The sequence below is a fragment of the Lytechinus pictus genome, chromosome 1 (genome assembly GCF_037042905.1).
Source record: "Lytechinus pictus isolate F3 Inbred chromosome 1, Lp3.0, whole genome shotgun sequence".
NCBI lineage: Eukaryota > Metazoa > Echinodermata > Echinoidea > Temnopleuroida > Toxopneustidae > Lytechinus > Lytechinus pictus.
In genome coordinates this window covers 42,057,501-42,195,509 of record NC_087245.1, presented here as the reverse complement: position 1 = coordinate 42,195,509, position 138,009 = coordinate 42,057,501, and the positions used below count along the sequence as shown (strand labels likewise).

Here is a 138,009-nt window from a genome sequence, read left to right as displayed (position 1 = left end):
TCTGTAAAAAAAAAAAAAAAAAAAAAACTTGATAAACTATTACTAGTGTTGGATATTTGAATAAAACAAAATGATATTTTTGGGGGTTACAAATGCAACATGAGAGCAGATTTGAAATAAACATTAAATAATCAATCAGCACTTGACTGGATCACAGCTAAAATATGTTTTGGTTTATCCCACTCCCATGTGCACACATTTTCTCAATGCATATTGGGGATAGACTCAAATCAATCAGTTCACACAGGAAAGACAATGAAATCAAACGAGATAAGCATAAAGACGTCATCATTGATTATTTCCTCTACCGACGACGAACGAGGAGTGAGGCCTCCACCATCTTCACAATCTCACTTTCATTTCAATGGGTTTGGGCATGCAAGGACCCGATCAATGGATTTGGATCCACCGAGGGAAATGCACTCATTGTTGGTTACCTGACATCTAGGCTATATGAGAATATGGCCGCACACAGCATAGGGGACAAGGGGGAGTTTCCCCGCTCCCTTTGACATTTTGAAATCCGTTCACAACTTTTCACAAATGCACCAAAAGCGTGCACAAAATCCTTCAATTTTCGCTTTAGAAAATGCATAAGTGCTCCCCAAAGACAAGCTTGGTCGCTTGACTCCCTCGCTTTCTGATTTGTAAAAAAATTGTTTATGCATCTTGCCCCTACCCCAAGAAAATATTCTGTGTATGTTAATGTATATAAGAAAACATGTTTGCAAATAATAATTCAGGTCCTTTCCAAAGGACCTAGGCTAGGTATGGAGATCTTTTAATGGTGACGCAACATATGCTCCTGCAACGGTTGCTCCGGTCTTAATATCTCCGAGGGCAAAGGGTTAGAGTTAGGATTGTAATAGGATTCTTGGTTCAGAGTAATGTAAAGAGAAGGATTTATTTAGTTCTGGAGATTTGGTCTAAGGTTCGGGTTACTGTAACATGCAGATTTTCCATCGGAGCAATTGTCGCTGGAGCAAATGTCGTGGAACCCTTTTAATTCCTTACCAAAGAGCACAAGGGCATTGTCTTGGTTTAAGAGCTGTGGGCAGTTGTAGAAACGGTTGCAATCTAATGCAATTCCAATAATCAAACTCAACTTGATTTTTACTTCTGATTTGTGGCAAGGTTTGGATAGAAGAAACCTTACAAAAAAATAAAAAATGAGAAGTTTTAGACACCCCTGACACACTTGACAATGGAAAGAGTTGTTTACACCAGGATATTCTGAAGTAAACATACAATCTTGAAATATGTAAAATCGACATGACATGTACCCGGATACATGAGGGAAATGTTGACATTTCAAAAGCCTTTGAAAAAATAATTGATAATTAGCAGGAAATAAATAAGGTATCAATGATTTCTGAAACTATACAAAAATCAAAGTAGCGTTCGAGAATTTCTGTAACTTATACGTATCACTGTAAGTGTTTTATAACTTATCTCTATCTTAAATTTCAATTTGATTCATTTATTAATTTCATGAAATACAAGGCAATTATGAAATAATGTGGTCAGGGATTACAATAAAAGCCATTGGCTTGCAAAACAACAATCTCAAGTCAAATAGCCTGCAGATTTGAAGAATTCTCTTTCTTGTATGCTAGCAAATCTTTCTCAAAGATCAAGACTGACTTGAGTGACTAGAGAAAAATCAAACAAGTATAATACTATTAAAGCATTTTACTAACATGTTCAAATTCTAATACTTTCACAAAACAGTTTTACGCAAGAAAAAATGTAGACAAATGAAAGAACTAATGATTTACATTATTTGCTTTCTATTTTTTCATTGAAAATAGTTACTTTTTGCCTAGTTCATGAAACTTGGACATATAAGAGTAACCATGTATCCCTGAATATCCTGTGCGTGTTTCAGGTCACATAACCAAGATCAAAGGTCATTTAAGGTCAATGAGCTTTGGCCTTGTTGAATTGGCGTCAGAACTTAGAAAGTTTATGCATCTATATATATGGTTATTTTGCACACATCTTAGGTCACATGATCATAGTCAAAGGTCATGTTGGGTCAATGGACATATTGTTTTATTATCATGAGTGTTTTCTTTTGTGAATAATTATTCAATGGCTGTTTTCAAAGTCAGCACTGCTGCTATATTGAATCGCGTAATGCAGGCGAGACAGCCAGCTCTGGCGTTCCACTTGTTTATGGTTGTAATATGCGTTCAGAGTTCCGACAACATGCAATGATAGCAAGTTACATAGGCTTCACCATACTAGTGACTTTTCAGTTCTGAAACAAAAGTCCACATGTTCAAAGAAATTTGCAGTTTCTGAATCTTTTTCTCGGGGAAAAGGTATGTAGGTTAGAAAAGAAGGGTAAGTGAAGAAAGATACGGACAGAGCTGTGACAGGGGTGGACTGCAATGACGAAGAAGAAAAATCAAGGTTGTCGAACTTGTACTTGTAGATACTTGTCACAAATTCCCGACAACTACTGGTTAGTGATTATCAATTATCATTATACATGTATATATAACCAAGCCCTGATGCATAGATTGATAGTGATTGTAATTACATTGAAGATTTAATACAAGGAGATCAGACTACACAAATACAAAACAAGAAGTCTTGTTACACTTTGTTTGTCTTTAACCAATACCATATTTCTGACTAGAGTACTGTGTGCCATAGATAGCTACTAGGCACAGCATCCAAGTTCCATTTATTATGCATGCATACCTATCAATACTACAGTCTCCATCTACATCTCCTGTCTGTCTGTCCGTCCATAATGTAGATCACATTTGTTACTTTCTCAGTCTCTGTCTCTTCCTCATCTTTCTCCAAGTACTTCTCCCTCTTATCCAACTTTTTCTCAATCATGGATGGTGTTTCACACAAATTTTTAAGCATGACTAAAAATCCCAGGGGGGGGGGGCAGTCAAATATATTGCTGCACACACGCGTGACCAAAAAAACGCGTTTAAAGGGGTGTTTTTTCAGTTTTGGACGCGGGCCGCGTGTGCACTATCAAAAACACTGATATTCAAAAAAAGGGGTAGTTTTGAAAGACTGGTCAATGGTCAATCGCAGGGTCATATGTATTTAGGGTATGTTTTTTTCCCAAGTTTCTTCCCCGGCAACAACTTGTTTAGGGGCCAAAATATGTAAATAAAGCCCGCGAAAAACTTGTCTAGGGGGTTATTTTGCACACAGAGAAAAACTTGTTTAGGGAGTGTTTGGAAATAATTTGGCCACGCTTGTGTACAGCAATACATTTGACTGCCCCCCCCCCCCCCAGGCTAAAAATCTCGGAGTTAGGTGTCATAAGAGAGTCTTGCATGTAAACTTTAACGTTGACCTGAAAATGACCTTTGACCTTACCATGTGACCTCCGACTGCAGCATAACATGCAGGTCCCCCAAGTCTATCTACCATCCAAGTTTGGTTGAAAAGTGACTTACGGTTGCGGAGTTAGGTGTCATAAGAGAGTCTTGCATGTAAACTTTAACGTTGACCTGAAAATGACCTTTGACCTTACCATGTGACCTCCGACTTTAGCATAACATGCACCTTTGACCTTACCATGTGACCTCCACCTGCAGCATAACATGCAGGTCCCCCAAGTCCATCTACCATCCAAGTTTGGTAGAAAAGTGACTTACGATTGCGGAGTTATGTGTCATAATGTTTGAAACGGACGGACGACAGACAACGGACGACATTTGGATCCCTAAGTCTCGCCTTCTCCTCTGGTGGGCGAGACAAAAATGTTACTCTCAAGCAACACTGACATTTCAGGATTGAAAGAAACCTTCTCTGACTTTCATAAATTTGCCATCTCTTAACAGTTTTCCCTACATGATTAGTACATTTGTTGACTTATTTTTTAATTCGTTTCATTCCATCTTCTTTTTTTCATTAAATAAATCGTAAGAGCATTTCATTCTCCTCAAGGAAGTGTAGCCTGGTTAGGAACAAAGGGTTCAAGGACAATTTCCCCAGGGGAACAACTTCCACACTCCACAGTAATATGAAAATTGTTTTTGAAGAAGTTGCCTTTGGATGTGATATCTGGGGAGAGATGTACTCCAGGGAGATTCCCACCTGGGGCCTTTTCATACTATGGTAACTTTGGCATTATGGCAGCTACCATGGTAACAGGGCTCAGCAGCCAATTGCAATCAGGGTTTCCAAGGTATTACAATAATCATGGCATAGTGAACATAGTTACAAGTTCCTAAGAAACATGGTCAAGATGACATGTGTTGTACAAAAATATTCATAGTGAAATATTGTCTAAAGGGGAATTGTCCTCCTGGGGAAGTTGACCTGTTATACTACTGAGGTAATCTGGGGAAACTGGGAATCATCACAGTAGAACTCTTGCCTTTACTACAAGGCTTCCCGCACTCTTGGGCATAAAGGTATCCCTTTATCAGGAAAGGATGTGGCTTTGTGTGACCCTATGTAACCTCCAACAAACTCCAGAAGTCTACATTTAGACTGATTTTTATCTCAAGGATGACTGCCATTTCCAAGCTGTGGCCTACTCCGCTTCACAAGACCGTAACATCACAACCTTTGACGCAAAATGCCACAAATGTTGCAAGCTTTGAAAATAAGATTGTCAAGAAGGATAAATTTTCTGAGGGTTATCTGCCGTGTCAGTTAAAATCAGAGGGGTGACTGGGTGGATGGTTAAATCTAGGTATAATTGCTGGAATTACCATGATTTAATCATTAGGATGAAAGTGCAGTCTCTACAGACAGTCCTATCGACGGGTCTCTGGGCTCTGAATCACTAGGTGGGGTGTTCTAAAGTCACTGCAGCATTAACATCCTTTGGCAAGGCATTGACCAACAATTGCCACTCTCAACCCAGGTGAAATTAGGCACTCATAATGAAGAACAATAACATCAGCAGCTACGTATTCAAGCACGGGTTACATTTTTGAGCACCAGAAGGAAATCAAATCTGAAGGACCTGCTGGTCGTAGATACCAGAGCCAACTTAGTCCAGAGACTTAAAATTTGAATTGGATAAAAAAAATATATATATATAAAAACTGATATAATCACAGTCCTTGTTTGATGGTTCAATTAGGAGTCCATTCAAAATCCAAGAAAAAATGAATTAACAGAGTGAAATCAAACTAGGTTTACAATCAAATTGAAATGTAATCAGATTTTAAAATAGCAAACCCATATCCATGATACAGTATGGTATTCTGAAATCCTGCCTGATCATGGATTTATGTTTAATCCCTATTACTTTGCAACACAAACGTGCCACACATCGGGTTGAATGAGCAAATGATGCCAAATGAATTTTATTGAAAGACAGCTTTATATTTTATATGATTTTTCTTTGTATGAAGATGTTAAATGTCTAGTAATGTTCATCTCACACATCCATGAGGATTGTAATGAATTTTTTCATACACATCAGAGCAGAATGATGAATAGACGAATGGAATATCATACATGTAAGTTTCAAACATTTACTTCATCGATGTATATATTTTCATCTAATTCAACCTACATTATTCACTAGTGTCGTACTTGTTTGATTTTAATCTGTTCTTTCAAGTCAACTTGATTTTGGGATGGACCTCCCCTCTATTCCTCAATGTTAACAATTACAGAAAATAAGATAAAACACCCACCTTGTTGATGTGCATCTATAGTCTCATCTTGTCTCAGAATGGAAATTTCCTCTTGCTCTGTAAAGAAAGAAAAGTGGGAAATAAATGAAGAGAAAAATGTTAATATATAAAAAAATTAGACCTAACGGGGGCCACCTCATAATGTATATGATATCAAGAAAACATTTGCTTCGGCATATAATCATAGATTTTAAAAGGAGAGCAGCTCTCAAAACATGAAAAGTAAAGTCACACTCTTCGTCAGTGCCCATGATGTGACAAAATGGGAAGAAAATTCAAAATCCTTTTTTTTTTATGGTGGGGAGGGGGCAAATGTAGCCCCATTGAACACTCTTAACCATTATGATGTACTATTTTTCCATGTACTGATATGAAAACTGTTACCATTCAAACAAAACCTGAACACTCATCTCAAAATGCCACTGTATTTGTTCTTAAAGAAAAGACAGATCTCTGACTGACATCTTGGAAAGTGGAAATTTTAAAAGAGTGCTTTTCGGAGAATATGCACCACTTGTAATCTGAACTGAATCGCTATACAAAATAAATGCTCCCTGACGTAACTATTGTGGTTGAAAAAGAGTGAAAGTTTCCACTAATATTGGATTTGTCAAGAGGGTAATCTAATGCACATTGGTCGCTCTGCATACCACCATAACAGATCTGATACTTCAGAGCACATCCCTGTTCAGAGGAACTGAGAGTCAATTAACTCGGTGGGAAAAAGAAGGGAAAAGAAGCGGGGGGGGGGGGGGGAATGACATAAACCTCAGGCAGTACTACTGATATATACATGTGCATCAATCAAACATGACTAAATTACAGCCGTTAGATAAAACAAAACAAAGTTTTTGAGCAGGAAGGAAGGAAGTGAGAGTAGGGTGGCGATTGAAAGGGTACACCTTTGAATTTAAAGACAATACCAGTTGTGGTAACGATCTCAAAATGAGTTTGAACGAAATCCGATAAAATAACGACCTAAGTGTTTGTCTGTAATCAAATTTTAAAAAAATATGTGCCAACTGGCTCTGGAAAAAAGTGTAATTGCTGAGAAATGAGAAAAACAAGCATGGAACTCCATAAAGTGTCGCAATTTTGATACACATTGACTCTTGCAATGATGCTTTATATTGCCCAGCAAAATAAATAATAAATGGGGAGGGGTCAAGGGGGGGGGGGCATTAGCCCCTCAAACTCTTGAAATAGCCAATTTGGGAACACATGGTACAGTACCATACTCACTCTCATACCCCTTTCATATTGCGCCTTTCACCGGCGAACTTCACCGGCGAAGTTCGCCAGCGAAGGGGAAAGTGTCCAGTATGAAAGGTACACAGGAGAACTTCACCGGTGAAGTTCGCCGGTGAACTTCTCCACCTCTAGAGGTGGAGAACTTCGCCGGCGAAACTGTTTCACCGGTGAAGTTCGCCGGTGAAAAGGCCAGTATGAAAGCAAACCGGAGAACTTCTCCTCTTTAATGACGTCAGAGGTCAATTTTTTTCTCTCCCAAAGTCTCCTGCACCGAGATTCCGCGCGCGATAGTTGCAAGCTCAGCTGAATGCTATGGCCAAGTAGATACCCTCGAACATTTTTTTTTTACTAACAATATTTATTAAAAAGCACTTTTAACATGTATAAAATGCGCTAAGATATAAAAACAAGGTGATATTGTTTGTTTTTATCGTAATACTTCCAAAATGTGTTGTAATTAATTTTTTTGATACCTTTTTGTAATAGGTAAGAAGTAATGTTTACAATTTTCTTTCGTTTGTTCTGCAATCGCCCGTTGACTTTCGCCGGGGAAGAAATGTCAGTGCGAAAGGGTACATTTTTTTCTTCGCCGGGGAAGTGAGGAATGCGAGGCGGAGAAGTTCGCCGGCGAAGTTCGCCGGTGAAAAATGAAGAGGGCACTATGAAAGGGGTATCAGGTACATATACACCCCTTTTGCAGCCAAACATTTTTTGTATGACCTTCATGTTATGATGCCACCATATTGATGGCATTCCAACAAAACAAACTCAGCATGACTTTGTATGGACAAAATAGAACATGGATCTTGGTGCAATAAATATTATGAAGGCAGTCCTATATAGAGAAATCTACATTGCAGAAGGTTTAGCCTACATGTACATTGTACATGCAAAAGTTCAAGTGTCCTTTCAGAATGTGCATTGAATACCTAGAGACAGTGATTTTCCGTTTCCAAAAATGGTCTTTTCCGTTTCTGAAAATCTGTATTCCGTTTTAACTTGATCTACAAATGGAAATTCCGTTTTGTCATTGAAGGTGAATTCCATGAGTTTTTACATGAAAAGTATAAGAACCAAATGGAATTTCCATTTTATTTACCGGTAAAACGGAAAATCACTGTCCCTAATTATACCCAACCCCTACCCCATCCCAAATTTAGAAACATAATGTGTCCACTTTTCAAACATGTACCTTGCTATCATATAGATTTTTCCTGAAAGTGTGATTAAAAAAGGAATAGGGCTATGCCTATAGGGCCTACTTTTTTTTAAATACAACACGTCTTCACAAGAAACAAAATATATATCTTCAGTAAAATTCAGAATATCTGGTGACTGCACCAAAGCTTTTTTTATTCTTCTATTTTCTGCTTTATCGTCATGACTCGTCACCATTTATTTATAGTACGTAGTGTGAGAGAGTTAAGAGGCTGGATTCTAAACACCACTTTGACACTGATTTGAACTCTACTGAGGTCCTAAGGTCACGCGAGGGGATTGATTCTGTACTTGAGCCCATGGCTAGATTCAATGCCGACAACGGTGTCTGCTTGAAATACTCCATTCAATGAAATACAGAGAAGAGGAAAAGGTAAAGTATTGATATCACTAAATATTGCTTTGTCACTGTGATCTAGAACTGAAGAAGATGAACTCAGGAGCAGAGTTTCATCTTTCAGTTTCGTAAGCCCAAATTAGGACTTGCCGAGCTGTCAGATTGCACGGTAGAAGTGACAGAACTGGTTAATGGATTTAGAAAGATGTGTGAGACTGAATCATGTCTGTTTTGATAAGGTTTTAGTCAAAGTGATTCACTGAATAAAAAAAAATAAAAAAAGTTTGATCAACTCTGAAGCAAGTTTACAGACATGTTGGTAAACAATGATGTGTTTTGAAACAAGTTTATATTTTAGCACTATAAAAGTTGGGTAAAATGGTCAGGCCAGTCATTTCAGGATTTGGGAGTTTCTCGAGTAGGCAGGCTACATGCTCATACTTCATTACTTCATGAAGAACTTCAGGAGCGCATGAGGGCATTTCATGAAAGTTGTCCGCACTGACTAAATTGTCAGCTCTGCTCATTTCAGTGAAATCTTTGTTTTTTATTGGCTCAGAAGATCAGGCCTCTGACTGTTACACATTTGGTACCTGTACTCGCAGTAGAAGAAAGACAACTTTTCAGTACTGACAACTGTCATGAAACGGTCCCCTGAGCTGGTCCTCATGTTCAGTTACATCCCCTTGAGTTAACTGTTATCATCACTGTCACTGCATCATCATGACAATATAGTATAGGCTTACATGGAGATAAATTTACAGGACTTGGAAAAAGGGCAACACAACAGTTAGGGAGTGTGGCACAAAACTTACTGAGAAAATAGGATATAAAAAGGCAAAAGGAAAAGTAGAAGAATAAAATAAAACAGAATGAGGGATAAAAGAAAGAGATTCTGAAAGATCTTGGGTGGAGCAGTGTCATGACATGTAGCCAACATATCTATCCCCGAATCTCAGGTTTACTCTTCTTATAAACTTGAGGTTGCCCTCGGAGCTACAGCGGGGGAGGAAACACGAAAGATAGAAGGTCGGGCAGAGCCTGGTCCATCGACCCGAGCCAAATGACAATTATGGAAACCCCCTCAGAGCAAAATCTCTAAACCACAACACCATCCAATGACGAAGTCCTCGCTGGTACTCCCGATAACGCTCGCTTTCATTTTTAGACATCCCCTTGCTCGGTTCAGCCAGCATCCTCTCTCCCTCTCTCTCTGCCAGCTGGCAGGGGGAGTAGATACATAATTTGTTGACATTCACTTTGCCAAGCAAAGGACTCCCCCACGACGAACCCCCCACCCCACCCCGCCACTCCCCATATATACCCTCACACATATCTACATAAAGGAAAAGTACATGTAAAGTCATCTGATATTCAGACCCTTTAATAACCATTTTCATTTAGATTTAAAGAATGAATGTTGAGATGGCTGCCTTTCAGCTTTTTGAAGTAAACTGTTTGAATAAGGATGATAACTCCACTGAACTGTATTTATTTTTAAAGGATATTTAGCAAAAATTTCAACCAGAGCTGAGTTTATATTTCTTCCCTTTCCATCTTTTCTTCCCAATATCTTGTCTTGTCTGTTTTTGTTAATATTTCAAGTACATATGTATCCAGTAATTTATTCATAAATCCATTTATCATTTAGTTATTTTTTTATCAATATTTATTCTTATTTTCATATTAGAGTTTATTAACATACATGTAGGTAGGTCCATGGTTATAGCAGTTGGAGAAATGCCCATATCTAGATGACTCAATGTGAAATACAAATTATTTTTCAAAATGCAGTGGCCAAATTTATGATCTCATCTATCAAGGCTGCTCCTTTTTTACTTTAAAACTTTAGCCAACATTGTCCTGTACCTGGTGCATAGTTGGAAAAGATTTAATAACGCCAAAGTAATGGCATGATTACACATTTCTCACAGAAAGTGCATTAATATGAATGTGCTTTATAAAACAATGTAGGGGTGAAATTTACATTTTCTGGGACTTCTAAATTTATAGCTCACCAGCCCAAATTCGGTATACTTTAGTTTAGACCCTATAGGAATTGCAGCGGCTCTTATTAGGTTTTCTGGGGCTCTAACAGTGTTGGCAATCACCATGAACGTGTTACGCTTATTTTTTTGTGTGTCAAAGGATTTGGGAAAATCATAACATATTGGCTTTGTAGGAACATCACCTTTCAAATTGCACCTTTTCCATTGTTTAATGTTTACATTTCATATTTCTTACACTAGGTAGTTTCAAACCGAAGTTCGTCAGTTCCAGGTATTTTCTGATCGGGAAATTTACCCCGATCAGAAAATACCAGGTAATTTTGGAAATGTGACAGCAAATTACGCGTTATCTCCCCGAAAGAAAATACCCGCCAAATAGTAGGTACTTGTCAAAATTACGAGAACTTTCACGGAGATTTTTCCAAGGTCGCAGGTATTTTGGCAATGTGAAAGCAAATTACAGGAACTTTTAGCACAGCGAATAGGAGGGCATGGGCGCTGTAGGTGGCTGCTGAGCTAGCGATTTTGAATCTCGTGCCTTGCTTGCTTATCAGACCATACTGCGCATGCTCGTAACTTCAGGAACTTATTCCGAAGGATATGTTTCGGGGTGGTGTTAATTGTGGGAATAATTAATGGGTATTTACTTGCCGAAAAAAAATTCTCGTAAATTTAACGGGGATTCTTGTGATCATGGCGGTTTGAAACCACTACTGAATAACAAAATTGCCAGAATGCAACATCTATGGGTAAACCATGTTTCAAGGATAAAGAAAAAACTCATAATGTAACTGAATACATAAAAGTTGTAATAAAATCAAGGTCTGGTTTTCGCTTTATCTCGCCCATATGGTCAGAGGGCAAACCCCTGAGTTTCCTGACAATGTTTTCCTGTTCTGGAAATGATTTATGCAGTCCAACCTTGAGGATTTCATGTACTCAAAATTAAAAAGAAAAAAAGAGAAAGGAAATTTTACTTTAATATCATATGATACCTTGAAGAACTACTTAATAACAATTCAGACAGACCTTGATTTCCAGGTCCATGGGCCAGTGAACATAGGTGATTATTTCTTTTTTATTCTTATTTTATTTTGGGGGCATTAAATCAGTTGCATCATGGTTCACTTCCACTGCACATCTGATCACAGATAGGTTGGGAGTATAAAAACATTGGGAATATAAAAACATATGTAGGTAATGACCGATTATGTAACTAGCTGTATGGCATTACCAAGAAAATATGATCCAGAGGATTTCTACCTCAACAAAGTGAAGGCCGACAAGAACCCCACCAAGGCCTAGGGCCAGGCACTGCTGAAATCCATGGTGAAAATCCCACTTTATAGTGAACATACTGAGGCAGGTATATACATACAAGTCTTAAATTTGGTTAATGTTGGAAGCTGCAATATAAATTATGTAATGAGAGAAAGTGTTCTCGGAATTTCATGTTATCAATGAAGTGACAGTTGTGTTCAAAGCCCTAACGCGCCCCCATATTGAAAAAATAGGCTAGTAGGCCTATAAAAAACTTCAGATTGGAATGACAAAATTTTATCAGGATCTATTATTCATCCTTCGCATCTTGCATAAAAAGAGGTCAATACCCGAGATGATAATACATACGTGAAATACAAGGGCTGCGGAAGCGGGGGGGGGGGGGGTACAAAAACATTAAAATGACCATATGATTGTGATTTTTTGCATGGTCAGCCCCCCCACGTTTGGCTCAGCCCCCTCACTTTGAAAACCGTTCTGCGGCCCCTGAAATAAAAGTATACTACCACTGGGTTTAAAGGAAAATGAAACTCTTGGAGCAAGTTAGCTTTTGTAAAGGAAGAAAAATCAAAGAAAAAGATCAACAAAAGTTTGAGTAAAATAGGACTAGCAATAGAAGAGTTATGAGCATCTGAATGTCGAGATCACTAATGCTATGGAGATCCTCCCATTGGCAATGCGACCAAGATCTATGATGTCACAGATGAACAACTCTCCCCTTTTGGACACTGAAAATATACCCCAAAACATCTCTTTTTGCTCATTCTAATCATATGACAAACGATTCATCAATGATATAATGTTGTGAAACCTCTGTACTTGTCCTCTCATAAAGAGAACACCTCATCTTGTGATAGACTCTATATTAGTGAGAATATAAGTGAAATAAGTACTAAAATAATGAGGGAGTTGTACGTGTGTGACATCTCAGATCTTGGTCGCATTGCCAATGGGAGGATCTACATGGCATTAGTGATCTCAATATTCAAATGCTCATAACTTTCTTATTATTCATTCAATCTTCCTCAAACTTTCAACAATATGTTTCTTTGATTTTTCTCTTTGATATGGATTCAGCTGGTTTCAAGGGTTTCATTCTTTAACAGTTCTTGAAGCTTATACTGTACACGTAATGTAGGATTGGATTTGGAATTGTTAATTTGCTAATGAATAAGACAAATTGATCCTGCAAGTGTCATCCCTTTGGCCAGGTCTTGAAGTCTTTTTATCATGACAACAAGCAAACAATAGGCCTACATTTCTATGGATGGCCTAAAGGTGGTTTCAGACCGCCTCGAAGTTCGTCAGTTCCAGGTATTCTCTGATCGGGAAATTTACCCCGATCAGAAAATACCAGGTATTTTGGTAATGTGAAAGCAAACTACGCGTAATTTCCCCAAAAGAAAATACCCGCTAAATAGTAGGTACTTGGCGAAATTAGGAGAACTTTCGCGGGGATTTTTTCAAGGTCGCAGGTATTTTGGCGATGTGAAAGCAAATTACGGGAACTTTTAGCCCAGCGTGTCGTTGGGTGCGGCGCCGTGGGTGGCTGCTGGGCTAGTGATTTTGAATCTCGCGCCTTGCCTGCTTATCAGACCATACTGCGCATGCTCGTAACTTCAGGAACTTATCCCGAAGGGTATGTTTCAGGGCGGTGTGAATGCAGGAATAATTAATGGGTATTTTTCAGCCTAAAAAAGTTCTCGTAATTTAACGGGGAATCTTGTGATCGAGGCGGTTTGAAACCACCTATTGTCTCTCATAATTGCTAGATACACTGATTGTATTCTATATAGCATGCCGTGGTCTATTATCATTAAACTCTTGCTTAACTTATTATTAAAAGCCACAAATGAACAGTTTGTTAACATTGCATATAACTGCTCTTTCAATCTTGTTATAGTGGTGAAGACAACTATATTGATTTTCTGACTAGAATTTCATCAATTCAATCGGCCCTTAACATTTTGTTTCAAATGTGTGCTATATACTACATAATATGGATGGCACAGAAAACAAAATGCACTTGTTGAAATTAAAATTGCTTTGTAACCACAATATTTGCTGACACCAATCACATTGCACGTGTTGACACAAATAAGGTGCCAAGACAAATATTCTTCATACATCAAATATCTAGAGCTGAGAAAAACAAACTACAAATAAAATCAATCAGGCGAGGGCAATTCCATCTCTAATTCATAATTTCATTGATTTACATTGTAGGCCTAGAAGCCTCTACCTCTGCCAAGACCCCCAAATACAATGCAGATCAGAATAATCTCGATCAGCAATAAAAATTTGCGTTCATGACTTCAGAAATAGTGCGAGACTGTCCGTGCATTATTTTTCTCCTCCGAGTGCAACTAAAGCCTGGAGTGAACACACCCATTGGTGCCCTTCCACTCTTCAGTGCAGACAGATCACCCACTGCTCCATTGATACTGATCAAAGCAAATAAAATTCCAAACTTTTTAGACTTTTCTTTTCAGCTGGGAGTTTCAGATTTATGGGTTCTCTTCCACATACCTGTCTGATGATATACACACATGACCTTTGACCTTTAAAGGTAGTGTTGTTCCAATAATGTGTGCAAAAAGTTCAAAGAACCAATTCAAATACTATTCATATATTCCACAAACAGGTCTGTAATGAATGAATTGGAGTTAAAAAAAGTATAAATGACTGGTAATAAATTACACAAGACTTGCACAAGAAGAAGTGCCTCTGATAATTTTCTAATAAAATATTTTTATTTCCATAAGCCTTAACGAAGAGACAAACATTAATAATTACATGAATGAAGGTATAATTTTGCCGAATTAATGGTTACCAAAAACTCAGGCAAAAAAACATTCATTCATTTTTTATTTCTTATTCATTTATTTTTTATTTCATTTTATTCTATTTCATTTATTTATTTATTTTTTTTTTTTTTTTTTGGGGGGGGGCTTCTTTCACAACTTGCTGCCTAAAAACGCAACATTACATAAGCTTTAAACTTTGCTATGAATGTGGATTTCCAGAGCTCCCTTTTAATGTTTCCAGGGCTCTTTTGAACATTTTAGGGGCTAAATCGCCCCGAGCCACTAGCCCATGTGTAACGTTTTGCTGCAAGAACACCAAGTATCATGATTTTCAAGTGTGAACACATCGGAATAGGTTTGCTCAACTGGCTGTCCGCTGTCACAATATTGTGCATGTAAAATGCAAGTGGAACTGGCACCAAAGCCACACTGACAATTTGATTATTTGTTTGGTGCCACAAGGGCGTTGATGATCCTTGTTGTCTTCAAACTGAGATACTCTATAAAGATCACAATGATTCATCAATATCGAATATCATTAGAATCATAGGCTATGGTATAGGCCTACATGTACATGGAAAATAGAGTAGTATCAAAAAGGGCATTTTTCTACATTTCTTGTCTACTAGTTGAGCATTTCACAACTCATCAATGGGTAAACTAATCCTACAGACACTGACTATACTAGACATCCCTTCTGCTTATTGATAGGGTAAACAAATTCACCATACCATTCTCTGGAAAACAATAGCATTTTACATGGGAATTGGGTGCCCTTTGTACCTGGTATGACTATGGGGCATATTGGATGCATACAGTAACTGGATTTTACATGGAATTCGGAATATAGTTAGGGTTATGTTTTCCGTTATTGAGTAAAAAAAGAAATATTTCATACTCTTGATTGTGTGATAACACCAGCCCCCCCCCAAAAAAAAAAAAAAATTGTGCATCAATGTTTTGTGAAAATAAGAAAAAAAAAGGAAATTCTGAATTCTAATTTTTCAATTGATTCTGATAATACTGCAACAATAACATATGACATTTACATTTTATTAGGGCCTTCACCTGTCTTTTGCTCAAGATAAAGGCAGCAGAAAATGGTAAATGCCATGGTATATGCCTATATGGCCATATTTGTGTCCTTTCCTTCAAATGCCATTTTCTTTGTCACCCACAGGGGCGTTTCCCCTTCACCCATGCTATGGTTCTCCAAGGATGAAAGCCAAGTACTGACTGAGAAGAAATATACAATCAAGTCATAAATCTGTACAGACTTGCTGTGTTCATAAAATTATACCTTTTGCAAGATCAACAAATGTAGATCTACGTTAAAAAAATTGATTATTCATGATGACAATTTGTATGATGAAAATCCAGTTCTCCCTTTTTTTTTGGATGGGGGAGGACTGTTGAATGATTCTTACAAGTATTTCTTTTTTATATCCTTCATATGTAAATTTAAAGGACAAGTTCACCCCAGAAAAATGTTGATTTAAAAAGAAATCAAACTAGAATAAAGCTGAAAATTTTATCAAAATCAGTTGTAAAATAAATAAAATTATGACGTTCAAAAGTTTTGCCATTTTTTTCACATGTCACATAACTCAGTGACATGCAAATGAGACAGTAGATGATGTCCCTTGCTCACTATTTCTTTTGTTTTTTATTGTTTGAATTATACAATATTTTATTTCTACAGATTTGACAATAGGGACCAACTTGACTAAACCATATAGTATCAAACAATGCTAATTCCACTTGTTCAGGTAGGAATTACGCATTGTTTCACTTGAGGAAGAAAATGAGGAGAAAATTAGAATATTGAATATTTCATATAATAAAATACAAAACAAATAGTGAGTGGATGACATCATCAGTCTCATTTGCATACCGCTAAGGATGTGCATATAACTGTTTGTAAAATTATGCGAAACTTTAAAATGTCATAACTTTCTTATTTTACATCCAATTTGATGAAATTTCCAGTGTTATGCTTGTTGGACTTTTCTCTTTTTATTTGAATCAACTTTTTGTTGGGGTGGACTTCCTTTTAGCAAAGAAATAATGATACTCAGTTCTCATTACCGTAATCATCATCACCATCATCATAGTCGTATTACTCTCATTTTTTCTTTCTTTCTAATTTCCCCTAATGTAGCTCCGCTATGCCAAGCATTAGCCAATGAAGTTCATGTTTCCTTGTTACAGCATGAAAAAAACTTTCAGATCCGCCTTTTTGCACCTGTTAGGAAACATCAAATTTGTTTGGAATGTGTGCGTTTTATTAAGACTAGGGCAAGCCCTGAAGTCATACAATAGAGCACTGACTGGCAGATTAATCTAAAGGATATACAGTCTAAATTTATCCCATTCTAGGCTAATCAAGCCAGGGCTATCTTTATTTAGGAATTATCTCCCTAGAAAGGATATGAAACTTGCTCTCTGATCTCTATGAATGTACCTATATACACGCAAAGCCATTAATTTGGCTTTCATGATAGATAATGAAGTAAAAGATACATGGAAATGTTGAGAAGATTGCGAGGGATCATTCACAGGGCACAGGAATTGCAGGTTATGCATCTTTTAGGGTACAGTAGCAAAACTCACACATATACAGAAGGCCTATCCACATGTAAAATACAAGAAAAATGTGTATCAGTCAACCCAGGAGAATCTGGAGTTAACCACAAGAAAGGCATATCAGGAATTTGCACAAATTATGAAAAGACTGTTCTTTGTGTATTATTATAAATCATATTACACCCACAGACATCCCAGCATTATGATGCAGCTATCATAATTCATGTTACCCCAAACTAATTTGTTGAATATACAGTCTCCTTATCATTCATACAGCTCTTAAACAAAATACTACATACAATGTAGGTGAACAAACTTTCAAAAAGAGTACAGGTGCCAGTAGCTCGCCTTGGGGTTCACCAGGAGCCTGTCATGTACAGTGCAATGATAAAATCTTACATAATGAGAACAGAGTTGAGGTTTAGCACATATCCCATGGCACCAACAGGCCCGTTAAACAGTATCTCATTCTCGGCTTTTCTGTGATTTCCGCAAGGCACCATTGTTTTTGTCTGACTTCCGCTGACAAGGTATGTGCCTCCTTTTTTTTGTCTGTAACTCTTCCTCTCGACCTTTCACTCTATATACTGTTTATTCTATCCCACCCATCGCTCTAAACATCTTCCTCTTTGCTTGCCGGTGAATGCATGGAAGTAGGAGATAAGATCAAAATAAACTCATTCCACCTTCCTATAGCATACAGTTTGGAAAGAATTTTTATTGCCAATTATTCAGTGAGTTTTAGCAATGTAAAATATGAAGGGTGTTGTGGTCTTGTGGTAAGGACTCTCGTCTTTCAATCTGAGGGACATGGGTTCGATTCCCAGCCATGGCATGTTTTCCTTCAGCAGGAAACTTATCCACATTGTGCTACACTCAACCCAGGTAAGGTACATGTACATTGTAAATGGGTACCGGCAGGAATTAATTCCTCAAAAAGCTGTGGGCACCGGTTTCGGTAGACTAGATTAGCCAGGGTAATATACATGTACGAGTGCCTAACAAGGTGGATACATTCGCTATACAAATCCTATATTATTTATTTCTTAATATCCAGAGATTACCTCATAACTCAGCATTACTTAATTTCCATACAGTATGCACTACATGTATGTTGTAGGGCCGAGTCAAAACGTTAAATGCCATTCAAACAAGCATACCATCAGGCCTAAACGTTTTCCTATTTTGACAACCATTTGACCGTATTGAGGGTAGAAAAAAAAAATATGTCAGTGTCTAATTCCTGACGCTCACTGCAGAAGCAAAGTTTTGTAAAAAAAAAAAAAAAAACATACAGACATGTTCATGTGTAAGGCCTGCAAGCCTACAGTACATGTACATGACTTGCTTGTTACCAGCGGAAGCTAAGTGTATGATGTGCACTTTAGGTTCTCTGTACCTTTTAAGTTAAACTTCCCCTCCCTTTGCCATTGAGAATGGGCCCCTTTGCTAACCCTGATCAACAACGAAGGGCCCCCTCCATCTGAGCGTTGAAGAACCTCTCTCGGAACGTCGAACCTCCTTTCTTTCACTCAGGTTCATGCATCAATTGCCGCATTGCATCCCAATGATCACTGGTGCATCTTGAATTCACGGGTCAGTGCGATAAATTAGAGCTATTTCTTCCATTACGCACTGACCGGTCGTCAACCTGCCGGCCGGCTATGACTCATAAACCGCGTTCGCACTTTTCAATTTTTGGAAAACTGAAACCTATGTCATCAAAACTATTTCTGATCAACCGCTGTGGTACATGTAAGAAAGAAGCAACAAGCCACTCATACTGCAGACAGTTGTTTTCTACTACGATACTATCATCTTCTATTATTTATTATTAACCTGCTGCCTTGTGCAACAGGTTGATCCATGCATACAGTAAGTCATCAAGATGTCCTCTGGCAAGATGTCAGTCCATGCCACTCTCCACCCAGGTATTAAACTACCAAAGACTCAAATGCCTAGCAATGGAGTCTTGAAACTCTTGCTGGAATGCTAAATGGGGAATGGAAAAGATGTATACATTGTGTATGGGCATTTCAGGATCTGATGAGTGGGGGAGTAATAACTACAATGTAAAAGCGCTTAGAAACAAATTATGAAGCGCTACATAAATTTTAAGGGGTACTCTGAGTCTAGGATGACTATAATATGATTTGAACAGATAAAGAAAAATCTGACAAACAAAACAGTGAAAATTTGATCAAAAACGGACAAGGAATAATAAAGATATGGCATTCCAAGCATTATTCCGCTGAAGCAGTTCTATGGATGTCTTCAAGTTCATGAATATTCAATGAGAAACTGATGTCATATCCCCATTTGTTCTTTTGTATTTTTTTATTATAAAAAATTCGGTTTATTCATTTCTTTTCCTTCAGGAACCAAAAACATTGGAATGACAAGTTGACAACTGATCTAGTGGATTACATATTCATTGCTGCAACTTCTATCATTAGGGAGACATATATATGATTCTCAAATGTATGAAAAATGAAATAATCATGATTTCATGAAATAACATTTAATAAGGAAAGTGGGGATGTGACATCATCAGCCCACCTAATGAATATTCATGATGACATGCATGTAACGGTTTTCACAAAATATTTCTGAACTTAAAAATTCAATAACTTCGCTATCATATTTTGCTGAAATTTTCAGCATTTTGCTCTGTGAATTGTACTTTATTTACGTGTATTTGGATGAAATATCTTCAGCCCGGAGCACCCCTTTAAGTACAATGTACCTCAGCTTTCTTTAATCATGGTAGGGTCTTTTAATAGAAAATTAAAAACTGTTCGGGTGGACCTACACGTAGTCATCCTGTAGAGGTGTTGGCCATACATTGTAATACAGACCCGGTGAATGAAGTTATACAAATGTTATTCGTTCAAGAGCATGCTTTTACACTGAAGTGTATGTGTACACTGTACAGTGTGTATAATTTTTTGGAGTGAATGGTCTACAGGTGAACTTGAACTAGGGTCTGATGATATGCAGACTAATGGCAGTGAGTCACACCATTAAATTTGGTTAACTCCCAGATAATGATGATTAGACCACAGACAATTGGATGATGACCACTGTTGGTTTGATGGGTCGAGTTATGTAATACCCCCCTCATCAATTTAACTGTTCATGTGTAGTCTCAAAGCCCAGACTCGGCTTGGATGTTAATCATGGTCTTAATTGACCAGTTCGTAGTTACTTCATGGACAATTTTGGTCAAATGACCTTTCATTTCTTTCATTTATGTGATAGGCAGATTTCAAAGCAAGATATTACGAATACGTATGCATGCCTTACATAGCGGGATGAAGAAATTGAATAGACCAGGTGACTAAAATAGCACATCCATGAACACTCCATGAAGGTATTTGTTGCATTTCTACTTTGAATGCATATTAGAGGATGAATGTACTTGGCAAACTGTGAAATATACCAGTAATTCGTGGACGCATTGTTTTTTGTGGATGTGAATGAAAAAACACAATTCAAAAGAATATATGAATAATCAAGACATCGAAGGTGGTGCTTATCTCATTAAATTTTAAACCACCATGTCACTTTAGTTCAAATGACCTTCCTCTGATCATGCGCAGAATCTTCTGATCATGCGCAGAGTGGAACTACGAACTGGCTTATTGCAACTTTGCAAGCAAAATTGACAATACAAATTTATGTAAAGGCCTAGAAAAAAAAAGTTGCAATGTACATGTAGGTTCCTTACTCTTAAAAGGGTGATAGTGTAAACATTTAAATCAACACATGTTATCAAAACAGAAAGTGAGTACAGGCCTGGTGAGTATATGACAAATTTTCTCACTTTCTTTTAAGCTTCATTGATTTTTTTTTCACATTTATATTTGTGAACTTGGAATAAATCAAAATGATAATATCTGGGGTTTAATCTGGTATACATCTAAAATGTACACATACAGTGTAATTTTATATGTACAGGTGGCTTTTTTCTCAACTTTCTCTTTCCCCATTTAATACCATCAAAAGTCTTTGTTCTGCTATATTGTCTGAACTTTGTGAGTACGCTAATCAAAACAAAGTGGTTTAAATAGTGGTTTTTATTACACCCCGTTGTAAAATTACAGATTTTATCAGTTACAACAAGAAGTACTAGAGTGGAGACGTGACTTCACGTGAGTCATTCAAGAGTACTTCATATAGGCCTACACATACATCTACATTTACATCATGAAGCCTTTATATATGGCTCTTGACTGAACTGAATCTGGTGCATTCAGGCACAATTTGGGGTACAATGCGTTTTGATTCTTTTAAAACATATATCATTAAAGGACAAGTCCACCCCAACAAAAAGTTGATTTGAATAAAAAGAAAAAAATCCAACAAGCATACAACTGAAAATTTCATCAAAATCGGATGTGAAATAAGAAAGTTATGACATTTTATAGTTTCGCTTAATTTCACAAAACAGTTATATGCACATCCTGGTCTGTATGCAAATGAGGAGACTAATGACGTCATCCACTCACTATTTCTTTTGTATCTTATTATATGAAATATTCTAATTTTCTCCTCATTGCCAAGTGAAACAACGATTAATTCCTCCCTGAACATGTGGAATTAGCATTGTTTAATACTATATATGGTTCAACCAATATGGTCCTTATTGTCAAATTTGTAAAAAATGAAATATTATTATATTGTATTATTCAAACAATAAAAAACAAAAGAAATAGTGAGTGAGGGACATCATCGGCTATCTCATTTGCATGTCACTCAGTTGTGCATATCACTGTTTTGTGAAAAATAATCGAAACTTTAAAATGTCATAACTTTCTTATTTTACATCCGATTTTGATGAAATTTTCAGTGTTGTGCTAGTTTGATTTTTCTCTATATATTCAAATTAACATTTTTCTGGGGTGGACTTGACCTTTAAGCCCTTTCTCAGCATCCTCCCAGATCTCTGGGCCTAGACCTACAATGTAAATTTTTTCCCTTCTACTACCCCCCCCCCCTCCCCTATGCTAAAAGTTGAACATAATAGGAGGACCTCAGTATTCAACAGAAGATAAAGTTGGCATTTTTGTAGACATTGTAAGAACTACACACGACAGTGTGAAGCAGGGTGATGTTGATCTTTCTGATCTAGACAACCCCCACCCCCCCCCCCACCCAAAAAAACCCCACTTGCTTCAAATCCAATGAGCAAAGGTTTAGAAAATATGAACAAAAGACAAGGAAAACAAACTTGTCCATGGAATCTCTGAATGGTTTATTCAGCAAGTAATCTTCAGGTATGTGCTTTTTAACAGGGTGGAGGTGATGATTTTAAACCGCTTTCATGAGGGTACATTTTCTCCATCCTTTTTACTTAGGGGGGGGGGGCAGACTTTCATACTTAAGGGGATACTTCAGACTGAAAAAACACTATCTTTATATCAAAAAATAAAGTAAAATTTGATGAGAAAAAATACTGGAAACTTCATCAATCTCTGATTTAAAAAATTGTTGAATTTTGAAGTTAAATGTAAAATAAAGTATAAATGAGCGCCTTCATTCCATGTACATAAATCACTACACTGTAATTTATATTTGTAAAGACTTTAAAACTGGTCATCATGAGAAAGACTAAAGTCACATGAAAACAATGGGTTTATAAAGGAAATGACTACCCCAAAAAAGGCAGTTGAGCACTATTAAGAAGAATATAGTTTCAAAAAGATAAACATTAGGTTTCAAAAAAGGGCAATTAAACTGACCACACAAAGTGAGTCAAGGCATTTTACATGTACAAACACCTCATTTTGACAGGAAAAAAATATGGGCCTGACAGAAAAAAATATAGGCCTGACAGTAAGATAAAAATGAAACAGAGTTCACTAAATCAACAATATTTTGTTGGGTTTTTAATAGCTTTAATACCCTAGATATTGGTCATTACTACTGTAATATGGATATAATGAGCATACAACAAGAAAATGGACCTTTCCCCATAATGAAAAACCCTTTCTAATTCAACAATTTCATGTTATTTTCTTACTATGGACAGCCAGTGACGTCAACATCGAAAATGCAAATTTGTTCAAAATATCTTCCAGATATGATATTTATTCATACATTCATCGCTCTCTTGAAAATTCAGTGTGATTCTCTTTGTTTTTAACTAAGGAAATTGTGCGAATTTCCTGTAGAGAAAAAAATATGGTATAGATGGATTTCCATACAGTTGAGATTGATTGGATCAATCCTAACTCTTCATAAGACAGGGCCTTGGTCTATAGATGTAAAATATTGTTTACAGTAGGCCTTAATCCTAACATTTCTGCTTTTGATTACTAGTATTTTATTTTCTCTCTCATTCTTCCTCATTACTGTTTTTCCTTCGGTAAATTGCGTATTTGTCTACTGCCAACTCGTCCACTCACCACATGGTCTACTTTTATTTACATGTAGTATAATGCCAATATGCCATTCTGTCCACCAACATTTCATCTAACAACCATTTGGTCCATTAACCATTTGGTCCATTAACCATTTGGTCCAATCAAATCACCATTTCGTCGATGACCATTTCGTGTCATAACGAGTTGTTCTAATATCCTTTTCATTTTCATTCATTTTGCACAATTTAACACTTAGTCCAATAAGACCAAAATGGTATGGCTATTGGACCAACTGGTAATTAGACGGAATGGCACTAGACTTAATGAAAGTAGACCAAGTGGCGAGTGGATGAACTGATGGTAGAACAAATGATAGTAGACGAGTTGGCAATTGGACGAATAACGAATTGGAAATATCAAAACCTTTCCTTCTCCCTGTAACTTGGCTGTATGTATCTTTCATCACCCACCACCCCTGCCCCTACCTAGTACCTACCCACCCCTAAACCTACCACCCCCCCCCCTTTGATCATCCTACCATTGATAAATGCACAATAACCCCTTGACATACTTGTCATGAAGGGTAGGCCTCCTGAACAGTGAACACATCCACCCACTTGAATACTTTATACAGGTGCAAAATATGTTTCTGTTTGAAACCATACAAATATCCCACTTTCTATTCTATAAAACCCACTCAGTTCAAAAGTTTACAGCAGCAGGTTGGCTAGATGTGTCAGACTCGCCTAAATCTCTAAATGACATTCTTTACGTGATTATCAATAACAGCTGATCCGCATGACCGATTTACAATGCAATATTATTAGACACATTGACAATTAGCATAATAATACAGACTAACAGAGACTGTCACTTAATTGTCAGAGGGGGGCACTCTCATATCACATTACTTAGTGAAACATGAGATGGCAAATGCATTGCATGACATAAAAAGAGACATTTTTAGAAACAAAACATAATTATCGAAACAAACACCACAGAAAGAGCTTTTCAGATTGGGATTTTAGAAATTTAGTATCAAAAATATTATAATACCGGTATATAACTTCCAGCCATTTGATAATCCTTGATCCCCATAACATACCTCATAACTTGTGGAAAAGCATCAAAACTTATATTCCTTTCACTCTGAGATCATCCGATCGGCCATAAATAGTTCCACTCTCCGGATTTTCCGCCAGTCTTTGCTACGTACTACGGTGCGGAATATTACATTAGAGTGGGCATTACAATCCACGGAGTTCTCTCCCTAGCTCTCCATTCTTTCAGAGCTTAGCAATCACTATGCTATTCCTGTATCCAGGCCACCCTCTTTCTATCTCTCTCATTGAATGTGTGTGTGTGTGTGAGGATTGTGTGTATGGGGTTATGAATGTAGTAGACTTCCCATGTCTGTGAGTCTCATTGCAATAATGCTCAATGGGGGTTGCCATTTTTCATTGCACAGCAATACACACACACACATACTAGGAGTACTCCCTATTTAAGCTTGCATACTAGCTAGCTATACACAACTGACTCATACTGGAATACTACACACACCAAGACTTATCATCATATTTCCCTAGTCTTTTAGAAGCAGACCCAGTATAGAAGAGGATATAAGATGACTGACAATCAATTATCGCACATTTACGCGCATTTACATGCACAATTTTCATAGGAAAATCTCAAATTAGTCAACCATGGGTATTTTTACAATTAAGTCAATTCTTTACCATAAATCTATTATTTTGCAAGATTTCAGTCTTAATAATCTCCCTAATAAGGCATAAATAATGGCATGTTGGCCCTATACTAAAGCTCAAAATCGGAAAGTTGGGTCGGTCAATTAATTCTTTTTAAATTTATGTAGGCCTACATGTATAAAAAATATTGTGCGTGGGATGATTAAGTCAATACGCATTCAAGTGTTTTTTAATGCAACTGAATACAAATTTGAGCAAATTGTTCACCCAAGTCTGACATTTCACACAAATTTGTATTCCTATATTTTGGGTTTACTAAAAAAATACCAACTCAAGTTTTTTTCTCATTTTTTACAGTCATTTTACAAATTTGGGGGGGGGGGGCTTATAATTTCAATTTTCCTGATTAAAAATATATATATGAAAGCTATTATACTTTCAGTGTTCCTTTTTTATGTGAAAAATGAACTAGGCCTCCTCTACCAAATGCACAAGAAATTACAATGTTTTTTTAATTCTTCACAGGAAAAAAAACTGTCAAATCTAACAACCAATGATTATCAAAACAAAATTTTACATCATTTTTATATTGCACTACGCCTTTCCTAGGTGAATCTATCTCACACACAGTGCGACTAATTAGCAGAACCGAAATGATGAGAGCTGTTACACAGGGGAGGGTGGAATCCCTATTGCATAGCCTGGTGTTAATCATCAGAGATATCGATGGGATAGCGACATCATCTCTCAAACTAAACAACGACAACCAACCACTTTTGAAATACCAGTATCATTTTCCTTATTTCCACTACTAGTACTTGAATCTACTTTATCGAGGTAGATTTAGTCTTTGGATAATGTGAAAGTTGCCCTCAACAAATGGGGAAAAAAACTTTTAAAAGCATGGATATCTATATTTTTCAGTTTATATTGCCATTTGCTACAAGTGTGTTTGAATATTTATTCCATTTTCATGCAAAGAATAAATATGAGTTGACGTTTTCATCACAAACATGCTCTATATGGATGAGGCTTCATAATATGGTGACACTGACAAACACAGGAACCTTTTACACAAAGTGTCTGCATGTACAAGACTATTCCCAAGCCACTATTTATAGATCATGCTGGGTCACCAGAAAATTACTAATGTCTAATCTCCTAGGCGGTACTGTAGGCTCAGATTACTCATTACCTCATAGTAGTGTGTATGTTGTCATGATGGTCCCACTGACACAATGACTGTTTATCTAAGCCAAGGTAAAAGCCAACTGCTGTCTCATTAATATTCATGAATGATTAGCTGTCTACTCTGTCTACATTCAATGGATAATTTCAAGTCCTGTGTTGGTGTTGGAAGCACAATTTGGATTGCATCCCCTGCATGTAGCTCCAAAACATATTCTGAGTTTGTAAAACTGATCCATCTCAACTAGCAAGTGACTTTTCAGGGCCATCTTCATTTTATGTTTGGTGTTATACTTGTGAAAAATTGACACCAAAAAGTCAACACTGAACTAGAAATCACCCATTCGATTGGTTTTCAGTATTAGAAGCTCTTTCTCACTAACATACCCTCCTCATAAATTGATGTAGTTTGTATCAATAGATATGTGAGTCTGTTTTTATGCTCCAAGAAAGAAAACAAGGATCGACTATGACTAAGGAGTTACAGGAGTACTTCAGGCTGAAAATAATACGATTTGAACAGATGGATGGATGGTGGATGGTGGATGGAGACACTATGTCCGGGCGTTGTTTCATTGCGAAGCCTGTATACAATAACATGTAATCACGATTGTTGTGCGTTTTGGTGCATCCAATTCATCAAGCCTTCTGGCTTTTGCGGATGCACCCTTTCCATTCGTACTTTATTATTTGTATGCTATGTATATTATGTTTCCTATTTGTATCATTTTATTAAACTTGATATATCCATTTTTTACTTGTACAAATGTATTTTTAATGGAAATAAATAAATGAATGAAAGTAAAATCAGAAAAAAATACACTAAAACTTTACTATTATTACTACGCAGTTCTTAATTTCTCTTCATTCTCTTCATTAAATAATGTTTGTTGAATGTATTTTATTTGAATTTTAATAATGTGTAAATTGATTTATTGGAAAGTGCAATATTCTCTCAATGGTTTTTCCATGAGGGCTCGCATGCCTCTGGGCAATAGTACTGAATTTTACTTTTGCGAGCCCTGGCCCATGGAAAAAACGTTTTCTTACTCTTTTCTTCTTTTCTTTCATTTCTACTTTACCCATATTCAATAATCCAATTTCAGATTGTATTTTTGTAAATTTTACATTGTAAAATTTTTGTATGTTTTTAATGGCCGAATAAATAATAATAATAACAAGAAAATGAAGAAAGTCCAGTTACTTGACCATAAAAGTATTGGGTATGTGCCGCAGGCGAGACAAAAAATTGGGGCTTTGGAGCGGGCTTATTGTAAAAAAGAGGGCTTCAGAACTACAAATGTTTGTGAAAACAGGGGTCCTTGGAACGGGTGGCCTGTGTGTGAGTGCGTATGCATCCCTATGGAACGGGCATACAGCTTGCCTGGCAGCATGGGTGCCGAGTGCGCTCACGCAGAGGCGATGGTCAGACAGCGCTCTGTAGCCGCTTTTCAACAAAATTGCAGCTCATTATAGCGGATCAATGCCGCCACACATACCCACCACGCATTATATACTGAGTGCCCCCCCCCCCCCCCCGGGTTATGAAATTCTAAAGTTTCGCATTGCTTTGGGCAAAACAGTTCTATTCGTGTCTTCAAGAATACTGTACATGTCATGTATACATGTCTGCAATGAGGAAAATATCCCCACCTATTTTTTTTTCATTTTATTATATATCTTTTTTTGTCATCCCAGAATTTAAAAAAATGGATTGACTACTGAAAAAATAATTAATATGTAAGATATCAATTAGTTTTACAACTTATTTATTTCCAAGGGAGACATCATATCATACACATATATACAATACATCATGTATATGTGTATTTATCTGACAGTTACCATAGCAACAGTGCTTCTCAGGAATCTCAGCCTATCAAATTCAAGGAAAATTGTCACAACGTGTCAGACGAAAATGTTGGATGAAATGCTCCCCAGAAGTAAGAAGTGACCCACTTTCAACTAGGCTACTTTCAACTTAGACTTCAAAGGGGTACTCATGGCTGAAAATGATAAATGCTCAAATGAATAGGGTAAAATTATCAAAATAAGTACAACGCCGAAACTCCATCAAAATCCAATAAAAAAGCAACTTTATAATAAAAAAACATTCATACATTAATGAATACCTCAAAGAATTCAATTTGTTGGACTTACTTTCAAAAGAATACCATACACCTACATGGAAATGGAATATTTTTTTACATTACTGATACTTTTCATCATGTGCACATGTTGTATGTTTATGAATTTCAGCATTACAAACAGAATAGAAGCAACACCAACATCAGGTCATGCAAGTAGCCAACCTCTATGAACATAAATCCCTAGCATTGAAAGAAATTCAATGAAAATGCCTCAAGGCTCATCATGTAGGCTGATGCCCATGCAATTTCAACGCTCCAAATTATTGGACAGGTTCCAAATATTTGGCATGTATGTACAGGGCGGTTTTGTTCTATTATTTCGCTCAAACTTGTAAAAGAATTTTTTTTAAACATGGGTGAAAGGATTTAGACCCCACAGGGTATGTAGTAGGCCTACACCATGAGATGTGTACACTGTACATGTATTATAGGTTGCTTGTAAAACAGATAAAATGTACAATTTGCCTGCATCAGCAAAGAGAACATCATTTGATCCGATAATTCCTAATGAAACAATGCTGTCCCAAGACTGAGTTCTACATGTAGAAGTGTAACTTGTGAATCAGTGGATAAGTCCTTAAAACCTTGAACCATGAGGTTTGCTGTTCAAATCCTATCACACCAGTTGGCTTTCGTCTACATTTGCCACTCTCCACCCAGGTGGAAATGGATATAGCCAATATCAGAGCTGTTTGTTGCTTACTTTTTGGGTAACCACAAGTCCTCAAGAATTATTGTGCCTTACAAATCATGAAAGATAAAGTTGGTAACTGTGTTTAAAACTGTATATTAAAAACAAAAATAGATCAGCAAATCATATGCACCAAACATGTGTTTTTGGCGTAAATTAAAGAAAAAAACGATACGATTTCTAGTCAGCCAGCTTCAGATTTGTAATGCACTTGTACACAGGCCCATTGCAGAAAGAATTACAAATGAACGCAACTTCTCTTTCAACCAATAAAATGCACAAATTTTGGACTTGCGCATGATTTCTTGAGTTAAATGCTACTCTTTCTGCAATGGGCCCCAGATCCAGTAACCTGGACAGCAAGCAGATAAAAAAAAACTAGTGGAGCGCCTCTGGCAGTCTCGCCTGAACTAGACCAACAAACAAATACCCCCAACTTGGCCAAAGTTCATTGACCTTAAATGACCTTTGACCTTGATCATGTGACGTGAAACTCACACAGGATGTTCAGTGATACTTGATTACTCTTATTTCCAATTTTCCTGAATCAGATCCATAAACTTTCAAAGTGATGATGGTAATTCAACAGATACCTCCAATTTGGCCAAAGTTCATTGACCCTAAATGACCTTTGACCTTGGTCATGTGACTTGAAACTCAGGCAGGATGTTCAGTAATACTTGATTAACCTTATATCCAAGTTTCATGAACAACATGTAGGTCCATATACTTTCTAAGTTATGCTGTCATTTCAAAACTAAAACCTTCGCTTTGAACAGTTAAAAGATTTGGTGTTGACGCCGCCGCCATCGGAAAAGCGGCGCCTATAGTCTCACTCTGCAGCTATGCAGGTGAGACAAAAATGACCTTTGTACTTGCATATGATAGGGTCTAAATATGTACACTAATATTGTCAAGGCAGGGACGGATCCAGAATTTCTAAAAAGGGGGCATTTTAGTTCTAGGAAAAATTTGACAAGCAAAAAAAAAAGGTCTTCACTTGCATATATGCACGACCAATTCCCCTATTTTTTGTTGTTGTGCCTCTCAAAAAAGGGGGGGGGCACAGGCCTGATGTGCCCCACCTGGATCCGCCACTGTGTCAAGTCTACTAATATGCTTTTCACACTGCATTTACTTAACCCCATACTATCCTTAACCCCGGACTATCAATTGTGGTGATAGCACCACAAAAAGCCAGAGCTGGTAACCCTGCTTTTTTTGCAGGGCCAGATAGTAGGCCTACCGTACTATTTACCGTGCTAGCCCACTTTGCTAAAACGTATAGTGTGAAAACGAAGTGGGCTAAGCTTAACCCCAGGAAATTGGTGGGGCTAAGAACCCCCCTTAGCCCCATCAATTTCCCGAGGTTAAGGAAAAAAAGTGCAGTGTGAAAAGCATATAGCAAGGCTTAGTTGTTTTTATCTTTACTTTTTAGTACCGTATCCAAAAGTGGACAATGATTTGGTCCTTCTGACAGCAAAATGCAGACTTATGGTAACAAACTAATTATGGGAAAATGCATAACATTACAACCTGGTTGATGCCTGTGGCAAATATTCAACAGGTCTGAAACAAAGAATATTACAAGGCTGTCACTCGTTGGCTGCTACATTCATGTTGCATTCATCATTCATGAATATTCATATATAATCACGCTCATGATTATACATGAGGAAGCAATGGCGAATTGCAAGTGAGGTGGATTACAACATTCTAAATTTGGAAACAGTCCAGGGAAAGATCAAAGTATACTAATAGTCTTGCCTCTTGGCAACGCAGCCCACTTGACATGGAGATGAAAAATTCTCAATTAAAGTTTCAGTTATTTACTTTGAGTTTGTCCTATTGAAAAATGGATAGGTCTGGCATAATGTATCCCATAACATGCATGCAATTTACACATCTTATATACATGTACATGTAACTTGATTTAAATAATTAACTTTACAATAATTTGAGGAAAAAAAACTCATGTTTTGCAAATAGTTGCACGAGTCAAGTGAAGTAAATAGCACTAGACTACCGGGTATGAGTCAGCTGATAGTATGCTGGTTGGCTGTGTGAACTGAATGCTTTGATATCAACGCCTGTGTGTTTCTGACTCATTATATTTGTGTGTAATACCAGAGATATGATGGGTGGGAAATATTATAATACCACCAACTGTTACACATACAGCAAACAGTGACAGAAGAGGTACGTATACCAAATATAACCACAAATTCACATCAAAATAAAAGTCAGGTCGTCAGGCATCGCTTAATTATGATATTAAATTGGGGTACGGTTACATGTACTGTATGTATTGAAATAAAAAAAAACATAGGCCTACATTGTTGTTACTCCATGTATACATACATGATCTAGGTACAAACTAGTGAAACTATAATTGAGCTTTCATCAAGTTGTACATTATACATACGTTTTAATTACAATAAAATAAGGCTACATGTATACTAAAATGGCATGCCTTTAATTCTCCCCTCTCACAAAAATAGAATTTGAAAGCTTTGCCAAATATGAGGGAATAGTAAAACTACCGGTAGACCAAAGCTGTAGATTTCATGAATTCAGGCTTGCAGGAAAAGATATTTATGATATCTCCATGTGATAGAAGTGAAGAAAACAAAATGTGTTCGCTCAAAAGCAGAAATAAGTGAGAAAAATCATCCAGTTTTTCTGTGTACAAACCTACATGTACATGTATAGAACCACAATGCTTAACACGACGCCATGGTCTTGAGGCCGGTGAAAAGCATGAAAGCCTATACTCAAAGCCCGATAATTGGAGCTATTCTGAAAGGTCAAGTCCACCATCAAAGTCGGATGTAAAATAAGAAAGTTATGACATTTTTAAGTTTCGCTTAATAATATTTTTCTCAAAATGGTTACATACACAATTTAGTCTCAAGCAAATGAGAGAATCGATGTTGTTCACTCACTATTTCTTTTGTTATTTATTGTTTGAATTACCTACACTACTTCAATTCTTACAAATGTGACAATAAGGACAAACTTGACTTACCCATACAATGTTAAACAATGGTAATTCTACATGTTCAGGGAGAAATGAAACATTAAATTACAGGATAATGGGGAGAAAATTAGAATATTTCATATTTCTTATAATAAAATACAAATGAAATAGTATTAAGAGAGTGATGTTATAGTTCCCTCATTTGCATACCAACCAGGATGTGCATAGAACTGCTTGGTGAAATCAAGCAAATCATAAAAATGGCATAACTTTCTTATTCATCAGCGTTATGCTTGTTAGATTTTCCTCTTTTTATTCAAATCAACTTGTTGTTGGGGTGGACATGTCCTTTAAGCCAATTCCTCAGGTGGTAAGTGGTGAAAATGCATTTGTTTGGTAATTTGAGATTTTGATTGGTATACGATTAATGATTTGTCATTTTCACTTTTAGGTTAGGTCTGGGTCTTTCTGATCTTTAAAAAAAACCAGCAGCCAAACGCGTGAATCTTTTCACAAATTTTATCTACAAACAGTTCAGCAAACATTATGACGAGTGCGCTAGACTCTAAATTCAGTCAAGCGAAGCCGCTCTTTATATAAATACAGTACACAGGTGGGTCGAAAAAACTGCCACAACCATTTCAACAATGAAATGCAGGGGAAAAAGAGGGGAAAACCATCCCTCTAATTCCCCAAAGCACCATAGATCTATTGAAAATAGGGGTGGATCATAAATGGGTGGAGCTCCCATAAATTCTTGGGGCAACTTCTCATTTTAAATGAATATTTGAAGAAAAGCACCAGTGCTTTGTTTCATTTCATACATTGGTAATTCTCAAAGTGGAAATAAAAAAACATTTGATATGAAGGGGGGAGGACTTGAAGGAAATTTGGGAAAGATTTTTAAGTTTAACAATTCAATTTTAAAAAATCAAACAAAGCAAAAACAATATCACCATAATACTGCATATTTAAATTCATTATTTTGACCGATTTATAATGACCTATACAAGTATTATCAGCCCAATAGGAACGGATATAAAAATGTAGCGCGCTAGAATTAAAAAAGAATATTACGGACATGGATGGCTTCAGAAACACAGACATGCACGATGATGCAGCCAAATTTGTGTTTCATTCACCAGCATTTCCTTTCAGCGTTCCCTGCACTCAACTAAAACGTTGAGAATTCCTCTCTTTTCAAAATCACAATAGAAAAAGAGAAAGAGTGGGGAGAAAGCCAATGGGAGGATCTTTTGCATAGAATCTTTTTCTAAAGGTCTGAAAAGTGTATGGCAACAGTGAGTCACTGGAACAAGAGTATGTTGTTCAATAGGAAGCCAATTCATTTTCGGAGTAAAGTAGACACAAAAGTTAAACAGAATTTTGATAAACACCCACCCCCTATCCCACCCTCAAAACTGAAAGGTGACTACACCCCCCCCCCCATCATGCTTGTGTTCATAATCAAGTCAAATAAGCGATTCAAAGTCATAAAATTTAATATCTGCCTTTTTTTTCTTCTTTTCAGTGAATATTCTGGGTTCCATTTTGGAGTAAAGTTGACACAAAAGTTAAATAGAACTTAGAACCACCCCCACCCATATGCTTTCCTCAGAGTAATAATAAAGGTGACCCCCCCCCCCTGTACTTGTGACCATAATCAAGTCAAATATAAGCAAATCAAATTCATAAATTTGATAAATAGGCCTTTATATGACACCTAGATAGATCCTTGCGATTTGATTGGTTGTTTGATATCGTTAATTCAGCCCATTTTGCAATGACGTCATCAATCGTGCAATTTTGTATCCATTCATCGGACAATTTTGTCCATTGCACGCGCGCACCGAAACAGCTCATAGACAAATAAATACGCACGTTGTAATGACGTAACAATCAACAGACCGAACTCGCACTGCTTGAGCATGTCTTGCATCGAAATTCATAAATCTCTCATGAAAAAAAAAAACAATTTTTATGTGTCATATAAACCAAATAATGAATGTTTTTTCATTCGTGCAATGGACAGAATACTTCATTCGGCGAAAGATGAAATAATGATCCATTCAACTCGGCTACGCCTCGTTGAATGGATCATTTCATCTTTCACCTCATGAAGTATTCTGTCCATTGCACTCATAAACATTCATTATTTGTATAATATTTCCATCTTTTTTATGAATTAGTTTTCATTTTCATGGTTGTGCATATTACACTGCAGGTAAATTAGACATCGAGGAGAAATACCACTGACGTACTTTGTCAATTTTATGACACAAAGTAAGTTAATCAAAAGCGAGAAAGCAAACAAAGTCGGGTGGAGTATACTTTTAGGCCTACATATAATAGAGCTCTATTCGGCAGGGGCCTCTTACCACCCCACTCCCCATCCCCCATTATCTGTAACACACTCAGAAGGATATCACCAACAGATTACATTGGAACTCCATATTGGAAAAGTAAATATCACCTGTTCACTTACATATTTGTTCTGATTATATAAAAGCAAAGTCCATAGTTCAATTTCATCCCACTGCAAATTACACAAACGTAATGGAGTACATGTTAACTCAACTGTGCTGGTCTAAGCCTTTCATGCCATGTCACAGGTTATAACACTTCCTATTCTTGCACCTTAAATTTTTGGTTAAAAATAATCACCTTTATACCTTCGTCACATTTGCTCTATGGCGGCCGTACGGCGAGTAAAAAACAGCCGTTTTATTTTTTATTAATTTTAATTCAAACGAACTATATGTAGTTCGTACAAAAAATGTTAAAACGGCTGTTTTCAACTCGCCGTACGACCGCCGTAGAGCAAATGTGACCAAGGTATTATTGATTTTGTTTCACATGCAAAGTACTTTCTATAGATGTAAAACTAAAAACCAACATTATGTAAAGAAAATTTTGAAGTAACATTCCTACAGATTTTAGCATCTATTAATTCACTTCACCTTTAATAAATTCAATGACTAAAAGTACAAATATTTTGCAATTATTTTTTCTCTTAATTCAAGTATTCTATGAATAAAAGTGTGTAGGCTGCTTTAATTATACATTTTATATAAACTCAGTAGTGTACATATTAACATATACATGTATCTACCTGAATTTTCAAAAATAATTTCCTATCACTATGGGCTGAATAGTAAAAGAAAAAAAATGAAAGTAGAAATCATTCAGAAAATGAAAGTATATGTCGAGTCACATACAGTACAGTCACATGGAAATGTGTAGGCCTATTTGATGTTTAGAACCAATTAAATTGAAATAATGTAATTTTTGAAAACACATACAATTTGATATGCAGCTGCATGTATGATTATTTTCAAGTGAAATCCGTGAAAGTCCCAAAATCTTATTCTAAAAACAAGTATTTATAAGCAAGTAAATCATCCAAATTTCACTGATAACTAATACATGTACATGAAGGATACCCAGAGCTCTTATAATACTTGTACATGAAATGAAAGAGGCAACTTTTTAAAGGGGAAATTCACCCTGACAAAAAGTTTATTGTAAAAATAGCAGGAAAAAATCATTAAAAATATTGCCGAAGGTTTGAGAAAAATCCATCAAAGAATTAAAAAGTTATTAGAATTTTAATTACTAGTACTTGATTCATGACATCATTATGCGAGCAACATTTCTACATAATACATGTAGCTAATGGTAAAAAAATAAATGAATAGTCATTTTCTCAGTTAATTGAAAATGGGTTTTACTGTACCTTTTATATATCAATAGACATATCATTTTTCACTCGATCATGAAAATTTGAAAAGATGAAAAAAAAAATGAAATTCATGCAGCTGCTCGTTTATGTTGTCACAAATCCAAAACTTAAAATTCTAATAACTTTCTTAATCTTTAACGGATTTTCCTCAAACTGTGACCAATAGTTTTAAACATTTTTTCTGCTATTTTTACAACAACCTATTCTTCAGGGTGAACTTCCCCTTTAAAATAAATTGCAAAACTACAATGTAGTTTTCACATCAAGCTAGACATGGATGGGTGGCAGCAGTAATGAATAAAATGAATTCATATTACCCACAATGCTCAACACCACAAGCCACAAATCCCAACATCTCTTTACAGACTCTGCTTAGGTCACATATTTGTGATATTCTCAGGAGTCAGCAAGTAAAGTGTACCAGCATTAAACCAGACCGTGCTCTCTATTTCCAAGCAATAATGGTTGTTGCCATGCCGACAAGAGCACTGCCGACTGGTGTTGGTGGTGATTTTGCAGTCTCCACTCTTCTCCAGCGACGACGACAAGTATTGTCTTAGAGCTGAGCAAAACCAGTGAATGTCGCCTGATGTTTTATGATGATCATTATTTAATACTCTTATCTCCAAGCCCCCCCCCCCCCTTCTTCCTCTTTCATCTTTCTCCATCTCCAACAACCTTTTCCTTTCTTATATCACAGGCTATGTGGGGATTATGTCATGAAAGGACTTAGGCATTTTATCTGTCAAGTCCCAGTTTACCTCCCAGGCACTTCAAGTCCACCACAGAAATCAGAAAATAAGAAAGTTATGACATTTTAAAGCTTCGCTCATTTTTCACAAAACAGTTACCGGTATGCACAACTCAGTGATATGCAAATGAGAGAGTCCATGATGTCCCTCACTCACTATTTCTTTTGTTTTTTATTGTTTGAATTATTCCATTTTTCAATCTTTACCAATGTGACAATAAGGACTAACATGACATGTTCAGGGAGGAACAAAACTTGTTTCACAAATTCACATGACTATGAGGAAAAATTAAAATATTTCACATTTCATAATAAAATACAAAAGAAATAGTGAGTGGATGACATCATCATCCAGGATGTGTGCGGTATACATTGTATAACTGATTTATGAAATTGAGCAAAACTTTAAAATATCACAACTTTCTTATTTCACATCAAATTTTGAAGAAATCTTCTCCTTAAATTATTCAAAATTTTCAAATCAACTTTTTGTTGGGGTGGACTTGTCCTTTAAAGCCAATAAAGATTGAGGAAAGTATTCAGACAATAAATGTTGATGAACATCTGCATACACAGTACCTCAAGTCTCAACCCTCAAGATTGGTCTGTCACAAGCTGAAGATCTGAATGCAGATGCTGTAATGTTTGCTAAATACAACATACTAGAATAAAATGTAAACATTCTTTATTTTTAAAACACAACAGGTATGTTGTCTGCTTGAAAAAAGCTCTTCTCTTTTAACTAATTACCAGGTAAGATGCTAACATATTTTAATTCACAAATTCATAAATGCTTAAAATAAAATACTTCCTAAATACGGGTCCATCCAACATTAGCATCAAGGAAATAAGGGAAACATCCCTGTTATCATAGTGATGGAATTCCACTACATGGCATAAAGTTTTTAAGTAAGAAACCATGAATCAAAGACACTGTTCTCACTACCTTCCTAAAACTAGTTAAGTGGAAACTTGTTTAACGTGTAACAAGAACGGTCGAAGTGATCTTGGAAGTAATCTTCCAAACTGGTTCAGAAAACCACCTCACAATTTAGTTTTCAAGATCGCTTTGCCTCGTTAAACTGGTTTTAACGTGAGGACACAACCATTCTTCGGGAAGCAATCTTCGCACATTTTGAGTGCGCTACTCCACATGACAGGTGTAGAATGCCTATGCTGCAGTTTCGAATTTTGCGCGAAACGTGTTACCCCACTGAGAGCATTTCCATAGCAACAAGATCGCTTTATGTGAAGTGATTTTGAAAACCACTTTCGTGTGATCAAATGGGAACGCTAGCAAAGCAATCTTCCAAACTGGTTTCCTGAACCGGTTTCCAGTAAACTAATTTTAGAAAGCATAATGAGAACGGTGTCAAAGATTCATCATTTATTGTTTCTTTAATAGTACAGAATAGATCAATAATACTGTATGCTATTAAGTTAACACTTCCTTTCAAAATTCCTTCATTCCATTTGGCAGACCTTGTAACAATTGAAAATATATATTTTCAGAGTCTGCTTTTGATTTTCTGGGTTTCATTCTATAAATCAGATTAAAATATGAGTTTTCTTCGGCGTAGACCCGTGTCCTTCATACTTGAAGCTTTATACAGGCGATCAGGCGATTGTATGCTACAGGTAAAGCCAAAAGGGTGCCAGCTAACTTGGCGCTTTGGACAAATCAAACCCCGCCGCAAAATGCCAAGTAGTCCAATGGGGTATGAATCGCACGTGGATCATTATTTTGGTGACAAAGGTTTGTAAGTGAATGGATAGGCCCGATATCAATGGCAATGTTTTTCTTAACTATGATTTCAAATTTTCAATGGATTTGTTGTATTTTAATATTAATCTTACTATAGGGTTGGGGTTTATATTTTATTATGATGGAATTTGGCAAGGAAATTGATAGCAACATTTATGCACTGCTAAAACTTTGGTTATTACTTGAACAATGTAATAATATTAGTACTAGGAATCAATTAGCGCAATACAATACAAACATTTATGGGTTAGGGCGGTCCGCGGACTATAGTTATTTGGTTAACTTTGCCCAATGCCGAGCAGCTCATCCAGGTGAATCCAGTGTTTAATTATTTTTGTGTTACTGTATTATTGTAACAATTATTTTTTATCATTGTATTTGACTTGTTTGATATTCTGCCAAATAAAATAATAATAAAAAATGATAATTTGTCCAAAAAAATTGTGATCCGAGCCTTGATTGTTGTACGATCGATTCATAATACATTGGACAACCAGGCACCTAATTTTTCTGGTGGGGCGGCCGGAACAAGTTGTCAAAAGTGACCTGGATCCAGCCAAATTTGCTTTTAAATAAATTCAGTCACGTTTGCAAAAGTTTCATTCTCTGCAACATTATCTTGTATTGACTATTGAATAACATGAACATATTTTTTAAACCTAGGTAGGTCTACAGAAAATACAAATTCGCTTTGCATGATTAACATGATAAATCAAGTGCATGCCTACATGTATGTAGCTTTAGGAAGACTTCCACATTGGGTGATAAAATCAAGAGGAGTTCAGAAAACACAGCAGGATTTTCGTTTAGTGATATTTTTTCTTGGTTAAATGATCTCTAGAATATTTTTAACAAATTAAGACTAAGAGTCTAAAGAGCAAGACAACCTGTTCAATTATCAAAATTGTCAAAGGCCTGGTGGGTGTTTCATAAAGCTGTTCGTAAGTTAAGAGCGACTTTAAGAACGACTGGTGATCCTTTCTTACGTGCTAAAGCATTGCCAATAAAAATACCATTTACCACAAGAAAGGATTACCAGTTGTTCTTAAAGTCGTTCTTAACTTACGAACAGCTTTATGAAACACCCACCAGGTTTTTATTATTTGAAAAAACATGCATGATCCCCAATTCCCCATCATAAATCCCACATGTCCCAAAACAAGGGCCAAGGCCAAGCTATCTAAATTTTTGAAAGAACTTTTCTCGGCCGAACGTTACTGTTGAGTGTCGTTCGTTTAATAATAATACCCTGTAAATTGTTTAGCATTGAAATCAAATATTCATAAAATCATAAGCCTCGTAATTATCAGCAACGGTAACAGAAAACACTAGAAAATTGAATTATGACAACTCAGAAAAACTCACGTTTTAGCCCCCTTGGATTAGATTGTTTTTGACGTGGCATTCTCGAGTCTTCTCTGATTCTGGCTTCCACAACCCAGCGCCCATCACATTACACACAAACGAGATGGAGGAAGCTCGGAGCAGCGACGGCTTTGGTAGAAGCTCGTTGATGCCTCTTTTTTGAACGAGTTGAAAAAAACGGACTCCGTCTGGCTGGGAAATCCCACAAATTTTGCAGAAAATAAACAAAGAAATGTTCTAAAAGCCCCTTCCCTTATGTGGCATGACCATGGTCAGGGGCTTCATAATAAAGTAATCTTTATTCACGAAAGCTAACGGTCAAAATTCCTGGGAAATTCCGCGTGGAAACCACAAATTTTGTGTTGCATGGCTTCGATGTTTACACGCTAGTTGTACGATGGGGTGACGTAGGCATATGATTAACGGCCATGACGTCACTTGCTGGGTATGCCTCCTCAACACTTTATCTATGCAGGGAACTACCTAGCTTACTGAAAATTAACTTTTTTCTTGGTAAAGAAGCTTTTCGATCTCGCTGGACTGTTAGTTTGTTAATTCAGACCCAGGTATCAAAGCAATTTACACCAATTTACAGCATAGTCATTGTCACGGGAATTGTCACTGGAACATATAGCCTTTTGTGAGTTGACCTATGTGATGGTGTATGCATGTGTGTGTGCTTGTTCGACATTTTTTTTTGTTCGGAAAAAGGTCCCGATAAGTGGTGATAACCTTGGGGGGGGGGGCGTAAACAAATCATGTGCCCCTCCCCCCCCCCCCCGTAGTGTATCTAGGACAAACGGCGCTTGGGGCAAGTGCTAAAATATATACCACACTTAGTAAACATAACACCAGTCAAAATAAAACATACTATCAATGCGAGTTAAAGGTCAAGTCCACCCCAGAAAATGGTTGATTTGAATCAATAGAGTAAGCATGATGTTGGAAATTTCAACAAAATCGGATGTAAAATAAGAAAGTTGTGACACCTTAAAGTTTCGCTTATTTAATTCACAAAATAGTTATATGCAGAACTCAGTTTAATTGATTAATTGTTTTTATCAAACATCAGCAGACGATTTATATTTACTGTTCCAAGTACATGTAATATTTTCCAATCATTTCATATGTTTTGCTTTATATATGGCAAGCTTCAGTATTAACCAAGTTTTTAATACTTTATAATTATGTTCAGTGTATGTTTAGTTATCATAAATTTTGCAGTCATTATTATATGTATAGCTTTTAACATTGATAAATCATGTATTCATTTTCATGTGCTCGATTGTCCATTATTTGACATTTTACTTTTTAATGTTCACATTTACTATTACCATGTATGCACCGCTTTGTTCGAATTACCGATAGACATTTCATGTTGTATGTTTTTGAGAACGGTATATAATTTCTTCGCCTTCTTATCATTTTATTCTTTTTTCTTCTTTTCTTCTTCTGTTATCTTCTCCGTTGTCCTCTTCTTCTCCTTCTCACTTTTCCCTTCTTCGTCTTCCTTTTTTCTTCTCCTCTCCTCCTCTTCACCTTTCAATGATTCCTTTGTAATATTTCATTGATGCTTCTGTTTAGGTTAACATATTCTTTTCATATATATTGTTCGTTAAACACTGGTTTTAAAATGTTTACTATGTCAATTGTATATTATGTTCCACACGGCCCCAATGGAAATCAGTCTGTGAACTGTTTGGGCTTTTTAACCGTGTATAAATAAAATCAATCTTGTCTTATCTTATCTTAGTGACATACGAATGAGAGAGTTGATGATGTCCCTCACTCATTATTTATTTTGTATTTTATTGTTTGAATTATACAAAATGTCAATTTTTTACAAATTTTACAATAAATACCTGAAACTTATAGAACAAGCTGAGAATCTGAATAATCATGCGCGCGCGTGTTTCAGATTTAGGCCTACTATATATGGGCATTCTAAATGATATTTTGCATTATGAAAATCAATAAAGCGAGCGCGAAGCGCGTGCTTAAATTATTTGATATTCCGATCTGAAACTGGATAATTTAAGCTCTATATTTCAAGCACTTTGTAGGGAAATTGTGAGGTGGATTTGGATCGCACTCAATAAAGAGCTGATATTTTTCATGAATATTACTTTCAATTTTGACATATATAGGACTGGGAAATCCTAAGGACATTTTGTGATCACATGAAACTGATGATCTATCTTCATATTTCTATTTCTAAGCGCGAGATGAAACTTGTCGATATTCCATTCTGAAAAGGGACAATTTAATTATTAAAGCTATATCCTATTAAGAGCGCGAAATTTGCCCATTTGTTAATATTATGACCTGAAAACTGGACATTTCAAGCACTTTTTTAATTATAGATAGGATGCATGAATTGTTGTATTTTTAACAATTAATGCGAGCCGAAATAGGATTTTAACTGGTTTGTTATTATTTTGAGATATACATAATGCGAGCGTGCAGCGCTAGCTGATACGTTTTGACAATCAGGCCTGAATAGGTATATTTTGAGAACTTTATGGAATCAGTACACGAAAATAATAGATACCTGACAAATCAAATTTTGTGAGTGCGCAGCGCGAGCAGAAAATGTTCATATTCAGACCATAAAACTGACATTTTTGCAGAACACTTTTTAAAAATAAATTTGTAAATCAAACAAAATAATGAAAATTCGATTTCCGAGGTGAAATATGTTTTGTATATTGACTTCCAAACTTGATATTTCAGCTCCATATTGAGCAAGATATGTAAATCACCTAACAGGCAATATGCGAAGCGCGAGCGAAAATTTTGCATAGTGATATGAAATAAATTTTTTTAATTTTCTAAAGTCTTCCCCTCATCTTATTTTGTTCACTCGTCTTCCTCCTCTTCTTTTTTTTCCTCCTCTTTTTTTCTTTCTTTCCCCCTCGGTTTTTTTTTATCCGCCTGTGTTAAAGGGACAATGGAAATGCCCCCCTCAAACAACAGATTAGCCTATATTTACACATCTCTATAGTATTCCTTCATCTTTCCCTCCTATACTAGACCAACCTGCAATAAAAACTTCAATGAATCTTGGATTTGAGACATTCAAGAGGAGGGGGTCCAGGTTTCTTGGAATCGCCAAATAGAAAATAGCGATCGAAACATCCTCAAGTTTCAGATACTTTACGCCTGATCTCGCATATGTATTTTTTTGCTACATAATAATGATAATAATAATAATAATAATAATAACATTATTTTTTTCATAGCGCGTAATATAATGTCTCTAAGTGCCATTACCCCGGCTTTAGCACACCCTGATCGAACGCTTGAGCATTCAAGGAATTCCTTCCTACCGTGTACCCATTTACTACACCTGGGTGGAGAGTGGCAAATGTAGATTAACGCTTTACCAAACGACTCGAGTAGTGTGGTGGGATTCAACCCTTGAACTTGTGGTTTAAAGTCTAGACTTACCCAGAAGGAAAAACCAGTAAGACCAGTAAGAATTTTTACTGGTTTCCTGTATATTTTTACTGGGCCAGTTGATTTTTAACTGGAGCAGTAAAAATCAACTGGAGACCAGTTCAAACAATTGCATTCCAGTTGAAGCAATTAGTAATACCAGTTAAATTGTTTTTCATCAAACTGGTGTTACTGGTCCAATTAATGGTTTCCAGTAGATTTTTACTGGTTTCCAGTATATGTTTACTGGACCAGTTGATTTTTAACTGGACCAGTAAAAATCAACTGGAGACCAGTTCAAACGATTACATTCCATTGAAGCATGGAGTAGTAATATCAGTTAAATTGTTTTTCATCAAACTGGTGTTACTGGTCCAATAAAAAATTACTTTATTTCAAGTCAGATCATTTGACGAATTATGGAAAATAAATCTTGCAATTCAGAGAAAGTTATTATCGTTATCGATTGTTATCATCATTCTTCTTATAATTATCATAATTATTATTTTTATGATTATTATTATGATCATTGTTGTTATCATTCTTATTACTGTTATCATTGTTATTGATATTGTAATTATTATTATTGATATTATCATAATTATCAAGTATCAACATTATCATTGAAATATAATTATTTCCTTTAATTATGATTAAGAGCAAGATATATTCCTCTGATATAGTCAACTGGTCTAAAGTATAATTGTTTGAAATTGAACTGGTCAAGACCAGTAACTAATACCAGTAATTCTGATGATGCTGATCACGTGGTTTACCTCATTTGCATATTTCCTGTTTTTAAAAGAAAAATCAGGATTTAGAATGGAATATCCTTATCCTTGCAATGGCACTCATTGTTGTTTAAAAACTTTCTAAATAAGTGTGTGAACTAATTCACAATGAAAATATGTAATTTCATATATCACATTTAAAATAACAGCAGAAAGATTAATTTACTAACCATCTTTTCCATCACATTTCACTGACCATGGTATATAACAAACCAAATGCAAGTATTAAATTGATCCAGTAAGACCAGTACGAGGACCAGTTCGACCAGTTCGAGGACCAGTCATACCAGTACCAGTAAAGACCAGCTTAAATTGGATACCAGTATGAAGACAAGTGAGACCAGTAACAACCACCAGAAACAAGACCAGTATAAAATTCCCGTAATTCAAGACCAGTTAGACCAGTAAACCGATGTTCCAATTTCCAGAATTACCAGTTAAAATTATACTGGTCTAACTGGTCCAGTGGAACTGGTTTTTCCTTCTGGATATCCACTGAGCCAAAGCACCTCTAAATATAACGCTTTATATTATTTCATATTTTTTTCCTCACCCGCTGAGTTCAATCGTAGGCCTAATGAGATGAAGGATGTTTTTGGAAAACAATTACAGAACAAAATGATAATAAACAATTCGGGGAAAATGTATATAAGTTAGGTGATAGATAGGCAACGCCTGTTCATAAAGTGACTATTCTAGAAAGAAGGATGTTCCTATACTTTTCCTTGTTTGTCCTATTTGTAATATTCCAACTTTCAAGTATAGTAAATATCTAAATGTTCAACAAAAAAAAAGGTCTTCAACGACAAATAAAGGATTTCGTACCATCAGAAAAAAAATTGACAAGCCCCCCCCAAAAAAAAAAAAGTTCTAAAGAGGGGGCCACTTGTGGCTCGTCAGGGATCAGTTTTGACTCGTCAGGGGGGGGGGGGGGGCAGGGATACGTCCCTTGCATGTTTTGTGACTCGATCGTGTGGACGTGATCGAATCAACACCGTAGTTTTTACAGTGTAGCGAATGAGTTTTAAAAATAATGAATGCATTTTTTTTTCTTTGGTAGTTCAAGATATAGAGGTTTGTATCACCGACCAACTATTTCCTTGTCAGTTTTCCCTTCTTATTTTCTGCCTCTTTGTTTGACTGTTTATTTCTTTCTTTCTGTCTTTTCTTGGGGGGGGGGGGGGGGGGGTTGGGGTATCTGCATCCAGCGTCTCCGCACCGGCTCTAGGGTCAGCGCCAGGGCGCGCCGGCGATATATATATGCAGGGCTAGTCGACTCGACTCTGGCGCATGGCCGGCTTGGCTTAACTTGCTAGCGCTATACGCTAGAGCCAAACTGAGACATGGCAGCCGGGTTGAGCCGTTTTTGGGCCTGTGCTCAGGTTGTTTCCCAAATGGTTACAAGGAGAGGAGTTGCATCACTTGCTGGAAAAGATGCACAGATACCAAGATATGTTAAAATTGTTGAAGTTGGACCCCGTGATGGGTTACAAAATGAAAAGGTAAGCAACGATTTGTACAAATTGTAGTTAGAGTTAGACTGTTGTCCCACATATTTATATCTATGCTGCAAATAGCGTATCGTCTATGGACTATGCCAGTCAATGTCATTCATTTCAAAATACGAAGTGACGAACGCTGTTCGCAGGGTGAGTGAATTGCGACAATGTCAGTGCTGACTAAAATAAATTAGATGATAAAAGAATAAAGAGGAAAAGAATGAAAATATAAATAATTAAGATAAAATTCGGTAAAAGAAGAGGGGGAACAACTACAAGCCAAAATAACATTATTCATTAACAAGTAACATACTAACAACGCTAAAAAAGTTAATTTTCTTTAAAAAAATTATGCAGTCTAAAAGACTAAAGACAAGGTTGGTCGAAAAGAGCGGGGCGGGGGGGGGGGGAGAATTCAGAAAGAAAAAGTAGACAAACGCAAATGGTGAAATGGCAAAAAAAAAGGACACAAAAAAGAAGGAAAGAAAGATCTCCCCCCCCAAAAAAAAAAAAGGGGGAAAAGAGTTAAGAAGAACTTAATTAAGAGAGAAAAAAGAGAAAGAAATGAGAGAAATTACATTCAAGAAAAAAGTTCTGGAAACTTGGGTTTGATAACCAGTCTGTGTGCTAGTTTTGATGAGGCATTTTTCCTTATTACTAGTCTGGCATAGTACTGTATACAAATATACAATGACACTCGAGGATCTGGCTAAAACTATTCGCATCGAAGGAACATCATATAGTACTATTCTCCCGAGGGCCATCGGCCCGAGGGAGAATAGTACAATGTGATGTTCCTGAGTGCAAATAGTTTTAGCCAGTTCCGAGAATGGGTCATTGTATATTTGTTTTATATCCCTTCCACTCATATATATTCTTCATACGATATTCTTCGTTGATACCCGACTTTTACAGCAAAACGATTTTTGATAAGTCGATGATGGAACAATCGTTGAGAAGTTGAGAAAATAATAAGCCTTAATTGCCGTATTGATCGTCTGTTCAGCGAGCGCACCTGGTTAGTGCAGCTCGCCGAAAGTTTCCCGTGGCATGCAGTGGAGAGTACCGTTGGGCTGAGCAGCGCTCTGCTCGCATCGCGCCGCACAGCTCGCGAATCGAGTAGGGGGCGGGGTAAAAACGTATAGTTCAGTTTTTCCCTAGGGAAAAAATGGACTATGCGTGACGTCAGCAAGGAAAATGAACTATTTCATGGCAAACGTCTTTCGTAGTAAAACTATTCTTTTCCTCCTTGTGTACACTCTCAATACAACAATCTTAAGTAAGGGATATAATAATTAGTATACTAACCTCGCACATGCCTTTATATGCCTACAGTCCACTTGTTGCTTGATACAAGCAATTGAGTATATGATCTTCACCACCATTTAGATGTTTTGCTAGTTCTGCAGCGAAAAAGGGCCTTTTCACACATGAAAAGATCAGATTAAGAAATTGTCATGTAATAGTGTAAAATGGGTGTAAGACTACAAGTCAAAATAAATTTTAGAGAACACCATTTTCAGTGATGTAATAGTATGATTGGGCATAATAAGATGATGTGAGAGTTTGATGTTGACCTGCATGTTTTATATTCTTTGTGTTCATGTACATGCATTCACAATGGAAATAACATGTAGAACATGGAACCTCATACAACATTTGTGTTTTCATACAGGCAATGGTTCCAACTGAAACCAAGATTGAGTTGATAAATCGTCTCTCTGACACTGGTCTTAAGGTGATTGAAGCTACCAGCTTTGTGTCACCAAAATGGATTCCTCAAGTGAGTATCAGTTAATGGGACGCTGTCATCTGCCCATCAAGAATATATCTTTAGATAGAAAAGGGCACCATCGAATGCATGTATATTTTGGTTTTGTATTTGGAATCAAGAGAATAAAGAAACAAAGAAAAATATTTCAAAAATTCTCATTTTTGTTTCTTTTAGGGGTAGTAGTAGTCAGTTTCAATAGATACATTTTTGTTTCAAGGTAAAATAATTATACAATAAATACATGTAGCCACACATATTAATTGAATGAATAAAGAAAATGGTATCAATGAAAATTCAGATACTTGTCATTATTTCTCTTTTTGCATTTGAAAACATGCAAATTTACTTTTGTCAAATTATTTATTCATTTATTTTTGGCATTTAAAGGGAAAGTTCACTCAAACAAAAAGTTTAATGTAAAAAAATTAAACAAATAAAATATTGGTGAAGGTTTGAGGAAAATTCATGAAATATTTAAAAAAAAGGTTATTAGAAGTTCAATATTTTTATTTGTGACGTCATATGCGAGCATCTTTTCATGTATCATGAATTAAAAAAAAAACAATGAAATGACATTTTCTCAAAAAATTGTAATTCTTTTATTGTACCTTCAGTATATCAATAGATGAATCATTTCACATCCGCTGCCCTGATCCGCTCCTGACAAAAAATAATTTAGTCCTCATGAACCATTAGAAAATTGAAATTCATGGTCGTTTATGATGTCACAAATCAAAAACTTAAAATTTAAATTTATAACTTTCTTAATCTTTGATGGATTATTATTTTATTTGTCACACATCGGTCAATTTGTTTGTTTGACCTTTTGTTTTAAATTGTATTCTTAATTTGTGAAAGGTCATGTCTACCCCAGAAAAATTAGGATTTTAGTCAATAGAGAAAATCAAACAAGCTTAATGCTGAAAATTTAGTTTTTTGCTTATTTTTTACAAAATAATTATATAAACAACTCAGTGACATGCAAATGAGAGTCGATGATGCCACTCACTCACTATCTTGTTTTTTATTATTTGAATTATACAATATAGAGTATATCAATTTTTACAGATTTGACAAAAAGGACCAACTTGACTGAACCATAAAATGTTAAAGCAATGGTAGTCGCACATGTTCAGGGGGGAATTTAACTTTTTTTCACAGGACAACAGAGAAAATTTGAATATTTAATATGATAAAATACAAAAGAAATGGTGAGTGAGTGATTTTATCAGTCCCCTCATTTGCATTCCGACCAGGATGTGAATATATAACTGATTTGTCACTTTTGTGAAATTAAGCGAAACTTGAAAATGTCATAACTCTCTCTAATTATACATCTGATTTTGATGAAATTTTCAGCGTTGTGCTTGTTGGATTTTTATCTTTTTATTCAAATCAACTTTTTGTTGGGATGGACTTGTCCTTTATATTCGCTAACCAATAAACATCATGGATCATCTCAATACTTGCAACGCAAGCCCACACAGATTAATTTCCATGTCCATTTATTGCAACTTTCACTTTATCAGATGGGGGACCATACTGATGTCATGAAGGGTATCAGCAGGAGAGGAGGGGTTGACTACCCTGTTTTGACCCCTAACCTCCAGGGGTTCAAGTCGGCGCTTGAGGCTGGAGCTGAGGAGGTAGCCATCTTTGGTGCAGCGTCAGAAACCTTTAGCAAGTATGGGACACATGGCATCAGTGCAGTGTGCATTGATCTGTCAATATGTGATACTAAAATTCCAGGGGCCGCGGAACGGTTTTCAAAGTGGGGGGGCTGAGCCAAAAGTGGGGGGGGGGGGCTGACCATGCTAAAAATCACAATCATATGGTCATTTTTACATTTTTGTACACGGTTTTGGAAAAAAGTGGGGGGGCTGAAGCCCCTCCAGCCCCCCCGGTTCCGCGGCCCCTGAATTCTACACTGACATGATTGATGAAAATGTGGTATTAAGGCCATTTTGCGGTGGATGTGGATACGTAGATAAAACATTAAAAATGTTTTCTATACAACATATCATGGAAGCTTTGAAAACGGCTTTAATAGTCCAGGATAGAAGAGGCATAACCTTGTTTTTTTATATATACAATATTTTTTGATGGTTTCTTGTCAATTCGAGGGTGCTGATTACGAATCTGGATGATGCCACCCGTGTAACCTTGAGCATTTTCCGCAAATTGGCAAAATCCAATATGGCCGCCAAAATATGCAAATTACCCATGAAAATCATAAAATTGTCCACACATTGGCTATGAAATGCATGAAATTGTGTGGCAGGAGTAAAATACTCTCAGAAAAAATAATTTTTGACAAAATATTTATTTTCCAGATATTAAAAATGGCCGCCAAAGGCCTTTGTATACTCTATTATGTACAATATGAATAGGGAAAACTAATTTTCACAAAAATGAGCACTAAAGTGCAAACGATCGCAATGTATAAACGAAGTAATATATGCAAGTCATCATTACTAACGAGATATATCATTTATTATGTCATATATGGGAACATTTCTGTATTTTGATATCTAAAATAGCCGCCACTGGCCCAAATATTATTGCGTACAATGGCAATGGGGGCCAATACATTTCACAAGAGTGATCACTAAAATGCATATTATTAAGATTAAACGAATGGAATACTGACTAAAAAACATAATTGTTAACGAAATATATTATTAATATGCCATGTATGTGATGAATGTTTTATTTTGATATTCAAAATGGCTGCCAAAGGCCCTAAAAATATTATGCACAATGATAAAGAGGAGCAAAGAAATCACAAGAGAGAGCACTAAAATGCATATATATGTTATACATTAATGGGATACTGTCTAAAAACATATTTTCTAACGAAATATATCATTCAGGTTTCAAGTTTGTGTTAAATACTGTATTTTGACTTTCAAAATGGCCGCCACAGACATTAACAGTATCATGTACAATGCAAAGTGGGAAACCAATATTCACAGGCGTGAGTACCATAAATGCACGTAATAGTGATCTAGGAGTAAAATATTGTCTGAAAGCATAATTTCTATTAAGATATATCATTTATTCTGCCAGTTAGGTGATAAATACTGTTATTGGAAAGTCAAAATGGCCGCTACAGGCCCTTATGGTATTATGCACAGTGTGAATGGGAACAAATTATTTCAACAGAATTTGGCTTTGCTTGGCCAAATGGTGATGTACGAGTGTAATATTGTCTGAAAACATGATTTATAACAAAATATATCATATCCTATGTAATTTAGGTGATAAATACTGTATTTCAACATTCAAAATGGCTGCCATATGCCCTTTTTGTGAACATTATTTGTCTCCACTCAAATTGTATATTATACGATAAGGGCTTATGGTGGCCATTTTCAATTAAAAAATGCAGCATTTATCAACTTAATTACACATGATATGATATATCTCGGTAGAAATCATGGTTTTAGACAATATTTCACCCTTTCACAATTCACAATTCACAATTATATGCAATATTTAGAGTCAAGCATAGCCAAATTCTGTCAAAATTATCTGTCCCATGTTACAATGTACACAATACTTTTAGGACCTATGGCAGCCATTTTGGATTTCAAAGTACAGCATTTATTACCACGACGACCAATATGTGATGTATTCACTTAGAAATCATGTTTAAGACAATATTTTTACTCTTATATCACAGTTATATGCATTTTATGATTCTCACTCTTGTGAAAATTAGTTTCTCCATTCGCATTGTACATGATAAATATAGTGCCTATGGCGGCCATTTTGAATGTCAAAATACAGCATTTATCACGTAAATGGTATATTAATGGCAATGATGGCAATGATGTTTTTAGTCAGTATTCCACTCGTTTATCTTAATAATATGCATTTTAGTGCTCACTCTTGTCATATTTTGGCCCCGGCCATTGCCATTGTACATAATACTCTTTGGGCCAGTGGCGGCTTTTAGATATCAAAATACAGCAATGTCCCCATATATGACATAATAAATGATATATCTCGTTAGTAATGATGATTTGCATATATTACTTTGTTCAAACATCGCAATTTTTTGCGGTTTAGTGCTAATTTTTGTGAAAAATTAGTTTTCTCTATTCATATTGTACATAATAGAGTATACAATGGCCTATGGCGGCCATTTTGAATATCAGGAAAATAAATATTTTGACAAGAGTATTTCACTCCCGCCACACGATTTCATGCATTTTATAGCCAATGTGCGGACAATTTTATGATTTTCATGGGTAATTTGCATATTTTGGCGGCCATATTGGATTTTGCCAATTTGCGGAAAATGCTCAAGGTTACACGAGTGGCATCATCCAGATTCGTAATCAGCACCCTCGAATTGACAAGAAACCATCAAAAAATATTGTATATATAAAAAAACAAGGTTTGGTCAAGTTTCTATGGGGCCTATCCTGGACTATAATGCATCCTACAATGTTGAAGTGAAGTCCAGTGCTTTACAATGTACATGTACATGCTGTACGATGGAATAATTCATGGTACCTAATAAAGTGCAGTCAAGAAATCTACTGGTACCCATTCATGCCTTAAGTTCTTAATGAATACATTCTCACCAAATTTAGACTCCCCATAGAGAAATGCAATTTTTATGGAGATCTGCATTTTCAAAGAACTTCAGGAAAAGTTAGGGTATGTGGGCCTTTATTACATGCACATGGCCGAGTACAGGGTATTATAATGGAATAGACGGAGTAGAAATTAGATATTAAATTCATTTATATCCAAGTCCAACTCACAGTCACACCCACACACACACACACACACGCATACACACACACACCCAAGATTCTAAGCATGAAAAAAAATAACTTATAAAATCATACAATATTGAACAACAAGTAATAATTCATTAATAAGTGAACAGGTATTCCTCAAAATACAAAAAGGTAGCATTCAAAAAGAGCCCCCAAAATGCAAAAAGTAGCCCCCGAAAGGTAGAAATGGAGCCCCCGAAATTTGACAAAAACTTTAAAATGGAGCCCCCGAAAAAAAAAAACTTCGCTTGAAGATCTATGGGGGGGGGGGGGTCTCCAAATCAATGATGATTAATCACTGTCCTTTAACTTGCAACAAGGAATGACTTAGACTGAATGTGGTGTTGCAAGAAACTTCGCTTGAAGATGTATGGGGGGGGGTCTCCAAATCAATTATTATTAATCACTGTTCTTCAACTTGCAACAAGGAATGACTTAGACTGAATGTGGTGTTGCAAGAAACTTCGCTTGAAGATGTATGGGGGGGGGTCTCCAAATCAATTATTATTAATCACTGTCCTTTAACTTGCAACAAGGAATGACTTAGACTGAATGTGGTGTTGCAAGAAACTTCGCTTGAAGATGTATGGGGGGGGGGGTCTCCAAATCAATTATTATTAATCACTGTTCTTCAACTTGCAACAAGGAATGACTTAGACTGAATGTGGTGTTGCAAGAAACTTCGCTTGAAGATGTATGGGGGGGGGGTCTCCAAATCAATTATTATTAATCACTGTCCTTTAACTTGCAACAAGGAATGACTTAGACTGAATGTGGTGTTGCAAGAAACTTCGCTTGAAGATGTATGGGGGGGGGGGTCTCCAAATCAATTATTATTAATCACTGTTCTTCAACTTGCAACAAGGAATGACTTAGACTGAATGTGGTGTTGCAAGAAACTTCGCTTGAAGATGTATGGGGGAGGGGTCTCCAAATCAATTATTATTAATCACTGTCCTTTAACTTGCAACAAGGAATGACTTAGACTGAATGTGGTGTTGCAAGAAACTTCGCTTGAAGATGTATGGGGGGGGGGGTCTCCAAATCAATTATTATTAATCACTGTCCTTTAACTTGCAACAAGGAATGACTTAGACTGAATGTGGTGTTGCAAGAAACTTCGCTTGAAGATGTATGGGGGGGGTCTCCAAATCAATTATTATTAATCACTGTCCTTTAACTTGCAACAAGGAATGACTTAGACTGAATGTGGTGTTGCAAGAAACTTCGCTTGAAGATGTATGGGGGGGGGGTCTCCAAATCAATTATTATTAATCACTGTTCTTCAACTTGCAACAAGGAATGACTTAGACTGAATGTGGTGTTGCAAGAAACTTCGCTTGAAGATGTATGGGGGGGGGGGTCTCCAAATCAATGATGATTAATCACTGTTCTTCAACTTGCAACAAGGAATGACTTAGACTGAATGTGGTGTTGCAAGAAACTTCGCTTGAAGATGTATGGGGGGGGGGTCTCCAAATCAATTATTATTAATCACTGTTCTTCAACTTGCAACAAGGAATGACTTAGACTGAATGTGGTGTTGCAAGAAACTTCGCTTGAAGATGTATGGGGGGGGGGGTCTCCAAATCAATGATGATTAATCACTGTTCTTCAACTTGCAACAAGGAATGACTTAGACTGAATGTGGTGTTGCAAGAAACTTCGCTTGAAGATGTATGGGGGGGGGGGTCTCCAAATCAATGATGATTAATCACTGTTCTTCAACTTGCAACAAGGAATGACTTAGACTGAATGTGGTGTTGCAAGAAACTTCGCTTGAAGATGTATGGGGGGGGTCTCCAAATCAATTATTATTAATCACTGTCCTTTAACTTGCAACAAGGAATGACTTAGACTGAATGTGGTGTTGCAAGAAACTTCGCTTGAAGATGTATGGGGGGGGGGGTCTCCAAATCAATTATTATTAATCACTGTCCTTTAACTTGCAACAAGGAATGACTTAGACTGAATGTGGTGTTGCAAGAAACTTCGCTTGAAGATGTATGGGGGGGGGGTCTCCAAATCAATTATTATTAATCACTGTTCTTTAACTTGCAACAAGGAATGACTTAGACTGAATGTGGTGTTGCAAGAAACTTCGCTTGAAGATGTATGGGGGGGGGGGTCTCCAAATCAATTATTATTAATCACTGTTCTTCAACTTGCAACAAGGAATGACTTAGACTGAATGTGGTGTTGCAAGAAACTTCGCTTGAAGATGTATGGGGGGGGGGGTCTCCAAATCAATTATTATTAATCACTGTTCTTCAACTTGCAACAAGGAATGACTTAGACTGAATGTGGTGTTGCAAGAAACTTCGCTTGAAGATGTATGGGGGGGGGGGGTCTCCAAATCAATGATGATTAATCACTGTTCTTCAACTTGCAACAAGGAATGACTTAGACTGAATGTGGTGTTGCAAGAAACTTCGCTTGAAGATGTATGGGGGGGGGGGGTCTCCAAATCAATGATGATTAATCACTGTTCTTCAACTTGCAACAAGGAATGACTTAGACTGAATGTGGTGTTGCAAGAAACTTCGCTTGAAGATGTATGGGGGGGGGGTCTCCAAATCAATTATTATTAATCACTGTCCTTTAACTTGCAACAAGGAATGACTTAGACTGAATGTGGTGTTGCAAGAAACTTCGCTTGAAGATGTATGGGGGGGGGGGTCTCCAAATCAATTATTATTAATCACTGTTCTTCAACTTGCAACAAGGAATGACTTAGACTGAATGTGGTGTTGCAAGAAACTTCGCTTGAAGATGTATGGGGGGGGTCTCCAAATCAATTATTATTAATCACTGTCCTTTAACTTGCAACAAGGAATGACTTAGACTGAATGTGGTGTTGCAAGAAACTTCGCTTGAAGATGTATGGGGGGGGGGGTCTCCAAATCAATTATTATTAATCACTGTCCTTTAACTTGCAACAAGGAATGACTTAGACTGAATGTGGTGTTGCAAGAAACTTCGCTTGAAGATGTATGGGGGGGGGGGTCTCCAAATCAATTATTATTAATCACTGTTCTTCAACTTGCAACAAGGAATGACTTAGACTGAATGTGGTGTTGCAAGAAACTTCGCTTGAAGATGTATGGGGGGGGGTCTCCAAAGCAATTATTATTAATCACTGTCCTTTAACTTGCAACAAGGAATGACTTAGACTGAATGTGGTGTTGCAAGAAACTTCGCTTGAAGATGTATGGGGGGGGGGGGTCTCCAAATCAATTATTATTAATCACTGTCCTTTAACTTGCAACAAGGAATGACTTAGACTGAATGTGGTGTTGCAAGAAACTTCGCTTGAAGATGTATGGGGGGGGGGGGTCTCCAAATCAATTATTATTAATCACTGTCCTTTAACTTGCAACAAGGAATGACTTAGACTGAATGTGGTGTTGCAAGAAACTTCGCTTGAAGATGTATGGGGGGGGGGGGTCTCCAAATCAATTATTATTAATCACTGTTCTTCAACTTGCAACAAGGAATGACTTAGACTGAATGTGGTGTTGCAAGAAACTTCGCTTGAAGATGTATGGGGGGGGGGTCTCCAAATCAATTATTATTAATCACTGTTCTTCAACTTGCAACAAGGAATGACTTAGACTGAATGTGGTGTTGCAAGAAACTTCGCTTGAAGATGTATGGGGGGGGGGGTCTCCAAATCAATTATTATTAATCACTGTCCTTTAACTTGCAACAAGGAATGACTTAGACTGAATGTGGTGTTGCAAGAAACTTCGCTTGAAGATGTATGGGGGGGGGGTCTCCAAATCAATTATTATTAATCACTGTTCTTCAACTTGCAACAAGGAATGACTTAGACTGAATGTGGTGTTGCAAGAAACTTCGCTTGAAGATGTATGGGGGGGGGGGTCTCCAAATCAATTATTATTAATCACTGTTCTTCAACTTGCAACAAGGAATGACTTAGACTGAATGTGGTGTTGCAAGAAACTTCGCTTGAAGATGTATGGGGGGGGGTCTCCAAATCAATTATTATTAATCACTGTTCTTCAACTTGCAACAAGGAATGACTTAGACTGAATGTGGTGTTGCAAGAAACTTCGCTTGAAGATGTATGGGGGGGGGGTCTCCAAATCAATTATTATTAATCACTGTTCTTCAACTTGCAACAAGGAATGACTTAGACTGAATGTGGTGTTGCAAGAAACTTCGCTTGAAGATGTATGGGGGGGGGGTATCCAAATCAATTATTATTAATCACTGTTCTTCAACTTGCAACAAGGAATGACTTAGACTGAATGTGGTGTTGCAAGAAACTTCGCTTGAAGATGTATGGGGGGGGGGGTCTCCAAATCAATTATTATTAATCACTGTTCTTCAACTTGCAACAAGGAATGACTTAGACTGAATGTGGTGTTGCAAGAAACTTCGCTTGAAGATGTATGGGGGGGGGGTCTCCAAATCAATTATTATTAATCACTGTTCTTCAACTTGCAACAAGGAATGACTTAGACTGAATGTGGTGTTGCAAGAAACTTCGCTTGAAGATGTATGGGGGGGGGTCTCCAAATCAATTATTATTAATCACTGTTCTTCAACTTGCAACAAGGAATGACTTAGACTGAATGTGGTGTTGCAAGAAACTTCGCTTGAAGATGTATGGGGGGGGGGTCTCCAAATCAATTATTATTAATCACTGTTCTTCAACTTGCAACAAGGAATGACTTAGACTGAATGTGGTGTTGCAAGAAACTTCGCTTGAAGATGTATGGGGGGGGGGGGTCTCCAAATCAATTATTATTAATCACTGTTCTTCAACTTGCAACAAGGAATGACTTAGACTGAATGTGGTGTTGCAAGAAACTTCGCTTGAAGATGTATGGGGGGGGTCTCCAAATCAATTATTATTAATCACTGTTCTTCAACTTGCAACAAGGAATGACTTAGACTGAATGTGGTGTTGCAAGAAACTTCGCTCGAAGATCTATGGGGGGGGGGGTCTCCAAATCAATTATTATTAATCACTGTTCTTCAACTTGCAACAAGGAATGACTTAGACTGAATGTGGTGTTGCAAGAAACTTCGCTTGAAGATGTATGGGGGGGGGGTCTCCAAATCAATTATTATTAATCACTGTTCTTCAACTTGCAACAAGGAATGACTTAGACTGAATGTGGTGTTGCAAGAAACTTCGCTTGAAGATGTATGGGGGGGGGGTCTCCAAATCAATTATTATTAATCACTGTTCTTCAACTTGCAACAAGGAATGACTTAGACTGAATGTGGTGTTGCAAGAAACTTCGCTTGAAGATGTATGGGGGGGGGGGTCTCCAAATCAATTATTATTAATCACTGTTCTTCAACTTGCAACAAGGAATGACTTAGACTGAATGTGGTGTTGCAAGAAACTTCGCTTGAAGATGTATGGGGGGGGGGTCTCCAAATCAATTATTATTAATCACTGTTCTTCAACTTGCAACAAGGAATGACTTAGACTGAATGTGGTGTTGCAAGAAACTTCGCTTGAAGATGTATGGGGGGGGGTCTCCAAATCAATTATTATTAATCACTGTTCTTCAACTTGCAACAAGGAATGACTTAGACTGAATGTGGTGTTGCATACCTGCCAACCATTCCGATTTTGGCGGAATTATACCGATTTTTATACCTCCATTCCGAATTACGAATTTTAAAACCAAAATTCAGATTTTTGGGTTAATCAATATAGTGTTGAAATTATTGAAACGGCTGTATGATGCGACTAACGCATGCACGGCTCATATCAAGATGCGACTAACGCATAAACAACTGGAGCGCACGGCTACGCAAATGCGCTAGTTTTGCTCAGAGAGAGACGTTAAACGGCGCGCAAACACTGCTAAGTGCGCAGTTCCATTGCAAATGCATGTGAAAATAACGAGCGTACACGCTACGGCCGCACTTAGCGTTGACTTCCGGAAAAAAATGGCGGCTGACATCGGCTTGCGAAAGTGCCAGTTTTTAGTGAGGACATGTTTTCATAATCCACGAACATCGGAAAAACCGTGAAAAATACACTTTTTTAGACCCCTTGTTTCCTAACTACGATGTTAAAAATTACCGGTGGTGATATTTTTGACGCGAAATATGGTGATTTAGGTAAGAAAATTTCAACTTTTATTTGAGGTTTTGCCCATGTCGCCGGAAGATTTTGTAGTGAGGGAGTGAGTTAGTGAATGTGCAGTGTATGTCTAGTGTGTTTGGTGATTTCAGTGGTATATTTCTGAGCTTCTGCGCTGCCTGCATGCTGCAGCTGCCGAACGGCTGCACACCATACCCCCCGCGCCGCCCGGTCAGCCGCGCACCGACGCTAGATCTATCCCAACGCAATTTTAACATTGATCTGTACTTTATTTTTTGAATAGTTGTCAAATTTTTGAGGAAGAAAAGAGATTATCAAATTTCAATCTCAAGTTGAGCCTTCGGAGCCGAACGCCAAATCTACTTGCTTCGCTTGCCTAAGCTCCCGGCGCCCGCCGAGTTGCTGCGCCTCAGCCTCCCCGTCTTAGCTCACCGGCGCACCGCAAGTGCGCATTGCGGGTCGGGCGCATTTTTGTCATGGCTGAAAATCTGCTCTCTTATACCAACAAGCACTTATCCAATTAAGGTTTTGTCCTCTGTCAGTAACCCCTGTGCGGTGAAATAACATGAATATGATTGTCAATGTTTGGCTTATTTTCTCTTGATATAGGCTGGATAAATGTTTGATTTTTTGGCACGTCAGTTTTTCATACAGTAAGTTAGGCCCAACTTAGATCTAAATTTATCATAAAAATAGGCCTATGCCTTGGCCCATAACTCAATTGAATTATTGAAATTAATTTTTTCTAATTAAAAAGAGAATCTGTGGAGATGAAGATCTGCATCAATCTCACTTTCCACCAATAGAGGGCTCTCAAAAATATATTCAAAATTAAAGTTTTTGAGAGCTCTGGTGAACAAGAAAAATTCATAGATTTAAATGAAAACAAATCACACCTGCATGAAACTGGGTGTTTTGTCACAAAAGTGATATTTAAAGACCTTCTTTTAATTGACAAATGATATTAAATTACATAAAGGTAGATTATGAGGGTATATTTGCTTTAAAAAGTGTAGGGAAATGCGCTACTCTTACATGCTGAAAATGCAAAGAGCCCCTAGGCCTACCGTTAAAACGGGCCGGACACCCACCCGGTGCCCTCGTAGTATTGATACTGATTTTTTATTATCAAAGGTTGGCAGGTATGGTGTTGCAAGAAACTTCGCTTGAAGATGTATGGGGGGGGGGGGGTCTCCAAATCAATTATTATTAATCACTGTTCTTCAACTTGCAACAAGGAATGACTTAGACTGAATGTGGTGTTGCAAGAAACTTCGCTTGAAGATGTATGGGGGGGGTCTCCAAATCAATTATTATTAATCACTGTTCTTCAACTTGCAACAAGGAATGACTTAGACTGAATGTGGTGTTGCAAGAAACTTCGCTTGAAGATGTATAGGGGGGGGTCTCCAAATCAATTATTATTAATCACTGTTCTTCAACTTGCAATGAGGAATGACTTAGACTGAATGTGGTGTTGCAAGAAACTTCGCTTGAAGATGTATGGGGGGGGGGGTCTCCAAATCAATTATTATTAATCACTGTTCTTCAACTTGCAACAAGGAATGACTTAAACTGAATGTGGTGTTGCAAGAAACTTCGCTTGAAGATGTATGGGGGGGGGTCTCCAAATCAATTATTATTAATCACTGTTCTTCAACTTGCAACAAGGAATGACTTAGACTGAATGTGGTGTTGCAAGAAACTTCGCTTGAAGATGTATGGGGGGGGGGTCTCCAAATCAATTATTATTAATCACTGTTCTTCAACTTGCAACAAGGAATGACTTAGACTGAATGTGGTGTTGCAAGAAACTTCGCTTGAAGATGTATGGGGGGGGGGGGTCTCCAAATCAATTATTATTAATCACTGTTCTTCAACTTGCAACAAGGAATGACTTAGACTGAATGTGGTGTTGCAAGAAACTTCGCTCGAAGATCTATGGGGGGGGGGGGGTCTCCAAATCAATTATTATTAATCACTGTTCTTCAACTTGCAACAAGGAATGACTTAGACTGAATGTGGTGTTGCAAGAAACTTCGCTTGAAGATGTATGGGGGGGGGGGTCTCCAAATCAATTATTATTAATCACTGTTCTTCAACTTGCAACAAGGAATGACTTAGACTGAATGTGGTGTTGCAAGAAACTTCGCTTGAAGATGTATGGGGGGGGGGGGTCTCCAAATCAATTATTATTAATCACTGTTCTTCAACTTGCAACAAGGAATGACTTAGACTGAATGTGGTGTTGCAAGAAACTTCGCTTGAAGATGTATGGGGGGGGGGATCTCTAAATCAATTATGATTAATCACTGTTCTTCAACTTGCAACAAGGAACATAAACTGATTTGCGACAGCTAAAATCGATCTATCGATTGTAAATTTGCAACACAAAAGTTGTGTTGTTTGCAAATGTTGCAACCAAGATTCAATTACAATCTATTGGGGGTCTCCAAATCAATCAAGACTTTCAATTATTTGCAAGTTTTGCAATTGATCCCTGCTATGCTTCTTGCCATATTAAACAAGTACTGGTATCATAAATTGATATTGCTACAGCTAAAATTGATCTATGGAGGGTTGTGGCCCAGTGGATTAGTCTTCTGACTTTGAAACAGTGGTATGGAAATCCATCAATGTCATAATTTTTTTCAACAGGAAATTTACACAATGTCCTTAGTAAAATAAAAAACAAAGAGAAGCATACAGAATTTTCAAGAAAGCAATGAATGTACATGTATGAATATACAACATACAGTTGAGGTCAAAAGTTTACATACACCCATGGAATTCAGTGAAATTTGTTCGCTTGCCAAACATCGTAAAATTTACTATATCTTCAGAAATATAAATACTACCATGATGAATTTGGTATCAAATGAAAGAGCATATTAAGCTCTTTCACATGGTTGGGAATTTTGGGATTAAAGTATATTTCAGGTGGAAAAAAAGTAATATTCATGTCAAATGTATTCTATTTTTTGTTATTATATTTTCAAACATCATTTTATAGGAATATATAAATGTCAAATCTTTGATTTATAATAATACATTTTCTATCATGATATGTCACCACTGAACAAAAAAGTGTAATCTGACATGTTTGCGTTGAGAAGTAACTAACACAAATATGAAATGTTTTTGTCAAGTTTTTGTCTCGCTCTGCTATGCAGGCGAGACAAAAACTTGACAAAAACATAGGCGCCGCTTTTCCGACGGTGGCGGCGGCGGCGTCAACATCAAATCTTAACCTAAGGTTAAGTTTTTGAAATGACATCATAACTTAGAAAGTATATGGACCTAGTTCATGAAACTTGGACATAAGGTGAATCAAGTATTATTGAACATCCTGCCTGCGTTTCAGGTCACATAACCAAGGTCAAAGGTCATTTAGGGTCAATGAACTTAGACCATGTTGGGAGAATTATTTTCAAAAACTTAACCGAAGGTTAAGTTTTTGAAATGACATCATAACTTAGAAAGTATATGGACCTAGTTCATGAAACTTGGGCATAAGGTTAATCAAGTATTAGTGAATATCCTGCTCGAGTTTCAGGTCACGTGACCAAGGTCAAAGGTCATTTAGGGTCAATGAACTTTGGTCAAGTTGGGGGTATTTGTTGAATTACTATCATAACTTTGAAAATTTATGGATCTAGTTCATGAAACTTGGACATAAGGTTAATCAAGTATTAGTGAATATCCTGCCTGAGTTTCAGGTCACATGACCAAGGTCAAAGGTCATTTAGGGTCAATGAACTTAGACCATGTTGGGAGAATTATTTTCAAAATCTTAACCGAAGGTTAAGTTTTTGAAATGACATCATAACTTAGAAAGTATATGGACCTAGTTCATGAAACTTGGGCATAAGGTTAATCAAGTATTAGTGAATATCCTGCCTGAGTTTCAGGTCACATGACCAAGGTCAAAGGTCATTTAGGGTCAATGAACTTTGGCCAAGTTGGGGGTATTTGTTGAATTATCATCATAATTTGAAAATTTATGGATCTAGTTCATGAAACTTGGACATTAGGTTAATCAAGTACCACTGAATATCCTGTGCGAGTTCCAGGTCACATGACCATGGTCAATGGTCATTTAAGGTCAATGAACTTTGGCCGTGTTGGGGGTATTTGTTAAATTACCATCCTAACTCTGAAAGTTTATGGATCTAGTTCATAAAACTTGGACGTAAGAGTAATCAAGTATCACTGAACATCCTGTATGAGTTTCAGGTCACATGACCATGGTCAAAGGTCATTAAAGGTCAATGAACTTTGGCCGTGTTGGGGGTATTTGTTGAATTACCATCCTAACTCTGAAAGTTTATGGATCTAGTTCATAAAACTTGGGATATAAGAGTAATCAAGTATCACTGAACATCCCCTGTGAGTTTCAGGTCACAAAACCAAGGTCAAAGGTCAGTTAAGGTCAATAAACTTAGGCCATGTTGGGGTAATTGTTGAATTGCCATCATAACTGTGAAAGTTTATGGATAGAGTGAATGAAATGTGGACATAGGTGTAGTTGACAAGTCTTGAGTCACCGTTCAAATGTCATTTATGGTCAATGAACGTGGTATTATGTCATTATACGAATAGTGTTTTTGTTAATGATTATTTTATAGTAGTTTTCAAAGTTAGCACTGCTGCTATATTATATCGCGAAATGCAGACTGCCAGAGGCGTTCCACTTGTTATTTTTAATTTGTCTATAAAGATATGATTTTTTTGGGGGGGTGGGGATGACACCTAAATATTTTTCAGCTCTGATGACAAAGCAATGTGATGAAGGGGCATGACCTACCCATTTCTTTGATATCAAGTTGTCATGATAGCACAAATAGTTTATAAGATTCAATAACTTTTATGATGTTTGGCAAGTGTCAACTTTTCTTTGAACTTTCTGGGTGTATGTAAACTTTTAGCCTCAACTGTATGAAGGAAATATTTAAACAAACTTGCATTTTAGATGTTGACGTCGCTGGCTTTCCATAGTTGTGATTGATCAGATAGTCGCAACTCTTTGTAAGACGGGATCCTGATCTCCAGCCTCAAATCCATAAAAGTGGTTTATAAATAATCTCTTTTTTTGTGTGTGCTTTCCTCCACCTGTAGGAAAAATATTAACTGTTCTATCGACGAGAGTTTGGATAGATTTTCCTCGGTGATTGAAGCAGCTCGTGAAGCAAATGTCAAGGTGCGAGGATATGTGTCATGTGTACTAGGATGTCCGTATGAGGGCGCTGTTCATCCAGAAGCAGTGGCAAAGGTCAGTAGGGTAAAGGGTATTTGAATACAACAGATTAAGTTAGACATCAAACAGATACATCTTAATAGTTTCTGCATTTTGAGCCAGTCAGTTTGCAATACTGTACAAAGGCTAATATTCTGTGATTACTGGCAAAAACATTTTGTTTTTTTCATTTTTGGGGCCACTATTTACTACCTTGTGCCTCAATCTGTGACATTTGATAAGCTTTAATAATGCAGTGAATGGACATTTTTTCCAGGACTCTTTTGAACATTTCGGAAGTCAAAATCGCCCCAAGCCCTGTGTAATTGTTGCTGCTGTGATATTTTCCTTCCTTGATAATAATAAACGAATAGGAGATAAAACTATGTTGAGTCTACCAACATTGCCAGTAGGTTGCTTCCCAGAAAGACATTCACATGTAATACCATTGAGAGCACTGATACAAATTGATATTTTTGATTGCATATCATTATGTCCGGGATCAGTTTTGTCCCAATGTAGGTGGAAAATGTCCATTACAGTGTCCATTACAGAAATAGGCAAAACTTCTCAGGAATCTTTGAGTTGAATATTCACATACATGTACATTTAATCACTTTCAGATTAATAGTAGGAATTAAACCTGTTTAATGAGATTAATACAACCTCTGAATTTAATGATTATAAATCTTGACTGAATTCTCATAGATTTACAGTTACATCTGTACTAAGAATTAAGTGCACTTTTAGTTAGCATGCCATCTTTGTTGTTTACATCGCACAGAATTCCCCTTGTTAAGGAATGCAACAAAATATGTATGCCTTTTAATGTTCTCCCCATCTGCCTACCTTCATCCTTTTATTAAAACATATATATGTTGTAAAAGTTGTGAATGTGTAGATCACAATTCTGTTCATTGCAGGTTGCAGACAAAATGTACAAGATGGGCTGCTATGAGATCTCCCTGGGTGACACGATAGGGGTGGGCACCCCCGGTATGATGCAAACCTTGTTAGAGACCGTACTAGAAACCATTCCTGCTGAACATATAGCCGTCCATTGCCACGACACCTATGGGCAAGCACTAGCAAATATCCTGGCTGCATTACAGGTAACAAGACAGATATTTAGAGGTCCCCTGATGTGCAAATGCATAATATCTTCTGTTAATATGTACAAGTCTTTCCTTACATGTTACGTCTAAATGTGCATCATATAATTTTAATGTTTTTTATTTCGATTTTGTGCTTAGCCCCGCCTACTTTAAATCTGCAAGATCACTTGTTATACGCCCGTCCTAGGGACGTATTATGGTATCATGCTCAGTGTCCGTCCGTCTGTCCGTTAACTTTTCCTTGTTATCGCGATAACTTCAGTAATAATCAAACATAAGCTCATATAATTTAGTGTGAATGATACTAGCATGGATCCCAGGAAGCTTATTGATTTTGAGGTCAAAAGGTCAATGTTCCAGGTCGCAGTGACATGTTAATCATCTTACCCTTCTTAAGTCCTTGTTAACGCGATAACTTTAGTTTAACTTAACCTAGGCTCATATAATTTGGTGTGTATTATACTAGTATAGATCCCAGGAATTCTATTGATTGTGAGGTCAAAAGGTCAAAGGTGAAGTCACCACCTTCCACTTTTCTTGCTTGACCAATAACTCCATTTACCGTGTTACAGATGGGCGTATTTTGTGCTCGCCTTAGCGACACTCTTGTTGCAATAAACATTGCTATGCAACTTGCCATGACTGTGAGCCATTGCTAACAATGGCATCATAAGTTTTCATACAATACCACCTCACAACCTTTTTTTGAAAAACATTTTTTGATAAAGCAGGCCATTTCATAAAGCTGTTCGTAAGTTAAGAGTGACTTTCAGAATGACTGATGACCCTTTCTTGTGTAAATGATATTCACTAATAGCACATAAGAAAGGTTTACCAGTTGTTAAAGGAGAATGAAACTCTTGGAGCAAGTTAGCTTTTGTGAAAGCAGAAAAATCAAAGAATAAGATCAACAAAACTTTGAGTAAAATAGGACTAGCAATAAAAGAGTTATGAGCATTTGAATGTCGAGATCACTAATGCTATGGAGATCCTCCCATTGGCAATGCGACCAAGATCTGTGATGTCACACACGTACAACTCTCCCATTTGGACACTGAAAATATACCCCAAAACATCTCTTTTTGCTCATTCTAATCATATGACAAACGATTCATCAATGATATAATGTTGTGAAACCTCTGTACTTGTCATCTCATAAAGAGAACACCTCACCTTGTGATAGACTCTATAAAAGTGAGAATATAAGTGAAATAAGTACTAAAGTAATGAGGGAGTTGTACGTGTGTGATATCACAGATCTTGGTCGCATTGCCGTCGGGAGGATCTACATGGCACTAGTGATCTCAATATTCGAATGCTCATAACTTTCTTATTATTCATTCAATCTTCCTCAAACTTTCAACAATATGTTTCTTTGATTTTTCTCTTTGATATGGATTCAGCTGGTTTCAAGGGTTTCATTCTCCTTTAAAGTCACTCTTAACTTACTAACAGCTTTATGAAACACTCACCCGCACAGTTTGAATGGTTGTGAGGGGGGGGGGTGATCATGCCCCCACTGTTCTAAACACCATATAGAATTACATGTAGCTTATTTTATAGTTGAATTTAGATAGCCAAATAATGAATAAAAAAAAGGTATATTGGGACTAAAGCCTACATAAAAAAAACTCTTGTTCAGTTAATGAATATGAATGTTGTCTTCACCATTTAAAGAGCCCAGTAAATTCTTTCCTTCAAAAAGAATTCATTCGCATTGCGCTTTAATCATCCCTGGTGAGGTAAATGGTACTGGCAGGAAGAAATTATCAATAAAGCTGTGATCACCCAATAAACTGTTACCTAGTTTAGCTGGTTTTTAAAGGAGCACCTTTAGCATCTAAGAAGGTGGATATTTTTCGTTATTATTATTGTTATTATTATTGTTATTATATTTGATGTTATTATTGTTGTTATTATTATTGTCATTATTATTGTATCATCGTTATTATCATCATCAGCCAGTTTTGTAACCATTTATTACCTATGCGCTTTCTGGAACATTGAGAAGCTATTGAAAATGCCCGTCAAATCACATTGAAGAGCCTAGAGGTCATTATCGAAAATTGGTAAACCGAATAGTCCTACGATTCGAAGCTGATGAAAAAGTGCAAATATGTTGTTTGTCGAGAACTCAGGGCGACACTGCTGTTTTGATTTTTGACAGAAATTCTCAATGTACCAGAAAGAGTCTACTTAGGGTTGCCAAATCCCTATCATCATTAATTTCTCTCTTTTTTCAGATGGGAGTGACAGTAGTTGACTCCTCTGTAGCTGGTCTAGGGGGTTGTCCCTATGCAAGGGGGGCATCAGGTAACGTCGCGACTGAAGATGTAGTTTACATGCTCAATGGTCTTGGTATAGAAACGGTAAGAGGTCTTCAAATAATTCTCTAGAAATTGATCTGTTAGGGGGAAAATATGTGAGCCTCAAATTAAGTCTCTGTTTATATCTGCGATAAGAATAAGTTGTTCCTGAATCTAAAAGTTATATATTAAGGTCATAGTAATCATAACAATTGACGAAAAGACCACCTAATTCGTCCACATGACAAATTAAATTTCAACTTATAAGTTACGATTTGATCAAGAACTTCTTTATTATCATATCTACTAGCAGAGAAAGAATATGATGTTTCTTACAAAAAGCAAAATAAATGGGGAATATGACATCATTGTATCTATCATTTGCATTTTACCTTGGTTATGCATTGAATGTTTTCTTAATAATGATTGAGTGAAACAAAATGTCACAACTTTTTACTTTTACGTCCAATTTTGAATTTTTTTTAAAAAGTGTAATGCTCATTTGAATTTTCTTTATATTCAAATCACATTGAGTTGGACTTGATTGATAGTTTGGTATTTTACTATTGTCTCTGACCCCCCCCCCCCCCCCTCACAAAAATAATGAAGAAATCAAATTCTTACAGGCAATATTAATTTCATAAAACTCTTTGTCCATTTCCTTGCAGGGTATTGAGTTGGAGAAGATTGTTTCAGTTGGACAGTTCATTTCCAGAGAGCTAGGTAGACAGAACTTTTCCAAAGTGGGAAACGCCATGAGCAAACTATGATGGAACTGCCTATCTCAGTAGAACTGTGTTGTGCAATCGCCAAAGACTGTTTTGTACCCTCCTCCTTGCGTCCTCCACCTACATTACATTACATTATGTTTGTGCTCCATTCTCCATTCTAGAAATGGTGGGATATGCCTACGTGGTGACCAGCAAAATAAGGAATTTTCGAGATCACGCCAGCTCGCATAGTTGATGTCATGAGCTTATTTTCTGTATTCATATGATTTTATTGGAGCTACTTACCACATTTTATGGAAATACAAGTTAATCAAGTTAAATCTCATTCGACCACAGAAATCTGCCGGACTCCAGGGAAAAACTTCATCATTGAAGATGAAATAGTACATGCTTGTATGAATTAGTCTTAAACATTGCTTCTACGAGGACAATTATTCAACGTTATATTGACGGTCGACTTATACAGACAAATATGGCCTATATTCTCAAAATTGGTTTTAATTGTACCATGGTACAAAACCGTTGCACTGTGCAGATTTCTCATACTGTATGTAACTACATGCACTCTTATTTCATCACATATAACATATTGTGGCTGATATGTCATTCATGTTCCTAAGGCTACTCACAAATGATTTTAAAAAGAACCATTTCTAAGACCAATCTAATATCATGTCTTATTTATTCGACCATGTACAAACTCCCATCTGGTTTCATTGTTGCGTGATTGTACACTCCAAGTATGCTATTTGTTCGCTGAAGTTTTGTGTCATCCAGTTGTACAGCTTGTCAAGGTAGCACGTTGCAGGCTGCTCTGGAGTCATGTTGAAACCTTACATGCTCTCCTTCCACATGCATTCTGGCCAAGATCCTATTCAAGGGTTTCTCCTGTTGCTGCATGGAGTGTACATCTACCTTGTCCACCAGCTCAACCGAGTTCAACTGCAGCTCCTCCAGATTTCCCTCGAATATGTGGACTTTCTCTGCTTGTTTTGTCTTGCATACCGCTCTGAAATGGTTAAGTTCGCCACATTTCCCGCATTCCTTTCCGTATTCGGGGCATTTTTCCTTCACCTGCTCATGCTGTTTCCCACAGAATTTGCAGCTCTTCACTATCTTTGTGGGTTTTGACTTTGTTCCTTCGAACTCTTTGGCTTAGAATATATTGCTCCCTTTGTTCTTACTGCGTGAACTCGCTCTTCTTCTGGTCAATCCAGTATTCCTGCATTTTGCCTGGAAAGTTCTAAAGCCCTGCATGCCAAAAATGCACCTTTCATACGTCAGCCCAGGTCCTCGAAGCAGACGCTGTCTCATCTCGCCATCTGAAATTCCACAGATAATCCTGTCTCTGAGGAGTGAATTTTCTAACTTGCCAAAGTTGCATTTTCTAGCCAGCATTCTCAATTCGGTTAGGAAAGTGTCAAATCCTTTCCCTTTCTCTTGATGACGAGTGAAGAACTTGTATCTGTCCACCGTCTTGTTGTTTCGTGGCTTACAGTGCTTTCCTAGGGCATGGAGAGCATTCACAAATTTCTCCTCAGCTGGTCTCACCGTCTTGTAGATTTCCCTTCCTCAGACTCCATCAGGTATTGCAGCATTTGCAGCTTTTTTCCCCTCTGCTTGACCATCCATAGCCAAATTTACATACAAAGAGAGCTTATCCTTCCATTGGTCCCATTCTGAGGAAGATAACTTGTTTCAAAGTCTAAAGGCCGAGGGGGCTTGATCTGTGCCATTATAACTCAACTCAATCGTCAATCTCTCTCCGTTCGCTGGTGGCACCCTCTACCTTTGTGGTTTTGCTTTGGGAGGATTTCTGCCAGCAATTTCTGGTCACCCGCCAATCAGCAACTGTCTCCTGCTTTAGACCTAGATTTTCCTCACTTTATCATTCACTTTCCAGTCACACTAGTCATCATCATGAACATGGTTTTCATCAAAGTTGCTAATTCAACGAATCGAAAGGAATATTTCTCCTGATTTACTTACTGGACTCGACGTTATTATTGATAATTCGGTATTTCAAAATACATGAATTATACAATACAAATTACATAAACAATGGGATATATGTGACATAATACAAAGGACCTGGAATAGAGATGAAGGGGCTGCCTGGATTTGGAAAAGGTTAACTAAATTACCATGACCCACAGGTCTTCCTTCCCACACCCCTTTACCTCCATCCAGGTCAGTATAAGAATATAAAAAGAAACATATGAATTAAAAGTATACACCTGAAACTGGCAACAGTTAATTTGGCAAAACAAAAGTAACATGGATCCATCAGCAAATGTCATTTCAATTGATTCATTGCAATATAGATAAAAGAAAAAATATAATGATAATAAATATTAACAATTTTTTTATATACCGCAAATTGCCTCTAAGCGGTTAAGAGAAAGGAAATATGAAGTATAAAGGAAATAGAAATAGAAATACTTTGCACAACAAAATCAAAACTAATATTACAATTTACAACTTTTCTCACCAGATCATGAATAAAGAAATACCATCAAATGGGCCAATAAATGATGCAAGTAATTTGACTTGATTGTGTACATATCTAAACTGTTTTGAATCTTAATTGATTACTTAATTATGTCGTTATTCACATATTTCCATGACAAAAACACAGTTCACTATCGAGGCATTTTCTCTCACCCAAGTTGTCCTTGTAGCCGTCCTATAGCAACATTCCAAGCTAGATAATTTCCACTCTGACACCATGTAACATATAATGGCTGATATGTCTTTCGGGTCCTTACGGCTACTCACAAGTGATCTAAAAATGATGATGAATCTAACATTGTGTCTTATTTATTCGACCATGTACACTAAGAACAGTCCCGTTATAAATGTGTGCTTAAGGTTCATGCTTGTATAAAGGGTGATAATACAAGTAATCTGCATAATCCACAGTTTTGTACATGTACCATGATACAATTGAAACCTCTTGAGAAACAGGCCTATGTATGCTGCATAGCTCTTGGCTGTTTATTATGCATGAAGCTATTAAAGAATGTTAAATTTCATGTACAATGTGCATTTTTTTTAATGGAATCTAGCCTACATTTGATGTTTTTCGAGGAAAAAGAAAAACCAGGCTAGTAGATAATAATAATAATAATAATGGTATATTTACCCAGGGTAGCCACTTCAGTTCCGAAAACTGTTCTCCCAGCGGGCCCTGCTATTATTATTACCTGGCTAAGCCAGGCTTCCTATTCAGGTGCACACAGCTTTTTGAGGAATTACTTCCTGCCGGTACCCATTTACCTCACCTGGGTTGAGTGCAGCACACTGGATGAATTCCTTGCTGAAGGAATTTACGCCATGGCTGGAATTTGAACCCATGACCCTCTGTTTCAAAGTCCGGGACTAATCCACTGGGCCACGATGCAACATGAAGGTGAAAAATTGAACAGTATTGGACAAACAATAGGAGAGTTACATGCATGAATTTTTAACAGTTGTAAAAATTGGTAATCGCTATACCCATGGAGTCTTCAAATTGGTTGCATTGACGATGTTGTTCAACACCTTTTCATTGTAGTCTTCCTGTTGATGAGGGGGAACAATGCAGCCCCCAGGAAGCGTCAAAATTAGGCAACAATCATGGGCAGCAAATGAGTCAAATGAATTAATTTAGCTTTTCAACAGAGCTAATGTCATCATAATGGTCATTAATTGACCTGTGTATGTCTGCATATATATTCCATTATGTTCATTTATTGGAATATGAAAGTTATATTTCCCGATATTTAATACAGACTCTTACCAACTATTAAATACAAATGTATGCTCCTTCATTTTTGTCATACTTTATAGGAATTAGCAAGATGTTCAAATAAGTGCAATATTTGGTAGATATGGATCAATTTTCGATATTTATTTGTAATATTCAGAAAAGAAAACTATCACTTTGCTGTATTTGATGATTGTACACAAAAAACCAAACAAACAAATTTCCACCATGTTGTGGATGTTTAAGTGATTTATCAAGTACACAAACTCAAATCCTCGTGGTTTATATTATTAAAGATATGAGCATTCAAGTTTTAATTGTAATACTTAGTTTATGTATAATGTAAATTGAAAATGCAACTCTCTAATCAGAGTTTGACATTACAGGTCATACTTTGAATGAGGCTGAATCAAGTAAATTATCTTATCTTACTTTATGTAATTTTTTTTTTTAGCTTAATGTAAGTCTTTTTAGGGTTGGAGTTTGTATAGTGGGATAATAAATCTTAAAGCAGAATTTATAATAGCGACAACTGAGTATTTTTATATGCCTTTAAGGCCCAGTCACATTGTTCCGTACAAGCCTCGCGTGTGACTTGCGGGTTACTATTTTTGCTACCTGCAGGTTGCCCGCATTGACAGTATCTCACACGCTGTTGCCCACAAAAGCGCACGCAAGTCTTATTTGCATGCAGAAAAGTTTTCCTCAAAACTTTGTTGCGGGTGAGGTGCGGGTCATTGCCCGGAATGATGTGACAGGGCCTTTATATAGCTAAAAGAATTTGTATAAAGAGTACCGGTAGTTGGATACTAATTAGATAATAATATTTATTATAGATACCCAATGGCGACATGCATACATGTACAAACAACAGAGTATTTGGGCGTTAAATGATTATGTTGTTATATAGATATTGGTGTAACCATGGAGCTACTGTAACAATTAGGCTCAGTACCAATGCTCTTGTGTTATACAATGGAGCTCCTTTACATTATAGCATGGAGCTATCAATAGCTCTATGGTTATACTCATATTTTTGTGGTAGAGTTCAAGTTCTGTATTCTGGTAATAATGTAGAATGGATATACATAAGAAATTTTTGTAATCAGTTGACACCCTCTACATATATTATACATACTATCAGATTGTCTTTGTTTTTAATGTTATTATTTATATTTTAGGTAACATCATGCTTCTCTCAGTAACATCAGTACTTCTAAGCCACTTATCATTTGTTTATATTTGTAATCTACACTTATAGGTTCCCTCCAAGATTTTACATTTTATTTCTATCAATGTTTTAAGATAAAATGAATGAAGTAAAAGTGTCCATGTGTCCCCATTCCGCAGCAGACTCACAGCTCTGTACACTGCATACAAACTGATTTATCATCAGTTCATAATACACATTTATTTTTTTATGCATGTGATAGTTTATGTATGCTGTGTAGTTAAATGTACCGGATGCAAAAAAATATTTTGATAGACTTTTCTGGCAGTGACTGTAATAATGATCTGTATTCATAAAACTTGACCATCCCCTTGTATCCCTGAGATAAAAAACATTTCATGGTGGATAAATGTGAAGGCAAATTTATAAATCATTGGACACATGCAAGAATGCTCATTTCTCTCTACACATTCTAACACAATTAATGCAAGAAATTTTGCACTTTGGGGCATTTTTTCTTCTGTTGACACAACAAATTTTCAACCCTGCAATCTGTGCTCTTAAAGAAAAATGTACAAGTTTGAGTGAAAGGTTGGTATTCTGTCAGTGTTTTGGAGATTTCTTTCTTTGCAGCAATAACTTGGAAGATCAAGACTATTTTGTTGAATTATTGAGATGATGAGTGGCACACCATTTCACATCAATTTGAATAAATGTAATTATTAATATGTAGGTATATTCTTCTAAGTGTTTTTATATTCAACACCAAGATATATTAGAAGATTTGGGGTAGTATTATGAAAACATTCTTTTATCTGTTCTTAACTTAAATTATCTTATCTCGTGTCTAGGAAGACGCTAAAATCATTGAAAATCAGTATTCTGAAATTCTTCTTAATGCGTTCTTATCTCTGCAAGGACAACCCCTTTCTCATCTTTAGATATCTTAAGATATTACCCAAAAAAAATGCACTGTACATTTGCAGTTATATAGAAGTAAGTGTTCCTTATGTAAAGAGAATATTATATGCACATGCGCATACGGTATACGCAATTAACTGGTGTTATTATTTTGCATCATGATGAATTTCAGATTTTGTTCTTATCTTTTTAGAGTGCATTGGTATTACTTGCGCAAGTTATAAATATATGCGCCAGGCATAGGAAAAAGTGAAAAAAGATAAATAAGAAAAATATGACATTCAGAATACCCCTGGTTGAGGGGATAGATGTTTTAAAATGTCAGGATGAGGACAAGGGAGGGGGCCAGGAGGAGGGGGATATAGTGTGAGTGAAAGAAAGAAATTAAGAGACAGAGAGAGAGGGGGGGGGGTCGAGGCGGGGGAGACAAAGGGAGAGAGAGGGGGTTGGTGTCGAGGTATGAGGTATAAAGCCATTCAAGGGCGGATCGGAGAGTATAATGCCATTCTTTTTTTTCGGGGTTTTGATCATGATTATCAACATTCAAATTGTGACTAATAATGGCGATCAGGCAGCTGTCTAAGTCCAATCTAAAAAAAAAAAAAAATCTGGAAAAATATGCTGAAAAATAAATGCAGAAAATAAAAGCCACTGAGATCGCCTTCCCCGACCGGCCGCTGTTCTGCCGGCCTGAGGCCGAGTGCGCGTGCACGTCGTCACGCATGCAATTCCGGCCGACGCGGATTCATCGACTAGCAATTACCGGAGTCACAATTTTACGAGTGAAAAATGGCAAAAAGGGGACATAAACGCTCTAGTTCAGAAGTTAGTGATCATTTCCGTCTCATCAATGAGCAAGAAGTGGAGGACATCACACTTGCATTCTTCTATAAACCACACACTCTTACTCTTCTTTCTGTGGCTGTGATCGGGACGTTTTACTTTGCATTTGCTGGGTAGGTGTGTCGCTGCACTGCTGTATGCAACCAGCTGCTTGTCGGGCGCTGGTACGGTTCGGTATGGGTCAGTAACGCGGGCCGGAGCAGAGCCCAGGGCAGGGGCCGATTGCACGAAAGGGTCTTTCCAAGGACCATCTTTCGTGTCGCCCATCTTTTATGATGCGCTGTATGCGGGATTTTTCTGAAATGTATGATAAACAAATGAAATTTGTTAGCTAGCATTTTAAATTTAATCGATTTGTATACAATTTCCTGATAATAATATTATCACATCATTTTATAAACAAAGATTTTGTTTAGTTTACTTTAACAGATGAATAAAATATGTTTGCAGGTAATTTATTTAAAATGTGTTTCACATGGCGCATCATAATAAATGGGCGACACAAAAGACGGTCCTTGCAATCGGCCCCTGGACTCGTCCGTGTAATAATTAGGCAGAGGGTACTCTCCAAAATGGGGTAGAATGGGGTCACAATAGCCAATAGGCAATAGCACTCCAAATAAAAGGGGAAAAAATAAATTATGCACTTAGATTAAGTTAACTTAGATCTACCTTGATTATATGGATGAAGGTCCATCGAGACACAGAATCTAGATCTAGACCAAAAGCTTTGGTCTCTGTTATGTTGGTTGTTCTGCTGAACTCCGTTGGCTCCACTCACCAAATACAGAGACCGAAGTTGTATGTAGCTCGATCTGTACAGGGACGCAATGGCCATAATTAAGCTCGGATAAAACAGGGAAGTGAAGTTGCGGGACAGCCGAAGTAAGTCACTGTTTTTTCTCCTTTTAAGTTGATTTTTCCCCGTTTTGGTGCATTTCAGGCCAAAACGGAATGTTGATCTTTATTTTGGTACAGTTCTTTTTATATAGACTGAAAATAAAGACTGCTTTTTGACGGGGGAAAAAGGGAGAAATGATAAATTAAAGATAAATTTGTATCAAATACAATCAGCTTACCACCTTTCTGAAAAATATGCTGGAAAATAGCAAATTTTGATGACAAACAGATCGGAGCGTTGTGGCCCAGTGGATTAGTCTTCGGACTTTGAAACAGAGGGTTTTGGGGTTTGAATCCCAGCCATGGCATAATTTCCTTCAGCAAGAAATTTATCCACATTGTGCTGCACTGAACCCAGGTGAGGTGAATGGGTACCTGGCAAGATAATTTCCTTGAATACATGAGCGCTGAAAGGCAGCTCGAGCTAAGGCCGGGTAATAGTAATTATAACAACGCGCCTTGGAATAGAATATTTTTAGATAGATGGAGCTATATAAATGGCTATTATTATTATTATCGGGATCAGCCAGGTTCTCAGCTACAGCTGAGCGAACGGACGTGCCAGCCAATCCGCTGGCGCGTTCGTACGTTCAGCTGTACTGTAGCTGCGCTGACGGTGATTGAGAGATCAATGAAGAACCTGGCTGATCCTGATCTGTTTGTCATCAAAATTCGCTATTTTTTGGAATGGTTGTAATTATAAGCTGTATGTATTTAATATAAATTTATCTTCCCATTTACCCAGTCAAAAAGCAAAATTTAGGAGTAATGGAGGAGGGTTCAAAAGCGCAGTAGTTAGGTGGCAGTTGTTTGCTCCACCATTACGAGCCCAACGTCCGTCATTTTATTGACGGAGGAGGGGATGCCGCGGAGCCAGACGAAGTCTCAGCGGAGCATATCCCTGACAGAAATAGACCTATTTATCAGTCTACATATTCATGGCTACCGATTTTCGGAATATCGTGTTCGGGAACGACTGTATTTCGGCTCCGATCACCATGTCACATGTCATTGTTCGCATTGTCAGTCAGACATTGCTTCGCTTGGCATCGCGCTTTGCCATCATTTGGATATGGACTGCAGTTTGTGACCAAAATCATGCAAACATACATGTACGGCGAACAAATGGGTAAGCTGCAGCTGCTGCAGGCAGATCTTTTGGTCGCTAACTTCAGTCCATATCAAAACTGCGGCAAAGCCAAGCATGTCAAGTTAAGCAGTGTCGGAATGAGAAACTTGACAATAACAATTGATTATCATAATAAATGATGACAGCATGTTCTATAGGAATCAAACCCAGTTTTACTGTATTTAAAGGGGAAGTTCACCCTGACAAAAAGTTTATTATCAAAATATCAGTAAAAATAATGAAAAATATTACTGAAGCTTTGAGAAAAATCCATCAAAGTTATCATTTTAATTATGTGATTTTTGATGCCACCGTGTAGCATTCCTACATTTCAAATGGTAAAATAAATCATATGTCATTTTCTCAGAAAATCTAAAATGATTTTTACTGTACTTTTTTTTTATCAATAGACAAAATAATTTCACACCCGATCATGAAGACAATAAAAATAAGTCATCAGGAACCATTCAAAAATGAAATTCATGCATTTTATATTACATAACATATGGGGCAGCTGCTCGTTTATGACATCACAAATCCAAATCTCAAAGTTCTAATAACTTTCTTAATCTTTAATGGATTTTCCTCCAATTCTTACAACAAACTTTTCTGCAGGGTGAACTTCCCCTTTATGGGGGGGGGGGGGGGAGGATTGATTCATTTCATTAATGTAATAGAGTACTATAGAAAAAAGGTGACCATTTTGACATACCGGTATTCAGCTCTGTATTTGCATTCCACACATGATAAAATATCACTGTTTTTATCCCCACAAAATGAATGAAAATCAATATTTTGTCCTCATTTCAAATTTGATTAGTTATGGGTATCCTGTTTCATTTTCCTTATTCTTTGAAGCTTGTAATGATATCTTGTTGAGTATTCTTACTATGAATATTAGATCAAATTGTCTGCCTTCGATTTCAGTATTTTTAAGGGCAAGGCCACTATTCTATAGAGCATATTTCTTTAATATTACATCACAAATGGGAAAGATTTTAAAGGGTAACAAAATTGTTTAAGGCCAATAATGGCCTCCATAGCCTTGGCAGTGAATGGCCTTGTATTAATGAGTCACATGTATGAATGTAAGAGAAAATGTTTGATATACATGTACTAGTATATCAATTCTTCAAAGTCAACATTGCTGCTTTATTTAATTGTGTTATGCAGATGGGACTGTCGGAGGCATTCTATAGTACTTTTTTAAGGGTGACGATATTTATTTACCTTATTGCTTTTTCTCTGATAACAGTACCTCTGATGGATTTGAGCAGAATATATGGAGAGGACTGTGTCATGCCGCCTTTTACTTCCTCATTATCAGTGTTCTAGCTTTTCCTAATGGTAAGTGTTTGCACGTTGAGTGTCATAGCTAATTTCAGAATAAATGTTAACAACACAAGGTTTTCCTTACCCTGCCTGGACAGCATTCGCCTTAGCCCATTTTCTGCTGCTTTGGAAAACAATATGCTTGTTTTTCAACAATCCCTTGAATAAGTAGAAATAAAGCATGTTTTCACACATCTTTTTCTTGACCATACATAATTCATATTTTACACAGAAGTTCTCATGTGAAAGAAGAAAAGATGGATATTTAAATCATACACTTGCGGAAAATTTGTTAACACCTCTTTTCATTGTTCTAACTCCGTCATGCGTGCATTATGAACATTGAGATGGGCTTCAAATGAAAGAAGAGAAGCATATTTTTCTATTCATTTTACAGCTCATGAAGCAAATTTATGATCATGGTAACAAAAAATTACACTGAATTAAATTTCTTTTTTTTTGTGGGACTCACTGGCCCGTATTCTGAAGTTGGATTTAATTTAAACTCAGGTTTATAGTTTTGGTTTAAGTGTGGATAGCCAATTGTTACCTAATCACTAAAAGTAGAGATATCATACCTCAGCTCAATTGGCTCTCAAATCATTCATAATTGTGTAGGAAGTATATTAAGATGAATGTCTTCACCATCAATGAATCTGGAAAGAGCACAGTAAACATAAGAAACATACAACTTAATAAAAACTTTGACACTTTTGGCTTCCCATATTTTTAGCACAGTTAGACCATAGTTTAAGTTAAACCTGACTTCAGAATACGGGCCATTGTATATGAATGTACTTCATTTTTGCGGGTGAAATCTGCAGTGCGAGGAAATCAATCATAGATATGTACTTGTGTGCCTGACAGTTATTTTTGGTTTGTTCATGCAGGTCCTTTTACCAGACCACATCCTGCGATATGGAGAGTGTTTTTCGGTATGTGTTCGCTGTATTTGAATTCTATATTTAGTTAATTGAAAACTACTTCATCATTACGTTAAAATATTGCATTACATTTCTCAACGCATTGTTATACATTGTTGCAATGTATGCTTTAGAGTTGAATATGGTGTAGTATAGGTAAGAGAGATGCGGTCTAGTGACAGATGTATTCCATTTTTAGAATTTTTTCTTTACACACTTAGTGAAATATTTGAAAACAAATATATATACTTTGTGATATTGGTTGCTGGGAGCTCAAAAAATAAGTATTCTTATAAGAGCATCTACCATAATCATGAAGCACAATTGATATTACATCACAAAGGCCATCCAAAATTATGCGCATTGATCATCCAAAGTTATTGCAATGAAAGTAGTGCAGGGAAAACATTTTTCCAGGGGGCTCGGGGTGATTTTTTCCAAAAATGCTCAAAAGAGCAGTGGAAAATTCAGAAAGTGACCCCCAAATTTCCCTTTTCACTGCAGTGTTAAGGCTTATCCAATATTGCAGATTTAACAGTTAAGAAATTGGTTGTGAAAATTAGCCCAGGAAAAAAATTCTTTACCTGTACAGGGCCTGACCTTTACTTTTTTATTAGGGAGCCAGCCGGGCTCCTCAAGCACTTTTTTAGGGAGCCCGCAAGGGTTTTAAGGAGCCCAAGTTTATCACTATTTTTGCATTTTTTAATACTGGTCATTACCTATTAAAATATTAAAGCACACCATCACGATACAGTTTTCTTTAATAATCATCAGCACCAGGTGTATTTATTCAGGGTAAATCAGATTTTGACACCACAACACACTTAGACACCGGTATACAACATCACAAACACAAAAGTCAATGACTTTTTTTTCATTTATAATGCCCCCCCCCCTCAAAAAAAATAAAATAAAAAAGGAAATAAATACATAAACAAAATGAATAAATACATATAAAAATATAGGGAGAGAGTCTGATCTACTACTAATAAATTATTATAGATCTAGAACTCTAACTTTGAAAATAATTTTTTTTTCATGCTTAGAATCATGGATGTGGGTTGGTGTGTGTTTGTGTGGGTGTGACTGTGCGGTGGACTTGGATATACATGTATATGTTAAAGAAATAAATTCATCATCTAATTTCTACAGTGTAGTAGTGATTTGTATATTTAAATTGCATAATTTCTAAACAAGTAATTGTTAAAAATACTCTGTGATTTGACACTCTTATGTTAATTCTCAAATAGTGGTTTTATTTAGTCTGTAATGCTGTAATTTTCTTTTTCTCATTTTATTTACAGGAATCACTGTCATGTATCTCCTAGTACTCATCTTTTTCCTGTTCCAAAGTTATCAGGACGTGATGAAAATCCTTCAATGGATATTTCCTGATCTCCAAGAATATAACACACCAGAAAAGGTAGGTTTGCATATTAAATTTTTTTTAATGGAAAATGTCAAATTCGATACATGGATGTGATTTTAGAGTCTGATTTGTGCATTCTCTATTACTTGTTGCATGAAAAGATAAGTAAATTCTTGCTCACGAGCACAAGTAGAGTCATTTCACATGTTTTTCACAGATCTCACTACAATAGGCTGGCGATTGTTATGTTGAGACAAATTTTTTGAAAATACTCTTTTTGTCAAAAAAGACTCTCTTTTCCTTCTAAGAATACTATTTTTGGTTGTAGAAGGTTGGCAGGTCTGTTGATATTGTGATTCATGAAATGAATTGTGGCTAAATAAAACATTTATACCTGGGGACCATTTCATGAAAGGTGTCTGCACTGACAAGTCTTCTTTCCCTGACAGTTATCATAGTAACAGTTAGAGGCCAGGGGCCCATCTAACAAAGAGTTACGATTGATCCAATCAATCGCAACTATGGAAAGCCAGCAAAGTCAACATATAATGCATGTTTGCTCAAAAAATTTCTAGATATGATGTATATTTTTTAATTCTTCAATATCCTGACTATTTGGTGTGTTCTCCTTTGTTTACAAAGGACATTTTGCAAATTTCCTGTAGGAAAAGTTATGACATTGATGGATTTCCATAGAGTTACGATTGATTGGATCAATGGTAATTTTTGTAAGACGGGGCCCAGATCTTCTGAGCCAATCGAAACCAAGGATTTCACTGAAACTGGCAGTGCTGACCATTGCTGACAACTTTCATTAAATGCCCCATAGGGTAGTAGATTTGTCACAGCAATAATTTTTCCACAGTTGAGATACACATGTATAGTATTCTCCCATTCCCCTCCCCCTCTTGGCTATGCCTTTGTTGTATGGGTAAGAGTGTGTAATTTAAACTTGTGACCTGTGTGCTATCAAATTCTTTTCAATCCCCTGTATAAAACTAATGTCAGAAGGTCAATGGGATACTGGGTCATGTATATTTTCGCTACCGGTATGGGATACGTAACACTTATTGATATTACATACAGTTGCATACTGTGTGAACTATATATCAATCAAATGTATTCAGGTCTGTAGTCGTTTTTGAAAGTTAATTCAATAATAATTTTGCGCCGATGGAATGGTCACAGAAAATGTTGGGGGGGGGGGAGTTGATTAAACCCCCTCCCTGAACTTTTTAGGGTAAAGACAATCTTTCCAATATTTACTCTCACAAATCAACTTTAACTTAATATCTAATCTCTTCATGAGAACGCTGTGAACTGTTGCGATGTCACCTCAGACCCTATTGTGGGGTCATTTTTACTGGTATTCTCTACTGAAGTCAAATTTTAGTTTAGGTGATCAAGGCCCTTCTGGCAAGAAGCCAAATGCATGTATGTTTTTAACCATATATCTTTAATCTATATTCAGGAGTATTGAGAATTGAGAATTGAGAATTGAGAATTGAGAATTGATTTTATTCTGTCCATTTAGGAAAATATTCTTGTTGGCATTTACATATACACAGAAATATACAAAAACAAAGCGTAAAGATAAATTCTACAGAATATATATACAATCACACATATTTGAAGAAAAATACATAATACAGAATAATTTCAATCAAATCGGTAACATTTTACTCTTAATCGTCGTTATTATTAATATAATTATCATTATTATTATTATCAATCTTATTATTATCATTATGATTATTATTAATTGTATTATTATTATTATTATTATTGTTATTGTCATTGTTATTATCATTATTATTATTATTATTATTATTATTATTATTATTATTACTATTATTATTATTATTAATATTGTTTCTATTATTACAATTATCAATAATCAATCATTACTATTATCATTATCATTATTACAGGATATACAGAAAAAAAACATACAAAGAAATACAACAAACTACATACAGTCATACAAATAAGGGGAAAATACATAATATAAAATAATTTCACTCAAAATCGGTACAACTTTGCTCTTAATTATTGTTATTGTTATTTATTTTCAATATCATTATTATCATTGTCATTATCATTATTATTAATATTATTATTACTATTATCATTAATGTAATTTTCCTATCATTATTAATTATTATTATTATTATTATTATTATTATTATTATTAATTATCATTATCATCATTATCATTCATCATTATTATCATAATCATCATTATAAATAGACAATTGCTCATTCAATGCTTTCATTTCAGTCGATAGTATCAGGGTAATATTAGTAAATTGTATACATGTGTGAGAATATAGTAGGTGACTGACGAAGTGGCAAGATTACAGGCTTGATTGAAGTTGTTCGTTGTATTTTCGAATGGAGAGCGGCACAAAAGAATGAAGGAAACGCGATGTTCGAGCCCTCATTGATCTATACCGCCTTCCAGATCGCATTTGAATATAACATGAGTGGAGGGGGTGGTCCTTATTTTGTATGATCTGTGAGGCCTGTTTCAAGATTGCTTGAACGCATTCATTGGTCACATTTGCCACTTCTCCAGTAATCTTCCCAGCACAATTGGCTATTTTCTGCAATTTCTTCATGTCTTCTTGTCTGCACCCTCCGAACCAGACAACACAACTGAAAAGCATAACACTTTCTATCACTGATTTGTAGAAAAGCTTTAACAAAATTCTATCAACATTGAAAGAATTCATTTTCCGAAGAAAGTATAATGCTGTGAATTGTTCTGACGTCACTTCAGAGCGATTGTGGGGTCATTTTGACTGGTATTCTCTTAGTCATTTTGGAGGTTGGATGATCAAGGCCTTTCTCATGAGAAACAATGTCTTTAACTCTGTATCTTTAATCCATACAGGAGTATGCTGTGAATTGTTCTGACGTCACTTCAGAGCGATTGTGGGGTCATTTTGACTGGTATTCTCTTAGTCATTTTGGAGGTTGGGTGATCAAGGCCTTTCTCATGAGAAACAATGTCTTTAACTCTGTATCTTTGAGAAACAATGTCTTTAACTCTGTATCTTTAATCCATACAGGAGTATGCTGTGAATTGTTCTGACGTCACTTCAGAGCGATTGTGGGGTCATTTTGACTGGTATTCTCTTAGTCATTTTGGAGGTTGGATGATCAAGGCCTTTCTCATGAGAAACAATGTCTTTAACTCTGTATCTTTAATCCATTCAGGAGTATGCTGTGAATTGTTCTGACGTCACTTCAGAGCGATTGTGGGGTCATTTTGACTGGTATTCTCTTAGTCATTTTGGAGGTTGGGTGATCAAGGCCTTTCTCATGAGAAACAATGTCTTTAACTCTGTATCTTTAATCCATACAGGAGTATGCTGTGAATTGTTCTGACGTCACTTCAGAGCGATTGTGGGGTCATTTTGACTGGTATTCTCTTAGTCATTTTGGAGGTTGGGTGATCAAGGCCTTTCTCATGAGAAACAATGTCTTTAACTCTGTATCTTTAATCCATACAGGAGTATGCTGTGAATTGTTCTGACGTCACTTCAGAGCGATTGTGGGGTCATTTTGACTGGTATTCTCTTAGTCATTATGGAGGTTGGGTGATCAAGGCCTTTCTCATGAGAAACAATGTCTTTAACTCTGTATCTTTAATCCATACAGGAGTATGCTGTGAATTGTTCTGACGTCACTTTAGAGCGATTGTGGGGTCATTTTGACTGGTATTCTCTTAGTCATTTTGGAGGTTGGGTAATCAAGGCCCTTCTCATGAGAAGCTATGTCCTGTGCTGGATCATCAGTGTCACTTGGGAGATCACAGAGGTGAGAAATATATCTCTTAATCATCAGTCAAAGACAAGGGTTGAATTTTCGCAAATGTAGATAAAGCCTTCAGATTTCATTGTTAACTGTGATATACATGTAGGCCCATATGTCAAAAATATTTACAGCATATTTTAGTTGAACTTCGTAAAACATAAACACACTCTTGCTTAATTGATCCTTATAAATGATCAGATACATTGGCTCAATCTAGAGGCCGAACCGCATCCCCCCCAAAAAAGGATCACCATGGTTAGCAAAAATTTGAATTAGTTAAAAGAATCGATCTCTGTCAACTGCTGACCTAGTTCTTGAATCGCAAAACCTTCAGATTAAAAACCATCCCCGGTTTATCAGCCATGATAAATTTTTTTTTTTTAAATCCTTGTACAGGCCTAATTAAATTGATAAATAGGAGAATGTGATCAATAAAAGAAATATTCTGTACCACCACAGTTAAATAGATGAGTCTTTTTGCATCAACAAACTAAAATGCTGAATTAATTATGATTATATAATGTCGAGATCTGTAGATCTGTTATAATAATAAAGGCCCCTGTACCGTAGAAGCCCTAAAATTAAATAGATAATTTTCTCAAAGCCAAAGGTTTTAAAAAGTAAAATGAGCCCAGTTAGGCCAGCATTTACCAAATTATGCTAGTTAAATAGACATTTACTTGTTTATATTTGTACAAGAAAGGATGATTAAAACAAAAAAATTTGAATTGACACCCTCCTCGAAACAGAATACCCCCAATGCAATGTCCCCATTAAAAAAAAAATTGATCTGGCTATTTAATGGACTTCAACAATTCCAGTCATATGAAAATCACTCAGTATAAATATTACCTAACGTTTATAATAGCCAAGCAACATTGCAATCACATTGAAGTAAAAGCAGCGAAAACCTTTCCCCGTCCTTCGATGCGGGACTGGGTTTGCATTGTCGACGAACCTAAAAGTGCATTAGATGGCATACCGCTGGAATTTGAATTTAACTGCTCAGAATACTGGATTCATGCATTAACCCCAAGAAACATTTTGAAATAAAAAAAATATTGATTAATGTGAACTTATGATTACCGTTGATTAGCATACATGTGTGATTTGAATTTCAAATTTTCACTCTGTCGTTGTTGTTTTTTGTCTCACCTGCATAGCAGAGTGAGACTATAGGCGCCGCTTTTCCCGACGGCGGCGGCGGTGGCGACGGCGTCAACACCAAATCTTAACCGAAGGTTAAGTTTTTTAAATGACAGCGTAACTTAGAAAGTATATGGACCTAGTTCATGAAACTTGGCCATAAGGTTAATCAAGTATTACTGAACATCCTGCCTGAGTTTTAAGTCACACGACCAAGGTCAAAGGTCATTTAGGGTCAATGAACTTTGGCCAAATTGGGGGTATCTGTTGAATTACCATCATAACTTTAAAAGTTTATGGATCTGATTCATGAAACTTGGACATAAGAGTAATCAAGTATCACTGAAGATCCTGTGCGAATTTCAGGTCACATGACCAAGGTCAAAGGTTAATGAACTTTGGCCATGTGGGGGGGGGGGTATCTGTTGAATTACCATCATAACTGAAAGTTTATTGATCTGATTCATGAAACTTGGACATAAGAGTAATCAAGTATCTTTGAGCATCCTGTCCGAGTTTCAGGTCACATGATCAAGGTCAAATGTCAATGAACGTAGTATTGGAGCATTATATGAATGTATATTTGTGTATTTTGTGAATAATTATTTTATAGTACTTTTCAAAGTCAGCACTGCTGCTATATTGAATCGCGTGATACAGGTAAGACTGCCAGAGGCGTTCCACTTGTTTTTTTTAGATTGTTCTTTGGGCCTGATATTGCCATCATAAAATGATGAAAAGTGGCCCGTGACTGGGAGGATGGAATGAGTATTTCGCTCTGAATTCCTCCATATCTGAGGATCACTGGATATCAGAGAAAAAAGGGGTAGAGACGTTTTTGTGTTATGATATGGTAATAGTGATCCTCGTTCGTATATTATAAAAAAAACATTTCAACCAAAATTTATGGTTAGAAAGTTGTGATATTTTTCCCAAAACCCTGTATTTTTTCCTCAAAATACACTATTTTATTCCAAAACAATGCCTCAAATTCGCCTTATAATTTGAGACTTATTCTTCCTAAAAAGTCGGCCTAAATAAGTGTATCGGCAAATACATGAATATTCATAAAGGTTTGCTTTAGGTATTTCTTCAGGATTGTTTTCCTTTGATGTGATTGGTTGAAAGAAAAGAAGAGGTGAATGTTATCTGTTTTGAGAACAGAGAGTTAGCTCCATTTTCGATGACGTCACCATTGGAAATGGACGCACACATTAAAATGAGCACACATATGAACATACATGCCCATGGTCAATTGGGCAAAAAGAATTTTCGGAGTATTTCTTTTTCAGACTTATATTTCAAACAATGAAATATGGATTTTCATTTTTTTATTGTAACCCATCTAATACAGTAACTTTAAAAGAGATTCAACCCACTTTAAATTCATTCTACTTCTGTTGTCTTCCCCAACACACACAGTTCTTCTTCATCCACCTGCTACCCAACTTTGCAGAGTGTTGGTGGGATGCCATCATCCTGGACATCCTGGTGTGCAACGGCCTCGGTATCTGGGTCGGGATGAAACTCTGCAGGAGACTGGAGATGACCGAATTCAGATGGGAGAGCATCAAGTGAGATGATCACACCTGGAGCCTGTGATGCAAACCTTAGCCATGATCGTAGAACACTTTTCTGCGATGGATTGCTTGACTATAATGTACAATCAATCGTAAAAATCAAGCTTACGATCAATCGCTGACCTTTGTTTTACGGGACCCGGATGGTGTTCTTTATAGCCATGGTTTAGTTAAAGGTCAAGTCCACCCCAGGAAAATGCTGACTTGAATAAATAGAGAAAAATCAAACTAGCATAACGTTGAAAATTTCATCAAAATCGGATGTAAAATAAGAAAGTTATGACATTTTAAATTTTCGCTTTATTTTTCACAAAACAGTGATATGCACAACATGGTGACTCAGTCGATGATGTCCATCACTCACTATTTCTTTTGTTTTTTATTGTTTGAATTATACAATATTTCCTTTTTTTATAGATTTGACAGTAAGGACCAACTTGACTGAACCATATAGTATTAAACAATGCTAGTTCCACATGTTCAGGGAGGAATTAATCGTTGTATCACTTGACAATGAGGAGAAAATTAGAATATTTCATATTTCATATAATAAAATACAAAAGAAATAGTGAGTGGATGACGTCATCAGTCTTCTCATTTGCATACCGACCAGGATGTGCATATAACTGTTTTATGAAATTAAGCGAAACTTTAAAATGTCATAACTTTCTTATTTTACATCCGATTTTGATGAAATTTTCAGTGATATTCTTGTTGGATTTTTCTCTTTTTATTCAAATCAACTTTTTGTTGGGGTGGACTTGTCCTTTAAACATGGGTTAACTTAGACCACACATTAATGAAGTGCCAGTTGATACCTCATTCACCTATTAAAAACTATTGTTATCCTGCTGCAAAAAAAAAACAAAAAAACAAAAAAACAAACTTGTAAATAGGGATGAATAGGACAATACAAAGATATTATGAATTTTAATTGAATAGTTGATACATTATAATTGCAGTAAATATGGAAGTACATGAAACAGTATAAACAAATTAAAAAATGGTAATTGGAGCTACACCTGTAACACAATAGCAAAATGCTAATCGGGGTTAGCCCAAATAATGTCATTCATAATTGTAACAATTATTTGAACTAAATCATAATATTTGTACCTCAAATTTAGTAATGTTTATACATATTTAGGGTTTACTATCTTTCTAGAACCACTGTATATGTTTGGTATTTTATTGATAAGTTGAAAAGAAACTCAATGAAATTAATGAAGAAATGTACTATGATTACAAATCATTTTGTGTTCTTATCTTTTACATGTACCTCCTAGAAACATTCCTTCTACCTCTGGGAAGATCAAGAGGGCTGTTCTCCAATTTACACCAGCGAGGTGAGTGAGCTGGTAAAGGTCCTGTCACAACGTTCCATGCAAGGCTTGTGGGTGAGTTGCGGGCAATCACCCGCAGCTCTCGCAACAAAACTTTGAGCATGTTCAAAACCTTTCTGCGTGCACACCATACTTGCTTGCGCTCCTGTGGGCTACTACGTGTGAGATAGGTATGAGATACTGTCAATGCGGGCGACCTGCGGCAACCTGCAGGTATCACAGTCACCTGCAAGTCGCATGCAAGGCTTGCATGGAGCTATGTGACGGACTTAAGATGTTGATGTATTGGTAGAGTACTGAAAAGGACAGTTGAGATATAAGGAAACGGTGAATAATTTCATTTATTTCATGCCGTTAATGTAGAGTTTGATTGTTTAAAAGGTCAAACGCAAAAGATATGGTCATCCAAAAGAAAAGATATTTAAAAAGATTTGATGTTTAGTGTAATAGTGTTGTGGCTCAGTGGATAAGTCTCCAGACTTTGATCCACAAGGTCTAGGGTTCAAATACCACTGCAGTACGCATGTCCTTTTGCAATGCAGTTATCTACATTTGCCACTATCTACTCAGGTGTAGTAAATGGATTGTAGTAAGAAATTCTGTAAATTCTTGAGCACCTGATCGTGAGAGCCATACTGAAGTAGTAGTACATGTATAACGTACTCAAAAACATTTTATTACCCACCATATAAATGTTGCATATATCATTTTCATAACTTGTATTTTGTCAAGTAAAACCTTCTTTCTTTGTGCAGTGCAGGTATCCTATTGGGAAAAGTAATCCCTGTTTGCACACTATACATTTGTGTTAATATGCAAATAATGTCACCTACCCAATGACAAACAACTGCTTTTATTAAAAAATCACAAGATCATGATCAGGTTATTACGTACATGTAACTTACGTTTGACACAGTATCACTTTGTGCTTTGTGGGGGAGGGTAGAGAGCTCTCCCACCTTTGATCATATTGCAAATTTGACTAGATATCTCATCTCATGTGAGAGGTTTATAGTTCGCCATGTGGTTAGTCCAGGCTCTCGTAACACAAAAGTTAGCAATTGTACGCTTTATTTTCATGATTGATTGTACATTGTAGTCGGTGTAATCAATCATTTGATAATGTGCTACGATCATTGCGAAGCTTTGTGTTATGGGCCCCTGATAAGATAATTCTATTCTTCAGAATAATTTAACCCCATCAAATTGCATTTTCTTATCATGGCAGTTGGACACCCATTCGTTGGTTGGAACCTCATACTTCTCTCAAGCGGGTATTGGCTGTCTTTATCATTGAATGCGTTGCGCAGGTGAGTGTCTGCTGAATGTGTTGATCATTTTTTTTAATCATAGCTGCCGAATAGTACTGATTTTCAGTAATTTGTACTGAATAATGAGAAGATTACTGATGGTTTCATGCAAAATAGAGATTTCTTAAGTTTCAGTTTAATGTGTTCTGTGGTATTTCTGTGAAAAAACTGATTTCTTCACCATTGTACTGATATTCAGCTTTTAAAATACTGAAATGTTCTTTAGGTTGGCAGCTCTGAAAAGAGTGCAATGGTCATAATGTCATTTGTTCTCGATAAAGAATTGAATTTTTGATATCAAGAAATTAGGTTAAAGGGGAATTTAGCCCTGACAAAAAGTCTATCTTAAAAATAACAGTAAAAATTATAAGAAAAAATTGGTGGAGGTTTGATTGAAATTCCATCAAAGATTTAAAAAGTTATAAGAATGTCAATTTTTGTATTTGTGATGTCATATGCCAGCAGCTTCCCCTGTATATTGAATTATAAAAAAATCAATAAAATGCCATTTTCTAAAAAAAAAAGAAAATGGTTTTACTATATCTTTGCTATATCAACAGACAAATTATCTCATACCTGCTCCTGAAGGAAGAATTATTTTTTTAAGCGCTTCTAGAATACACCTCGCTGCACTATTTAGCAGGATGATCATTTATATTCTTATTTCTGCAGCTGGTTAAACTAACTTTAATTTTCTTGAAGCGCTTCTAGGAAGTACCCGCTGCACTCTTTATCAGCATGCATATATCTAATGACGATTGTTTATATCCTTATTTCTGCAGCTGGTTAAACTAACTTTCATTTTCTTGAAGCGCTTCTAGGAATTACCCGCTGCACTCTTTATTAGCATGCATATATCTAATGACGATTGTTTATATCCTTCTTTCTGCAGCTGGTCGAGCTGAACACATTTTTCTTGAAGCACATTTACAAATTTCCTGCTGACCATTGGCTCGGCATCATCAGGATATTCATTGTTGTTACATCCACGGCTCCAACGATAAGGTAAATAATAATAATAATAATATTCCGCATTTATATAGCGCTTTATACATCGGAACGGCGTCTCTAAGCGCTTTACAGACATATTATTACCCCGGTCATCGGATCCTTGCATGCCCGCATACAATGTATGCACCTTCTCCACTCCCTGGGGAGCATTCCAACAAGAGTTCCAAGACTCCATTGCTAGGCATAATACATATAGGCTTTCACATCCTACCGGGTACCCATTTAACACCTGGGTGGAGAGTGGCAAAGTGTGGATTAACGCCTTGCCAAAGGACGCTAGGCCATGGTGGGATTCGAACACATGACCCTCTGATTACAAGGCGAGAGTCAGAACTGCTACACCACGACGCTTCCAAGGTAAGGGGTCAAGTTATGGTCATTGGGACACACCTTCACCTGAACCTGTGGTCAGTTAAGAGGTCAAGGGTCACGTGATGTTTGATTTCCATTGTGAAAATGTCAGTAGGACACACCCACGTACACAGCAGAGACGATCCGTCGAGAAATCAATAGTTTTATACCATGTCGGACATTTACTGTTGCATTTGTCGCTTGGGGAAAAAAAACGGAGGAAAAGTCAAGGTGAGGTCAATTGGCTATGTATGTACATCCTGTCCTGGGGAGCATTTTATCAACATTTTTGTCCAACAAGTTGTCAGAACTGACATCTTTCATAGAATTTGGTTGGCTGAGAGGCACTGTTTTATTATGGTAACTTTTGGATAAAACAGGATTTTTCGGACAAAATGTCCGACAAGTCCTTTCCATAAACGCTCCCCAGTTCGAAATCAGGCAAGAGTTCAAAGGTCATATACATTTGATATTCATTTATGCAATATTTTCTCCAACATTAAAGAAAGAGGTCAAAGTTAATTTTCTATTATTTTTCTATATACCGGCGACCGTTGTGTTGGCTCAGTTGGTAGAGCGTCCGTCTCACAAGTGGGAGGTCGGGGGTTCAAACCCCGGCCGCGTCAGACCAAAAGACGTTAAAAGATGGAAGTTGGTGCTACCCTGTTTGGCGTTCAACAATTAAAAGGAATAGAGCCTCGTCGATCTGGCACTGCACAGCGGCTGCCGGGCCCATGATCAATTGGGCAAAACAAATTTCAGAGTATTTCATTTCTGGTGTCTACTTCGAACAATAAAAAATATGGATATATTATACATGACATGGTTCTGATACTTGCTCTGCTGATACCATGGCTATTATGCTGTGTTATTGTAGGGTGCTTACATAGTTCTACAAAAGTGAACTTTTTTTTAACGTAAAATAAGAAGTATGAAGTGTATTTAAGGATTTATCATACTTTAATGGTAGAAAATGCAGATTTTATTGAGATTTTGTTTTTCATTCTGGAGTATTTATCTCTTATGATTTCCTCTGCAGGCAATATTATACCTATGTCACTGATCCATACTGCAAACGGGCGGGAACACACCTATGGGTTTTCCTGTAAGTATAAAGACTGTTCTATATTTAATGTAATGTTTCTGACATTACTTAAGATTGTCTTGAAACTAAGCTTATTTTTGTCTTAGCCTTGATGCCACATAGAATCATAAACGAATTTGAGTTTGAATTTGGAGTTAAAAAATGCAGACCTACAAAGAATAAATTTGACCCGTAATTGACACTTTGTACAATCACCCTGTGTTGATTGTATTTTTTTTTTTAGCTATTCCAACATGGTGTCAGCCAATTCTGTCTCGTATCATGTCATTATGTAATCGTTCAGGTTACTTTCACTTAGTCTTATCCAAAATCTGGGTTCGGTCCCCAGCCACGGACTGATGCTGGTGAGCAAGGCATGCAATCAAGAGGGCTCTGTTATCCTACATTAAAATGAATGGAAATGCTGTATGAATTCTTGTTAGCTGTTTGTGTATTTTGAAAAAAGAAATAAATTATCCAAAATCTTTTAATCAGTTTTATGCCAATTATCACATAGCTACCATTCCTCATAACCTAGAAGACAGATGGAATTAGTGTATACTTATCAACTGTTTAAACTTCTGTGTATTTGTGTTTTTTATGAACCTGTTCCAAACCTTAAGATCACTATATAATGTACCTGTTCTTAAGACAAAGGTTTTACGGTAATCGGGGGTTTGCACGTGCAGCGCTAGAACTCTGGAATAACACCCCTCATAATTTAAGGCATGTTGATACAATAGGGCAATTCAAATGTGCACTTAAAACATTTAACTGATAATAATATCATCATAGCACTACTAGCAGCTTTCACTCATTCTGTATTCTTCCTGATCTGCATTGAGACCTTTTTGAAAGGTATAACATGCTTTGTAACAACAGGTCTTGTATTGTTTTTAATGCAATTGAAATGCTGGATTAATAATAATGATAATAAAAATCTGCCTTTATAGAGTGCAATAACTATTTCTATATATTCTATTGCACTGCAAGAGCTTCCCACATGCTGTACATACTATTGGGATTGAAAGTTTTTAATTTTAATTTGAAATAATGTAAAGTTGTTGAATTCCTAATGCTGAGGGGAAGTTTGTTCCATAGTTGTATAGCTTATATTACTATTAGAAAGTATCTCCTAGTGTTTCATTAGTCTTGTGTGGGGGTACTGGCTGTGTGAGTGTATCTTGTGGGCCACGAAGGTAATGGTCATGAGATCGGGATTTCAATTTCAAGAGATCCGAGATATAACTTGGGGCCTGACCATTGAGATCTATTGTCTTGTGAAATGTTTTCTTCTTTATACAGTGCATACAGTTTGATAGAGCTGATGATATGCATCAAGCATGGGCAAGATGTGTTCTCGAAAACTCTCATTCTAAACATCCTAATGTGGTTAACAATACAGGTAATGAATATTCTGTTAAAGGTGAGAAGTTCACCCTGAAAAATAATTAATTGTAAAAATATCAGAAAAATATAGTAATGTATATTGGTGAAGGTTTGAGGAAAACCCATCAAAGATTTAAAAAGTTATTCATTTTTTTCCCTCTTATTTGTGGCATCACATGCAAGCAGCTTCATATGTGTCATGAATTGAATAAAATCAATGAAATGTAATGTTCTAAAAATATTGAAAAATGTGTTTTATTGTACCTCTGATATATCAACAGATAAAGTATTTCACACCTTAAAGGGATGGTCCGGGCTGAAAAGTAGAATTCACTGAGCAAAATGCCGAAAATTTCATCAAAATTGGATAACAAATAATAAAGTTATTGAAGTTTAAAGTTTAGCAATATTTTGTGAAAACAGTCATCATGAATATTCATTATATGGGCTGATGATGTCACATCCCCACATTCCGTTTTCTTATGTTTTTACATAAAATCATAATTTTTTCATTATTTCATACTCGTGTGAATGATATATCTCCCTTATTATGAAATAAGTTGCAGCAATGAATATCTAATGCACTAAATCAGTTGTCAATCAAATTTTTCTAGTTCTTGGAGGAAAAAATTTGAATAAACCTAATTTCATATAATAAAATACAAAAGAACAAGTGGGGATGTGACATCATCAGCCCACCTAATGAATATTCATTACAACTGTTTTCACAAAATATTGCTAAACTTTAAAATTCAATAACTTTGTTACTTTTTATCCGATTTTGATGAAATTTTGGCATTTTGCTCAGTGAATTCTACTCTATTTATTAAGCTATAAATACTTTCAGACCGGACCATCCCTTTAAAAGAAATTTTTTAGTCATCATGAACAATAAAAAAATTTAGTTTATGCATTTTATATTATATGACATATGGGGCAGCTGCATGTATCTGACATCACAAATCAAGAACCTCAATTCTAATAACTTTCTTAAACTTTATTGGATTTTCCTAAAACCTTCATCAATATTTCATTATTTTTGTGCTATTTTTAAAATAAACTTTTCGTTAGGGTGAACTTCCACTTTAAAATTAATATAGTGTGTTGTGCCTATCTATTGATAACTTTTGAATTATAGAATGTGCTGATTATTCCCTATATAAGGTGTTTTGATGATGGACAGAAAATGTGTATTTTGAAATATACAACGCACGCAATAAGCAATGCGATGCGCAATGATACTAAATGATGTCATATAGAGCTACATGTAAGATGCATTTGTAAGACCAAACAACTGATCTATGGTTTTTTGAAGTGGTGCCCAATAAACTAAGTGTGACAATTTACTCAATGAATTTTTAGGGGGAAAGATGATAAGGATCATTATATTAGATGGCTTTATTTCATGGAATACAAGAAGAAATATTCCACTTATTAGGGCCGATATTGCACTCTTCTAGGATTTGTGCAGAATTGGCCATACCTCATTAACATGTAGCTGTCAGTGATGGCATCATCACACCAAGTCCTAAATATAGGGGTCAGACATTTAGGTTTTAGATGGTAAATATTAATTTAATTTCAATTCTTTCATATAAATATGTGTCCATGTGTTTACCCTTAAACAATAAATTAATAAAAGGGAGTTATAAGAACCAAAAATACAAATTTGTCGAGTTATCTTCCCCATAAAATATTTTTAAAATACGATATACATAGTAAAGAAATAAGTATTCAGTTTGAAAACAATTAACCAAAACAAGGGGAATGAAAAAACGAACCCATACGAACCCTGCACATAAAAATGGATATAAGAAATCGCTATTAACATCATGAATGTAATAATAATCTGTTTTTCTCTCATCTTTTATTTTCCATTCTACTATTTATCCATCAGCTTTCGATTGTCTTCTTTTGCTTAATGGCCTTCTGGTGGTACTATCAAGTCCATAAACCTGTGGTAAGTAGAATGAATATATACAGGAAACATTGCCCATGTCATATCTATTGGGACAATAAAAATTCTGTTAGTGATATAACGCATGATATACATGCTTTCAAATTTCCAGTTATGTACCGTATATGACGCATCACGGCATTGGTCAAATAATACTCGGAGGATGTGCGCTACATGTTAAATATTATATGCATGCCAGAATTAAAAAAGGGCTTTAAATCACACTTCTTTCTTTATGAAGCACCCCTTGGTCAACGAACCAATGGATCATTGACTTATTGGGAGTTTATTCGTAATCTGTGAATCTTGGTTATTCATTTTGCATGTTGATAAATTTGTGCTGCACAATTTTTTTAAGAAATTGATTTAACATACATGCACATTATTAAATTATAATCATCACCATCATCGTCATAATATTCATCGTCATCATCATCCTTAACATTATTATTCACTTTATACATTATTGGAAAATACTACAATAATGGACCCACAACATACAATATATGGCCACCAAAATATGTATTTTTATTTACAAAGATCTATTTCATTCATTTGATGTCAAATGTCTTAGATCTATGTTAAGCCAAATTAAACTGACCATTTTTGTGATGGAAACAATTCAAGATATTGATCGTTTTCTAAATATTTTTTTTTCAATATAGGAATCGGCAAAACCTCTAGCTCTCCGCCGTCTCAGCCAGCAGTCTGTATCGGCCCCGACCAGCCCTTCAAAAGTATCCAATGGTTACGAAGGTGACAGCCCCACCCATCAATACAATACAAGGAGGCGTGTCCAGAGCGCTGCAAAGCTGGTGTCGTGATTGGTATATTCTAGGGCTGGTGGGAATGCCCCCATTCCATCAAGATGTTACATGTACATATATGCAATACTAAGGCTCAAGATAAATGTCAGCTCTTGGAGGTTTTTCATCAATGTGTTTCATCCGGCGAGTGGTCAGGTCTTACAGCTTTATTAGGTTTTGATTTTGCTGAGAAGTGCAGTGTGACTGTTACTATGGTAACTGTTGTATAAAACGGGATAAAACATCCCAACGAGTCCTTTCATGAAGCGCCCCCAGATCCGACAACTTTATTTGGATTTGACTTGCTGAGAAGCAAAGTTTGACTGTTACTACGGTATCTGTTTGAGAATGACCACCTGTCAGTGCTGAGAGTTTTCATGAACTAGTCTCCTGGGTCCCATTCCATGAAGACTTGTTTAAGAGTGAGTTTACTCTCAGCCAATCAATTGGACTGATTTGAGTAGCTTTAAACTGTTATTGCAAATTTGTTATTATCACAAGTTTTATGAAACAGACTCCTGGGCCCCGTTGTACAAAGAGTTACGATTGATCCGATCAATCGTAACTATGGCAAGCCAGCAAAGTCAACATATGAAATGCATGTTTGTTCAAAAAAAAATTCTAGATATGAATGCATATCCTTAAATTCATTGATTTCTTGACAATTTGGGGTGTTCTCCTTTGATTACAAAGGACATTTTGCAAATTTCCTGTAGAAAAAATTATGACACTGATGGATTTCCATAGAGTTACGATTGATCGGATCAATCGTAACTCTTTGTACAACGGGGCCCAGGTAACAAGATTGAATCATGGATGATACTGCCTCATAGTGATGGTGAAATTATGACTACAGTGTCCCCAGGAATTAGTGTATGATGTTAGAATTAAGAATGATCAAAATCATGAAATTGACTCGAGTCTGCTGAATGTCACGTGCTGCACACACGTAAATGCATGAGTTGGACTACACACGTAAACGTTCAGCCCAAACATTTCATTGGATGCTGTGAGGGTGTATGTCTGAGAAGCAATCCATTGCATTGGATCGTTTTACTTGCATATTCTTCCCAGAGCTCCTGTTCCACTATGTCGATTTGACAAACATTCAGATCCGGCAGGATCGAGGAAAAATGAACGATTTTACCGGGAGTCAGCGAAAAATATCATGCAGTGATAAAAATTATCCAAGGAACAGGGGATTTATCATGTCAGCGTGCCGCTGTTAGTACGCCAGGAAAGACCTGATTATGCTCAACCCACGACTTTGCAACATGTTGCTTACGCTTTTCCCGCACAAAATTGTGAACATGTTCAAAATTTTTAGCCGATCACGCCGATCTTAATAAAATGCCCGCTGTTACTTCTCTTCACAATGTCATTACTCTGCTTCCGATTTCAACCGATTCCTATCCTAGAGTTTCAGATCGAGCTTGTGGATTGTCCCCTTAAACAACATGGGAAGAACTTGAAAGCTGAAAATAAGTGTTCTCCTCGTTCTCACAACAGAAATTTCCCCTTTGATATGACATGTTTTATATGAGCCCCATCTGTTTGTATGGGCAAAAGATTTTGTTAAGCAATGGCAGTGGTGTGCTAAATACAGAAAAACCTGTCTACTTGCAAAACCAATGACGTATCAACATTCGACCAATCTGGACAAGGAGCCATTCTTGATAGGTTCCTCATGGTGCATTCAGGAAGCATAGTGGTGTGGTGCTGACACTCTTGTAATCAGAGGGTTGTTTGTTTGAACCTCACCGTGGCCGAACGTTCTTTGACGAGGCATCAATCTACAAATTGCCACTCCCTACCCAGTTGTTAAAGGGATGGTCTGGGCTGAAAATATTTATATCTTAATAGAGTAAAATTCACAGAGCACAAAGCTGAAAATTCCACCAAAATTTGAGAACAAATAACTTTTCTTTTTCTTATGTTATGTTTCTTATGTTATTACTTGAAATCATAATTTCATTTTTCCATACATGTGTAAATGATGGGTCTCAATTATGATGAAATAAGTTGTGGCAATAAATAACTAATGCACTTAAGTTGTCAATCAAATTGTTTTAGTTCTTGGTAGAAATTTTTTGAATAAACCTTATTTCATATGATAAAAAACAAAAGAATAAGTGGGGATATGACATCATCAGCCCATTTAATAAATATTCATGACGATGTGCATATGACTGTTTTCACAAAGTATTGATAAACTTTAAAATTCAATAACTTTGTTATTTGTTATCTGATTTTGATGAATTTGTCAGCATTTTGCTCTGTGAATTTAACTCTATTTATTTAGATATAGATATTTTCAGCCTGGACCATCCCTTTAAATGGGTACCCAGTGGGAATTACTTTCCACTCGCTAACTAAAATAATATTGAGGGATGGTGACATTGTTTGTGTGTAATAGGTTCATTACACTAAAGTACCAGTCAAGAATGTGATTGTAGCCAGCAGGTCAAAGGTCGAATGATGCAGCTCCTTATACATGTATAAATGCCTGATCTCTTTGTACACCAAAGAAGTAGGATATGCTTACTGATCACATAGTGGGCCGACCTTGTCTAGTAGAAATGATGGTATACTAATAGAAACTAAGATTGCACAACACTTTTGTTTATTAGTGATGTTGGCATGGAGATTGCCAATTCCGTATGATACACTTTAAAATGTTATAATCCACTCAAATGCTGTTTTTTTTTTTTTTTTTTTTTTGGGGGGGGGTTAATTCATTGGCCCGTATTCTGAAGTCGGGTTTAACTTAAACTCAGGTTTAAAGTTGTGGTTTAAGTATGGCGAGCCAAAAGTATCAAATTTTTTATTAAGTTGTATGTTTCTTATGTTTACTGTGCTCTTTCCTGATTCATCGATGGTGAAGACAATCATCTATTTATACTTCCTACACAATTATGAATGATTTGAGAGCCGAATGAGCTGAAGTTTGATATCTCTACTGTTTGTAATTATGTAACAATTGGCTGTCCATACTTAAACCACAACTTTAAACCCGACTTCAGAATATGGGCCATTGAGTAGAATTATAGTTTTGATTCATTTTATAGCACATATGCACTTTAGAATGATCCAGTAGTTCCTGATGAAGAATGAATGTGTTTAGTAAAATGTGCTAGCTTTGCACGGTGGTTGCTGTCTTGGTTTTGACCAATGGGCTAATGTAGATTTTGTAAGAAGAATTTGCCTTAACCTGCATTAGTCCATTTGTTAAGCACACTTTATCCAACACACACACATTGTACCAGGAATCAGGGATCATGCCCAGTGCTTATGCAAAATATAGCATACCTATGCCACAAAATTTGAACAGTCCATATTGTAGATTAAAACAAATTTTGTTAATACCACCCATCGGTTGGTTGGTATTCTCATAGCTATTGTTTAGGTAAACTGAGGTTAGACAACACTTTTATGGTGTGCCAGTTGCCATCTCAATATAAATCAATCGATGGTGAAAAGTAGTTGAAAATGAATTATGTTTATGAAATGAACTGAGGGGAGTTTAAGTTCACAATGAATTTTAATGAACTTTTATTGGTCATGAATATTGAAGAAATGCGATGAAACTTTGTATTCCATAAAAGTGTGGACTAAAATTATAGTTAGTCTGGAGTTAAACATGAATTTGGTTATCAGGATACCACCCCCTTTTTTTTCTAGGTAGTTTATAGTCATTTTTTTGTTTTTCAATTTCTATTTCTGCTGTTTTAGCTGCATACAGGAAAAAAGAATATACTTATGTGTTGTACATAACTACAAATCTATGAATATGAAAATTCAGTGCATTAAACATTTTCCCCAATAACTCATTTATGGAATGCTGAATTCTGCTGAGTAAAAACTACGGGTATCAGCATTTGGCGAGTGTTAAGCTGCATTTTTCCTCCTTTTCATATTTGTTTTGTTGCCATTACTATTTTCTGCATTCAAAGTACTTAGTTGGCATTTGCTTAGTTCAAACCACTTTAAAAGTCATTATTCGTTTTCAGTTACAGCTTAAAGTTATGTTCAAGGGCGGCAGTTTACAGATTTATAGATTTCATTCCAGTCATGGAATACAGCATCGTCTTAATTGTGCATTATTTCACAATAGGTTCGATTTCTTATGATATACCAGTATGAGTAATGCGAGGAAAATTCCCAACTGTTATGGGCTATGGCAGATACATGTACTTGTCAAAGCAAAGTGTTTGTGCTGACCTGCAGGAGACCAGAATACTTGGTCGGTAGTGCCGAAATGTTTTTATTGATTCTCTTGTGCCCTTTGACGTGGTATGAAATTCTATTACAAGGGGCCCTTGACACAAAGCCAAGTTTGTAAAATGATAGTTGAAAAGATGTTCCTTCAAAAGGTTACATTCATGCACACAGATGAAAAAACATCCTTATTTTCCAGTGAAAGATTTGGAGGTTAGTTCTGCAGCAAAATTGTTGATTCAAATGACCAAAAAAAGATTACACTCTTTGCAGCATAGTGTTGGGTTGTCATATGATTATTTGATGAATTTTGATTTTGAAGATGATTTCCAGCACATGAGATGTTTTACGGTTAGTCTATGGTGAGGAATATTGAGAATATCAAAAGACGTACTTGGAGGTATTAATTAGGCTTGGGAGTAACACTCAAACAATCAATGAATTTGATCAGTTTACCAACAATCGGCAAACGAGTGCTACTTTTTACATTGATCAAATGTTTGCCAGATGTTTATTACTGATTTGAGACATTCAATCAAAAGTATATGGATATACATGTAATCATTGATATTTGAAAATTCATGCTAACATTTAATGAATTCCAATCATTGCAACTCTTTCAAGACATGACAGTGATGGCAGCTGTGTACATTCGTAATTCCGAAGCTTCGTTATTCCGAAGGTTCGGTTATTCCGAAGGTTCGTATTTCCGAAGGTTCGTAATTCCAAAGGTTCGTTAATCCGAAAACGAAATAAGGTTCATAATTCCGAAGGTTCGTTAATCCGAAAACGAAATGAGGTTCGTAATTCCGAAGGTTCGTTAATCCGAAAACTAAATGAGGTTCGTAGTTCCGAAGGTTCATTAGTCTGAAAACGAAATGATTAACGAACCTTATTTCGTTTTCGGACTAACGAACCTTCAGAATAACGAACCTTATTTCGTTTTCGGATTAACGAATCTTCGGAACAATGAACCTTATTTCGTTTTCGGATTAACGAACCTTCGGAACATCGAACCTTATTTCGTTTTCGGATTATCGAACCTTCGGCAAAACGAACCTTCGGAATAACGCCACAAATGTTCGGATTAGCGAACCCTTTTACGTTTTCGGATTAACGAACATCGAGGTATAGGCAATTTACGTGTTTCGGAATTACGAACCTTTGGAATAAAGAACCTTCGGAATTACGAAGTGCAGCTGTGTTTATGTGCTTGTCATATGCAGTGTACTGGGACACTCGACTGAGTCAGCTCGCTGATTACCATTGGTAGATCATGCAATTAGGTCAACTTTTTTGTGATTTACTTGTTTACTATGGTAAAATAATCGAATGGCAAGAGAGTATACGTCTCAGGCCTAGTTTACATGTAGTTTGGCTAAAGGGAAGCTTACTTAGACTAGAAATGTTTGATAAGCCATAATGATTAAGAAATACAAATTGTCACCAATACAATTTGTTTTGTTGGATGTTGTATGTACGTTTTGGCAGTAATAGTCAGTATTTGCTCTAGTGGCAATAAGTGTATTGACATGTATGCAACGTATTATATGGCCGCAGGAAACAAGAATATGTGTATTTTCTGCCCTCCCTCATGCTATTTTGGGGATGTGCCAATGGATGGATTGACGGAAGCTCAGTTTAATTAATCATGGCATTTTTTATTGACATACATCCTAACAATGATACATGTTAATTTATTTTATTATTATGATAATATGCCTGATGTTGTTTTGGGGGATATATTTTCATCACAGATTGCAGTACATTGCAATTTGATATTTGCGATTGACACAGTGTGCTCTACATTCTATCTGTAATGTACACAATCTAATGTTTAATGTTATGTATATTACAATGTATAGTTATTGTGTGTGAGGTTAAGAAAAACTATGTTAATTACAATACTGAATATAATATCCTGTTATCTGCTTTAGAAATCATTGGCTAGTTTCTTAAAGTTCGTAGTTTTTACCCACAGATTTTATTGACAAGAACTTAGGTGGTACTAGTATTATGAATTTATTTTCTTTCCCCTATTTTTGAGATCGGTAAGCTGATGGCATGCTAAACTGACATTGACCACGACATTAAAGTAGTCACACATTGAAAATAATCTTGTTGAGATTTGGTATAGACTGGCTGGAAACAGTATGTAGAAGTGAATTAGATGGGTGGGCTTCTGATCTCAGCTGCCGTTCACATGATCGCACCAAAATTACAAGCTAGTATAAAAGAATTCTGAAAATTATTATTTTTCATTTATTATGAATAAAATATTATTTGCAAATTTAACACCGAATTTCACTTCAAATTTTTCTTCTTTTTTTCCAGATGTCATCTTTGTAATCTAATTTACAGGTTTCCACAAAGGAAAATTGCAAAAGCCCGTTTTTGTCTTACCTGCATAGCTGCAGAGTGAGACTAGGCGCCGCTTTACTGGCGACGACGGCAACGTCAACACCAAAACTTAATCGAAGGTTAAGTTTTTGAAATGACAGCATAACTTAGAGAAAGTATATGGACCTAGTTCATGAAACTTGGACATAAGGTTAATCAAGTACGTGTACGTTGGCAACAACACATATAGAGGGGCTTGCAATACTGTGAATATACCTCTTTCACCCATGTAAATCGAAAGGATTCACAGGGAAATCTGGGAGTAGCTTGCTGTCATATATATTGTTCACACTCACTTAGCCCTGTATCAGAAAATATTAAAAGGTTTTACCATGTTTTGTGTTCCTCTTAACTGCCTGTATTTATTTATTTTGTATTCGTTTCGTTACTTATTTAGTAGTAGACAGGTAGTATCTTTAATTTTATATCTTATACTGTAGTACTTTTTTTTATCAGTGCTATCTATGCATCTTTAGTAGAATATTTTGTTTGCATTCATTTAAAGACATTTTGAAAGATACTTTGAATGTAACAGTGCTATGTTAAATTGTGTATATGTCATGTTATTTTTTATGTTCATCTTTTACCCACTAATTGTATCATTTCTATCAAGTCACTAATATTATCATAGCCCACTAAATTCCTTAATATTTCTACTGTATTACTTGCTTACTTCAGGTGCCATAATGCACACAACGACATGCAGCATCCGACAAAAATGTCTGTTTGTGCCATGGCTTCAAAATGTTAGCAACATATATTTGCAGTATATGTAACCTTTGCAATATTTCTTGTAATTTAATGTTAATACAGATTATTGTTTCTTTTTCGATGAATTACACGCTTGTTATGTAAAATATTTTGTGATTGCTTAATCGTTTTTTTCTTCAGTTTTTAAGTACTGGGAGGCATTTCATCAACATTTGATATCTGTCAGGTCAAGAACCCCATTGCATAAAAGTAATAGTAGCTTTGCTATCCAATGATAACTTCCCTCAAACACTTGATTCTGATTGGCTGATTGGCAGTTGCCATTGGATGGCAAAGTTACTATAATAGTAACTTTTATGCAACGTGGTCCAGATCAGGCAAGTTAGATCAGATGAGGAGGCTTGATAGTTCAGTCGGGGTTCTTGTATTCCTGTGAATCGGGTTTCCCACTTGGTGCGGTAGTGTCCTTTGGTAAGGCATTTAAATCCTAATCACTTGGTCCCTCGGAGAGGATCTTAAGCCATCGGTCCTCTGGTTGTTTGCATTCATGCTTTAATAGCAATCGGGTAAAAAAAATCACTACCACTACCATCTGACTCAACTTAGTTTTGATTGCAATATCAGCTTGCTCTAGTTTGAATGATTGTAACATGTCAGGGAATATACGGTTTATATTCTCACCTTTTATTGTGTCGTTAGTAGTTACCAAAATAAATGTTATTCATTGACACATTAAAAACAAGAGCTTAAGACTGCTATATATAGCAATATGCTCTGGAAATTGTCTTGATTAAAATGTACAAAATTTATTGTTGAATGTATATCATCTATGAAATGTAGCTTTGTTTGACTGTTATTTTGACCAATCAATACAGTAATAACAAATTTCTTCATTTTGGAAAGAAATTAATGTACATCATTATTGTAATGCCAGTTAACACTCAATGAAACCTTGGATATGTGTAATATATCGTCTGTTGAGAGCTGGAATGGTATTAATTTGCAATTGGAAAAAAATATGTATTCTTCGTGGAATATTTTGAAGTTACTTTCTGTACTGTATATCAAATTCATTTCATGTGAGAAAGTATGTAATAAATCTCATATTTTTAAGACTGGGTCAATATCTTTTAGTATTTTTTACACGAGTATGTTTAAAACGTATTTTTGGCATAAGTGGGACTGGAAATGGATAGCCGAGTATGAAGTATAAACAGATCCCCCGTGCACTCCTTATCCTTCTCCTTCCACCATCCTTCTTTCTTTTTTTTTCTTTTCTTCATACTTATTCTTCTTTTCTTCAGACTTCTTCCTCATTTTTCTTCCTCTTTTTTTTTTTCTCTTCTGCGTCTTTTCCTCTCAAAACATTTTAGTTTCTCAATGCTAATACAATTATAGGTCGATTTATTCTCTGTAGTTTTAGTAGATATCTGAAAACGTATATTTTTAAGACTTTAGGGTGTTGCAAGAAAATATTTGCGATCAATTGAAAATATTCTGTTGCAATTTTACAATTGATAGATCAATGTTAGCTTTAGCAAATCAGACTAAACTTCATGTTTCAAGGAGGAGATTAGCAATCAATCACTAATTTGCAATTAACTACAAGACACATGATTGATTTAGGGACCAAAAATAGACTTGCAATTGATCGCAAGTTTCTTGCAACACCCCATATGTAAATAACACACAATGAGAGACCACGCACAGTTCACTCCCCTTTAAGCGCTATATAAAAGCCAAATTTCACTTCTAATTTTCTCTTTTTTCGTCATCTTTGTAAACTAATTTAAAGGTTTCCACGAAGAAAAATTGTGAAAGCCAATTATTTCACTATGTATTTCTTTGTTTTTAGAAATTCTTATGTTTTTCTATGTTTTTTATATTTTTTTCAATGGAAATTATTACAGACCATTTAACAACTAAATTAAACCCTAAATGAATTAAGCAGATTAAAACGAAAAATAACCCTTTTATGAATTTTATCTCCCATGATAGACTTTGTACACATAGTATAAAAATGAATCATTTTCGGCACGACATTGCCTCGTAAAAAGTCAGGAAGCTATACCCGTATGTCGCGAATTTGATCTCAAAAGTTGCGCGATATTTCAAAGAAATAAGACATAAAATTTTGTGGCGCTAGCTTTTTGCATTTCGGAAATATCGTGCGAAGCGTCGTGGGGGGCATCATGCCCCCAGTCCTTTCAGGGTTAAGTTAACCGTCCTCATCATGGCTTTAGTTCCTCTTCATTTCTGAATAACTTCTCGATTGGTTCATTAATTCTTCCGTCTCTTTATTTTCCACTGTCATTTTGACTTGGCCCTTCTCTTTTCTCTCCATCAATCCATGTTCCATCTCTAGCTCTTCATGATTCTACGTTTCCTGTTTTTAGTTCTCCTCAAAACACAGATGTTGTTTCTCTTCTTCATCTTCCTACAGCTCTTCACCAATTTGCCCTTCTTTCCTTTCATCCAGTCCCTCTGAGATCTTTCCTGGATGATGCTCAACTTCCTCCCCCTATCCACCTCATTCACTTCATCCAGGCTCCTATCTACATCCTGCTCCAGATACTCGACTTCTCCTTCCCCATCCAGTCCATCTAAGCTCCCTTCTACATCATACTCCTGATTATGCCCAACCTCACCTTCCTTCCTCTCATCCAGACCATCTAAGCTCCCTTCTACATCCTAGCTACTCCAGATGGTGCTCAACTGCCCTTCCTTCCCCCTCATTCAGCCCTTAATATGAAATATCATGAAATATGTGTTAAGTTGATAAACATCTATTTTTTTAATGAAAATTATACTTCATATTCCTTGATATTCATTTAAAGAAGTATGAAAGACTTATAAATATCTTATAGGTATACTATTAACTTCTTGTATTAAAAGAAATTGAATTTCTGTAAATATGTTGTGTGCCAATGGTCTAAAGCCAATAACGTGGCATGTAATGATAATGATATACGTTTCACTGTATTCTCAAGAATACATTTTTATGATAACCAGGGGAGGTGACAGGATTATACGATGGGAAGGGTGGGGAGGGGAGGGGGCAACCAAACGGTGACATCTTATTGTAAATCGCATAACGGGGGGGGGGGGGGGGGGTAGATTTACACGACCTATACCTCTCTTTTTTAAACAAGCAAGCAAACAAACAAAAAGCACAGCCTTTAAATGAAGGTTCCCTTCAATAAATCGGTAAGTGACTAACTAATATAAATTCATATCTCTTTTATACAAATCAATGATATCTTAGTTAAAGGAAAATGAAACATAAATGTATTTCAAATTGAATTGATTGACATGATTTTTTAGATCAAAATCTCTCAAATTAAAGACAAATAAAGCAAATTAATAACAAATGATGATATATGGAGTGGGTTAAATGGTACACCATGTATATTGGGCAATTCTTGGTCTTGAAAAGGACCACCCAAACTCGACGTTTCGACAAGTGTGTTCCTGTCTTCAGAAGAATGATAAATGCAATTTATTTTGCGTCTTATCGATCTTGTTATATATGCTCAAGGCACACAAAACGTGAAGGGAAAGTAAACGAAATAACAAAGGAACTCACAAATATTATAATACTAAAAAATAACAATGTGCAATACATCCAGTTCGACAAGAAATAATTGTTTGCTGCCCTGAGAAACAAATAACAAAACAAAATCAACTTAGAAATAAGAATATTACTGAACATACGAATCTTTAGGTACATGTATGCATCAAGAAGTTAAAGTTCGCAAAAAATGCACGGCGAATCTCCGTTTCACACGGCTATCAATACGCCTCTCTCTATATAATGATTTTAATTTTATCTAAAAATAGCATGTACAAAGTTGGTAGAGACGCAAAATGATGCTGCACAGTAATTAAAAAACGTGATGAAACAACCATAAAAGGAAATAAGCAGAAGTGGATAAACATTGGCAGTGGCGTAAATACGGGGGGGGGGGGGCATGGGGGGTGGGCACGTGCCCCCCATCGGCTGGCAAAAAAAAAAAAAAAAAAAAAAAAACGGGGAAAAGGAGAAAAAGGAAGAGAAACGTAGTGGGGAAAGAAGAAATTATTGAAAGAAATAATGTTATGTTATGTTATGTTATATTATATTATGTTATATTACATAAGAAGCATTTTTTCATAACTTTATGAAACATTATTTGCTTCATTGTGCCTTCAATGTTCCTGGTGCTCGCATAGACTGTTTAACGAGATATATAATCATGTTGTACTAAAACCTCCCGTTTTCAAATCAATATACAACAAATATATTTCCTCGCAATTCGAGTTATTATTGTTTTATGTAGTGACAACTGACATATTCTTCTTTTTCATGACTACTTAAAGTGATTGCCCTATTTTAAGGTCTTAATATATAACATTTCCTGTCCGAGCTAACGTTCGCATTAGATGAATATGGTGAGATATGTATACTCTTAATGGATTCCTAAAAAACATATAGTCCTTAAAATATCCATGATTGGGGTCAATATATACAAAAATTTCAACTCGCGCTTCGCGCCCGCATCATTTGGTTAGTGAAATACGTACGGTCTTAGGGAATTCCTACAAACAAGCCTTAGAATGCCCCTCTTCAGATCTGAATTTCCTAAATTTTCAGCTCGCGCTTCGCGCTCGCAGTATTTGATGCGTATGACAATCATGATTACAATAACTACAAAAGGTGCTTCATGACTGGGCTTAGATGTAATTCTAACAAAATCAGCAAAGGATGGCACTAGCATTAGATGACTATGGTGAGATATTTATACTCTTAATGGATTCTAAAATATAATCCTTAAATTTCCCTGTTTGGGGTCAATATATACAAAAATTTTAGCTCGCGCTTCGCGATCGCATTATTTGTTTAGCAAGGCAGTTACGTATCATGATTACAAAAAATTTGCTTATAATGTCCCTTTCTAGCTCTAAATATCAAAAATTTTCAGCTCGCGCTTTGCGCTCGCATTATTTAATCAGTGAGATACATATCCGTTTAATGGCACTGCATGTCCTTAAAAAATCTATATAAGGTCAGTATACCTGACAACTGAGCGTGCTTTGCGCGCTCCCTATGTGACTCGAAATTTTTGCTGGTGCCCCCCCCCCCAATGCCGTGACCCACGGTACGCCACTGAACATTGGGCATCAAACTATATGAATCAAAATGAAGATAACTGAGTAATCATAAGTAATACAGGCGTACACATGATTAAGAAGATGGTGACATTTCATTGAAACGACACAAATATATCAATACAATATATCCATCTTTTATAATTTTGCATCAGGCAGACAATACACCAAAGATTATGATTATATCAGAAAAGTCATTCCTTGATTGTCGGAGTGAATATGGGGGAAGGGGGAGGCAATCTTTCATCTACCTCCTCATTTCATTCGTGAAGGGGGGGGGGGGGTGTTTCCCCTCACCCATATAGAAATCAGCTGACACTTATTTTATTTAATCAGTCCTTTAAAATAATGTTCAACATAACCAGAAATTTGTCGATATCAAACAAACCAATAAAAACATAATAAAATACTCGAGTAAAGCGTTTTTAAATATATGAATACTATTATCATTACTTGCACTGCAAAAACTCCTGTGTTGATTTAACACCATGGCAGCTAGGAATCTATATATGTCCACACCAGAGAAGTGTTAAACAACACCGATTTTGGTATTAGTCTAACATCAGATAGGTGATTATATAACACCATTTAGTATAAAACAGCATCGGTTTGATTCCAAACTGGTGTTGTTTCAATAATTCTCTGGTGTGGACATATATATATAGATTCCGGGCTGGTGTTAAATCAACACCGGAATTTTTGCAGTGTGTGTATGACTTAATAAAGAGAATAAATTAAAATGGATAATCGGTAGAAATACACTAAAGTTCAAACAAATATCATTTATATAATGTACGTATAGAATCACAGCTCACATGGGAGCTGGTATCTTATATAGACCATGCGTATCAAAGTTGGGAGTTGTATCCGTGGGCGACATCACGTTCATGTCGACGTCATCAGCGAGAGCGGACATCGGCATGTAATCGTAGTCAGTGCCGTCAAACTTGTCCATTAAGATGTTGGCCTACTTGAATGGAATATAGGGAGAGATGGATGGAGAGAGAGGGAGAGGGAAAGAAGTGGAGAGAGAAAGAAAGAGAAGAATAGAGAGTGATTTGTTTTAATCGTTTGAAGTTTGTGAATTTGATGATCAGGAAGACCGTGCCAAAATTAAGGCATTACCAAAAGTAATGGTTGGTATCACGAAAGCATGTACTTACATTTTTTGCCTTCTGTGGTTAGAAATTTCCAAAAGAGAAAAACCGGCCAACCAATTTTAACAAAAAGAGGAATTCCACATACTTGCGTCGATTAAAAAAGTATTACTAGCCATCAATTCCATAAAATCTATTCCTTTCTCCGATTTAAAGAAAATAACCGTAAAATACTTTTAAGTGGGTTAATATAAAAGTACATCTGAAGTCAAACTTACATTCGGGGTCATCAGCATATCGTCTAGTCGTACTTTTATTTGGCCAAACGTCGGCCTTCCCACGGGGTTGCCTATCCAGCACTCTAGCATCAAGTTATATCTATAAACAAAGGTAGGATAAAAATGGGAACAAAACAATTCTTGAGGGTGGAGAGGGTAAGACGAGGTTGGTTACCCCGACATACAGTGGCTCCAGCAATATTACGAGTAGGCACCCACTTAATATTGTAGGGCATCTTAATTGCTTTACACTCTGAAATTCTAGTCAATTGACTATTTTCTAGTCGTATTTTGCTAGAACAGAGATATTTCTGACTAGAATATATGTCAGAAATGCATGTGACTAGACATACCAGTTGCACCCAGCTGACTACTGGTCTAGTCAATTTGACTGATATATTTTTGAAGAGTGTACATGGCACAAATCAAACAATTCATAGGGTGACGAGTTCCAATTGTAACACAAATTTGTTCACATGTATACATTTTCAACGAGATCTCCAGCAATGAAGGGCCTCCATCATCATGATCATTAAAGCACAGATGATGGTCATTTCTGAAAATTATGTCAAAATCTATCACAAAATCATACTTTTGTATTAAAGAGTTCGATTTTTTTGGCGTACTACTACGCCAATGGCCTACAATATTGTAAATATAAGGTTATCAAAACTTTAATTTCTTCGTTTGGTTGATTGCTAAAATAAGTGGCTGTTATTGTCGCATTCATTTTAATGTAACATTTAGAAATGTATCAATGGAAATGTACCTTTGTAAATAAATGTCGAATTGAATATTTGTTTTTAATCAAATCTACTCACAAATCCTGGCTACAATGTTCTGGATTAGGCAATCGGTACCCCATATTTACCGCCATCTTCACTTGTTGGATGTCCATCCCGGTGTAAGGGCGTGCACCTGGTTGGCAAGAGAGATAGAAATATTGAATGACCGGACTGCGGGGGTGTATTGAGATTACCTATCCTCCTGTGCCAGATATATTGCAAAGTCGTAACATTTCACCTCAAACGGGGAAATGAATACTCTTTTATTTTCGGCGCTACTTTGTCCAAAGCTATTTGAGATTTAACACAACGCTGTTCACTATACAGTAGCTTTTTAACAGTTTAAACCATGGTAATTAGATATTGAAATTAAGTTTGTTGTTTATGAAGTTTGTCCACCAATATTCTTCGCAATAAACGCCTGAACCCATTGAAAATGAACCAAATTATGTGAAAGTCCAGGAAGATTAAATAGTGAGCATGGCCGTACGCAGAATATTTTCCTGGGGACAAGACGAGTTGAAATTTTCAAAGAAACTTAATTCCTATCCTAGCGAGGAGCGAAGCGACCGAGCTTCTCATGGGGGCGCTTTTGCATTTTCGAAAGTGAAATTAAAGGAGAATGAAACCCTTGAAACCAGCTGAATCCATATCAAAGAGAAAAATCAAAGAAACATATTGTTGAAAGTTTGAGGAAGATTGAATAAATAATAAGAAAGTTATGAGCATTTGAATATTGACATCACTAATGCCATGTAGATCCTCCCATTGGCAATGCGACCAAGATCTGTGATGTCACACACGTACAACTTTCTCATTACTTTAGTACTTATTTCACTTATATTATCACTTTTATAGAGTCTATCACAAGGTGAGGTGTTCTCTTTATGAGAGGACAAGTACAGAGGTTTCACAACATTATATCATTGATGAATCGTTTGTCATATATGATTAGAATGAGCAAAAAGATATGTTTTGGGGTATATTTTCAGTGTCCAAAAGGGGAGAGTTGTTCATCTGTGACATCATAGATCTTGGTCGCATTGCCAATGGGAGGATCTCCATAGCATTAGTGATCTCGACATTCAAATGCTCATAACTCTTCTATTGCTAGTCCTATTTTACTCAAACTTTTGTTGATCTTATTCTTTGATTTTTCTGCTTTCACAAAAGTTAACTTACTCCAAGAGTTTCATTCTCCTTTAAAGGATTTTGTGCTCATTTTTGGTGAACATTATAAAAAATTTCATTAAACATTTTCCCGAGGAAAAATTTGACAACCCCCCCCAAAAAAGGGTTTTAGCCAAAACACATTTCTGTTTTAACGGCATTTTACATTACAAATTTAAATTGTCCGTCTCAAGGGGGGGGGGGCGCACGGGCCGGCTGTGAACCCCTCCCCCGGATCCGCCAGTGCCCGAAACTGATCCAAAGTGCTTTAGCTTTTACAACATGGAAAAATAAAGTATTACGCCGATTTTGTGACAAAATGAGTAATCTTAAAATTTGAGTTGCTATTTCAAGATCGTAGTTAATGATGTATTGGTGAGACATAGGTCTATATTTTACAATTCTAAAACTGTTTATTTAGTATCAGAGTTCACGGAATTGATGGGGAGGCGCTTCAGCCCCCTCTGTACAAAAACGTGAAAATGACCATCTGATTGTGATGTCTTTTTGCATGGTGGCTCCCCGCCCACTTTCGGCTAAGCTCCGCCCACTTTCAAAACCGTTTTGACCCATGGGTACAAGAGATGAATGCGTAAAATTACATGTCTATAACCCTCTATGTTTTAAAGGATGGCAATCAATGAAGGGTGACTTTAATTGAGAGACAGAACCCCAACTGGATTAGCAAAAATTATCTTAAAAGTATATTCGTCTCAATGAATATATAAGAACGTGATCTATTTACGCTCCAGTGACTCTGGTCTTCTTACAGTTCCAAAATGTAAAACAAAGTGGGGGAGGGGGGCATTCATCCATGCAGGGTCCTCACTCTGGAATTCCCTCCCACGAGAGATCTGAGATAGCAAGAGTGTCGAAACATTTAAGAATTAAGCTAAAAGCTTAACCTCTTTAACTTGTATTTTTGTTTACCCCTTCATTTGTGAACCCCCCTCATTTGTGAACCTTAAGCATCTCTTACGAGACGGATATGGCGCCTATTTTTGTTAAATATTTATTGGAAAACTTAGTCGTTTAGATAGAAATGATAGATCTCACCAAGTGTCAAGATTTCCCACATGACTACAGCAAAAGACCAAACATCACTCTTCGTTGAGTACACGTCATGATTAAGAGATTCAGGCGCCATCCATCGAATGGGCATACGGCTCTGAATTAAAAACGGAGAAAGTCCTTGGTGTTATAAACAAGTGTTTGTGCTTTAAAGAGGTGGGAAATATGTTTTGAAAGACTTTTTTTAAAACCTTGTATTTCGAAAAATACCGAATAGTCTAAATCAATTACAAATCCAGTCAATATAGTTCACACTTTAAACATCATTATCCGTTATTCATTATGATAAAAATAACGACAATTCCTATATAATTCAAATAGTTTTTAAAAATTACTTTACTTACCCCAATGCTATGTTATAGGTCCTCGTTCTTATTTACAAACTATGTAGCTAAAAGATTAAGAAATTTTAATCATAATTATCTATAATAGAACTACTATGTGTTCATGATTTTACACTATTTTTTTTTTTTGGGGGGGGGGGTAGTTCTAACCCATTTGGAATACATAATTATCTAACTTTTGAAAATGGATCAAATTATTCCAGTGTCCTGCAGATATTCGACCATATTCTGTGTACTAATTGAACTAAAACAACAAAAATGACACATACAATACATTAAAGAGCACTGAAGTGTTGTGCCAAATTGTCGTTGAGTGGAATCAGAAGCAGACCCAAGATATCAGCAGGGGGGGGGGGCACATCACTAAGAATAAAAAAGGGGAAGGACAAAATATCATCACTCCGAATTAGTACGCAGTTTTCACTTCGGATAGAGATATATGCTCTTTACTTTCATATTATTTTACCCTTGACATCATAATGTATTCCTCATCGTCATTCATACTCCTCGCCAGGCCAAAGTCGGCCACCTTACACTCGAGCCTCAATCCTAAAAGGATGTTCCGTGCCGCTAGATCCCGATGGACAATCTAGAAATACATAAAGATAATTGAGTTAACTTACCATTTTGTAAATTATGTCTGTACAGTCCGTGGAAGAGACATTTAAAGTCACAAATGGAAGTCTTAAAAAATAAATTCATATTCTCAACAACCAATACAGTCGGTTTACATTTATTTTTTGGGGGGTGTGACCATTCTGGTATGGCATTGGCTTCATCGAATATTTGAAAAACACAAAGAAAAGAAAAAGAAAAAAACATTGTCCGCTCCGAAAGGCGGTTTACAAATGAACAAACAAAAAAGGAAGTCTGAAAGGCTCAAACCGGTTTGTATTTTACAATGTTTTGTTTTTGTGTTCCCAGACGGTAGAGAGGAGGGCGAGGGGAGGGTGGGGTGTTGCATGCACCCTGTGGTCCCCTGTTTAGGAATTATCAAGATTATAACGAATTTGTTTCAAACGACAGTGAACTACTATTGGCTGGCTGAAATCTTTTGAACTTCTTTATTATTACCAACGGTGGGGGGGGGGGGGGGTAGCTAGCATTATCATTGACAATTTATACCTGTTTTTGAGCAATGAATTCCATAGCACCGGCGATTTGTACACCGAAGCGAAGAAGTTGTTCTGATGACACGCAGACGTCCTGCCGACGATTCTCTTTAGACAGCTGCATCAGACAATGTCGCAGGCTCTGATTGGGACAATATTCCATTATAATGTAGGAAGAGCCTATGCAAACGGAGAATATACATGAAATATGTTTTTATTGTCGAATATTTCTTTTCAATTGACACAACAGGGTCAGGAGCAGTGCCAGGGAATGATAATAGGCATGATAGGAGATGGGGTAAGTCGACTTAAATATGACATCAACAGTAAGAGTTATGCCGACCAAGACCTCTATTTGTGAAAAAAAATGTTCTCTCTCTCTCTCTCTTCCCTTTTCTTCATAGTTTACCCTTTTCGTTCCTCTTTTTTATTTGTACTTTTTCACTACCCCGGTAATTAAGAAAAAGTATAAAGGGGCATATGCATCTGCCCTCATTAACCACCGCCCCTGTAATTAGCAGCCCAAAACTGAAAATAAGTGAAACACTCCTACGGGTACTGAATGTTAACCTTTATTTTAGATAAAATTACATATTAAATGGCGTCACCTTAACATGTGATCATGACAATGTAGACCCACAAGCCAATTTACTCCTTGTACAAACTTATTTATTCGTCATCAAGCATTTTGTTAATAGTGGTTGCCGTTGGTGTAGATTATGATGCCATAGTTTGCACCGTGCCTTACAAAATATGGCGCTGTGTCAGCGAAGTATCTTTTTAAATTAAAAAATATCAAGTGGAACGCCTCTGGCAGTCTCGCCTGCATTACGCGATTCGATAAAGCAGCAATGCTGTCTTTGGAAAAAGCTATTAAATAATTATTCACAAACGATTAAACTCATATGATAATAAAATATTATGTCCTTGACCCAACATGATGACCTTTGACCATGATCATGTGACCTAAGACATGTGCTAACAATCATTCATACTTGAATACCCTTATGTCTATGTTTCATGAACTACATGTGTAGATCCATAAACTTTCTAAGTTATGATCCAATTAAACAAATACCCCCAACACGGCCAAAGCTCATTGACCCTAAATGACCTTTGATTTTGGTCATGTGACGAGAAACAAGCACAAGATATTCAGGGATACATGGTTACTCTTATGTCCCAAGTTTCGTGAACTAGATCTATAAACTTTAAAGTTATGATGACAATTCCACAAATACCCCCAACATTATCAAAGTTTGTTGACCCTAAATGACCTTTGACCTTGGTCATGTGACCTGAAACTCGTACAGGATGTTCAGGGATACTTAATTGCTCTTATGTTCATGTTTCATGAACTGGATCTATAAATGTCAAAGTTATGATGACAATTCCACAAATACCCCCCAACATGGTCAAAGTTCATGGACCCTTAGTAACTTTGACTTGGTCATGTGACCTGAAACTCAAGCAGGATGTTCAGTAATACTTGATTATCCTTATGTTCAAGTTTCATTAACTTGGTCCATATACTTAAGAAGTTATGACGACATTTCAAAACTTAACCTTGATTTCGATATTGATTCCCCCAACATGGTCTTAGTTCATTGACCCTAAATGACTTTTGACCTTGATCATGTGACCTGAAACTCAAGCAGGATGTTCAGTAATAGACCAGTTCGTAGTTACTACATGGACAATTTTGGTCAAATGACCTTTCATTTCTTTCATTGAGATAGGCAGATTTCAAAGCAAGATATTATGTAAGGATGCCTTACATAGCAGGATGAAGAAATTGAAAAGATCAGGTGACTAGAATAGCACACCATTGAACGCTCTAAGTCTAAGAAGGTATTTGTTGCATTTCTACTTTGAATGCATATCATAGCATGTTGTATAATTTACTTGGCAAACTGTGAAATACCAGTCGTTCGTGGACGCATTGTTTTTTGTGGATGTAAATGAAAAGCACAATTCAAAATAATATATGAATGATCAAGATATCAAGGATGGTGCTTATCTCACTAAGTTTAAAACCACCATGTCACTTTAGTACAAATGACCTTCCTCTGATCAGACAGAATAACTGCGCAGAATCTTCTGATCATGCGCAGATTGGAACTACGAACTGGCTTATGTTCAAGTTTCATGAACTAGGTCTATATACTTTCTAAGCTATGATGACATTTCAAAAAGTTAACCTTGGTTAAGATTTCAATGTTGACGACGCCGCCATTGGAAAAGCGGCGCCTATATAGTCTCGCTCTGCTATGCAGGCGAGACGAAAACATTGGAGACGAAAGGGAAAATAACATTTATGCAAGTGTTACTGACCGTCTTCAGCTGTGCTGTACCCAAGTAGCTTGATGATATTTGGATGAGGTGGTATATCTTTCATCATCTCAAGTTCATTCGAGAAATTATCCTTTTCAAGGTCTGAGGGCGAATCTTCAAATAGAGAAGGGATGATATTAGCAGAATTTGTGGATCACTGCATGACGCTCCCCCCCCCCAAAAAAAAAAAAAAAAAAAAAAAAGAATGGGGTTGTGTGTATAAAAGTTATTCAAGATAGAAAGCAACAAATTAAAAACTAATATGGCAAGTAATTATTGTTGGCTAGTCAGGTTGAACGATCAGAAAATACTGTCAAAGATCAGGGCCCCTTGGCAAAACAATATTGAATTGAAAGGGCTACCCTGTATAAAGAAGACAGAATAACTGTAAACTGTAATTTTCAAAATGCGAATTTCCTGTTACAAAACAATTTATTTGTGAAAATCTCACCTTCATGAGTATGACCAAAGAAAAAAAAAGTTCAGCAACACATATGCTGTTATGTCCACCGAATAGACTGTATATTTGGTTCACTTGCATTTGAAAATCGTTATGTTATATCAATTTTTATACTTAGGTGAAATTCAAATAACATAAAAAACACTTATACAAGCCCCCATGGAAAGAGCATCCGTTGATTTCCCATGTCGAACCGATCTGTTTCAAAATTATAGGACTCTCTTGATAAATGCACAAGATCAGACAGACAATATAGAATTTTAACAACGTGATTCTTGCAGAATATGCCAATAAAACTAACAAGCAAAAATGAAATAAAATAGAGAACTAAACAAGCAGACAAATTTCAATTCATTCAAACCTCGAAGCGTCTTTACCGCGACTGTAGTCCTGTCTTGACCGTCAATGATCCCAACCGCTTCGACGCGGTAAACTTGACCAAACGACCCGCCGCCAATGAGATTCTTTGCTAAGTGGAGCCCGCGAAGTCGTCCTACCGGGAATTTATATTTATCGTACTTTTCGGAAGACGACGGCGTTTCATCTGCTCTCAGCGCATCAGCAGATGGACCGGGTCCATAACGCTAGGAATTAATTTCGTAAAGGAAAATAATAAAATATAAAAAATCTTCAAGAATGGAATATAGCGGAACCATACTTAAAAATGGAAACAAAACTAGTTATTGTTAATTCTTTTTTAAGTAAAACAAAATGGTATCAATAATATTCCCCCAAAAGTCGACATTTCAAATGTGTAGGGATCCCGGGGTAGGGATTCACTTTTTCGGGAACAGGTAGTTCGCTCGACTCAGATAGGGCTACATCGGAAATGCCATCGTTTAATGATAAAAGGAGCGACTCTAAGATATGCAATTTGTTAATAATATTTGTGATTTTTTTTTATCAGGGGCCGCGGAACCGGAGGGGGGGGGGGAAGGGGTCCCCCACTTTTCCAAAACCGTGTACAAAAATGTGATTTTTTTTTGCAAGGTCAGCCCCCCCCCTTTCAAACCGCTCCATTTCACTTTGTTCTGACTTAAACAATTATCATTTAGGTTCTTGAAAATGGGCTAAACATTATAGGCTTATAGTGTTAAAATACCATCCCAAAAGTTTCAAAGTATCATATCTACAGGAACTATTTAAAAAAATGGAGATGTAAACCAAGGTTTGAAAATAATTGGGGGTTGGTTCCAATGACTATGTGTATACAGTGAATCTGTGCACCACAGCACATACACTATAGATGAACACATCATGACGTACATACAGTGTGTACAAGGTACACTGAATGTCCAGTGCAGCTAATAATAGTGTGTGCATACACGTATGAGATACACACAGCAGACACAGCCAACGGACTTATTGAATTGGAGAAAACTGGTAATAAGCTAAACTCGTCTTACAGACGGGTTCTCAAAATCAGGCTAATAAATTGCTTCTTGTATCTAAATTAGACTTTTTCATCCTATATTGTGGTCTATTTCATGGTTTTTTAGGACAAATACAGGCACTCATACACATGTTTCATCTCATTTGAGAATTTTAAAAATCAGCTGCTCACAAAGTGAAACGATCCCTTTAACTCTCCATTTTATGTGTGTAATATCTGACAAATACACCCATACATGCACCCCTTATACACAAATTCATATCCTTATACTCTCACATTCCAATATAGACAGTACACATTGTATAAAAAGCTTACATTTTCAACTTCAATCGGCACGTTTATGGACTCTAAGACTATTGGCATCGGTGGTTGTTCCCGCTCTTCTTTACCACTTCGACAGCAGGTTGGCTTACAGCAGAGTGCGATGATTACCACATTGATAACGACAACGAATCCCAGGACAGCGCCGGCAATCATCACGACCTCCATCGTCGTCAAACCCGCATAACTCGTGGTGCTTTCTGTCGACCCCATTGTTGAAGGTTCTGTTGTCGTTATCTTGTCGTCATCACTGTTGACGTCGTCTGTGGCGTCGATATCAGGACTTGTGTCGCCGTCGTTATGATCATCATTATCATCATCATTCGGAAGTTCTAGGAATGTTTGTGTAAAAAGACTACTTTACTACCTCATCATCGTCATCACCACCATCATCACCATCTCCATCATTACCATCATAATCATATCATCATCATCATCGTCCTCATCATCATCATCATCATCATCATCTTCACCACCACCACCACTACCACCATCATCACCATCATCTCAATCACCATGATCAGCGCCATCATTATCGCCATTCTCAGTACATTAGCCTTCCGGGGTCGCTGCTGAACAAGAAACAGCTAGACAAACACACATTTCATTTTTTATTTGTTGTTTCTGTATTGGAGATTGTATAACTCGTCCACTCAACCTAGCACCACCTTATGGGGATTAAAGTTTAATGTGTTGCGGAATATCATGCATATCCCGCCTTTTCATCATCCCAGATCAGACCCCGCTGCACCACTGAACTACATGTATATTTACCTTCACAAGAAGGCAGATTCCCGGTCAATTGTCCCTTGGCATTGCACGATAATTGATCCATACCACTGAGGATGTAACCGGCCTGGCAGTAATATTCACACGTAATACTATATTCGATAGTCGATAAGCCTTGGCATCCAATATCGATAGGCCTAGTCATGAGATCAGATGGTAGGGCTGGTATATCGCAAACAACAACTGCAATTAAATGAAAGAAATACATAGGATCGAATAATAGTTTTCGACGCATGGTGGTGGTTTATCCTTGATATAAAATCAAAATAATTGATTCTGCTGCTAACTCAATCAAAATTATAGCCCGGTAAGTCAGATAAGAATGGATTGTTTGTTTTACTTACTTCAACATGTAGAATGACATTCACATTCACAAAAATAGTGTTACATTTTGCAGATGAAAATAAACAGTAGGGACCAAGCAAACAAAAATATTTGAAGCACAGAGCCCCTTGAATACCGATCAGATCATTATGTAAGTAGACAGTTTTTGAAGAGAACGGCGATTCTGATATTATGGGACCTTCATACCTTAAAAATGTATTCCGGCTGGCATGGTCTCCTTGTGCAGTGATTTGACGAAATCATATAGAGGCTGGTTATTAGACCAACTGATATTAGACCGAATTACGTTAGACCAATTGCATATTAGACCAAATGGCTGTCCTACACTGTAGACCAAGTGGTAATAAACTATTCCGGACGATAGCCTCCTTAAAATGGCTTATTAAAGGTTGGATAGAAATTCAGAACTCAGTGAAACTAATTAGAATGGCGATTAAATAAAAAGTCTCGATACATGCACCCTTTAAACAAACCCATAAGGGGGGATGTTGGACGAAGGGTAGGGTTCCCCTTAAACCGCGAAGCGCCGTCACCCAACCTTTCGCTACAGAGACTGTGATATTATTACCTTGGCACTCAGGGAGAGATAGCGATCCACCATCTGATCCACACGTCAGAGAAGATTCTCCCATCAGCATGTACCCCTCCTGGCATCCAAAGGTACACGTTTGCCCCTCCAGTACCACACGATCCTCGTCCAAACAATTACCCTCTATTGAAACTAAGGACACCGGTGGCAATGGGACATCACATGCAACTGGAGGAAAATCATTTTTGATAAGACCATTTTAGTTCAAATCAAAACAATAAACATTTGAGGTGGAGTAGCCGGTTATTATTCCACTTCTTTCTCCCCCCAAATGGCTATTCGTTCCATATTTTTCCTCTCCAAAAGTTATGCTTGGAAGTGTTCATCTGTTCATGATTATCTTAAATTCATTATTCACAGATTGTTAGCACGCCGGTCAACTTCAACATTAGGTGTGCTTGACAAATGCAATAAGAAGAAAGGGTTTAAGTTCACTTACTTAACAAAAATCCCAACACTAAAACCCAACCTTACTGCTGAAAGTAAAAAAAATGCACTTTATATTTTGATTGGATATATTTTTCTTTGCTTCATTTTAGGAGAAGATGTATGACTTTAAGTGAAGGTCGAACGTTATGCAAGCGAACAACAAAAGCGTTCAGCTTTGCATCTAATCGAGTACTGGTCGGAGAGTATAGTATAGTATAGTATTCATTTTCCGTATAAAAAACACAAAAAAGCAAAACGGATGGATAACCCATTTTCAGTTTAGTCGACATGACTATACTGTTCTTCCATGGGGTCCATAATCAGAATCATACCTTGCAGTTATTTGCTAAAAAACCTAATATGGATCGTCTATGAAATGGTTCTTCATATACACTTTGAGAATGAAAATAAAGTAAAGAAAACCAAGGGAACGATATTACCATGGCAACTAGGCAGAGAAGAATTTAGGTTTCCATTTTCTAAACATCTTACAACAGATTCACCCACTCGTTTGAAGCCATCCTCGCATGTGAAACTGCATTTACCGTCTTGGAGAATAAGCGCTTGTGAAGAGCAATCAGTAGCATCCGATCGATCCGTCAACTCGATCAGATGAGCCGGATAGTCAGGAATTCTACAAAGAACTGGTGCAAATTAAACAGGATAAAGGGTAAAGAGCTTAATCAATCCCAGAAAGAAATTAACTGCATAGGTATTTATATCATTCAAAGTACGTAAACTCTGTCAAAGTAGAAAGCGGAGCGTTGTGGCCCTGCAGATTGGTATCTGGACTTTGAAACAGATGGTCATGGGTTCGAATCCCAGCCATGGCCTAATTTCCTTCAGGAATAAATTGACCTTCATTGCTGCACTCAACTAAATACATGGCAGGAAGTAACTCATCAAAAAAAAAAATTTAAATTACGATAAAACGTTTTTTGAAGGAAAACGTTGAGGTAAATTAAAATTAGATGTAAAAGATCCCCAACATGCGTAGCTTGATTGAGAGCTGTGCAATACGTGCATAGATCTACTCTCTCAGCCAAGGCGAGCAAGCAATACGGCATGTTTGTGATTTTGATTACGATCACATATACGAGCTTTTAAAAGGTTTTATCGTAATTTAAAAATAATACGAGATGTTACTATATTTTTATATAGATAAATAATTCCCCGAGTTTCGTAATTTTGTCAAATTAATGAGATAAAAATTACATCTAACAGAACGAGTGACAATCTATCCCAGCCACATGAAGTTTATCGTCGGTGCATATCGTCTGCTGCTATTCGTTGAGTTGCCTTCAGGTTCGGATTACATTCACTTGTTTGTAAGTACAGTTTTATCATTATTTTCCTTCTTCATAGTCACAGAGGTAAGAGACTCTGTCTGGACAGTGTGGTAATTCATTTTTATGAATTTAATTTGGCCCGCGCGGTGTAGCTAGCACTTAGCAGCTGCATGAGTTAGGTAGCGAATCGGCATGTGATCGTGTTGCAAGTTGAATTGTCCGACTCATCATCATCGGCGTAATTCCCCCAATTTACCTCCAACTACGTCACTTTGTTGTTCGTTTCATCATCATTCTCTTCATCTTCAAAATCATCAATTTGAAAATCCAAATCTAGATAAAATTCTGGGTTTTCTTTCATTTCGTGATCGAAGTATTCAGTGACAGTGTGGAGAAAACGTACCCTCGCAACAGGTTTTGCATGCAAGTGGAGCTTCACGTGCATGGGAGAGCCAATCACGCATCTCGTACAGAAAGTGACGTCATCAAATTCAAGTCAATTCAGAGACCGATGCGAGGCATATTTCGGAGAGGCATTTTGAGCGTTTTTTAATCGGCGATTTTCACCTTATGTATTATTTTCGTTATTTTTGAATGACCCACTGATAATCCCCACATCATTACCTTTCCATTGACATATAATAAGACCACATTCATAATCAATATAGTTCTCATTTAACCCTACATTTCTGGAATAAGTCCGGTTGCTGTTTTATATACCAACAGAACATCAAGTTGTGGACAATGAAAATGATAATAATAATAATTATAATCATAAAGATAATAATTCCTTGCCCAAATGACATTCCGATGAATAAACTACTGGAAAATTCATGAGAATAAAGTGCAACTTACCATATTCACAACTTGCCCCCGTCGATATGTTTTGTGGACAGTCACATTCCCCGTGTAAGTTGCATACGCCTCCGTTGTGACACGTACGGTAACATGGGCCTTTGATGAAAATATAAAGAATACAAGAATAATCTCATGAATTGGAGGAGGGGGCAGGGAGCCCGTAACACAAAGCTTAGCAATGATCGTAGAACAAATTTTCACGATTGATTCCATTGACTACAATGTACAATCAATCGTAAAAATCAAGCGTACGATCAATCGTTATGCTTTGTGTTTCGGAGCCCAGATGTCTCGTATTTCACGGGATAGTCCCGTACTTCACAATTTCGTCCCGCGTCCCTTACGACCATGTTTAGACGCCGTTTTGTCCCGCATTTCACAATGTTGAACACATTTATGAGACAATATTCATTTCCTTTTTACTTTTTACTCATGTGCATAAAGAAAATGTAAGCGTTATTTTTTTTCTCGTTAAACCTGTTATGTAGAGAAAGGTTCCGTAATCAGCAGTAGTCATGAACGCAGAGTGTGTGTGCGTGCTCCTAGAAAGTTTATTTTTTTAAATGGTATCCATTAGTAGGCTTCATTCAATTTGGATTAGTGGCATAATTAGTACCATAATGAGTTTAACATGTAGAATTAGCACAAAATGCCATGTCTGGCCTCCTCCATTTTGAGGGCTCACTATACGCCATTGGCATGACCGCGAAGAAAGTGTCCCGTATTTCAACTGTCAAAATCTGACAACACAAGTGGGGGGGGGGGGTGTTATTCTTACATCATGGTTCCTTGTAAGATATATGCAGTTTGGCCAGCCAAACTCTCGTGAGTTTGCTATTATTAGAGATTAAAATTTTATGTAATGATCTTGATCAGAATGTAACTTTATATTATCTGCTCGCCTTTCCGTTCCTTTACTCTTACTATATATGATATAATAAAAAAAGAGAAGGGAAAAGGAGAAAAATGGAATAGGAGGAAAGAAAGAAGAAACAAACAAACAAAATACCGATTTTGCATCGCGATGCTAAAATCGACTTGCAAATTCTTTTTTTTAAATGTTTTGAACATCATTAATATTTTCATCCCTTAAAAGTGCGTACTTACATGAATAATCTCTTATGACATCACTGCATTTTCCCACGGGGCATTGGATATCAATGCAGTTATTACCATCTGTGAAAGAAAGCACAACGCATGATGATGACGATAGTTTTCGTATTTACTACGGGGAAACTCTTAAGAACGCATCGATTCCTTTGAAAATGCAATTGAAATCACAATGGAGAGCTGAGAGGCTTTTGTCGAAAGTTGGTGGACTGGGACAGCAGATCATCCGAAGATTTGCATCGGCCGAACAATTGCAAATTATGTCGTTGTCCAAAGTCAAGAGTTATTCCCGGTCCACCAACTTTCGACAATAGCCTCTCAGCTCTCCATTGTGATTTGACTTGCATTTTCAATGTAATTGGTGCGTTGTAGAGAGTTTCCCCGTCTGCGAAAAGTCCGGACGATGAAGAGGATAAGGAAGAGACATACTTAGGAGGATAATGATTAAGGTGATGTTAATATTGAACATGGCGATGGTGACGATGATGATATATTGAAAAATATATAATCATAATGAACTACTACTTCTACCTCTATTAGTAATGATAATAATTAGAGCCTAGTGATGGTAACAACAATAATGATAATAAGGGAAAATAACGGTAATGATGATCATAATGACAATGAAAACCACAACAACAACAACAAATACAAACAATAACTTTCATTGGACCTCAATTTTCAATAATTGTCTTAATATACCTTCGTTTAAATATGAACACTCTTGTGGAAATAGATTACATATCAAAATTATCAATTCATAATAAATATAATATACATGTATGTATATGTCATTAAACTTGTTATGCAACTTCTACATGTTCTATATGCCCACTGGCGAATATTCACCATCATCATCAAATCCTTTATACTAAAAAGTACAATATCAATATTATTGATGAAATCCCCTTTGGGAAGATATAAGGTATAACATACCCTTTGTATGTTTGATAATATTAATTGAATAAGGTTCTTTCTTGAAAAGTGTGCACTCATGAATATCATCGGATTAATCAAATATTTTGATTATTCTAAATGATTTAGAAAGCTTTAGCAAGTGGAAAACGTATTATCAATAATTTAACTGTTTTTTCAAGAAAGATATTTAAAGCACAATGAAGGTAAGATGCACATGAAATCAGTAGGCCTATACAAACAAAATAAATCAATCAGTCAAAGCGAATTACATGCGACAATCTTTCAAAAACATCTTACCAGCACTTATTGTCAGATTATATCTCAGGCCCAATGAATCATGTGTTTTCACCATAATCCAGGCTGCAGAACTATTGAAAACTAACGGAGTGGGCACGTCCATACTTGAATCCCAAACAACATCGGGGCTGCTGTAGACAACGGGTGAAGGAATTTCATATCCGTATCCGAGAGATACTAGATTGTTTGTTGAAACACTGGAATAAACATCGGCGATGGTAATGTTGATTGTCTCAGCTCCATGGATCCGAATTAAATGGAAGCAGTACAGTCGACGTGGAAGTTCATTGGGATAACCATCGCTTAAGATCTCTCCGGTGTAGTTGTAGAAGTTACCACTCTCGCACTGGTCTTTGTATAAAATAATGATAGACATTTTTTTCCTTGAATAATCATAGAGGTGTAAACACAGTAAGCAACAATTACATAGCTGTGAAAAGTTGTAGGACTTTAGGCATGATATGGGCTCTGAATTTTTGACTTAGGTGAACCTCTTATCGAATAAAGAACATTTCACAGCCTTTTAGCTACAAAATAAAAACACTATTTAAAATGTGTATACAACGCTATTGACTATATGGATTTTACAGTAGTTGTTTAACAGTTTAAACAAATGTTTGAAATCTGAGACAGCAAAGTTTGATTTTTAAAATTTAATTCTCAATAAATTAAGTATGGTTGTTTAAACTGTTGAGCAATTACTGTAAGGTTCATAATAGTAGACAGCGTTGAGTAAAATTTTAAACAACAATTTTATTGTGTATAGGCCTATAAAAATGACCAACAAGTTCATGTTTTAGAACCCTCCATGTACGCGATGTAGGCCTAGATCATGATATCATTCAATAATGATCATTATCATATCAGGTTGCCCTTGAAGGTGGTCACTGAAGTGACCACCTTCAAGGGCAACCTGAAAACATACCTGTATAAGAGTGTTTTTTGATAGACATTGATTTATTGTTCAGACATGTATTATATGTAAATGGTTTTTGTTGTTCTACTCTGAAGCCTCTTGTGCATCTAATCAAGATGGAAAGTGCGCTATACAAATCTCATGTATTATTGTTGTTATTATTATAGTAATGATAAATTGGATCTTATATCACGCCAAATCCACTCTGTAGAATGCAGAAACTGAAATGATGTCACTCAATCACAGTTTGCAAAATTTATGAAATTATACAATTTAATGAGTCTTAACTTAAAAATCAGTCCTTCTCTGTGTACGCATGTGCAAAACTGAGATAAGCTTAAAAAAAATATCACACCAGCTTCAAATCTGGCCTATCACCATGATCACTACTTACTCGTCTTGTAATAGTGGTCATTAACTAAACTAACACTGAAATAATAGGTGATGTCGAAGTTTACTGACCAAATTTATATTCCAAGTCGCAATTTCGTCCATGCCATCGTGATTTCTGAGGGCACAAACACGTGTAGTAGTCATATGGCTCATCCTGACAGGTCGCTCCGTTTCGGCAAGGGTTGCTTGAACATTCTGTATTAAATCACGACAAGAAAAAATGAATATGGCAGGCGTATAGGGAAAATTAATTCTTCCCTCAGTTGTCGAAGCCTTTCCTAGTCGGTGCGGAATTAATTTATATTTCATAAAAGCACTGAGGCAGCTGGATAATCTCTCTGGAAAAGGTACCATATCCGGATTTCAATAAGTTCTCTGCAACTTTCCATCATGTCAAAAATAACTCGGGGATTTGCTATATTAACAAACAAGATTGAATACAAATTGCAATTCTCTTATCACTGGCGTAAGTCGGAGGGGGTGGGCACTAAAAATAAATGATATAGATATAAGAAAACAGTATTAACTATTTATCAAGTAGTGACAATTTCCCTTTTGATGATATGAAAATGTTAAAATTTCCTATTTTAAAAAGCTCGATATCACTAGAATGGCTCCGCTCATTCGCCTTTATACTACCTCATGAATTATAATCTATCCTTGCCCAACGGGTGACATTGTGTATGATATCAATTCATTAATTTAAATATGATTACTTAATTTTGTATCAAAATATACCAAAGTCATTGAAGTTACGCGATAAAAGAATATGTATGAATCTTAAGCAACCTGGTAAACTTTATACGGTTCACGGTTGCTATTAAGAGTTTAAACAAAATAATGTTTCACAAATTTGAACAATAAGGTTAAATTTAAGGCAATAATGAACATTGCTTTTTAAATTCTAAACATGTTAAACATGTTGCTAGAGTAAACCAGGGTGTATAGAGCGTTTTTTTTTTATTGTGTAGTGGCGCAGGTTGTGGCAGGGGAAGGGATGAGGGGTGTCGATTAATCATTCTCTTGCACTTTTTGGGACGGTATGTGTTAATGATATTAAGTTTGCAGATTTCTTTTCACCAATATTAGTTTGCAAAGCTTGCAACATTTTCAAATATTTGAACGGTTGTTCCAATGAGTATATATTTCTTAGTGTCCCATTTGGCGCACAAATTAATAAAAAGAAGCAACCAACAACAACAACAATAACATATCATCATCATCATGTACGGAATGATGATGAGATGACTGAAAATAATCTTAGGAAATTATCGTTTGTGCAAGACTTCAATAATCATATTCACAACCACTTACCGTTCGATCCTTCTGTAGTATGCAGAATAATACACATCAGAATTAGAAAGAATGCAGCGTCTAATGTCTTAAGATCCATTAAATTCCAAAATCTTGATTTTATTTTGTGTTTGCGACTTCAGTCTGATCAACTTGGGCAAAAATTGAACCGGCAAATTGTTCATATGACAGTCTATATTTATGTCAAGTTCTGGTTGCTTTTATTAGAATATGAGTGATTTTTCTCAGGGGTGGAACAGAATAACTAAAAAATGACGTATGTTTGAGCAAATAGACAAAATATATAATATTCATATGCTGATGGTATGAAAACAAAAGGCGAGGGATATAAAAACAGTCACTCTATTCACTGAGGATGTATGGGAAAAGTATGCTTTTATTGAGGAGCGTTGAAAGCAAACATCAGTGCAAAACTGACACCAGAGAGACGAAAACTATTATATTATAAATAGAATTTCATCGATCGGTTTGGAGCCGATTGCATTGGTGTGACAGGTGACAGTGACGGGGACGTACGCCAATGAAAATCCATGAACATACAGGAAGGCGAAAAAAGGGTCATCGCCTAAGGATGATAACATTGGCGATAAAATGACGATGGTAACAATAATAATTGTAATGATGACAGATGATAATGAAGAAGAAGACGACCAAGAAGTAGTAGTATAGTAGTAGGAGAAGAAGAAGAAGAAGAAGGAGAAGAAAAAGGAAGAAGAAGAAAAAGAGAAAGAAGAAGAAGAAGGAATTGAGAAGGAGAATGAAGAAGAAGAGGAAAAAGAAGGAGAAGAAGAGGAAAAAGAAGGAGACGAAGAAGAAGAAGAAGAAGGAGGAGGAGGAGGAGAAGAAGATGATGAAGAAGAGGAAGAAGAAGAAGAAGAGGAAGAAGTAGAAGAAGAAGAAGAAGAAGGAGAAGAAGAAGAAAAAGACGTAGAAGGAGAGGAGGAAGAAGAAGGAGAAGAAGAAGAAGAGGAAGAATACAATTATATAGGTCTATAATATTTACACTAGGGGAATCCCCTTAGCAGGACGTACCAATGAGGTCTTCGAGATGGTGACGAAAATAACACATTGGTGGCACCAGACTTTGTTATGGGAAGTTTTACAATTAAAAAAATCACGTTGTTGGCGTTGCAATAAAAGCATAAAGTAGGCCTATGACAATATGAATAAACTTTATGAAGAGAAGAAGACCCGGCCTAAAAAATCGAAGAAAAGGTATTGAAAACCGGAAAATACCCTTTCAATATATTTTCATGCTCTTTTAGTAATTGTGTACATTTGATGTCTCATTCAAATCATTGGCATTAAAATTTCCTTTAGATTTGACTGAGACGCAAGACTAGCTTGAAAGGGGACAGGGTCCTCTTTGAATTTTTAAGTAGTGACAAAGAAGGAGTTCGAAAAAAAGAAAATAAAAAAGAGATAGAGGATATGAAAGAAAAATGAAATGGAAAATGGAAATGTGAGAGGATTAGATCGTCAATCAAAGTACTGGAATATTTTCCCGCCAGATACTGTATAATAGGATACACTTCCCTTTTTCTTTTAAACGCAAACTTTTTCTTCGTTATTTTCATCTCCATGACTCAGTCACTCTTGTTTTTTGTGCTTTTCTGTGGCTTTAAACTTTATATCTGTTATATACCTGCTGAGCATTGTGCTATAGTTATTTGATTTTTTTAACCAGGTTAAAACATTCATATTTGCATGTAGAAATATTTGTTTAAAATGCGCCTTGAGCACTCTACAGAGTGGATTTGGCTCTTTATAAGTCACATTATTATTATTATCATTATTATTATTATTATTACTTTGACAGAAATATATAAGGGTATTTTGGAAGGATGCATATTTATTTTTATCACATGTTAGTAATTTGTATTGCCTTTACCCCTTCATTTTTTCCAATTTTTCTGTATTTAAATGAAAATTCAAATCTGTATGGTCATGAATTTATCCGTCTTCCGCAATTAATTACTCTTAACTCTTTTTTTTTACCGGAGCCTGCAGTTTTACGAGCTTGATTTTATGTAGGTCCCAATATATTTCTTTGACTTCATATAACTCGACTGATTCTATATCTTTATATATATTATGCTATCGTATACTTCTCAGTTGTTTATAATTTAATACTTATATATTGTTGTTGCTGCTTTATTTTTATGTCAATCATGTGGAGCGTTGTGGCCCAGTGGATTAGTCATCTGACTTTGAAACAGAGGGTCGTGGGGGTTCGAATCCCAACCATGGCGTAATTTCCTTCAGCAAGAAACTCATCCACATGGTGCTGCACTCAACCCAGGTGAGGTGAATCATCGGGTACCCGGTAGGAAGAAATTCCTTGAATGCTTGAGCGCCTATAGGCAACTCAGCTAAAGCCGGGGTAATAATAATAGCAGGGCCCGCTGGTAGAACAGTTTTCGAAACTGAAGTGGCTACCCTGGGTAAATATTTTATTATATTATTATTGTCAAATGTCATTGAGAAATATGACTATAAATGAAAAAAAATTAAATGAAACTCCAAGCTATTCATTCGCGAAGAAAATACCCTCTCAACTCGGTCGTCGATCTTGTCCATTAGTCGTCGCAAAGGTATTCTGAAAGAGGAAGGGGAGCCAGAAAACTCAAATGTGACATCATTTTTTTATTAGATAACCATGAATTCAAGGGCAACCTCTATTTCTTCCTTTTTTCATATCCTTTCTCTTTTTATTCTTTAAATCCTCCCCCGGGGGGCCACTTCCATTGACGAGTGGATACCATGCGCGACCATGGGGTCTCGAAAAGCACCCTAAACACGTATTTTAATTTTTCTGAAAATGCACCCCTTAACAAGTATTGGCGTGTGTAACCATACCCTTAACAAGTATTGGAAACAAAACGATACTCTTGGCAAGTTCCCTGAATTGACCCCATAAACAAGTACAGCGATATTTTTATTTTTTATTGTTATGTCACGGACGTCAGTCGTCGGCCTACCTTCACCCACATCATTGGGTTTAGTACAGCCCCACCTTCCACATCTCGCCCAAATCGTACTCTAAACACGTAGTACGTGTTGACTCTTGGGGCAATATCCTTTATAAAACATTTTGGTATTAATTTTTTACACCCTCGCAAATTTGACCCTAAACGCGTAGCTTTCCTAGCGAAAATAGATACCTTTTTTCATCATTTTAGTGTTTTTGACACCCTTATCACGTTACGTACGTAACGTGCCCTATCTTGAAAAAGACATCCTTTTTACTTGTTTTTTTGGTCGCGCATGGTATCCACTCGTCAATGTAAGTGGCCCCCCCCCCCCCGGGAATCCTCCTCTTTTCACCCCTTTCACTACTTGAAAACACGTAGAGAGGGTGGTCGCGCCTGTCACAGCGCCGCCGTTTCTTGCCCCATTCTAAAGACAAAGCTTATGTTTAAAGGGATGGTCCGGGCTGAAAATATTTATAGCTAAATAAATAGAGTAGAATTTACAGCGCAAAATGCTGAAAATTTCATCAAAATCGGATAACAAATACCAAAGTTATTGAATTTTAAATTATATGCACATCATCATGAATATTCATTAGGCGGGCTGATGATGTCACATCCCCACTTTCCCTTTTCTTATGTTATTGCATAAATTTAAATCATAAATGTTTCATTGTTTTCCGATTTTTATCAAATTTTCAGCATTTTGCTTTGTGAATTTTACTATATTTATTGAGATATGAATATCTCCAGCCTGGACCATCCCTTTAAGAAACAAAATCACGAAATACGTTCATCAATTCATTTATCTTATTTTTTTCTCCCTTTCTGTGACTACGATCGTATACCCTTCACTTCGATAATTTTCATTGGTGTGACTCACGTGACTGCGACCCGAAGCCCCACATCTTTTTTTAAGTTGATATATATACAAAATGTGGAAATAGAATTTTAAGCAATATGGTTTGTTTGCATATCCCCCTCCCCACTTTCGATCCATGCAGTTCCCTATTATAAATTTTACGTTGCCCCTGCAAAAATAATGTAAATGGATGGAGCGCGTAAAAACGGTTCCATGACAGTTGCTCCGCTATTAATTCCATGCACATTTGATTTATCACCTATCCTAAACCTAACATAAAACCCTATTGCAACGATAAAATCAACCCTTAAGTCCAGAGCAATTTTTGCCGGAGCAAATATGGTGCCCGTAAAAACATGACAAAAATTAATTAGATACAAGAATGGGGGGGGGGGGGGGCTAGCACTGACATGACCCGTACTCAGTGGGGGAGGGGGGGGGGGGGCTATTGTTAGCAGGATCTACACTCAAAGAAATTTTTGCGCCTTAAATGAAACAGTGCAGCACCAACTGAGGGTGTAGGCTTGCTCTTGCACCCTAAGTGGGAAAAAGTTGCAAAAATGCACCTTTTTATTTATTCATTCATTTATTTGTTTATTATTATCATTATTTTGTTGGGGGCAATAGTTGACATTAAGAAAGGTTCAAATTTACCCTTGTTTTTTTTTTGCTAGGCTGCACCCTCAGTGCATAAAATAATGAACATATATTACACTCAATAGCACCCTTTTGGGGTGTTGTACCAACCCCTGTTCAAATTTGAACCCCTCCTTAGTGTGTATGGCCGCATATGCATCCGGGGTTCGATAGTTTTTATAGTAAGATCTTTGGAAGAAAAAAGTAGACATCTTAATTGTGAACCGATAAAGATCAATCAATCTTTGATCTGTCAAGCATTCCGTCTCAATACAGTGTAGGCGACAGAAAAGGGGAAAAAGTGCCTATTTATACCCAAGCTCTAAAAGCAAAATAAGTCTAAGTCGACCCCCGGGCTATGACCGCCAAATCTACAAAACAATTTAACCCTGATTTAATCGGAAGTTGGTTATATTTTTGAACGAAAATGTGGAATCCTTGTGGGTCTGAAAACTTAGAGATCAGTCTTTGATCTGTCAACAACGCATTCCGCGTCCAAATGGCGGAAGAAAATAAATATCGTAAATAAAAAAAGGAGGCGTTCCTGTTGTACTTCACAGCACCGCGATCATGTGAGAGTTTCGTCATGTGACACCTTATCATCACATGACTCGCTATTTGTACGGTACCGGGAAGTTGAATGTTTGCGTTTGATTTGTACTTGGACTTGGTTGGAGAACTCTAATTAATTGGTCTTGATCCTGGATTTGTGCTACATCTTCCTGGACTCTGGTTAAAGCATTTTTTATTCGACTATATTACTAAGTAAGTATGTATCACATTGTAAAATATGAAAGTTTTAATATTTCAAAATTCAAGGTAGTAAATCGTCTTTCATTCCACATCCACTGATCTCGCTCATGCCCACGGCGCCACCGGACCCCGGCCGCGCGGCCCTCGTCCACCACACCGCTTGCTATCCTCGCAAGAAGAGAGTGCCGATTCGAGGAAGCCGGAACAACAACAACAACGAGGAAGCCGGAAGAGCTCATCAGTCATCAATCATCCATGTGCAATTGAAGTTTTGATATATTTTTCCTTGATGATGATCAGCATTTCATTTGTAAAGTACCATGATAGTAGTTCCATTTGCCCATGTTGCCCACTCCACTATAAATTAAATAGGTGTTGTAGATCTATGATCTAACGTTAGTAAAGTATTTAGCAATGGCTAATGCACTCTTTGTGGAAAAGTTGGATACATGCACTCATAGTCATAAGCCCCAACCCTTCGCCATACAGCAAAAAGTAAGGGATGGGACTGTAGACGTGTGAGACATACAGTTGGAATTCTCATTTATGAATGTGGTCAAGTAGGAGATCAGCAAGAGGAAAAAGATCATGAAAAAAAGAGAGCTAAAGAAATGGAGAAAGAAACATAAGGAGTAGACAGCAAGACATTAGAAAGGGGGACAATATGCAAACAGAAATAATAAAAAAACAAAGAAGAAAAGGTCAGAGAGTTAGGTGAAGGAAGAAGAGGAGAGAAGGAGAAAAGAGATAGAAAAAGGGCAAGATCCATGCTTTTTCGTAGGATGGGGGCACCCCGCATACGGCTTATGTTTAATGTTAGGAAGTTAAAGCGCAGGTGATTGCAGTTACATGTGTTCCGTGAAATCAAATTGGATTTATTACTATGAACATATTAAAATAATACCAACATGCTTATATAGCGCATATCCCTGCCAAATGCGTCCCTATGCGCTTTTGAAGGAGACAGATAAGGCAAAGAAAAATGAGAAGTTTGCTGGCAATCGCACTTACTCATTTACATGTAAAAGTGTTTTTTAAATAAGATAGATAGATAGATAAATGGTTTTATTAATAAAAATAACATAATGATACATACAGGCATGGTAGTTTAAAAAACTAAATTGCGCCATGAATTTACAATAAAGGTATACATTGTATATTATTTGATGGAATATTATTTATCAGAAAATATAATTTAAAAGAAAATACAAAATCATTCAATTCTTTGAGGTCGATAGACAACCTAGATGAAGAGATGACCTTCCCTTTACACCAATAAGAAGATCAATACTCAACATATTCAAACAATGTATTCTGTTTCATGTCATAACTGTGCACTTTGAAAGTTTTCTCAATGCAAACTCCTACTCCACCACCTGATCGACCTTTGCATGGAGTATGATGGAAGTCATAGTTCTGAAGACAACCCAAAATATCAGCTATAGTTATATAAAGTTTCTTGATAGCCAGTGTGCAAGGATGTTGATGTGGTTACTGATGACAAATTCACATATTGAAGAAGATTCAGAGTTTACAGACCTTGCATTCCAAAAGGCAAAAATGACAGGTTGAAGAATTATCAAAAGTGGCGATGTAATGATCTAGAGAAGGGGTATGATGTTCCGAAGAATAGGAGGCCTGGTAGGGCCTAACTTTAATCTTTATTCTATTCTATAACAAACTCCCATCCAATTGCTTCAGATACATTTGAGGTGAATAGATCCAATCCAAGTTTTTTTTTCAGTTCTAGAGAGAATGGGTAAATATGCGATTTAGCTTCATCCTTGGCATATATTACAAGTTTGGATAAAATATTTCTCTTTTCAATGTAGTTCATCATGAAGATTCTGCTGGTCGTAGCCAGTCTTCTGGCCGTTGGAATGGCCATGACTGATCTTGACAGACTGCAGTCAGAAACCATTTTGAAAGTCAACAGTATGAGGACCACCTGGAAGGTAACGTATGATTTTCACTTTTGTATGATTACCACTTTAAAAAGAAATATTAAAACAAAAGACTACATGGGCGATTCCATATGTGTTGTACGGTACATTTCAACAACAATTTCTCCTCTCTAAACTGAATGCTTGAGCAATGAAATTTTCTTTTAATTGTCAATGATAAAGATACAGTTGATAGGTATGTGAAAACTGATAAGCAACAAAAAAATGTTTGGTTATGGGTGAATGAAAGGTGAAAATGTTTTGTGTAGTACTGGACTGAGAAATGTCCCGTACGACACGCAACACTTTCACCTCCAATTCACCCATGAAGAGCATATTATTGTTGGTTGTCATTTTTTTACAGGACTACCCATTTAGTACTTCATTATTACCGCAAAACAAATCAAAGTCCCTCATTTGTTTGGATAGCAGAATGAAAATTGTGAAAATGGATGATTTTTCTAGCATGGAATCGCCCATTTATACAGTGCATTCCACAAAAAAGGACACTGGATTTCTTAGTTATTTTTTTCAAAATACGCGAACGATTTATCCTCTGTCATTAATATTTATAACCATACAAGTAAACTTTTCTTCTTCATGTTGACACCAAATGTGATAGGAATAGATTAGGCATATATGGGAATAGAGAGTTCGAAAATCTATGTCAAAACAAAGTTGTGCAGAAAAACTGGTTGAGATTTGTTCACGAAGTTACAACTGATTGTGGAAGAAAAGGGATGAATCTTAAGCATATTTTTTGTTTTTCTATGTTATATTTATTATGAAAGTGGACTTAGATTTACTTGTGAGTTTTTGCACAAGTTGTTTCTGGTATGTCACAGGATGTATTGGTTTCACTCTGCGAGGTTTGAAAAAGTTGGTAAGTGTTTGGTCTCGATTCAAAGAAGAAATTTTATTCTAAGGAATAATGTTCATTTTATGATCAAAACATATCCAATTATTGAGATATCTTTACTCTATAAATGGGTTTCTTTTTTGTGGGACGCACTGTGTACATGTATAGGCCTACAGTGATAGTTAATATTGGTTTACAGACTATTTACTGCAAAGTTCTACTTTTGTTTGTCTTTAATGTAAATGCATGAAGGCAGTTGTTGGAATCAAATGTTGTCAGTTTTAGCAATACCAGTTTCTTACATTCTTCATCTATGTGCCAATTTTACTGACTGGCAGGTCATGCAAACATGTAAGAATGAACTGTCCGAGCTGAACTGAATGAACTTAGTAGACTTATTAGTATCAGTAGGCAATAACAATATACCATGCAATGCATATCCCAAAACATACTATACTATATAAATGAATGATATGATACTCATTATTATTATTAATAATACAGAAATCATGGCTTCAATATGTTTTGCTTTACGGACACTTGTATTTTAAGAGCTCTCATCTTATTTTCTGTTTTGGTTCTCCCCTTAAAGGCTGGTATGAACTTCAAAGGCAGGGAGCTGGACGATATCAAGAGAATGCTGGGTACATTCAGGCACCCTAACCGCAGGTCAGTGCAACACTATCCCTCCTTACCTAGTTTATAGCATCCCACATCATAGAGGGATACACCTGTATAGATAGGAAGGAAGGGGGGGGGGGTGGAGGATTTATCCAAAGCTGAAACCTCCTCTACTGAAACCAGCAGCATCTAGGACTATGACCATTTTTGAAAAACACATTTTGCATTGAATTATTTTACAATTTTAAGTTGGGATTAATGCTAGGAATACCATAGTATAAATTCTACTGTAACGCAATCCTTTTGGTCGGAGGAAAGTGCAAATTGGCTTCAAGTTGCAGCCGATGTCAAAATTGCTATAAAGGTCAATACAATTTGAAAATGAGTTTGCTTTTTTTATTGTAGGGAGGCTCAGGGAGAGCTTGATTTTTATGTGAGCATTTATATGACTCCCAGAAATCTTATAACTTTTTGAAAATGTCAAAAAGTTCAAATGCTATTGAATTTTTTTCTTCTAAAATTGGATTTCTAAGTGCCAGGTTTCAGAGTATCTGCCTTCATTTCCAATTTAATGTGATTCCAAGGCCAAGCAGTAGCAAAGGATCTGGTAATTCAGCTTTATTTGGACAGTGACTCAATTACCACTTCTACTAACCATTAACAGACCTTTCCTAGAAAAATAAATTCTAGCTTTAATCCATGTTGCTCAGTCTAGCATACATCAATTGTTTAGGCTTATTTATTGCAAGGGCAATCATATTTAAGATACATTGTGATTTCATAGAATTTTCCCATTTTGGATCAACTGTATATACATGTAACCAACTCACAAATGAATAAAGAAATTGAATCAGTTTCTTTGTGTTTTTGTTTTCAAAGTGTCATTCTCTTTCTTTTTTTAAATAACCATTTCAATCCTCAAAGAACCTAAATAATGTACAATGTATGTATCCATCTGTGTGCAATATGTGCACATTTGTAAACTGCACATGAGTCAGACTTAAGTCAGGTAGGTAGCTGACTTAGATATAAGCAAAATACTTTGCCCCAAAAATACAATTGAGTTCTAAGATGGTAAAATATTTTACTGAAGCAAAATACATGAGTAAAGTACTTAGAATTCCAAATACTTAAGTATGAAATGGAATACCATTACCAGCCCAGGAATGTAAGATAATAATAATAGCTGGATTTATAAAGCGCTTTTTGCCAGAGGATACAAAGCGCTGCTATTATTACCCCGGCTTTAGCTTGAGCTACCATCACCGGCGCTCAGTGCATGCAAGGAATTAATCCTGCCGGGTACCCATTTACCTCACCTGGGTTGAATGTGATGGCAGCAAAGTGATTACCGGTACTTTGACACCTGACTTAATAAGGAACAGAAATCTCATGACTGGGGGACAGGAAGAGATCAGCTCTCATAAAAAATGCCCAACAACACAACCACCATAATTACCAAAGCAAATAAAGCAGCCATTAATGCCACATACCACAAGTCAACAACTTTCAAATT

General features: G+C 36.4%; 4 protein-coding genes across 5 annotated transcripts in view; 3 read left to right on the top strand and 1 right to left on the bottom strand.

The window, feature by feature from the left end:
* Positions 1-45,332: 45,332 nt before the first annotated feature.
* Positions 45,333-73,274, top strand: LOC129263190 (hydroxymethylglutaryl-CoA lyase, mitochondrial-like). Its single transcript, XM_064104757.1, has 7 exons — positions 45,333-45,571; positions 47,244-47,351; positions 48,872-49,113; positions 63,354-63,507; positions 64,395-64,583; positions 66,830-66,955; positions 67,561-73,274. The coding sequence occupies exons 1-7, from the start codon at positions 45,413-45,415 to the stop codon at positions 67,660-67,662; spliced, it is 1,080 nt and encodes a 359-aa protein (XP_063960827.1). The 5' UTR covers positions 45,333-45,412; the 3' UTR covers positions 67,663-73,274.
* Positions 73,275-74,190: 916 nt separating this feature from the next.
* On the top strand, positions 74,191-97,873 carry LOC129263180 (phosphatidylserine synthase 1-like). Its single transcript, XM_054901101.2, has 13 exons — positions 74,191-74,419; positions 77,591-77,682; positions 78,558-78,602; positions 79,895-80,013; positions 83,626-83,784; positions 86,350-86,501; positions 87,794-87,853; positions 89,079-89,160; positions 90,053-90,165; positions 91,562-91,627; positions 92,912-93,011; positions 94,893-94,955; positions 95,618-97,873. The coding sequence occupies exons 1-13, from the start codon at positions 74,253-74,255 to the stop codon at positions 95,774-95,776; spliced, it is 1,377 nt and encodes a 458-aa protein (XP_054757076.2). The 5' UTR covers positions 74,191-74,252; the 3' UTR covers positions 95,777-97,873.
* A 9,157-nt stretch (positions 97,874-107,030) lies between these two features.
* Positions 107,031-125,600, bottom strand: LOC129267480 (uncharacterized). Its single transcript, XM_064104748.1, has 15 exons — positions 125,225-125,600; positions 124,007-124,075; positions 122,897-122,995; positions 121,193-121,396; positions 120,303-120,491; positions 119,375-119,572; positions 118,595-118,932; positions 117,248-117,470; positions 116,427-116,540; positions 114,106-114,272; positions 113,447-113,569; positions 112,622-112,733; positions 110,432-110,528; positions 109,611-109,710; positions 107,031-109,202 (listed from the first exon to the last, which is right to left on the bottom strand). Exons 1-15 carry the CDS (start codon positions 125,598-125,600, stop codon positions 109,047-109,049), a joined length of 2,565 nt encoding a protein of 854 aa, XP_063960818.1. The 3' UTR covers positions 107,031-109,046.
* Positions 125,601-132,586: 6,986 nt separating this feature from the next.
* LOC129263169 (cathepsin B-like) overlaps positions 132,587-138,009 on the top strand; it is a 16,627-nt gene continuing 11,204 nt past the window's right edge. The window contains exons 1-3 of one of the 2 annotated variants that reach the window (XM_064103286.1): positions 132,587-133,082; positions 134,903-135,025; positions 136,465-136,541. In XM_064103286.1, coding sequence (XP_063959356.1) covers positions 134,909-135,025; positions 136,465-136,541 — 194 coding nt within the window. In that variant the 5' untranslated portion in view covers positions 132,587-133,082; positions 134,903-134,908. Of the gene's footprint in view, positions 133,087-134,902; positions 135,026-136,464; positions 136,542-138,009 lie in introns of both variants that reach the window. The other variant, XM_064103295.1, reaches the window with a different exon arrangement.

Bases quoted from the DNA above. Each gene is read 5' to 3' on its own strand.
- LOC129267480 (XM_064104748.1), bottom strand. From the start codon at position 125,600: ATGTCTATCATTATTTTATACAAAGACCAGTGCGAGAGTGGTAACTTC. The intron at 120,492-121,192 runs GTAATATCGTTC...ATTTTCCTCCAG, and splicing joins TTCTCTGCCTAGTTGCCATG to TTGCATGTGATGTCCCATTG. The intron at 113,570-114,105 runs GTATAAATTGTC...ATGTATTTCTAG, and splicing joins AATTCATTGCTCAAAAACAG to ATTGTCCATCGGGATCTAGC.
- LOC129263190 (XM_064104757.1), top strand. From the start codon at position 45,413: ATGGCAGCCGGGTTGAGCCGTTTTTGGGCCTGTGCTCAGGTTGTTTCC. The intron at 45,572-47,243 runs GTAAGCAACGAT...GTTTTCATACAG, and splicing joins ATGGGTTACAAAATGAAAAG to GCAATGGTTCCAACTGAAAC. The intron at 49,114-63,353 runs GTGGGGGGGCTG...CTCCACCTGTAG, and splicing joins GCCGCGGAACGGTTTTCAAA to GAAAAATATTAACTGTTCTA.
- LOC129263180 (XM_054901101.2), top strand. From the start codon at position 74,253: ATGGCAAAAAGGGGACATAAACGCTCTAGTTCAGAAGTTAGTGATCAT. The intron at 89,161-90,052 runs GTGAGTGTCTGC...TTCTTTCTGCAG, and splicing joins TCATTGAATGCGTTGCGCAG to CTGGTCGAGCTGAACACATT. The intron at 94,956-95,617 runs GTAAGTAGAATG...TTTTCAATATAG, and splicing joins ATCAAGTCCATAAACCTGTG to GAATCGGCAAAACCTCTAGC.